A 130,645-nucleotide genomic window follows, 5' to 3' on the forward strand; every position below is an offset into this window, starting at 1 on the left:
CTAGTGAGATGAGCCTCTACATCCTTACATTTGTCCTCTGGCCATGCCTGCTTAACCATTTTGCACTTCCTGTCGACCTCATTTTTGAGACGTTTGTATTCCTTTTTACCTGCTTCATTTACTGCATTTTTATATTTTCTCCTTTCATCAATTAAATTCAATATTTCTTCTGTTACCCAAGGATTTCTACTAGCCCTCTTCTTTCTACCTACTTGATCCTCTGCTGCCTTCACTACTTCATCCCTCAAAGCTACCCATTCTTCTTATACTGTATTTCTTTCCCCCATTCCTATCAATTGTTCCCTTATGCTCTCCCTGAAACACTGTACAACCTCTGGTTTAGTCAGTTTATCCAGGTCCCATCTCCTTAAATTTCCACCTTTTTACAGTTTCTTCAGTTTTAATCTACAGTTCATAACCAACAGATTGTGGTCAGAGTCCACATCTGCCCCTGGAAATGCCTTACAATTTAAAACCTGGTTCATAAGTATCTGTCTTAATACAACCCATCTGATACCTTCTAGTATCTCCAGGAGTCTTCCATGTATACAACCTTCTTTTATGATTCTTGAACCAAGTGTTAGCTATGATTAAGTTGTGCTTTGTGCAAAATTCTACCAGGTGGCTTCCTCTTTCATTTCCTACCCCCAATCCATATTCACCTTAACAGCTTAACAAGCTGTAATGTAGATAGGGTACTATCTGGCATGACCTCAGGGCCGACCTGTTCCTGGAGGTGATGCCACAGCTGTGAGGCAGTCTGTCACTGAGTTGCTCATCATGGATGGAATGACATATTGCTTCTGTGGGAGGGGGTAGGGTGGATGAAATAGGTGTTTGGTGATAATTGACTTCACAGTAGCACATTAGGATTGTGCAGGAGGGCTCCAAATCAGGTTGTTAAAGAGGTTGGTATGGTCATGGAGGTGGCTGACCAAGCATGTGAATTGAGTGCCGTCATTTAGGATGCCCTGTATGTCAAGAATGTTATCCAGGAGGGTGAACAATATCTTTTCCTTTTGGAGGAATCTGTCCACTGGGGCATGCTGAATAGAAGTCGGTTGGCTCAGTGTACCATGGAAGAGGGGTGGTGATGTGGCTCATTGTGATGGTATGTCCAAAGCAGGGGCAATATATCTTGATTGAGAACACCCTCATGCATGGAAGGAGGTCAGTGCAGTGTGTCATCCAATATTCCCGGGGGTTGGGGGGTGCTAGTGAAGCATTGACCATATGTGCTACATGGTGCGCCAGGCACAGAAGGGAAATCAACCAGTGTGAATGGGATGACTGTGGTTGTCGGAAGGTGAGATGGAAAGTTTGTAATAAACTGATCAGTCAGATAAATGGAACACTGCGGCACTCTGGCATAATGAGTGTCCACTGCCTGTTAGGCATGCGCAAACCAACCAAGGTGGTGTCTGTATGGAAGTGAGAGGTTGCAAGGTGAATTCTTGCTTCAAATGATGTAGACCTTGATCAGAATTGGTAAACAGAGCTTGGCAGTCAGCATACGCTGCAGTGTACAATGGCACCATTGTATGGTGTTCCTGCCATGGCTGTACAGTCAGGATTAGGTTATGGACATATGGGCTGACACCTAAAGAATGTACACAAGCACATGAAACTGGTACTTGCACTACTGATTGTGTCTGTTTCACAAATGACTTCTGATGCTTAGGCAGGGAGTGTGCAGTCTGATGTGTTCCATGATAAGCAGCCCATTGTGTACATAGGCTGACACTGAATGCCTGTAGCACACAAAAATAATTAGTCATGAACGAAAGAGAATTCTGTGTTGTCAAAGTGGGTATTTATTCCTATGCTCATCAAAGATAAGATAAGAAACCCAACTACAGAAGACAATGTGTACTTCATTGTCCGAATAAACTGTATACACGAGAGCATAAGTTTACATCTCAATAACACAATACAGGCTGAAGCCCAAAGACGTTGGGATTCATCATTGTAGAGGCTTGGTGGACAATCGATAGTTGCCACAAACTAGTGCAGGCCCAGTCAGAAAAAGATCTACACAAGAAAACACTACTCCATCAATATATAATACACATCATAACAGAGTTCAAAGATAAAATTACACTATTGAAAGAAGCAGACATTATATATTCGTCATAGGTTATGTGACGCTTTTATTTAGGTCATGACGATAAAAGAGTCTACTTTTATGTATTCTCTTTTTTAAGCATTCACGTAAATGTATGCTAGTAAATTGCAGATTGTAGTACGTAATATTATACACAGTCAAGTGCTCCTATGATAGCTAACCTAGTGGGTACTTCTGTAAAATATGAAGCAGATAAAACACACACACACACACACACACACACACACACACACACACATATACACAAATGGCAACTCTCACATCCATGACCACTGTCTCTGGCTGCCAAAGCCAGACTGTGAGCAGCTGCGCTTGATGGGACAAGCAATTTCCATGGTGGGGGTAAGAGGAGGCTGGGGCAGGGAGGGGGGAAGGATAGCAGTGTAGGGGTGGGGGGTGGTTAATTGCTGCTTGTGGGAGCATATAGGGATGAGGTGGACAGAGGGAGGAGAGCTAGGTACAGTTGAGAGGTTAGACGGATGTCATAGGGGAGGGGGTGGGCAGAAAATGAGAGAAGTAAAAAGATGGTGTGTGGCATTGGTGGAACAGAGGACTGTGTAGTGCTGGAGTTGGAACTGGGAAGGGGATAGGTGGGTGAAAGACAATGACTAACAAAGTTTGAGTCCATGAGGTTTATACAACATAGGATATTTGCAGGGAGAGTTCCTACCTGCACAGTCCAGAAAAGCTGGTGTTGGTAGGAAGAATCCAAATAGTACAGGCTCTGAAGTAGCCATTAAAATGAACATTGTGTTGGGCAGCATGCTCAACAACTGGGAGGTCCAGCTGTTTCTTGGCCACTGTTTGTCAGTGGTCATTCATGTGGATAGACAGCTTGATGGTTGTCACGCCTACATGGGTAGCAGCATAGTAGGTGCAGCTTAGCTTGTAGATCACATGACTGGTCTCACAGGTTAACTCTGCCTTTGATGGAATATGTGATGCTTGTGACCAGATTTGAGTAGGTGGTGGGACAATGTATGGGACAGGTCTTGCACCTAGGTCTGTTACAGGGATATGAACCATGAGGCAAGGGGTTGGGAGCACGGTTGCTTAGGAATGGATGAGGATATTGTGTAGGTTTGATGGGTGGCAGAATACCACTGTGGGTAGGATATTCTTCATTTCAGGGCACGACGAGAGGTATTTGAAACCCTGGTGGAGAATGTGATTCAGTTGCTCCAGTCCCAGGTGGTACTGAGTCACAAGGGGACTGTTCCTCTGTGGCCAGATGGTGTGGCTTTGAGAGTTAGGGGGTGACAGAGATAAGGCACAGGATATCTGTTTCTGTACAAGGTTGGAAGGGTAATTACAGTCTCTGAAGGCCTCAGTAAAACCCTTGGTATATTTTGAGAGGGACTGCTTATCAACACAGATGCAACAGATATGGGTGGCTAGGCTGTATGAAAGTGACTTGTTGGTGTGGAATGTGTGGCTGCTGTCAAAGTGGAGGTATTGCTGCTGATTGGGAGGTTTGATATGGAGGTACTGATGTAGCAATCTTTGAGGTGGAGGGAAGATGACTTGTTTGGTTTAGTAGGACCAGTTGAAGCAAATGGGGGAGAAGTAGTTGAGATTCTGGAGAATGTCAATAGCGTGTCTTCACCTTCACCAAGATGTCATCAGCGAATCTGAACCAGGTGAGGGGTTTGGTGTTTTGGATTCGGGGTGGTTGGAAAGGATTCCTCGACATGGCTCATTAATAGGTTGGCATACGATGGTGCCATGGAAGTGCCCATTGCCAGCAATGGACAAACTGTGGCCAACAAACAGCTAGAACCTCCCAGTTGCTGAGCACACTATCCAATACAATATTCTTAATTTTAATGACTGCTTCAGAGCCTGAGCCATCTGGATCCTTCATAACACCACCAGATTTTTCGAACTGCACTGGTGGGAACTCTCCCGTAATTTGTTCTATGTTCTCGCAACCCTCCTGGCCTCATCCTTTATTAGTCATTGTCCTTCACCCACCTATCCCCTTCCCTCTTCCCACCCCAGCACTACAGAGCCATCTATTCCACCGTCATCACCCATGGTCTTTTTACTTCCCTCCTTCTCTGACCCCCCCCCCCCCTCTGCCCATCGTATAACCACCTGACTGTACCTAGCTGCCCTACTCTCTCTCTCTCTCTCTCTCTCTCTCTCTCTCTCTCTCTCTCTCCACCTCATGCCTGTATGCTCCCGCATGGTCAATCAATGGTATCTTAATGTGTGAACACATTTTTAAATGCAAAATGTATTTTCGTTTTACACATGCAGTCTCCATTTTCAATACTGCCCCATCCATGACAGATTTTATGAAAGATTTGAATTCATTTATTGATTTCACCCACTATCAGAATTTCAGTGTTTCTTTTTGATAGATATTTTGCCAGGATCTGCCTGATGAACTTATTGTAGGCTCCAAGCATACCCATTCTTACACATTCACAGATTGCCATTATGTGCTTTCTATCAACTGCCCTGCATTCTCTGTTGTAATGGACTGTCGTAGTCATTTGAGAACACTTTCATGTGTTACCATTAAACCAGTGTGTCACAGCAATTCTGTATGTTTCCATTAACACATTGGCTGCCATGAGGCCAGCAGTAGCCACAGCATAACCTGACTCACACCTGATGTCATGTGCTGCCCACCAACTTGGTGATGAAACTTGCATCAATAAGCTTGCAGCAGTCCATGTGTTACACCAAAGTGGATCATATTCAAGTCCAGTGACAGTAGAAACATTCAATTTCCAGCCTCAGTCCACCTATCCTAGTTACCTTTGTCCATATTAATTCACAGTCAGATTTGTTTTGGACTCAATACTGCCTTTTCCTGGGGAGTATCTTTCCAATATTCATTCCATGTGCTGTGGCGAAGTTTCCTACTTTCTGCCTTGGGTTTCAACAAAATCTCAGTTCCTTTCGTTTAAAAATGAGAATTCAGGGACTTTTGTGTTGCAGATGTTCCAGTATGTTAACAACAAATACTTGATCATTGCTCCCCAATTTGCTACATTAACTGCTTCACCTGATATTGCTTTTCCAACTGAAGGTATCAGTGTTACTTTTAATCTAAAGAAGGCGTATTTCTCACGTACTCTGCCACCTTTGTGGCTGTTTCTGGTGTATAGTGCACATTTGACCTAGCCATAATTTCCATTCACAACCCATTACAGAACCGATAAACTATAAAATTGTAGTGATCGTGTTTAGTCTTATTCCACATACAGATGAGATGATAAGCTTAAGAAGGCTATAATAATTTATTTTTCTAATCACAATTACAAGATAAAGGTAAAATGTCAAACTCAATAAACAAAAGGGTAATCCAACTCTCAAAGAATAATGGAACTGTCACTTCAAAGTAATAAACTGCGGACATGCACTATTTGCACTTCACTAACATGATGGCGACTCTCACACAGCTGCCTGCCCCCTCCTTTCAGCAAAGCGGAGTTCTGGGGATGTATGGGAATTTGTAGGTTATTTGTCAGCCCACTCCGGAATATCTCACTGGAATCAGTGCCTTCTCCCTCCGGCATGCCTCACGTGCAAGAGATGGTGGACTGTCATCTTGTGTCATCACCTCTTCTTGTCCTTGGGACTATATGGGTGCCATCTCTTTTTGTTTTTCCTTGCCCTGTTTGTGATCTGGCAACAGCATGTGTGCTGGTTTCACTCTATATAATGGGACAGTTTTCTGTTGCTTTCTATTTGTATTGTAGGTTTGCCTCTTCTTAATTATTTACTTACATTAGGATACAGTGGTTGCAATGGTGGTCATACAGAACCTTTCATATGTGATAGCAAGAACCTAGTTCTTTGTGTATGAATGGCTTGCCTATGCCATGCCAAGAACCCTGTGTCAGGAGGAGCTAGGCCACAAGTTCGCGCACCTGCTGCAGGATGTATGGCATGTTGCCCATTATTACTTCCAGTGGTGCAGCAAAAAAAACTCTGCCGGCAATTTTAGTGCTTCCCCATAAATTAACTACGCTGTGGAAGCTTCTAACTTTGTTTTACTCACAGTCCCAAGGCTCAAAAACACCAATGGCAATGCCAAAGTCCAGTTCTCCTTGTGGCACACCAAGGCAGCCTTTAAAGTCCTACACAACTGCTTGACAAAGCCATTACTTGCTGGATCATAGGCAGTCTTGCAGTGATGTCTGAATCTGCACGGTTTGTTTAGTTCCAAAAATAATGTCAGTTCAAACTGGTGGCCTTTGCCTGTGGTCACACAAAAAGGACACCTGAACCATGTGATCAATGGAGGTAAGAATGCTAGTGCCACTGTTTCTGCCAATATACCTGCAAGTATCAGCACTTCTGCTCATTACGAATAACTGTCAATAAATAATTGTACCCCTCTGAAGGAGTCAGTGGTCTACGATGCACAAATGGCTGCACACATTCATTTCATAGCCTGCGAGAACTCTCCTACTGGTTTGTGAATGTGTGGACCTATCTTACATCTTCCATGTTAAGCATACCTTTGCGCACATGCAGCAACACCTCTTAACATTTAGCCCCACACAGCAGTCTGTTATAAGATAAGGCTGGCTTTTGCACTTGGGAGGGCTAGTCTTCAGTAATTCCTCAAGAACAAAAGGTCTAGTTCTACCTTGTCATACATTGAAACAAATGCTGACCTTTGCCCCTGCCAGCTGTACTTGCCAAAGCTGCAGTACATTAGTGTCATCCAGCCACAACTGTCATTGCTGTTGGTCCGTGGCCTATGCTGGTGCCAATTCTTCATAATCAGTGATATGAGAACTCATTTCTACTCTGGGCCAAAAACCAGCAACAACATTTTTAGTTCCTTTTATATGACGCAAATCTGATGTGAACTGGCTAATAAATTCCAACAGGCAGAATTATCATGGGGAACAGTTGTCCTTCAATTTATTGAATGCAAATGCTATCGGTTTGTGGACAGGATAAACTGTGAAAGCCCTGGCAAAATATTTTGCGCTTCAGAAGTTGCCATGAACTCCCTCCCAAATGTGCTGCACTTCATCTGCAGTGCCCCGAGTTTGCATTGGGGGGCAGGGGGGGGGGGGGCAATGTTGCCAACACTTTTTATGTATTGATTGAGCACTGCCCCTACTGCTTGCTGGATAGTGCTGACCAGTATAGACAATGGTGCATGTGGTACTGTGTGTGCCAACAGAACTGCCTTTTGTAAATCTATCTTCACCTGGTCAAACACTTTCGGAATTTCTGTAGTCTACTGTAGGGGCCTTCAGCCACTTGCTTCTTTCCACTAGTGCTGCTGTCAACAGTGCCTGGACCTCAGCCAATTTTGTAGGAGTTGCTATTAGAAATATTCTGCCTCTAAAATTCTTCTAATTTGTCAATAATTAGTTGGTCACAGTATTTCTTCAATTAAAGATATCTTTCTCTAAATGGGGCATATTCTGTATGCCGACACTGTATGCCCTAGAAATGTTACTTTCTGTTATCAGAACATGCATTTTATTTCATTAATCACTATGTCAGATTTGTTAACACACTCAAAAATGGCCCTTAAGTGCTCTTCAGACAACTCCTTCAACTCTAAGAACACCAAGATGTCATCCAGGTAAGAAAAACAACACTGCAACTCTCTTAGTGCCTCATCTATAAACTGCTGCCATGTCTACATCACATTGGTGAGGCCAAGTGGCATCCGAATGTACTCATATAACACGAACGTTGCTATAATATCAGTCTTTGGCAAGTCTTCATCTGCTACTGGTATCCAGTGGTATGGCTTTTTGCACCTGATGACACTAAATACTATTGCTCCTGCCACCTCATTGTTGAAATACATGATGTTGAACACTTGGTAATGATCCGAGATGTATGGGCATTTAGTGTCTGGAAATCACCACAGGGCCTTCACATACTGTCTTTTCACTATGGGCAACAGCGATGCCCATTGGCTATCAGATCGCTGTAGCACACCTGCTTTAAGCAAACCCTCAAATTCAGTGTTGGTCATTACAAAATGACCCAGGGCTAATCTTTGCAGTTGTGATACCGCAAGACTGGGCGAGGTACAAATGTGGTGCAGGATGCTGTGCATTCAACACTGTGCTGTCTTTCTTGCCCTATGTGACCCCACTGTCCATGCAGCCAATGGTGAGGTGTGTGCCATCCAACCATAGCCATGATTACTTTTTTTTTTTTTTTTTAACCTATGTCTTGCTAATATTTATTTCAGACTTCGTGCGACACAAGAAATTTGCACCTGATATGGCCTCCAATAGGTCTGCCAGCATCGTATTCCACCTGCATCTATGTCAAAACCCCAAATTTACCTCTAAATTAAAAACTCCTTAAAAATTTACTGGTTACTTATTTACTGCCGATAGATGCATTCACTAAGATGCAGTACCAGTAGCAGTCTGTCCCTGAATGACAGTGAACTAACATCTGATCCTGAGTCAATTAAATAATAGTAAACCTGATCTCATCTCCTTAACATACAATCTCTGTGATGGAGTACGTAAGCTGATCAAATTACTCAACATACTTTGTCTCTCGGTGTACTCACCTCCTCCCTAAAGGCACTTGTGTCATACAGCGCAGCCTGCTGCACCTACTGCCGGCTACTACTGCCATTTGGGTATGCACATTTTGCTGAGCATTTTGTCACTATCACCAAACTGTTGGTGACACCAAAACATCCGCTCTTGTGGCTAACTTCGGTAATATTGTTGTTTGTTGCCTTTTGCCCAGATGAATTCCTCTTACTCTCTAGTAACTGCAACATTTGCCTTTGCAATGTAGTAAATTGCCCTGTTAGCTCTTGCAGTTATTTTGTCAGACCTTTCTGAACTGATGCTATCTTGTTGCACACAACTAGCTACATATGTTGCTCATGTATTGTCTAGCATTGTGTAAACTTTGTTGGCTCTGTTGGTAATGCTTGGATATCTTGTTATTGCAATTTGCAACTGCTACCTTGAGCATCTACACCAAACACATGTGCCTAGTGCCATATCTAGTAGATCTGTTTCACCAACAATACCCTGCAGATGTTGCCAATATTCAGAAAGCATCCTGTCTCCAATTTGTTCACTTTTCAGCAACTGCTGCATATGTTGATTTACTGGTTTACACATTCTGCTGATTAATACATTTTTGAATAAATATTTTGATGATCTGTTCAGGGACCCAAGTATGATATCCGTGCCAATTGCACCTGCTCTGCCACCTAACATGTTCACTGCCACAGAAAACTTTGTGCGTTCATCCACTACCTTATTTTGCTTGAGCGCTAACTTAAGCATCACATACCATAGCTCTGGTTTGTCTGGCAGGAACTGTGGTATGCACACTTTAATTTGTGGCTTGTCTGTTGTTCCACATATGCCACCAGCTGTGATATGTGTGCCCATCGCTAAAAGTATTTTTATTCTCCATTGTCCTTTATTTGTGGTGGTGGTGGTTAGTGTTTAACGTCCCGTCGACAATGAGGTCATTAGAGACGGAGCACAAGCTCGGGTTAGGGAAGGATTGGGAAGGAAATCGGCCATGCCCTTTCAAAGGAACCATCCTGGCATTTGCCTGAAACTATTTAGGGAAATCACGGAAAACCTAAATCAGGATGGCTGGAGACGGGATTGAACCGTCGTCCTCCTGAATGCGAGTCCAGTGTGCTAACCACTGCGCCACCTCGCTCGGTTCCTTTATTTGTCTCTGGATGTTATCATGAAGGTCTGTTAACTTTTTTTCCATGCACTGCCATATGGTCTCTTGCCCTGATGATATTGTTTGACTCTGCATATCTGTTTATATGTTCCCATCTGTTTGTGGGGTCACCAATTTACAGCAATTCTGCTTCATCTTAATGCACATACAGATGAAATAATAAGCTTCAGGAGGCTATAATTATTTACTTTTCTAATCACAATTACAAGATTCAAGGTAAAATGTCAAACATAATAAACAAAAGAATAATTCAATTCTCAAAGAATAATGGACTGTTACTTCAGGAATAAATTCTCAATGTGCAACACATGCACTCTACTCACAAGATGGTGACTCCCACAGTACCGATCCTCCATTCAGCTCCAGACAAAGACTCTTAGTCAGTCCTCAGAATGATGCTGCAAATTGTAAACATCTACATCTATATTATTACTCTGCAATTAAGTGCCTCGCACAGGGTTCATTGTACCTCCTTTAAGCTACTTCTCTACAGTTCCACTCTCAAAGAGCACACAGGGGATTTAAATCTTTTCGTGTGAGCTCTGATTTCTTTTATTTTATTATTACGATCATTCCTCCCTATGTGGGTGGGTTGCCAACAAAATATTTTCCCACTTTGAGGAGAAAGTTGGTGACTGACATTTCATGAGAAGAACCTGCTGCAGGGAAAAATCCATTTGTTTTAATGACTGCCACCCCAATTCATGTATCATATCTGTGCCACACTCTCCCCTACGTCATGATAATATAAAATGAGATGCAGTTCTTTGAACTTTTTTGATGTCCTCCGTCAATCCTATCTGATGCAGAACCCATACTGTACAGCAGCACTCCAGAAGCGGACAGATAAGCATAGCATAAGCTGTCTCTTTAGGAGACCTGCTACTTTTTCTAAGTGTTCTGCCAATAAACCACAGTCCTCTGTTTTCTGCAGAACATTATCTATGTGATCATTCCAATTTAAGTTATTCATAACTGTAATTGCTAAGCATTTAGTTGAGTTTAAAACCTTGAGATTTGTGTGTGATTTATCATGTAACTGAAACAAAAATATCACATGAGCAAAGATTCCAAATTAAAAAGAATGAAGGAAGTAAATGACAACTAAAAATTTAATACAATGATCAAAATGTGCCAAATGATTAGAAATAAAAAATAAATACATTTAAACCAATTAACTGAATAAAAAAATGAGCAAAGTATTTTGATAAATGCTTAACAATAAAAGTTTCAAAATACATTACGCAACTCAAACCCATAATGTTCAGCATATCAAGAACAAAACTTAACTGCTTTGCTACACAGCTGCTCCAAATAACAATTTTAAAACTGTAGAGATGCACTCAAAATTCTTTTTCCATCGACTACTTGCAAACAAGTGCCCACTTGGTGGCTGCAGGGTGTGATACCTCGCACCTTAATCTCCACCATCATATAGATATTTCAACAAGTCAGTCTCGCCCCCGGGGACCACCTCTTGTAAGATAGCTCTGAATCTGCTCACAACCCAACACCATCATTACGTAATTGCTTGGTGCAAGGTCAGGGTTCTCTGTGGCCCACATTAGCAACACAATTAATTGGCAAGCTCTGTGGTACATTTCCATTGGGAAACCACGCTGTCAGTTCACTTTCAGCAGCTGTAAGAAACATGTTAACAGCTCCCACCCAGCTTTCAGCTGTGGTATGCAGCCAATGCCTCCTCTATCACCATGTCACAAATGACACTCTTTTAGCCATACCTACTAGTGAATTTAGACAAAAATTAGTACAGGGATTAAGTAAAAACTATGATCAAACAAGCACATATGCCCAAAGTTCAATTTTTAAATTGTTGTTCCTGCAAGTGTTTCTGCTGGTAACTACTGAGCTGCCTCAGTGTATACAGCAACATTGAGCTTTGGCCAGTTTAGAGTTTGCTGGATTTGAATGAAATGTCCTCAGTACATCTATTAAATATTATGTTAGTGACTGGCTGTTCAACCTAACACAAAAACAGTTTTTTTAATGACTGATCTGGGAAACCAGTCTCTCTATAATAGCATTGGTAATCCTGTCCACTTCACTTCACTTCATGGCCCTCAAAAGATTTGGTGGCAAGGCAGTCAAAGCTTCTCTGTATATTCTTACAGCTGCTGCCACCAGTTATCAAGTCGTACATAGAATAGACAGAGCACTACCTTGCTTAATGCAAATTCATTTGTATATCAACACAATTCAGGAGGGCAGTAATCACCATCTTGGACAGTTTCCAGCCTCTGGCTGGGTATGTATGGAACATAGACCTCTCCATCGTCTTCTGTCTTGCCACCATCTCTCCGTCTTCATCTTGGTCCAGTCTTCTCCTTTCTTCTGGATGCATTCCTCTACTCCTTTCACCCATCTGTCTCTTGGTATTCCTTTTGGTCTCTTTCCTTCCAGTTTCATCTTGTGTATCCTCCTGTGTATCATCATCTCCTCCAGTATCTTAACATGTCCATACTATCTCAGCCTTGATTTCTCCATCTCCTCCTGTAATGGTTCCACTTTCATTAACTCGCTGATACTATCATTTCTTAACCTGTCCATCTTTGTCACTCCAATACTGTTTCAAGAATTTCATCTCACTAGCTTGTAGTTTGCTATTCTCTCTTCCTTTCATAACCCAGGTTTCTGATGCATATGTCAGGATTGGGACATAGTATGACCAGTATATAACCTTTTTACTGATTTGGGGTACATCCTTGCTCCATATCAGGCTTCTGACACTCTTGCAAAATGCTTCTGCTTTTCTGCCCCACTCATTTATTTCTCTGTTTTTTTTCCATCTTCCTGTATCAGGCTTCCTAGATACTTGAAACACACCACTCTCCTCAATCGTTCCCCAGTAATTGTTATTCCAGTTGTTCCTCTCTCCTTCTTTCTTGTTGTGATAATCATCTCACTCTCAGTTATACTAAATTTCATCCCATATTCTTGTACTGTTCATTCCCATACGTCCAACTGCTCTTGTACTTCCTCCTCCTTATTCCCCCAAATCATCAGATCATCTGCAAACAACATAGCTTTCATCTTCTTTTCACCAATAACTTGTGCTACTGTACTCATTATATCATCCATAACTACAATGAAGAGTAATGGTGAAAGTGCACTTCCCTGCCTCAAGCCCTTCTGTTCAATCCAAGCTGATCTCTCTCCTCCCACTTTCACACAGCTAACACTTCCATGGCACGTTTCCCTTATCCTCCAAATAATCTGTTTTGCTACTCCTCTGTTCTCCGGGGCTTTCCACACTTTGCTTCTACATACACTTTTTCAATGTCCAGGAAGGTCATTAGTAGATCTATTCCATATTCATAGTGCTGTTCCTGCAGCTGTCTTACAGCAAAAATTAGATCCACTGTGGACCTTCTTGTTCTAAAGTCATGTTGCTCTTTTCTCATTTTTTCCAGATTCATGTTTCAAAATTTTCTCAAAAATCTTTGCACAATGACTCATCAATGTTATCCCCCAATAGTTCTTGCACTCTTCTCTATTTCCCTTCTTAAGGATTGGAATAATTATTCCCTTCTTCCAGTCTTCTGGGATCACCTTCTGTCGCCACACAAATTTCATTCCTCAATATAACCATTGTATCCCCAACTCTCCTGCTGCTCTCACCATCTCTACACTTAGCTCATCCTGACCCGGTGACTTCCCTCCCTTCATCTTGCCCAATGCCTCTTCCAATTCTCCCATGTAAGGTCTTTTTCTATTTGCTGTTCCTCCTCAGTATTCCTCATCATCCAGGTCTCCATTCGGGTTCACGAGTACTTCAAAATACTCCTTCCACATATTCTTGAGTTCCTCCTCATTCTCTAAATCTTGTCCACTTTTGTTCACCATTTGAGCACAATCTGTTTTACCGTTCCTCCTCTTTCTTTTAGTCATCCCACATTTTTTGAACTTTCACTATTCTCCTCCATCATTCTGGTCCACTGTTCCATCTACTTTCTTCTTTCCTCAGACACCACTCTTTTTGCTTCTTTCTTTATTTCCTGATACTCTTTCTCTGATCTCTACTGTTCTCTTCTGAACAGGCAGTAAAACAAAACAAAATGACATCTCCATCCTGTGTCTGGTTTCTGAGAATGCATAATTACAGATATGTTTGGGATAAAAATACTACTAGAACTTGTTAATTGGTAGAAGGGATTTGCCTTGAGAATAGCTTGATAGTCTGGATTTAAAGCAATTGTGGTACTGACAGGGATAAGTGTACTTTTTGAAAACGATAATTAAAGTGCACAAATATATAGCTGAAGTAGATAAAAACGTTGTGGGCAAGGAATGTAAGTTGAATCTTGCAGGTGCTGTGGCGGTGCAGTTCTTTCTGTCTCTTTACGACAGACCTCCAACTACCTGTGAACATTGTCTCAGCAGAACATCAGTGAAACCTACTGTACTTCGACGTGAACCAGGCTGCGATTAAAGTCACTAATCTACATTTCAGGAGAAACACGAAATGAAAGGTTGGAAATTTTGTTCTCAATTAATATATTCTGAAACTTAGGTGAACAAGTATCACTGCCAAGCCCGTGCTAGTCTCAACACAGTCATTCATAATCCCTTTCACTCACGTTAGCAAGTTTATGGTGTCGCATTTCCCGAAAACGTAATAGCTACAAAAATACTGATTGTTTTTGATTGAGAATGCTCAGCAAATATTAAGTCTGTCGGTACCAAATGCAGTCACAGTTTTTAGCCACCGACATGCTCAATACGCCACGCGGAATTTATGTCTTTTCTCGTCACAAAATTCACTTACACACACACACACACACACACACACACACACACACACACACACCGGAATAATTATGCCGTCACTTTCCAACACTTTTCATGTACGAAACACTTCTAGATCCGGCACACACACATCGGAATAATTATGCCGTCACTTTCCAACACTTTTGATGTACGAAACACTTCTAGATCCGGCAACTTATCATTTCCATCGGAATTACTACTGCACACGTCCGATCTCTTTCATGGCTAGGCTTCGACTCTTCTAGAATACTCTTAAGTCTTCTTTTCCAGCGGAGAAAGGCGCGCTAAGAACATTGCTTTACCATTGGTCAGTTTACCCAACAGCCAATAGCAAAACAACACTTTCCCGCGTCAGTCCGCGCTTTTCATCAATAACCAATCGCAAAACAGTAAACCTTACGACTGCATTTTTTATCTACGTAATTATCTAATATGCTGAAGTTTTGTTTATGCATAAAATTATTTACTATTGTTATTTATACCTGACTTAACTTTCCTTTACCATAAACTTACTTTACAAATCTATTCTACAGAAATCCCCTTTGTTCATATCCATACTTCTTCGAAATGTTCCCACACCAACTCCCACTACATAACTCGTTAAACAATTATCTTCATATTAAAATTAATCCACTCACGCATCATTCATACTGCTAAAACACATTTATAACATTTTACATTCACAAAAAGATATAACACTTTATGAAAATACTAGAACAGTTTATGAAAAACATTCTATTACTTTAGTGCTCTCTACTGGTCACAATCGAAACTAAATCAGTCCCCTATCGAATACTGTCCTTTATCGGCTGATACATAAACTAAGTGCGCATCCAGTCTCGGGTCACCATCTGTCACTATCCAGCTCTGAGACACATCTCCCACTTAACCGCCTCCAAGGCAGGATCGCTATACGGCGCTACGCCTCAGTGCTGATATCTAGTAGGAAAAACTTATGATGACGATGTCCTTGGAAGCCAACAGGTGTAAAGCCTCATTTGCAATAATTTTCTAAGAAGTGTATGACTTAAACTGGCCAAAATTTCGTTTTGCACATTATGGGATGTTCATTTGTAAGTTTCGCGCTGTAGCCATATTAAAAGTAGCTGGTTATCTTCACACCAAAGGCGTAATAAATTGTCAAAGTTACTTGTTTCATCAGTATGCCCCCGTATTGCAAGCCCCTGCACTGCTAAATAACGGAGGGAAGATATGATTTTTAGTAAACAAGCTCTGTTTTCTTTCATTTGTCAGTTTTCCTTAGGAAATCTTGCTAAATACATTGACATTCGATTTAAAGGATTTGAATTTCAGTACAGCTTCTCTGTGGCAGCCTAATGCTTCATGTGCTTTCAACTTTTCTACGCCTTTCTTCCAGTTAGAGAAACCAGTTTCCATGAAAGTTTTTTCCATTTTGTGAGATAACTGAAAACGATTCTCTTCAAACATTTGTCTGCAAATTTTGCAAAAAATAACATCTTTTACCTTATTGTAATCGATCCATGAAAATTGCTGTTTCCAAGAAGGCTGATAACAGCGTTGTTTTTTTTTTTTTTCGGGAACAGTGTTTTTTGTCACCACCACAGTTCCGTCACTGTGTGTCTTTGTTGTCACACACAGCACCACTAACACTGGGTCTAGCTTCACCATCGCTAACACTTGCCACATTTCTTCCTAATTATAAACTTGTCCATTTTAAAGTGGACAGTAAGGGACGAAAGATTAACAACTGAACCGAGTCACAGTGAGACTAACTGACCACTGGCGATGCCCAGCTCCGGAATATTTACGTTCGCTGCCAACATTAGCTGCGGCCTGCGTAACAATACTGTGCACCTAACAAGAAGTAGCCATGTAACAATAGCTGATTATTGTCAGGGCCGGCTCTAGGGAGGGGCGAACCGTGCCATCGCCCAGGGCGGCAAATCCATCTTGCGTAAATGAAGGAATGTGAGAATAAATTGGAAATATAAATTATTCATAAAATCAAGGGTCTTACTGAAACTTATCTATGGTAAAGAAACAGTGTGCTCCGATTTACGAAAGATACGTTTCCTCCAACAAAGATGGCTTAAAATGTATTGCACTGTAAACGTATCACTGACTGCTGCTTTGATCTTAAAGACATATTCACAACAAAGAGACGAATGAGTGTGATATGTGAAAATAAGGCGTCATGTATGAAATACATTGAGGTAAAAGTTGACTATGTCGAAAAAGGAGTGGGGGTCCAAATGGCTCTGAGCACTATGGGACTTAACATCTTAGGTCATCAGTCCCCTAGAACTACTTAAACCTAACTAACCTAAGGACATCACACACATCCATGTCCGAGGCAGGATTCGAACCTGCGCCGTAGCAGTCCCGCGGTTCCGGACTGCAGCGCCTAGAAGAACCGCACGGCCACCGACGCCGGCAGGGGGGGAGGGGGCGCTTGACATGTTCGCCCTGGGCGGCAGGGGGGTGGGGGGGGGGCGCTTGACATGTTCGCGCTGGGCGGCAAAGTCCCAGGAGCCGTTGCTGATTTGTGTGGTGTTGTACCTAGTGATTGTCAATAGAATTTACAAAAATGAATGGAGAGTCTTTAACGTTACCTAGTCCTCCTAGCAATCGCCATCAAATTCGGTATACTATTGCTCGTTAGTTTCTTTAACAAGATGCCAGCAGGCTGCTGTGGGAGTAAGTGGAGCTCGTCCTAGCAGCCAAAGCACTGCGAGCTCATGGTGAGCTTCCGTTCCCCGCATATCTCCGTACAGTAAAAGTGTGCGAATAGTACAGATGCAGGGGACAAACCCTGTCAAGACTGTTCGTCGTATGCAGAGGTTGGAAGAGTAGCAGAAAGTAATATGCCATAGCTCGTAAAATCAGTATTTTTTCCTACATAATATTACGCAAAAATGTAAGCTTTAACAAATTTCCCAGTAAAGGATGTGGAAGGGGGGGAGAGAGCAGGGAGAAATGCATATTTGAATATTGGGGAGGCCCTTACTTTTAACTATTGGGGGGACACAAAGTACCTCCCCCCACCCCTTAAGACGGCGCCACTGCACAGGCTTATCCTGCCCCATCAGAGGCTGAGCCACCTGTAAAAGAAGCGTTATATTCCAGCTCTGGTGCAGTCATTGTAGTTTCTTATATTGGTATGGCCACCAACCAGCTGTCCACCAAGATGAATGGCCACCGCCAAGAGCAAAGTGGAACATCCTGCGGCAATTTCTGCAGGCGCCAAAATCATATTTTTGAAGGAAAAAACCACGTAGCATCATACGATTTTGAACATTTAACACATTCGAAGTCGATTCTGAACGGATCATAAGTTGATTTTCGAATGTGCGCATGCGTACATGATGTCTTTGTTAAGGGAATCCCCGTCGCATCTAGCAGTAAAAAGCTTTCCTGTACACAAAAGGGAATGGAGCTATAAGAACTGAGCCGAACAAACCCAATCTGGTGAATTCCAATCGCTGTTTGTGCTGGGTGTGCGAATGATAAGCGTCACTATAATTATCAATGAAATCCGTAGTTTCAGACTACCAAAGTGGAAATAAGAGACTATCAAGAATAACAGGTAAGAAAGATTACATATTATCGTTTCGGCATATCCAAGAAAATGAAATTGACAGATAATTTTTGCCAGATCGCTACACTACTGAGATGCAGTTTTACAGTCCCCAGTTAGCAGCCACCAAGTTCTATTGTGAGAAAGCGTTTTGCAAACACGTAATGACGCCTAACTGAAGAATAAACGCAGGGGTTAGTGAAGTCGATAGAAGAATAAGTTTTGACAATGGCAGGAACAGTTACAGAATTAATGATGACAAGATTGATTGTTAGAACGAAGGAGGAGAAGAAACGGGGACATCAGACAAACTATATGGAAGAATATGACGATTCCAAATTTATGTAAAAATTTCTTTACAACAACTATTACTTTTTGATGTCATGCGTGAGAAACTGAAGCTTATCAATGAAATGTGCAACTATTTCCTAACATAGAACTTTTTACTCGTAGTACGCCTAATAGGCATATTGGCACTTCATGAATCATATTCAAAGTAGTTTTTGGTAACTGTTTTGCAGTTAAGGGTAAAAAATGTGTATTAATAAATAATAAGACACCTATTTTAAGTGAAATGATATTTATTGGTTTAGGTAGTAAACTATTTGCCACTCTAATTCTTTTGTTAAAGTGTGTTTGGAATTCTTTACAACCTATATTGCTACATAATTATATAAAAAAAGACTGAATCTGTTGGAGTAATATATTCACTGATTTCTGAAGCCATTATATCCAGCCTAACGTAATACTCAAATTGGGGGGGGGGGGGAGGAGGCTATAGCCCCTCCCCCTTGCCACCACCCCTGACAGAGATGACAAACTGGCCGGCTGGGTGCAGGACAGGCACCACAGGACATTTTCATTTCCACTGTCCTGAATAAAGGTTTGATGGATTCTGTTACTAAATATACAGGTCTGAAATCCAGAGCGAAATACAGGGGTATGCAGTAGAAGAATGCTGTGTGAAGAGGCATGGCCTGCACTTGCCCATATTTAAGACCAAATAAAATGGGTTACTTTCTCTTGGACACATATGTCAAGTTATATGAAGGATTCTGGGAAGCAAAATAACTGACGATAGTCGAAATAGAGAGGATATGAAATGTAGACTGGCAATGGCAAGGAAAGTGTTTCTGAAGAAGAGAAATTTGTTAACATCGAATATAGATTTAAGTGTCAGGTAGTCGTTTCTGAAAGTATTTGTATGGAGTGTAGATAGTTTTTGGAGTTAAACGTGGACGATAAATAGTTTGGACAAGACGAGAATAGAAGCTTTCGAAATGTGATACTACAAAAGAATGCTGAAGATTAAATGGGTAGATCACATAACTAATGGGGTGGTATTGAATAGAATTGGAGAGAAGATAAATTTGTGGCACAACTTGACTAGAACAAGGGATCAGTTTGTAGGGCATATTCTGAGGCATCAAGGGAACACCAATTTAGTATTGGAGGGCAGTGTGGAGGGTAAAAATTGTTGAGGGAGACCAAAAGATGAATACACTAAACAGATTCAGAAGGATGTAGGTTGCAGTAGGCACTGGGAGATTAAGAAGCTTGCACAGGATAGAGCAGCATGGAGAGCTGCATCAAACCACAACAACAACATATCAAGCTCTTCAGGAAAAGGCGATAAAAACAAACATTTTTGAAAAACAGATTTTTGACATCCTGCCTCAAACACTTGAGTGGGTAGGCGAGTGGAGGGGGGCACTGTCACATTTTTGCCCCACTTCAGAATCATCATAGATCTGGGGCTACCTTGATATCAACAGCTGCTCCACAACCCAGATCATCTGGACCCCTCCCCTCTGCTTCAAATCCAGCTTCTCTAAACTGCACAAATGTGAGTTACCCTTACAACACGTTCTTTGCTCCCAAATCATCACAGACTCAACCCACTGTCCCCAAACTCTCCAGCCAACGGTCTAAGAGATGGCACTGAGCACTATGGGACTTAACATCTTAGGTCATCAGTCCCCTGGAACTTAGAACTACTTAAACCTAACTAACATAAGGACATCACACACATCCATGCCCGAGGCAGGATTCGAACCTGCGACCATAGCAGTCGCGCGGTTCCGGACTGAAGCGCCTAGAACCACTCGGCCACCGCTACCAGCAGTTTGTCTCTCCTATGTTCTATCTCATCCTCCCCGTTCTTGGCCCCTTGCCCTCTTAGTGTGCTGCCCTCTGCCAGTGTACCCACTTGTCTTTTCCCCTTCCCTGCTCCTCTCCTTTTCCACTCCCCCACCCATGCTGTGTCTCGTGGCAGTCTTGTCATGCGCCTCCTATTCCATCATTCCACTGGAAAACACTCCTCTCTTCCCGCACCTATATGCCACTATCCCACCCCTGTTCCCTCTATATTGCTGGTTGTATCCTACGCAAGTTTCATTCCGGTCCGTGTTGCTGGAGATGGCAGCCATGTGCATGTGAGCTGCCCTTGCTTGTGCGAGTGAATGTATGGATATATGTACATATGTTTCCTTTTCTGAAAGGTAAATGTGTAATTGGCTTTTTGTTGTGCTTGTCTCCAACTCAACCTCTGATCTTCATGGTGAGCAGCAATTTTTTTCCTTATATTGTTGATATTCCAACCTGAGTTTCCATTGTTTAATATTAAAAGAGTTATTTAAATGGGCATTATGTAGTTCGAAATGGAAGCCGTGAATGATTCCATCTGATGAACTGATCTTCTGTAAGTGGACATGCAAATTTAACTTTTTTAATAAATACGGTAATATGCAATCTAACTTAAACTTGTCAATTTCCAGACAGTGACAATGATAAAATATACATACCTGGTGACAAGGTAGTTAAAAAACCAAGAAGTACAGAAGACTGTTAGCTTTTAGCTTGGCTTCCCCAGTTTTGGATGACAGTAAGAACTAGGAGTCTTAAGTATCAAATTACTTAGGACATTACACAATAATGACAATGTAAGGAGAGTGAACTTAATGTACCTATTTTGTTTTATTGCAGTCTTTGACAACTGACAATGAATAGATCATCAATGACACTGCATCACATGACACACATATTCTTCCAAATCGAAAATAGATCACTGTTCCATGACAGAGATTAGGGAAAGTTCAAAAGAACACCTGAGGAAGCACACAAAAACACGTGTAATAGAAATAATATGAAAGAGTATACTGACAGGAAAGTTTCAAGCAGGTAATACAATGAAGAATTACCCCCGTGAATGTAGATTCAAGAGCACCATGAAAGTACATCAAATGAAGCTGCAAGAGATTTTTGATGATTACTGGAAATTGGGCAATCATTATTTACTAACTTTTTGTATATTCTTCAGTCACATTAACAGACCCAAAAAGAGTATTAAAACTAATACCAAGGTAAAAGAAAATTGCAGTAAGTTGACAGAAGTCACTGGATTACTCCTCATATCGTGTTGAACCTTGTTTCGCCCAACAACTCGACATGCAATGGACTCAACAATTCATAGGAAGTCCCCTGCAGAAATGTTGAGCCATGCTATCTCTACAGCCATTCATAATTGCATAAGTGTCGCCAGTGCAGGAATTTTGTGCATGAACTAATATCTCCGTTTGATGGCATTCATGTCATGTGATCAGAGTTGTCTCATCTGGTCAAATTGTCCAGAATGTTCTTCAAATCAATCGCAACCCAGTTACATGACTCACTCTCATGGGAACATGAATGTCTGCAAATGGTTTCCAAGTAGACAACATCACCATTTCTAGTCAATTATCAGTTATGTTGGACCAGAGAAATGAGTCCATTCCATGAACACACAGCCCACAGCACTGAAATCACCACCCAGATCCTTGTTGACAACTTGGGTCCACAGCTTGGTGGGGTCTGCACCACACCACCATCTACTCTAGTACATGGTTTCCCAGTCATCTAGGATCCAAGTGATATGGTCACGAGTCCAGGAGATGTGGTTAGCAAAGGCACTCCCATCAGTTGTCTGCTGCCATAGACCATTAATGCCAAATTTCACCACACTATCCTAACAAATACATTCGTTGTATGTCCCACATTGATTTCTGTGGTTGTTTCATGCAGTGTTGTCGGCCTTTTAGCACTGATACCTCTAAGCAAATGCCACATTTCTTGGTTGTTAAGTGGAGGCCATTGGTCAGTGTGTTGTTGCCATGATGAAAGGTAATGCCTGAAATTTGGTATTCTGGAAACTCTTGATGCTGTGGCTCTCAGAATATTGAATTCTGTGATTATTTCTGAAATGGAATGACCATTCCTCTAGCTACAACCACCATTCCGAGTTTAAAGTCCTATGAGCACATGTAAACCTTTTCAAGTGAATCATCTGAGTATAGATGACAGCCCACCAGTGCACTGACCTTTTATATCTTATATATGCAATACTATCATCACATTGTACATGCACATCACTATCTCTTGCCTTGCCACATCAGTGTTATGTGCAGAGTACAACGTATGTGGCAAAAAGAGATTACAAAGAATTTTTTCACTTAACATTTGATGAGTCTTACAATAAGATCAACAAGGCATCGAAAAAAGGGAAATATTAATACTGGTGTTTCACCTAAGGGTTGGAGGGAATAAAGATTCAAGTAACAAACTACCACAGAAAAGAATCAATTTAGTAAAATAACAGTTTTGTTATTACACAAGTCGCTGAACCAAGGTAAGGCATCCAACCATAAAATTTCTTTCTTCAAATCTAAATATTACGAAACTCATTGACGTGTATAAAGAACTTAGTACAACTACCAATGCTGAATCCGTAAGAGATTCCTTTTACATATGAAGTTCAAAAAACCTCTCACTGAAAATTGTCCAACTGGACAACCTGATAACGCATGGCAATGTAATGTTAACATTGTTGAAGTTCATAAGGGTGTTCAACTGAGGAAAGGAGCAGCTACTCATGATTTTCGCATCCATAATTTCAAAACTTCTATGGTCATCATGTTCATGTGGCACAAAGATCGAGCTGGTTGAGGTTGCCATAAAATCTGTTTACTAAAATATGCTGAGAACTTGCTAGCTATTGTCAAATGCAATTTCATATTTAGCAATAACTGAAGACAAAATAAGGGTGCTGTAATCATTAGGTTTTGGTATTATGTTGTAACCAGTACCCTACTCGAGTGGGTTGATCATTTCTTTGTACCAGGACATTCATTTATAGAGTTTGACAATGATTTTGTTATTGCAAGAGGAAAGAAAACTTGTCAAAGGAGGTTTTTGTCCCAGAACACTGGCAAAAAGAGTTGTAGCAAAGATGAGCCCGATTGCTTGTGTGTTGTGGAACACATTTGTAACATGCCATCATCAGGTTACTCCTATTTACACCCTAGATCTGTGACTGATACATATACACTGGTCATCTCCACCCTCCACTGACCTCATGTACGGACTGCACAATGCGCTGGCTGTGGTAGCTCAAGCTCAGAATTTGAGTGATGGGTCTGCCTGCACTCCACCTTTGCTGTGCTGTGTGTTTCGTTTCTGCTGTGCGTAGAGAATTTTCAGTGCCAGACCCTACATTTGACCAAGTTTAAATCCAATGTCCCTTATCTCATGCAGCTGGATTTCGATATACTCCTTGTAGACATGGTCCTAATAGTGGGACGTGTTTTGCAAAAGTTGTGTCTTTCAGTATTTCATTTTGTGGTTGGTTTCACGACAATGTTGCTGATTTTGTGGTCTGCTGGAGGTTGGTGTGCCATTTGTGTTCCATGCACTGTTCTCCAATTGTGTGAATTGCTTGTCCAACATATGCTTTCCCACAATCACATAGTTTGTAACACACTTCAGATCACTACAGCCACAGATCATCTCTTATTGTCCCTGAAAGTATTTCATCTTTGCTAGTAGGCAGTATACACATTAGATATTCTGTCTTGCAATCCTACTGATTTTTTCCAGTTATGTTCTCCACATATGGAATGTAGGCTCTTTTTTTGGTTGGTCTTCATTAGGTGTTGGCTGTGATATGCTTGAAGGCATGTCAAATTTGGCGGTCGCTATAGCCGTTTTTGTGGAACATGTCCCTGAGGTAGTACAGTTCAAGTTTAGGCTTGCTTTGTTGTTGATCACACGAGCTCTGTGGACCAGTGTGTTTAGCACTCTTTCCCCTGGTGACAGGTGATGACACCTGGCAGCGTGAAGGTAGTGGTACTGGTACACATGGATTTCCTTTTGATAGATACTGTGTTGCAGTGTTCCACAAGATTCCTCTGTACCTGAACATCAAAGAATAGCAGCTCACCATTTTGTTCCTCCTCCATGATTAAATTAATTTAGTTATGGATAGAGTTCATGTGTTGCAATAAAACTTTATAATCTTTCCTGTAAGGCCAACGTTCACAATAATGTCCGTCAAGTTGAAAATATGTGGACGTGAGCACAAACTGGAAAGTTTGGTGAACAAGAGCACAAATTTCTTTTTAATGTGTTCTGCACAATTCCATAAGTGGAACCCTGATGAATAATGACAATGCTGAAACTGACCTAGAGGGATCTGAGCACACCAATCCCTGTTCCTGTAGACATTACACAAACTGAGCTGAGTTCTTGATGTGGTGCTCACATTTACCAACCAATGGACTCTAAAGCAATGTCAAGTCGTTCGCAAGCTGGTACACTAGTGCTTCTATTGTACAAATTATTGATTGCAGTGGTGTACCCTCTGCCTTTGGAAGCCTGTAGAGCCTATGTCGTGCAGCAGCACAAGGCCATAGTTTCTTCACTGTCTCTTCTGTAAGAGTACTTAAGAGAATTTCAATCATCTTGCTCTGCATTTCATTTGTTGGATCCATCATCATCTCAGTTGCATCCTCTGGTAGATTGCACATTCTTTTTCTGCATTCTGTGATTGTTAGTAGGACTTATGTCCCCCTTATCCATTGGGAGGATGAAAATGTCTGAATTGTCATGCAGAGCATTTCTTCTCCATATGGAGATTTTGCACCTCAGTGGTGCGGACCTGGCGTGAGTACAGCATATATCGCACGATATTGGGTGATTTCTGCCACAGGTAGTGCTACTGGTTTTGGGGCAATTTCCAAGGACAGGCAATGCAGCGTCACATAGTTTTTCTTGTAAGATTCAAGAGTTCATTTTGTCTCTTGTTTTGATGCTAGTCGGTTGAATTTTGAATACCGTTTCTGAGATGGATTTTGGTGTGCACACAATGGACATTCAACCCATTCCCAAGTAATGAGAGCAAGTGAGGACACCAGTTCTAGATCTATGGCAAAGAGTTTGTGTCCTATAGAATCAAGTTAGTATTTGATAGCAGGGTTCCTTCAACTTTGAAGGCTCTTAAGACAAGTACCTAGTATCAAAGATACGAGAAATACAAAATTAACATGGTTTCAACTGGATGAGAAAGATCCTGTTAGTTTAGTTTTTAAATACTTTTTCAGTGCACCCATTGGGCAGATGTCTTCAAATATTTCTGAAAAACCATATCAAATCCTATAAAAGTAGCAAAATGCAATTATCTTCAAAAGCTTCTATCCATTCACCACAAAATCTACAAGTTGTGAAATATGTTGCAACGACAGAACAGGAACAGGAGAGAAAGAAAACCATGTCAAAGGGAAGGGCAATGAAGAAGAGCTAGACAGACATTTGCCCAGAATTAATTATAACGTGTAAACTTTGATATTAGTTTTCTCAGAATTATTGAAGTGTCACCTTGCTTGGCCTTAATTTATGCAGCTCCATCAGGATAAATTATCAATAGGCATGAGCTGCTACGCACCACACAAAAATTGATATAGCAGTTATGCCATTTAAATATTTAAATACTCACTACCACTGATGTCTTTGTAAGAGCATAAGCTCTGACACCAGTATTTCACCACATGGAAGGAGAGAATAGGATTGAAATACTTGGCATACTCACTTTATTGTAATCACACACAAAACGTTTTACAAAGCTGGAACGAATTAACCATTATTATTGTAGGCCAAGTTTTCTGGTCTGTGTGAAAACAAAATGTAGGTAAATTGAGCATTTACTGTACAAAGCTTCATCAGATGAACTGGACGCAGAAAAACTTTTTTGTAAAAATATGATCAACAGTAAAAAAGACATTCATACTGAAGTACCACATAATAACATACGCATCACAAATGTTAGAATTTGAAGGCTTTGTATTTCTCACACATTCCAAATTAAAAATGCTGTGTCAACAGAAACACTGTTTCCCTTTCTTAAAAGTGAGGTATACACAGGTTTTTTTAAAAACAGTGAGTTCAAGGCTTCAAGACTGGTATCAGAATAAAAAATTAAAAACTTTTTCACAGTGAACTAGAAGTCTTCGAATATGACCCTCCCGCATCATCACATCGCCGCCAGTATTTTTTTACACTTCATAGGCTCCCCGGAATTTCCGTGTAAGGCTGTCAAAAGACATCGAAGTTGCCCTAACTGCTGGAATCTTGTCTAACATTTTCCCTTTGAGGTCTCTCTTGATTCAGGAAACAAAAAAGATGCTGATATCTACATCAGAGCTGTTGTAGTAGTTTTGCCAGATTGAACTTTGCCAATGGTGAGCAATGTGTTAGAGCAAGCATTGGCGAACGCAATTTATCTCCGGGCAGATGTAATGTACTATCCGTCATACGGCAGAACATCCCTGCATAAAACAGTGTCCCTCAGCATCAGAAGCACTTTCACCAAATTTTCCATCAGTTCAGCTCAGTCTCCCAGCATAACAATCATATTAGTGTCCTTGTGACCATCTTAGACTTTTGGTATAACTCAAGGGCTGCAAAGAAGCCACTGCCTTGCTGCACACAATGATTCTCATATGGCACTAAAGATTCAATGTAGTAGTTTTGTTCAGTTTCCCACAGAATTTTAGCAAATAAAGCTGCTCCAAATGACACCTGCATTTTCAACTCAGAGTTTTTGATGGGAGTCACTGACACATGCTCATACCTCTAGTGATCTTCTCACTCTAGCCTCTCTGAGGTAATTGTCATGTGTGGTCAGTTAGCTGACCTGACCCCCCCCCCCATACTCAACCTACTCAGAAAAAATCTCAGATTTAAACTTTGTAAAGGCACTCTGTATGCAAGGGAGGTTACATCCAATCAGGAATGGAAATTTTTAGCAATAAGCAAATCAAGTACTCATTTTTTACAGTTACATACACATTTCCCCCTCAAGAGACCAGGAAAAGAACCTACAGTAACACACATTAAAATCTATGTTTGTATAAAGAAACGTCATTCACATGACACCTAAATACTTCCCTTAAAGTAAGATTAAGTCTATGTTTAGAGGGGGGAAAAAATTGGACAAACAACAAAACTAATTTTATGGTAGTCGTATTTGAGTGTTACCTTTCACATAGGAAGATTATAAGACCAAATCGATTAAAATGCTGTTAGTTCACAAATGTTGAAGACAATTTGGCTGGGTCCATCTGAATGGATATTAAGGAAAAAAGCACAATACAAAATTATTAAAACAGACAAAAAATGTGTCATATGCTTTTTAGTTGGTTCTGAATTTTAACACCATGCAGATGGTCACCATCACATTCTATGCATTCCTCCAAGCAGTGAACTAAACCTTCCAATTACAATCAGCATGTTCAATGGGATCTCCTCCGCAGCCGTATACATCCATGATTTGAGTTCAGCCCACAGTATAAGGACACGTAGTGTATACTTACTTGATTTTTCTGTATCCTGTAAGAATTCACGGACACTCATATGTCCGTGCTGGCCAATGCATGAACGTTGGGACTCAGGTTAGCTATCGATCTTGCAAGGAGGAAGGCAGTGAACAGTCACTAGTAACCAATTACTGCATGGCAATGAAGATCCTCCAAAACATGTGGACCGATGATGGCAAACGAAGCCCCAGCACACTAATCACAGCGTAAAATTTTATCATGCAGCCAACAAGGATTACCTTTGGTATGATGTGTCCAGTACACGTATATTTACGTGATCTACATGAAAATGGGCCTCATACAACACCAGAATGTTTTAAACCTGCGGCTCAGCAGCTGAAAGTTCCAGGCAGTGCAAGGCGAATGTTTGCCTGGCAACTATCTTTTTCATTCAGTATCTGTATAACCCGTAATTTGTATGTGTGGCACTGCCTGTTACCATAGATATCATATTGCAGGGAATGATCTGACATTTTTAGTGACGAGGCGTGCATGGCAGCAGAACAGCGACTACTTTTGATAAATATGACATGCCTACTCCACTCACTCAGCTGTCGATTCTCTGAAACTTTCTTTTCACAAGATGTATTAGTCCTGAATTTTTATATCCACCACACAATCACGTGACAATCCAGAATTTTATCATGTTTTTTCAACACTAAATGATAAAAGGGACCCGAGATTCATTTTTGAAATCTGTCTCGACAGCAAATGCTTGATGCTTTGAACTCCACAAGGCCATTATTACAATTGCTTCCTTCCTCCAAGCAGCACGAGCTTATTTTGTGCAGGTTCAATAGTGACTCAGTAGTACGCAACAGAAAACCTAACTTTCATTCTACCAGACCCTATACATCACAGGAGTGCCAGTCTAGTTTTTGTTACTCACGGCAACTGGCTGGCAAGTGACACTTCCAACTACGATATCAGATGTATGTGAATACAAACATTTATTTTCATTTGTAACAGCTTTTACAATTGGGAGTGTATGTAGTGCTGTAAAAACTACAACAAAAGTGACACCACGTTTGTCATTCTTTGGTTTCCTAAGAAACAAGTTACAGGACAGTTTATTTAGCACTCTTGTAACAGAGATATTTACTGAATGTCATTTTCCGTTAAAAAATCCAGTAAACAGAAAATCTAATCTTTTGCAGAAAGACTTCTTTGTTGTTGTTGTCTTCTGTCCAAAGACTGGTTTGATGCAGCTCTCCATCTCCGATTAACTACTGCAACCTACATCCTTATGAATCTGCTTCGTGTATTCATCTCTTAGTCTCCTATCCACCATTTTTACCCTCCATTACTAAATTTGTTATCTCTTGATGCCTCAGAATGTGTCCTCATTTCGAAAAGAAAGCTTCTATTCTGTTCTTGTCTAAATTATTCACTTCCATACATGGTTACACTCCATACAAATACTTTCAGAAAGTATTTCCTGACATTTAAACGTTAAAAAATTTCTCTTTTTCAGGAACACTTTCCTAGCCATAGCCAGTCTACATTTTATATCCTCTGTACTTCGGCCATCAGTTTTTTGCTCCCCAGAGAGCAAAATTTATCTACTACTTTGAGTGTCTCATTTCCTAATCTAATACCTCAGCATCACCTGACAATTTGACTGCATTCCATTAGCCTCATTTTGCTTTTGTTTATGTTCATCTTAAATCCTCCTTCCAAAACTGTCCATTCCGTTTAACTGCTCTTCCAGGTCCTTTTCTGTATCCCATGCCCTTTCCTGTCTCCGACAGAATTACGATTGTCATCAGCAAACCTCAAAGTTTTCATTTTTTCTCCAAAGATTTTAATTCCTACTTCGTATGGTGATCCAACAAAGCAAAGTTTTGTTCGCTACACTTTCAGCCAAATCAGTGAATGTGGAACAGAGGAAACTTATAGGAATATAATACCTACACGATTTAATGTATCAAATGAGCAACCACACCTGTAGCTTAAGGGGAAAACAACCCACACAGTTCCACAATCATTGCTAAATCTGAGCCACAAACAGCAAGAATCTTCAATACATTTGCTTTTGAAGCAAAAGTAATTACATTTACAAAAATATTCATATATTAGGTCTAGTGAAGTTTAAGAATCGGCAAATCTTAAGACTCGATGAAATTTTTCGATAAGTGTCAAGGAAGCAGGCAACAGAAATGTATGCTTCTGATGCAAGAAAGACATTTTTATATTCACTTGTTTTCAGCAGAGTAAGCTGCTGATATAAACATATTCAAAAGTATTTCTTCATTAATAATTTGTAGCTTATGTACTCTAATAACTGTGATTCAGCCATTTTTAAATATATTTCATGATAATTCATGTCTCTTGGTAATTTACTAATGTGTGGAATGCAAAAATATAACATATTTTGTTAATTAAGTGCAAAACAATGAAAAACCAACTATCTTCGCAACACATGTGACTGCTTTCTCACTGCTTCAACTGCTGATGTTGCTCTAGCTCTCAAACGGTAACAACTTTTGCACAACAGTGTGTTGAGATTGTATTTATTACACTGAGCTACACATTTTCAAATCGGAAATGTATTAAAATTCAAGACAGTTTAGCATTTAAAAGACAGGTACCGCAAATATTTTAACAACATATAGTTACATTTCAAAATTTGACTTCTTACAAGATCCTTTTACTGAAGTTGCTTGCCCTGTCTATGTAAACAACATGTTGTTGTTGTGGTCTTCAGTCCTGAGACTGGTTTCATGCTGCTCTCCATGCTACTCTATCCTGTACAAGCTCCTTCATCTCCCAGTACCTACCGCAACCTACATCCTTCTGGATCTGCTTTGTGTATTCATCTCATGATCTCCCTCTATGATTTTTACCCTCCACGCTGCCCTCCAATACTAAATTGGTGATCCCTTGATGCCTCAGTACATGTCCTACCAACCGATCCCTTCTTCTAGTCAAGTTGTGCCACAAATTTCACTTCTCCCCAATCCTATTCAATACCTCCTCATTAGTTATGTGATGTACCCATCTAATCTTCAGCATTCTTCTGTAGCACCACATTTCGAAAGCTTCTATTCTCTTCTTGTCCAAACTATTTATCGTCCATGTTTCACTTCCATACATGGCTACACTCCACACAAATACTTTCAGAAATGACTTCCTGACACTTAAATCTATACTTAATGTTAACAAATTTCTCTTCTTCAGAAACGCTTTCCTTGCCATTGCAAGTCTACATTTTATATCCTCTCTACTTCGACCATCATCAGTTATTTTGCTCCCCAAGCAGCAAAACTCCTTTACTACTTTAAGTGTCTCATTTCCTAATCTAATTCCTCAGCATCACCCAATTTAATTCGACTACATTCCAATATCCTCGTTTTGCTTTTGTTGATGTGGTTCTTATATCCTCCTTTCAAGACACTATCCATTCCGTTCAACTGCTCTTCCAAGTCCTTAGCTGTCTCTGATACAATTACAAGTCATCGGCGAACCTCGAAGTTTTTATTTCTTCTCCATGGATTTTAATACCTACTCCAAATTTTTCTTTTGTTTCCTTCACTGCTTGCTCAATATACAGATTGAATAACATCGGGGAGAGGCTACAACCCTGCCTCACTCCCTTCCCAACCACTGCTTCCCTTTCGTGCCCCTCGACTCTCATAACTGCCATCTGGTTTCTGTACAAATTGTAAATAGCCTTTCGCTCCCTGTATTTTACCCCTGCCACCTTCAGAATTTGAAAGAGAGTATTCCAGTCAACATTGTCAAAAGCTTTCTCTAAGTCTACAAATGCTATAAACATAGGTTTGCCCTTCCTTAATCTAGCTTCTAAGATGAGTCGTAGGGTCAGTATTGCCTCACGTGTTCCAACATTTCTACGGAATCCAAACTGATCTTCCGCGAGGTCGGCTTCTACTAGTTTTTCCATTTATCTGTAAAGAATTCGTGTTAGTATTTTGCAGCTGTGACTTATTAAACTGATAGTTTCGTAATTTTCACATCTGTCAACACCTGCTTTCTTTGGGATTGGAATTATTATATTCTTCTTGAAGTCTGAGGGTATTTCGCCTGTCTCGTACATCTTGCTCACCAGATGGTAGAGTTTTGTCAGGACTGGCTCTCCCAAGGCAGTCAGTAGTTCCAATGGAATGTTCTCTACTCCAGGGGGCTTGTTTCGACTCAGGTCTTTCAGTGCTCTGTCAAACTCTTCACGCAGTATCGTAACTCCCATTTCATTTTCATCTACATCCTCTTCCATTTCCATAATATTGTCCTCAAGTACATCGCCCTTGTATAGACCCTCTATATACTCCTTCCACCTTTCTGCTTTCCCTTCTTTGCTTAGAACTGGGTTTCCATCTGAGCTCTTGATATTCATACAAGTGGTTCTCTTCTCTCCAAAGGTCTCTCTAATTTTCCTGTAGGCAGTACCTATCTTACACCTAGTGAGATAAGCCTCTAGATCCTTACATTTGTCCTCTAGCCATCCCTGCTTAGCCATTTTGCACTTCCTGTCGATTTCATTTTTGAGACGTTTGTATTCCTGTTTCCCTACTTCATTTTTGAATTTTCTCCTTTCATCAATTAAATTCAATATTTGTTCTGTTACCCAAGGATTTCTACTAGCTCTCGTCTTTTTACCTACTTGATCCTCTGCTGCCTTCACTACTTCATTCCTCAGAGCTACCCATTCTTTTTCTACTGTATCTCTTTCCCACATTCCTGTCAATTGTTCCCTTATGCTCTCCCTGAAACTCTGTACAATCTCTGGTTTAGTCAGTGTATCCAGGTACCATCTCCTTAAATTCCCATCTTTTTGCAGTTTCTTCAGTTTTAATCTACAGTTCATAACCAACAGATTGTGGTCAGAGTCCACATCTGCCCCTGGAAATGTCTTACAATTTAAAACCTAGTTCCTAAATCTCTGTCTCACCATTATATAATCTATCTGAAAACTGTCAGTATCTCCAGGGTTCTTCCATGTATACAACCTTCTTTTATCATTCTTGAACCAAGTGTTAGCTATGATTAAGCTATGCTCTGTGCAAAATTCTACCAGACGGCTTCCTCTCTCATTTCTCTCCCCCAATCCATATTCACCCAGGATGTTCCCTTCTCTCCCTTTTCCTACTCTCGAATTCCAGTCACCCATGACTATTAAATTTTCATCTCCCTTCACTACCTGAATAATTTCTTTTATCTCATCATACATTTCATCAATTTCTTCATCATCTGCAGAGCTAGTTGGCATATAAACTTGTACTACTGTAGTGGGCATGGGGTTCATGTATCTTGGCCACAATAATGCGTTCACTATGCTGTTTGTAGTAGATTACCCACATTCCTATTTTCCTATTCATTATTAAACCTACTCCTGCATTACCCCTATTTGATTTTGTGTTTATAACCCTGTAGTCACCTGACCAGAAGTCTTGTTCCTCCTGCAACCGAACTTCACTAATTCCCACTATAACTTTAACCTATCCATTTCCCTTTTTAAATTTTCTAACCTACCTGCTCGATTAAGGTATCTGACATTCCACGCTCCCATCCGTAGAACGCCAGTTTTCTTTCTGATAATGACATTCTCGTGAGTAGTCCCCGCCCGGAGATCCGAATGGGGGACTATTTTACCTCCGGAACATTTTACCCGAGAGGACGCCATCATCATTTAACCATACAGTAAAGCTGCATGCCCTCAGGAAAAATTACGGCCGTAGTTTCCCCTTGCTTTCAGCCGTTCGCAGTACCAGCACAGCAAGGCCGTTTTGGTTAGTGTTACAAGGCCAGATTAGTCAATCATCCAGACTGTTGCCCCTGCAACTACTGAAAACGCTGCTGCCCCTCTTCAGAAACCACACGTTTGTCTGGCCTCTCAACAGATACCCCTCCGTTGTGGTTTTCCGCTCCCGGGATTGGAATGACTCCTTACCCTCTCCCTTAAAACCCACATCCTTTCGTCTTTCCGTCTCCTTCCTCTTTCCTGATGAGGCAACAGTTTGTTGCGAAAGCTTGAATTTTGTGTGTATGTTTGTGTGTCTGTCGACCTGCCAGCACTTTCATTTGGTAAGTCACATCATCTTTGTTTTTGGAGATATATTATTGCTCCTTTATACGAAAGGTGTGTATTTGACAATTGAGAATTAATGATATTCATCAATATATTGCGTAGTTGTTAATCAGAAGGGAACTTCCGAAAGACTGGATACGAACCTGCATTTAATAATCCAAGAGCTACAGTACTTCTTCGGAAGATTAAACTTCTTCAAAGCCAAATATCCACTTTATCTGAGGTTTCCCGACTGATTATACAACGCTCCCAAAATTACGAGGCATTTTATTTGTACAGATTAGCAGACTGCCGCAAAGCACGAGCCTGCAGAGAAGAAGAATCATCGCCTGATTTCATTCTAACAAGTAAAATTTCTGAATCTTTTTAGTGACTGAGCTATGACTGTGTTTCCTATCATGAATGATTGATTGCTCGAATGAATTGAGAGCTACAGAATTACGTAGATAGGAGGAAAAACAAACTAGATGCCAAATCCCCAATGGCAAACTGAAGCTCTGTTGGCACAAAATTCCTTCCCACTGCAAGACAATCTTAAAATCACACAAAATTTTGCAGGCACAATGACTACCATCACTGTAGGACCAGTGTTACAATACTAACCCAAAATGTCCACTGTCTTGTCTTTCACCCCCCTCCCCCCCACTCCTTAGCTATAAGTAACATTTCATCAGTGGAAGTTACAGCAATTCCCAGTCAAACCACATCCTTATTAGCTTCATAGAGAATACGAGGAAAAAACATTTTCTATTGCAGTAAAAAAAGTTATGGGTCATTGAAAAAGCACAGAAGCCAAATTTTGTTTCTCCCTGTGTACCATTCAATATAACAACAATAAATGTTTCTACATACTACTCCAGAAGTGTACTGTATCCCAAAACACTACAGAAATACAAGAATGTGCTTTTGGCACTGCCTGTATACACTTTACGTAACTACTGAAAATGTATACAGCACACACACTTTCATACGTATTGTGCTTTAAAATAAGAGGTTACTGATCAGCACCAAATAATCAGTTCTCTTTTCTCTTACTGTGCCTTATAAATGATCACAACTTCCAAAATCAAAACTTTTCAGTACAGAATATCAATGTACAAAAAAATGAATGACTTCACATTTAGGGAGGATAATGTACTACAGAAAGAAAAGTGAGGTGACAAGCACAGTTCACAAAATATCTGCATCCAATTACCAATGCAATTTGCGCAGACAAGAATAAGACCAATTCATATACGTGGGGCACGACAAAAAACTACTTCACTACAAAAGAACATTAAACTGTGTCAAATTTGGAGACTTAGCTCCTCATGAGACCTTGTTTCAAAATTTAATCTTACCTTCCATTTCAGCCACTGACTGTCTTGCCACCACTATTCACTATCACAGCACAGGGGAAAAAACAATGAAGTAACATGGCAATTTAGCATGTTAAGCATAAATAAATGCATGACAAATATACTGAATATGCAGGAGTGTGCACAAGGAACCTCATGTCTGTATGAGCCTGCAAATTTAGTAAGGAACTGTTTCCTCTCTGGCATTTTTTTAAACACGAAAGTGCATATTTAAATATATTCATGCAAGTCACAACACCAAGCCTGTCAATCATAAATATTATGGAACTTCCAAACAATTCAATTTTAATTGGAAATTTTGAACACAACAGCCTATCTTATCAATTGCCATTGCCATTAATAAACCATAGGTATTCCTCAATTTATAATTACTAAGCAAATGGGTTTTCGTTACATTCTGAACTCATTGCAGCATCATTCACAATAGCGGCCACACAAAAATTTCTTGTGTGTGTGTTACTGTTTCCAGCAACCAGCTTTTGTTACATAAAAAGTTCTCTGAGCAATACAGAATCTTTTAATACATTTTATGAATACATGACTATATTCCTGAATTGACATGGATACCTCATGCAAACACCTATCCATGACAACATACTGATACATATGCATGCACCTTCCACAGTTTGAGATCTTCTGAATTTATTATTATGGCACATGCAACAAGTTTTTCCAAGTAACTTAAAATTTTATTCAGTTTCCACCACTTTGCTCCAGAAATAAATGCTTCACCTACATGGAATTTTACTAGCAAAATCACCAGCTAGGCTTTGGCCACGTGGTTTTTCCAGTGAAATTCAAGCGTGAAACTACATTGCAAGAGTTAGCAAGCCTGCTGGCCCCACACAGCAGCAAAAAATGGCAGACATTTGCAATCAGATGACCTGTGTACACAGTGTGAAAAGAACTTTCCAAGAACAATAACAGACTTTTGTTGGATAGCAATTCAATTTTCACCCTGTGTATATTACTAGCTTGACTGTATCAAAGACAGCAGAGGAAACTGGTGTCCAACCTACACTATGTGACAAGTCAACATGTGTTTTAAAGTTCATGAAAACCAGAGAAAACTACCATATAAAAATTTTAACTACAGATGAACTAGATTATTACAAGCATTTTGTTCAATTCATATCTGGCATTTTAGGAAGTAAATGGCTGATTTTGATGTAAGTAAATAATGTAAGCTGAATTTGTTGATATAGTTGGAAATGTAAGCAACACAAATAAAAAAATTCGTCAGAACATTGGACAGACCTTTTCTGTTCATCTCATGGATCACTTGTCTTCACAAGCAGGTTTTAAAGATCAAATCTTTAAGTGCTTGTCCTAATTGGAATATGAACAACTTGGTTTTAAATATATAAGTAAGAAATAATACTCCATATTCTTCATACTTTGTCTTTCTTCCTATTTAATTTTTTCCCCCACTACACGCAGTAAGTGCTATGCCAATTGCTAGACATGACTGTCTTTACACTCACAAGAAGGGGGTTCCCAGCAGTGGGATGGACTTTTTGAAACAATCTATACAGTTACACAGATTAACATCTCGTGTATTGCACACTGCAGCCATTCATTCACCCTCTTGGGCAGTTATTTGCAAGTAATTGACAGAAAAATTTTGGAATTTTGTGTGACAATAGCATTAAAGTTGCTTCAAATAGTTTGGTTGTGTGCTGAAATGGATAGGATAATAGCTTCACATGCAGGAGGCTGTGGGTTCAAACTCATCAGGAGCAATATTTTTTTTTAATTACTAATTCCTTATCGAAATGACTCATTATTCTTACTCAATTAATGGACTTAAATTTAGTTTTATTTCGATTGGTTTGTCAAATCATTTTATCATATCAACTTCTTCATTTGCTCTCATTTTCCTGCCTATCATTCTTTTTCCACTTAAATTTTGTTAATGTATTTCTCATTAATTTTGTGTATTAACTTCATTTTAATTTATCACCCTGTTTTTTCATCCACAATCATTATATCTATTTATCATTTGTTTGAATTTCATTAACTTAAAACCATTTTTTCATTTATCTTCCTCTGCGTTTTGTCCACAATGAAATTAGTATTTAGGTTATGTTTTACACGTTTGACAACTACCATGCAAAAAAATTGCACATCTGGTAAAGAGAAACATTTTTCTCACTTTAACTGACATATCGGAATTTTGAAGTAACTGAATATTATAATAGAAATACAATTAAATTCATATTAACAAAAATTTAAATTTGTAGAAGAATGACATCAAGAAAAAATGAAGTGACACATAAAAAAAGAAAAAAACACATTTAAATCAATTAACTGAAAAAATAATGGCTGACATTTTTGATAAGGTTTAAGATCAAACTAATTTACTGCACCTGACAACATTTGAACCCACAAGCTCTTTTAATGTGAAGTATTATCCTATCCATTACACCATGCAACCAGACCATGTAATTTGACAAAGTTATTGAGCATCAATCAAAATTTTCTTTGCCAATTACTTGCAAATGAGAGCCCACTAGGTGAATAGCTGCAGGGTGCAATACCTGCAGTCTTAAACTATTATCACCACTCATTCGGTTTCAAAAAGACCATCCCACAGCTGGGGACCTCTCCTTTTCAGTTTTTATGGTGAGAGCACCTTATAAATATCTGGTATATTTTTGTGCACTTCCAAAATTAACAGCTCACTGTCCACATAATACACACTGTGTTGACAAACATTCGACTGAAATAACAATCACATATAATGTAATCATGTGACCACTCTTGACAGCTGGAATGCATGAAGACCAATACATCAGACTCCATTCTGTTGCTTGTGACCTTGCAGAAATACGCACACATGTCCAACAGATGCAGGAATTCCAGCACTATGTAACCATCCTCACTTCAATGATGTAGTTCTGTTTTTTCCACTTTTTTCCAGTTATAATTCTGCTGGAAAATCACGTTCTTAACTATAGCTTTACTCGGCAATCAACTACAGAAAAATGGAAGTTAATTTGGTATATACATGGTGAACTAGAACTTTCAGAGACAGTATGGAGCAAAACAAAAAATACCCAGTAGATATGGTATCTAAAATGCATATCTTAAGAACTATGAGCTCGTTCAGTAGAAGAGATGTTTCCCAGTAGCAAAGAGTAACTGGTGCTAATAGCTCGTAAGGTCACATTTTAGTGTCCAAGTTTACCATACTTTTTTGTTTTGCCCATTCTACCACCTCAAGTTTGTCAGCAGGATTCTTGTTCACCCTGTGGGCTTAACCCCCCCCCCCCCCACACACACACACACACGCGCAGACACAGAGAGAGAGAGAGAGAGAGAGAGAGCACAGCTATTGTTAACAGTCAGCGTTAAAACTTTTTGGCTGCCATCCAACAGTAATTAATGCCTCCTCTGCAACAGAAGTACTGACAGTTGCATGATCAAACTATCTTAAAAACTGACTTGCGCCTTTAAAAATGATAGCAAGTGATTTTCATTGGAGAAGCAAACATCCCATATAAAACTTTTATTTTTCTAATTTTTAACATACTAGAAAGCAAAGCCCATAATGCAACTAAATGGAATTAATTTTATTCATTAAATAAGTTCTCATTTATCAGAGAGAGAGGGGGGGGGGGGGGGGGAGAGTTACAAAAATAATGATGCAATCATGTTACCATCTGGTCCATTTGGACCAGCAACTAAGAAAAATAAAGGAATGATATAAACAGTAAACAGTAAATAGTAGAGTAATTCACACTAGTACTCAACTCACCTATTCCAAGGAGCTGCTTTCTGATTTTGTGGAATCTAAAGAAAATGAAATGTGCAGTCATATCTGTTGCGAAATTTCAATTAATTATGTCGAATAAGTTTCCCGGAGTAGTAATACCAGTGAATGCAGTACTCATATAATTGTTTTAATTTATAATTAGTTAACAATATCCACTATGCTGATTAGATGTTAAACTACTTACACATGCGAGATGTGGTCAATACCACAAAAGAACTTGTGTAACAAAGGAGCTATTATTACACACTGAGAAGATACTATTAAAAGCATGCATCAACAACATTATTTCACAATTTTCTGTGTTCTTATTTTAGTAATGATGCATCTTTTCAAGCAAGCGTTTTAGGTTGATTATATAAGCAGAGTGTGTACTACATCATTATACTGAATACAAAATGTAGCAATCATGTAATCCAATATTTAAGTACATTGCAGGATAATCATCAGTCTTTAACTTCCAATTCACAAACACTCATCTTTCAGATTTTTTTTTTTTTTTTTTTTTGTAATACTGAGGAACATCCAATATTCTTAATTGCATACAAAATAATGAAGAAATAAATACATGGGATCCACAAATACTTCTGAAAGCAACAATTAGCACTTGGTTAGAAAGTATAGATAATTTTAAACACACGTGCAAACCAGTTTCATTATAACTAGAATAAACATTATTACAGCCGGGCATTCGGATTCAATAAAGAAATTCCTAGGATGAAAATCATTCTGATATAAATGGCAATTTCAGCTGTAACATTCATGAAAATATTGTTTTCATTTCTTGGGCCTGAAGATAAATATCTTGGTGAACTATGCCTCTTTCATATGGGGAAATGGATGACGATGTAAAATACTCTCTCTTAAACACTGGTAATTTTCTAGCGAACTGTATGTTTGTTTTTGTAAGTTCAAACATTATTTTCAAATACTAAACACACAGAAAATGTCCCTTTCTTTGCTAAATCCATCACATCCTGTAACTGGTATGACTGTGTATTTGACCTAGCCTCTGTAAATTCCATCACTGATAGCCAGTATGACGTTACTGTTTTTGTATTTTTCTTCCTTGCAATGGCTTAAGTTCCTCAGAGACAGAATTGCCAATGTTATCCTGGTTATAAGGTACATTACACGTTGATGTAAACACTAAAACTGGATTTTCATTTTGTGTGATTTTATATCATACCCCAGTTCTTTAGGTAGTGACAATGAAAGATCAGCATACTCTAAATGAAAATTTCAGACGACACAAACTGAAAGCCGTATTATGCAGCAACTGTTGGCAATTAGTGTCATTCAGGAACTATAAACTTGCCACTGTAATATGAGAAGATCCACACGCTTGATAACACGGCACCAGTAAGTTTGAGAATGAAAAGGATTAGACTGATTTGCATCCAAATAACCACAAAACCCAGACTTCATGTACCTCAAAAGAGGCAAAATTTAACTTTAGGTAGAAGTAAAAGTGTTGATTTTACCACTTCAGCAAGTTTTCTTCCTAAAAATTAATTGGTTTTTCACAACAGATTGCTGGGATGAGCATTTAAATACTTAATGGTCAATTTACTAGGTGAAATCAGTGTCCTCCAAGAAAAAGTGCATAAACTGTCAAATTAACTTTATTTGAGCTATTTTAACAATATTATGGCCTACCCATAACTTAGTAGTTTGCTAATGTATCAAAACAAGGAAGGAATTGCAGCACATCTGTCCAAGAATTTATTGCTGTGAATTAAAGCTGAAGAAAAGTTGCAGGTACAATAAAGCTAATGGAACATGAATTCTGGGTTTTAATGTCAGTATGTACACACTTTACAACTAACATCTTGCACCAAAACATTTAAATATTTTAAATTTATGACCTAAACTTACATCCACTGATTAATTTTGATGTGACCAGTATAAAAATTTTCGGATACAATATGGTCCAAACTAGCCTGAAAAACTGGACTCCAATTGTAATAACAATTCTATTGTCAAGTGACAGTGAGAAATCCAATTCCACCTGCTTACAAGTCACCTGAATTTCACAGCTGTTAAACCTTCTCAAAAAATGGAGGGAATTTTCAGAGGCTTGCAAATACCCCACCCCATCAATATATTCAGTGACGTACGTATCAAAATAATTTGCACTTTCATGCATCAGTTCACAAAGGAATAACGTGGAAGTTAGTGTGGTTTCAGTGTCTTTGTACTGTAAGGAAATGTAGGCTATCTCAACTCTAAGTATAATGGTTTATTGCAGACCAACACCTGGTGCTGTGTATTGTGCCTATGACATTTAACATCTCAATTCACATTCATTTATTATAGGGTTACACATATTGAATTATTGTCAACCACCTAACCATTTGTTTGATGTGTATGTTACAAGTCCACAGTGTAAAGTCACTGACAACTTTATGTACAATTATAGTAGATTTTGGAGCATTTCAGTTTTCAAAATGCTGTCCCACAGTATTGTGTGTCACATCCTACTAATATGCCCTTCAACCACCCCAGAACTTACAGTCTTTTCTTGTCTTCGGGTTCATGTTTTCCATTTTCGCAACCTGTCACTCCCTTCACGCTTCATGCTTCAGTTTTTCTTTTTCTTCGAACAACTAACTTGAAAATTCAATGACTCTTGCGATTCTAAAAGAAAAGCTGGAAATTTCTTGCAACTGAAGTTGCTTGAAACACTTCGGACTCTCTATGATATTTCTGACATTCTTTTCATTCTTCAATATTCAAACTTGGTTTTTCATTTCAGTATTCTTCCCCAGAAGATACTTCAAACCCAATTTTCAGCCTACACCTCTTGCTTCACAACCTTACAAAAAATAAAAACAAACATGTTAGAATGTAATACAAATTCAAACTGATATTTATTCTATTGATACAGGCATGGTAAAAGGGAAACTGATTTTACATTCAAAGATCAACACAACAAAAACATTGATTCTGTGCCAAAAAGTTTAATGAAAAAAGGTATTTTCTTGAGAATGAATCCAATGGAAGTCTTTTGAAGTGATAATTACATAAATTAGTGCTGACTTTATTAGCTATTTAAAACTTATATGCAGCAACAAAAAAAAAAAAAAAACGGATGAAAAAACTAAGATTAAAATACAACATATCTATTATGAGAATGTCATAAAAATGAACTTGTCAATTACATCAAGGCACATAAACTGAACACAAAACTTCTGTTGCCAATGAATTGTAATACGCTTCTCAAACTATGGCAACAAATGTTACTGAAAACTTAAAAACAGTGTTCCCGTCTAAAAACTTTAAACGGTGAAATTTAAATCGTCCTACAGCACTTAACAGAAGCTGACACAAGTGGCTGGCTACTAAATAACTACATCAGAAATGAAACTCTCCCTCAAAGGAGACTAACATATTATTGCCAGCCGATATATGGGAACAATGTTATGAATAGCAGATTATCCACGAGTAGCCCCAATCTCCTTCTTAGGCGCTTAATATCGACCTGTAATAACCGTACAAAATGTTATGTCAATAAACACACGGAAAGAAATGATAAAATCTTCACAATTCAACAACTACTTTATTGATACGGATGAATTTTAAATCTTTATTACTCATATATTGACTTTCAGTACTTACGTGGAGAATATGAACGGGAACGAGAGCGTTCGTATCGACGTCTGCGATAATACGGGGATGGTGATCTACCTCTGTAGCCTCCACCACCTCGGTAACCACCATAATAATCACTGTAAATATAACATTACTGATTAGCACATTAAAAAGATTGATGCTTAAATAAGGCAGGCAACATAACATAGCTACATTTGATGGATACCTCATTCTTTACCTTCATGAAAGGACAAAAATTTTAAAGCCCATTTAATGAAAGCCCAAACAAGCAGCTCAATAAAGCACTACCAGAAACAATATAGGTGCCAAGATAAAAATATAATAACAGCTGGTGGAACAATCAACTGGGGAATTGATTATTTTGATACAGAGTCAGCCAACTCTGTTTCCCTAGATTAATTTTTTTTAAAGAGGTAAGAACAGCTTCTGGTATGTAACAATAAATACCATCACACTGAAATAAATACCAGTTTCTAAGACTGGTCATTGCTAAACCACGTAACACAGGAACAAGTAAATATAGACAATGGAGATAGTGCTTATCTACTTTTAAGACCGATTTCGCTGTAATTATATGGCTGCAAAAGGGCACTCAATTTGACTTCATTACTCCCAAACCAACAAGGCAAAGCATAACAGCTTTGTCAAGCAATGTGGATGTCTTCTAAATCATCAGCTTCCTTAATAATGATGATGATAATTTTTACTTACTAATTTACTAATCACAAGAGGGGGGATACCAACACTGGCTAAAATTTCCTCCCACAAAAATGGTACAACAGATACAGTGTTCATTGAAGCATAAGGAAAAGGCAGAATGCTACAGCTGTCATATTCAGGAATATATGCCAACACAACAGTGACAGTTTCAAAGAAAGAGCCTTTTTGACTAGTATCTTCCAAATAAAAGTCACTTGCTTTAAATTACTGTGAGCTGCTGTATTTTGTAACTAACACATATTTTAATATTACCACAAAATATGAATATGTATGAAATCTATATTCAGCAGTCCCATTATACTTACAAGCACTAAATAAATTTTGTGTGTGTGTGTGTGTGTGTGTGTGTGTGTGTGTGTGTGTGTGTGTAAGGGGGGGGGGGGGGGGTGTTTTTAATATGCTGAGCAACGGACTTAACACTGAGTGGAGTGATACACAGAAATGAGACAGTTTCTTTAAAACACAACTACTTCTGGTATAGTGGTTCATTTCACCACACGTCAAACAGACAAGTATATTAAGACACAAAATAAAAAAAAGACACTCACTTGTCGCCTTTCTGTCTACCACCCCACTGGCCCCTGCCATCAGTCAAACTGAAACAAACATTAAACTGATGGAATAGTGCAATATTGGAGTTTAATTAAATATAAGTTTAATTCAAACTAAAATTAATATCTATTGCAGTAAAATATTTTATTGACTAATATGTAGTAGCAAATTTTTACATTTCCAAATCCCTTTAGTTCTTAAGTAGTCCTAATCTTAAGTTGTGTAGCACAAAATTTAATTGTCATACACATATTATAGTTCAGTCAAGACACAAATGACAATTTAGCATTATCTACTGAAGTAAAAATATTTACTCACTATGTAGGTTTGCCCATGTAAATCCCTGGCGTAGGTGTATGGGCTCTCTGTGTGATTGAAAAGTCTACTCTAATTCGTCTTCCATCAATTTCCATTCCTGTACATTGTTCTTTAGCCACCTTTGCATCCTCAGCACTTTCAAAGTACACAAATGAGAACCCACGGGACCTACCAGTCTAAAACGAAAATAATAAATCGTTAAATTGAAATTTTCACAACACCAATAGTAAAAGAACATGGTTGATGTCTCAAACAATGACTGCCAGTAGTTATTGTCAATGTATCACATCCCAAATCTTAACATTATACAGACTTTCAAAGTTGCACACAAAAATGCTTGAGTTAATTCATACAGCAGTATTATATTAGAAAACTTCTATGTTAAAATTATGAATGTGATCCTTACCATAAAAAGTTCAGGTTGTAATAACAATATTATGAAGTGGATAGATTGCTATGTTAAAGTGAGACAGGCACAATGAAGAGACTGTTCCACAACGAGTTTCCAGCAAAAGCCTTCTTCAGAAAGCGCACACACACATTCACATAAGCAAACCAGATTGCAAATGTGACCATCAAGTGGAAACAACAGTCCAGATTTGGCCAGTGACATGGTAGGGATAGTGGCATTGAGGGGGGGGGGACGTCAGCACTGCCTGCAGGAGTGTGAAGGGACTAGGTGGCAGGATAAGACTGTCCGGTGCAGCACTGGTGGGCTGTAGGAGAGGAAGGGGGGGGGAGCATAAATCGAGAGAAGTCGAGAAGGGTAAAAGACCAGTAGGTGCACTGGTAGACAGCAGTGCACAATCAGTGAGGGGATGTGAATTGGAAGGTGATAGGATAGGAGCAGTAACTGTTCTGTGGAGGGTGTGAGGACAATTGGTTACAGCCAGAATGATTTTGGTACCAGAGAATGGGTTATTCAGTCCGGAATGATTTTGGAAGTGGAGAATTGTTGCCATCTTCAACAAAGGCAATAAAAGAGTTTGTAAAAACTACAGAGGAATAACCTTTATGAGTCATACGTCAAGATTTTTGAAAGAATTTTAGTAAATCGAATAAGTGAAAAGATAGAAAAGGAGCTGAGTGAAGAATAGCATGGGTTTAGGAAAAGAAGAAGCACGATCGACCTGATATTTTCTACCCGTCAACTGATGGAAAAAAGTTGGGAGTATAACAAAAGAGTGATAATGGTTTTGATAGACATAGAAAAGGCATATGACTCAGTTAACAGGGAAAGACTCTGGGAAGAAAAGAAGATAGATATAGAAGATGGATACATTAATGTAATAAAGACAATGTACAGAGGACACAATTGTACAATTAGAACACCATTGGGGAACTCTGAATATTTCGAAACAAGACAAGGACTTAAGGAAGTATTCAATCTCCTGCACTTTTTAATGTTGTGATGGAGGGAATGAAAAGGGCAGTTAAAGATATAGTAAAAGAAAAAGACAAAAACATGATTTTTGCAGATGATATGGTAACATGGGGTGATAAAGAGGTAGATGTACAGTTACAACTTGATGCGTGGAAGGAAATAATGAAAAGGTTTGGATTAAAAATAAAGATAAGAGTGAAGTAATGGTATTTGAAAGAGAGAAAGGGATAAACAGAAATATTATGGAGAACCTCTCAAAGTGGTAAGTTTCACTTATTTAGGGAGTGAAATATGTAGGGATGGAAGAATAAACAACGAAATTAATAGGAAGTTACAGAAGGGGGGCAATTTCTACCAAACAATAAAACACCTGATTTGGAATAAGGAAGTTTCAGAAAAAGCAAAACTCCTTATGTATAAGAATTATTACTTCCCTATTGTCACCTATGTTGGAGGAACATGGACAATGACAGAAAGGGACTATAGCACACTGCAAGCAAGGGAAATGAAATTTCTCAGAGCAGTTAGGACAAAAACAAGAATGGACATAGTAAGGAATGTAGAGGTTAGAAAGTATGAGAGAAGAAATTGAAAAAGAGATTAAGATGATATGGGCATGTTAAGAGGATGCATGGGCACAGACTTCCCAAAATTATGGAAGAACTAAAGATGGATGGAAAGAGACCTAGAGAGCACCCAAGAACATGATGGGAAAAGGGAGTGAGAATATCTGTGGAAAGGAGAAGTGTGACCTGGCAGCAAGTGGAAGAAGAAAAGTGGAGGGAGGACCGAGCCAAATGGAGAGGACTTGTCAGCACCCAGACCCGGCAGTAGCTGGAGCAGGATCTGGATATAGATAGATAGAATGTATTCCAAGGATAACTCCCATATGAGCATTTCTGAAAAGCTGGTCGTGGAGGTGAGGATCCAGATGGCATGGATTCTGAAGCAGCATATTATGTTCACCTGCATTTGTCTACTTTGCTCTTGACCACAGTTTGGCAGTAGCCATTCCTTGGTGGACAGCTGGTTGGCATTCACACCAACGTAAAAACCTGTGCAAATGATTGCAGCAGAGCTGGTATACGACATGGCTGCTTTCACGGGTGGCCCAGCCTCTTGACGGGGAAAGATAAGCCTGCAACAGGACTGGAATACATAGTATCGATCGGTTGGACCAAGTAGGATGTCCTACATTTCATGGCACAATAACGCATTCAAAACCCTGACTAAGAAACACGTGGTTTAACTTTACCAGTCTGCAATGATATCGGGTGATGAAAGGTGAACTCCTCAACAGCTGGCTCTTGAAGGTGGTGGGAAGACAGGAATGTGTAGGAATAAAGTACATGTAATCTGTCTGTGGACTAAGCCTAGAGGGATGGCACCAGTCTTCGGAGGCCTTTGTGAAACCTCCAACACAATGGGCAAGGGAGTCATTGTCACTGAGTACACCATCCTGTGGGGTGGGGGAGGCTGTGTGGAGAGATTTTTTTGGCAGGGAAGCGATGGTAGCTGTCTAAATGCTATTTCCGGTAGATTTAATGTGGACAGAAATTAGGATGGTGCTATCAGACAGGAGTTGGTCAATGTGCAAGAAGGTGAAACACTGGGTTCAAGACGACCAGATGAAGTGGATGGGAGACAAGGTGATCAGCTTGTGATGAATGAGGATAAGGTATCTTGGCCATGACTCCATATCACAGAGGTATCAACAATTAACATGAGCCAGACCAGGGATTTGGGTTTTTCGGAGGCTAGGAAGGTGTTCTCTACACTGCTCATAAACAGGTTGGCATAGCAGGGTGCCAGGTGGGTGCTCAGGGCTGTACTGCAGATTTGTTTATGTATCTTCCCTTCAAAGGAGAAGTAGTAGTGTGTGAGGATAAAGTCAGTAAGGTGTATGTCAAATGATGTGGTGGGTATGCACTCGGGAGGACATGTTCAATAGCAACAAGACTATGGAAATGAGGGATGTTTGTGTTAAGGAAAGTGGCATCAACAATGCAATCTGGGATACAGGAGGTAAAGAAGTAGGGATTGTGGGGAGTCTGAAGGGAGTGACTGGTCTCAGATGTGGGAGGTTGGGTTTCACACAACTGGCTACAGGTGTTTGTCAGTTCTTTCAGTGGGAGTACAATAACCAGCTACAATGGGGCATCCAGTATTGTTAGTGTTGCAGATTTTGGGGAGTACATAGGAGATGGGTGTGCTGGTCTCATAGGGACAAGGAGGAAACTGGATTCGTGGGAGACTTTCTGAAAAAGATTTAAGGCTTTAAGCGTGGATTGGTGGTCATGTTGGACTACTGGGATGGGACCACTGTGGCACAGTTTATTGGTAGAGGAGTCAGACAACTGGCAGAGGCTTCCACCAGGTAGCAACTGTGATTCGTAACAACAGTGGTGGAACCTTTGTGCACACGGAGGATGATCGGGTAGGTCATGATCTATGTATGGCTGACTCTACTGTAAAGTTGGTGTTCTTAGGATGGGACCCTGGGAACGTTGGTGAGGCCAAGTTGGTGATAAGGAATTCCTGAAAGGTGACCAGGGGTTGGTAGGTGGGAGAGGCGGGGTGAGGGGGAAAGCAGGAGGATCACAATTGGATGGTTCTATGGATTGGGTGAGGCAAGGTATGTCGTATCCCCACACCCTCAATCCTTTGACAACCCCAAGAACTAACTACAATGGAGTGCCACATTTTTCACCAAATACCAATTTAACTACATGCTTCATCAGGGCTTTGAATAGCACTCATTATCCCCTGAAACGAGGAATATCCTACCTAAGATCCTGCCAATCCCTCCTAAAGTGGTCTTCTGCCACCCAACAAACTTCCACAACATCTTTGTCCATCCCTATGCCTCCCCTAACCAGAACCACTTGCCACAGTTATGTCCCTATGGAAGACTCAGGTGCAAGACTTGCACAATCCACCCACCCACTACTCTCTACTCCAGTCCTGTCATGGGCTTACCCTACCCCTTCAGAGACTGGGCCATTTGTGAAAGCAGCCATGTCATATACCAGCTCCGCTGCAATCTTTGAACAGTTTTTATGCTGGGCTGACTACCAAACAACTGTCCACCAGAATGGCTGGACACTGCCAAACTGTCACCAAGAATGACATGGACCACTCAGTAGCACAACACGCAGCCGAACTAACACGATTTTAATGGCTGCTTCAGAACCCAGGCCTTCTGGATCCTCCCCTCCACCACCAGTTTTCTGATCTGTGCTGATGGGAGTTAGCCTGACAATACATTCTCCACTGTCAAAAACATCCTGGCCTCAACCTACATTAACCTACTGCCTCCACAACCTCCACCCAACGGTTTCTGTCCCCGTCTTACGCCTCCTCCCAATTCACATCCCCCCTAACCCCTGTTGTGCACTATTCTCTGCCAACATACCCTCCAGTATTTTCACATTCTCTGTTCCTCTCTTTTTGCACTCCCCCATTAATCCCTTCCTCACAGCCACCTAACACTGCACTTGGCAGCCTCATCCCGTCACCTACACCCCCCCCCCCTCGTACCCTGCTATCCCTCCCCCTTCCTGTCCCGATTGGACTGCTGCTTCCACTCAATGAGCAACAACTGCGTTTTGAGTGGAGAGAGCAGTCTAGAGCGTGATGTGTGCTTGCTTGTATGTGTGTTTTCCTTTCTGGTCATGGTTTTGGGAGAGTGTTCAATGTTTAGGTGAGAACTTAATGTCTAAGTGTCTTTGTTGTGCCTGTCTGCAATTCAATTTGTCAACTTTAAGGTGAGAAACAATCTATCCTTTTCATAATATTGTTGAAAATGAATCTTGAGATTCTAATTTGAAATAATTAAACCAAATAAAAGTAACTTTCTAAGTTTAATATGAAATCCAACTTGCGCCCACAAAAGTGCACGCGCACAAGCACACACCTTTGCATCAATAACAACCTGAACCCTTTCCACAGGCCCATACTTTGACATGATGTGATGCAGCTGCTGCTCTGTGGTGTAGATGCTCAAGCCAAATATTCCCAGGCACCGGCTAGGTTGCGGGTTTTCCTGTGTCAAAGAAAATACAAATAATGTAATTCTTATACCAGTGATTCCAGGTACCTGATGAAGAATTTCTATAGAAATAAATCTTAATTACTAGTAGAGTAAACAAACTTGAATCCCAAAGTATTTGACACTACAAAGAAAAGAATCACATTGGCTTACTATAACATTATTGAATATTTATTTTTCTCATTTAAAATTAATTAAAATGAAAGAACAATTGAAAAATTAACATTAAGCAGCAATTTTCACTTGAAGTCAACAAAAGCACTTTGAAGAAGAGCAACAGTATTGTGCACACTGACATGAAATCTCTGGAGTCAAACATTCTCTTAATATTGTTATGGTGATTTGTAGTAAGCCCTTTTCGAAACACACCCTTTTAATCTAATCTATATTCACTCAACTCAAAGAGTGCCACCACACTGGAGATGAAAATGTAACATGCTACTTTTCTGAGGAGGTTCTTGAAAATCTAAGGCAAAACTTAATAGTTATTTACAAAAACCTTTGGTAAAAAGTGGATGTGGTATTGCAAACCTCTTAAACAAGTACTTCATTTCTGTTACTGACAGCTTAGGGTTATTAAGTTCGGTGAACAGTGCAATGGAGTATCTGAGACCAGTCTTTAAATGTAATTTCAGTAAAATGGAAACTGACCCATCTCCCAAAGTGGTAGCATCCATCATAAAATCCTTTACAAGACAGGGGATAAAGAGATACTAAAAGGTTGTGTTCAAGTGTCTCCTTAAGCATCTGACTGCAAGTAATATATTTAGCAACTCACAGCTTGGAATTTAAGGGTTCTGATATAGAGAAAGCTATTTACACTTATGGTGAGAATGCATTTAATTAATTGGATAATAAATTACAGGGTACTGGCATTTTCTGTGAACTGTAAAAAATCACTGACAGCATTCTCTTAAGTAGATTAGAATATTATGGTGTCACTGGCAATGTTGCAAAATGGTTTGAGCCTTATCTAACAGGAAATAAAGGGTGCCACTGCAAAATACCTGTGCAGTAGGCAGTCAGTCTTAATATGATTGAGAATTATTTAAATGTGTTGTTCCTCAAGGTTCCATCTTGGGTCGACTGCTTTTTCTTGTGTACATTAATGACCTCTCGTCTGTTACACTGCCAGATGATACAAACATTGCAATAAGTAGAAAGCTAAGTACAGATTTAGTAATAGCTGCTAATCAAATTTTCACTCACAATAAATGGTTGAAAGCTAATTCACTGTCATTAAACTGAGAAGACACACTGTATGCAGTGCAGAACCTGTGAGAGATTTCCTTCCAGAATGTGTGTAACATATGAAAGCATGTCTATCGAAGAGGTTGACAGTGTTGAATTTCTGGGATTACAAACGCAGGGTGTATACACAGAAGAGGGAAAAAATTCCTGGATTTTTCGTGGATTTCCCAGACAAAAATAAACTTTCTCCCGGGTGAAAATACACTTTTCCCGTTGCAAGTGACGGTATACTCTTCCTCGGAACTGAAACTTATCAAGCCATCAAATTGTTATAGTCTTATAAACAGGTGAAAAGTTTTGGAAAGATCTGTGATGTACGGCAATATGTACGCTGCATATTTTCGTATTACGAAAGTATAATTCGAATTCCACCAAACAATGCATGTTACTTTCCGAAGCACTGAAATCTAGATTGCCGTGTGCTTTCCTAACCCGGTCATAGCTCATGTCACGTGATATTTCCAGAGCATAGGAAACGTGATGTAGTCAGCCAATAGTTTAAAGTACGTAGTGTTGCTACAAGAAAAGCAAAGCTTTCACATGTGATATTGGTCTCCAAGATTAATCGGCTGCAAGAGAATTTAAGCTTTCATATATAATGCTGATCTTTTTGCGCATGTTACACTTTAAGACACGTCACAAATGTGCCACTAAAATTTTTACTAACGACATAAATGTCTGATCACCTGGGATAGAAATTCTTCAAATGATCATCCCTCACAGAGTTTATTTTTAAATGAGAGTCAAACACTGTGATTTAAGAAATTCATTGTACATTCTCGCACATAGTTCATCTTGTGTATAACGAAATTTACTTTCAAAGTAACGCTTTTCGAACCACCACTCTCAATATTTCCCAGCGACCTGTTAAAAATAACTCCGTTTCATCAGTTGCCCAAGAGTGCCAGATAAAAGGCCCACTGCACTTGCACAGTTACGATGACACAGGTAGCATGTATGATTGTACGTGTAAAACATAGAAGGATCTTGCATTACATCATAAAAGAAACGATACATCAGAGGATACTTCAAGAGCATTGAAATTTCATGAACCATACTAAAATGCATAATTGGGCTTAAAGTGCACATTCGGATGTAAATTTTCTTGGAGTACCAGTACTATATTATCTCGTGTTTGGTTCTTTATTATGGCATTATGCCATACGTGCTAGAAGATGAAAACATGCACTTGAAATGCAGCGAACAGTTAGAAGCACCCAGTAGTGTGGAATTAAACACTTCGTTTCAAATAAATGGATTGCCTCAGCTGGAAAGAGTAATACAAACCAAATTTCTTTAGCAAACCGGCAAAAATAACTTCATTGTTCTGCGAGGCAACTAATACTTGACTGTTATAAAGATGGAAATAAAAGAAAATCTGAAACTAATAACTTATTTTAGCCTTCCATAATTATGTGAATATTTTAATTCACTGATAGCTCCCGGCCACAGAAATTAATTTTGTTTTCATTTGACGTGAGAGCAATGAACGAAAAGGAAACTGCAAAAATCACTAAACGTAAACACGGGTCACATGGAGACTACCCTCCTCCCCACTACAACTGAAGAGTCTGTAACGGATCTATGATATTTCCAAACCGGAGCAATACTGGATAGTGGTGCCCCTCCTCCCCCCTTCCTCCAATGTTTGAGTAGGACTCAAAAAATTAAATCGACTTTTCACAAAATGTTCATTTTGTAGCGCATATCTTTCTGCAGAGTCTGATAGATAAAACGTATGTCCCTGAGTAAATGTAAGACATGTTATTGGGCTTTAGTGTGCCAAAGTGCAATGTCACGCCGCTTCACACAGCATTCTTCTATCACAATTCACTGTATTTCGTTCTGTTGATTTCAAAAGTGTATATTTTGTAATGGATGCCATCAAACTATATTCAAGATAATGGAAATTAAAATGTGCTGTGGTGCCTAACCAGCTCCCAGTCTGCTGGTTTAACAGCCTGCCTCCTCCCAATTAATACTGGATGGGATTATCTGTAACCTGGACAACAAGAACTCTTCAGAAAATTTGCACTCTTTATTGCCTATTAGCTAATAACTTGCTGTTTTGTGTGACAAAATTAAATATAGGATACATAAAACCAGTAAAGATAAGAAACAAGTAAGACACAGTTCACATTTCTATAGTCCTTAAGTCCTAGCGTTCTTTCTTTTCTGCGAAAGTATCTATTACCTCATCGAAGTTCGTCAAAACTTTTGCTGCATGAAAAAACGAAATGTCGTCGTCTAATATGGAAAAGCTGTTAATACAAATAGTACCCGAGACGGGTGGTGTTTCTGGAGCTGATTACGTGTATTTTGTCACTGTCTGCTTGATAAAATGAAATAGGCCTGTCTAATATTGCAGCAATTGTAATATCCCCCCTCCCTCCCTATAAACGAATAAACGAGACTGTTTTGGAGCAAATGGTCATTTTTACGACTGGACACAATACAATTCACGAAGAACCACTATCAAATGCCTATTAGGCCTACTACAAGCAAAAAGCTTTATGTTAGGTAATAGTTTCATATTTCATTCATACGCTCCAGCTGCTCACCTTCTCCTTCCTCGTTCTAAGAAACAATCTTGTCATCAGTAATTCTGTAACTATTCATGCCCGTATCAAAACTTATTCTCCGGTTAACTTCACTAACCCTGCTACAATCACCAGTTTAGTTATCCCGCGTTTATTCTCTGGTTGGGCGTTATTAGGTACTCGCACAACGTGTTTTCCGCACTAATCCCAGAATAAAACTTGAGGCCAGCTGGTCGGGTACTGTACAACTGGCCCTTACTAGTGTAGCGGTCTGGCCAAAAACTTTATATCAAAATTTCATTTTCTTGGGTACACCGAGAATCTTTCTAGCCTGTTATTCCTGTTAGTCGTTATATCCACTCTGGTAGTCTGAATCTATGGCTTTCACTAGTAACTATAACAACGCTGATCATTTGCAAACCCAGTCAACCACACAAACAAAAATTTGCATTCACCCGTTTGGCTTTATTCTGCTCAGTTCGTATGGCCTCGTCCCCTTTTGTCTTCAGGGAAGTTTACTTCTAGATGCGACGGGGATTCCCCTGGCAGACATATCACGTACACTATGCACGCATTCAAAAATCAGCTTCTGATTCATTCAGAAATAAACTCAGGATGTGTTCAAAAACCAACAGGGATGTGTTTCAAAATCATATGAATAATCGATATACCAAAGTACGCTGGATGCTAGTCACTTCGTGAAACAAGGTTTTTTTTCCTCAAGCATATGAATTTGTACCCCCCCCCCCCCCCAAAATTGCCCCCTCCCCTCTTCCACCCCCTAGATCTGGCCTGTTGCGCATAAGTGAATCTGGCAGCTTGGGCATGCCAGTAAAATTTTTCCGTGTAGCATCTGGCTGCTTGATGCTACTGCTTATACAGCTAACAACTACACTTCCATAACCAGAAGCAGGAGAAGGTACTACTCATACGCAACTCAACTGCGCATGCGCGTGAGCCCACTCGCCACTGCTCAAAGAATCTAATGTAAACCGTCCTGACATCACGCTCATCTGAGGCACTTTGTTGTTCTGAAGCATTGCATAGTCTTCCTAAAGCCTTTGACACATTTTGCTGTTGGCAGACGCTTGTATGAGCATTGTGTTTTGTTGTTCTATATGGAGCATTTCCTTTGTAACTTAAGTATTATTTTCCTTTTTTTCTCTCGTTCATGTCTTATTGCTGCAGTATTATTCTGCAGTACCGGCATACAGTAATATCCTTTGTTAGAATATTGGTTCTCACTAGCCAAAACTACGAAAATCAAACTGAAAACCAAAACAATGAAAAATTCCCAGGTTTTTCCCGGGTCTGCTGGTTCGTATACATCATGAAACGCAATAATAAATGAAGTTGGGAAGGGGATACCACAGAATTGCTTAAGCGCCCAAACAAATCTGTATTTGCAGTGACAATGAAGTCAGATGTAGGAGATATAAATATAAAAAAATTGCATACTTTGCTCACTTTCATTCTATTATGTCATACAGCATCATATTCTGGGGTAACTCGTCAAACCGAGCAAAAGTTTTTAGGGTGCAAAAGCGTGTGATAAGAATCATTTGTGGTGAAAACTTGAGAACATCACATAGAATCATGTTAAAGGAACTTTGTATTCTAAAAACTGCTTCTCATTACATTATTCCTTAATCAAATTTGTTGCAAGTAATATATCTCTATTTCCGACCAATAGCTCAATACATAGTAGCAATACTAGGAACAAGAACAATCTATATAAAGACCTAAAATCACTTACCTTGGTCCAAAAAGCAGTCCAATATTCAGGAACACATATTTTCAATGAATTGCCAGCAGCCATTAAAAACTGTTTCAGATAAAGCATGGTTTGAACAGAGTTTGAAAGACTGATAGGCAACTCCTACTTTATAGATGAGTATCTTAACAGAGACTGTTATGCCAGCTTAACTAAAAATGTCTTAAGATTTCAATTTTGACAGCACTTTTGTCAAAACAGTCGCAATTAGGTATTTTGTGTATGATAAATTTATTAATAGTGCATAACGCTGTTTTGTTCTGACTGTGTTAATTCTGTAAATATTAGCTGTTCTAGTTTACCACAATGTGTTCACCCATTTTGACAATCTCCTGACAAATGACCATAGTAAGAATTATATTCAAATGTTTTATGTTATACTTTCTGCCAAGTTCCACACCCACAAGAATCATCTTATTTTTGGGTCTATGGAACGAAAACTGAATCTAATCTAATCTGTGTTTCCTACCATTTAACTGAACATCAGACAGCCCAACATTATTTTTAAGTCACAATGCAATAGCACTGAGTAAAAATACAGAAGGCAACGTACTGTAGGCATCTCAACAGCACACAGTCCTTTACAAAACATTGCACACAATGAAGTTGTGGAGTTGATAAAATTAATCTGCAAAAATATAGTGATCACTGACCATAAATTATTTTTGACCAATGTAGCCTGGAACAGTCACAACAAACAATAGTTTGTACTGTCACAATGTGGACTACAGCACTCATTCCTCCCCTTCAGCAACACAGTGTAATGATCACAAAGAACCTGAAATTTGTATATTTATTGAGCTTTGTACAGCTCAAACTTATTTCTGATTTTGTGTTTATAGATCATGTCCAGCGAGCGAGCTTGAGCAAGGCTAAAAGACAATGACTCCAAGCACTATGAAGCCATGGTGAGACGAATACTTCCAAGGGTTTGCTGAAATTAATATATCATGCAAAAACAGTTTCCCAAGAGAACACACAACATCCGAAGTTTCAACAACAATAAAATACATGGGAAACGGCCAGTATGTTTCACATTCCTAGAGCACAATTATCAGAATACTTGCAAACGAGCAAAACAATTTATGGGACTTAATCTGCTCATTCTCATGTGTTATGAAAGATAAGTTGAATGCATTAATGTTCTCTTTACCAGAATTACACACTGTCCTACACTTATTAATCACGTCAAAATTGTTACATCAATTTATGAAACTACACATTGCAGGTGTGAAAGCCAAAATTAAATACACAATACAAATCAACTGAAACTTAAATAGCTATAATTTAAATTGTAACAATATTAGAGAAGGTAAGTTGCTACTCACCATATAGCGGAGATGCTGAACCGTGGTAGGCACAACAAAATGATTTACACAATTATAGCTTTCGGCCATTAAGGCCATTGTCAGCAAAAAAACACACACACACACACACACACACACACACACACACACACACACACACACACAACTTGCACTCACGTCTACAGTCTCAGACAAATGAAACCACATTCAGATTGCAGACGCGCGCGCGGTGTGTGTGTGTGTGTGTGTGTGTGTGTGTGTGTGTGTGTGTGTGTGTGTGTTTTGCTGACAAAGGCCTTAATGGCCAAAAGCTATAATTGTGTGAATCTTTTTGTTATGCCTATCGCGACTCAGCATCTAGACTTCTCAAATATTGTTACATTCCATCCTGGACTTTCCATTATAATTTAAATTGGTAAGAACATATGATCCAGATATGAGGTTTAACCGGAAATCTGCATAGGATACCAATATTGGAACATATGATGCAATTACTACCTTAATGTTACACAAAAAATTAGTCACTAACTTTACTGACTCCCAAATCTACTTGCAACGGGAAGTTTCACTAAATTTCATACTGACCGCACCATGACAGGGAGTTGTCATATTATATATATATATATATGTACTATAAAATTGAAGGAATTATTCTGAAACCATGTATATGATACATTGGAAGTATTACACAGTGCTTGCTGGTTAACAAACTCATGAACTCTCAGTGTCGTGTCATAGAATCTGTTAATAGATTTAATTACAAATAAAAGATATAAGCATCACATTTACTCAAATCTTTGAAGTCACACCTAGTTTTACCTAATGCCTTGGACTGCTTGTACTTCACTATATTCTAAATATCAGCATCGAACTCAAGTGAGAAGCATCCACTTACCACCTGTTGAAACAAACCACTGGAACAGAACAGGTGGTAATCCAACAGGTCATTGCTCATCACACTACCATTTAAATTCTCTCACTGAGTAGAGGATGAAATATTTGTTTTTGCGAAGACTCAAACATTGCTTACTAAGATATTTACTATAAAAAATTTTCTTGCTTTCTACCGACTTTTCAGTACTAAACAACAAAAGATGAGACTTTTTTCACTAATAAGTGTAATGCCAAACTCCAAGTCAATATGCATCCCCGAAGCTTAGTTGCATTTCTTTGTCATGTTATGTTGTCTTCATCTCCACCATGATTTTAAAAATACATCTTCAGAATTCAGGAAAGCAAGTACCCAGCCAGAGGTTCCAAATGGCCCACATGATGTGGCGAACACTCGGGTTTGTTGAGTCATTCTGTGGAAAATGTTCATCGACAGTACTGGGTGTCAAGCAACAATTCAGTGGTAGTCATTCCTAAAGAAAACTTACTGGATCTACACTTTCAAAGTTGATACATAGCACTTAAATAGGCAAATAACTGTTTGACACTTCCCTTTTATCTCTTGCTTCCCGAACAGGTTGGTCCCTTTTAACAAGTGACATTTTCTTCGTTTTCTACATTCTCCAAACCATCCTCCCCAATACCAAAGAAGGGACTAGTAATTCCAAAAGCTAACATACTTTTATATGTCTCTCATAATTATACCAATTTTTAAATAAATAAGTGTGTGTGTGTGTGTGTGTGTGTGTGTGTGTGTGTGTGTGTGTGTCTCATGCCACAACCTGTGGTACATTAAGGAATTAAATTTTCATTCTACAGCAGAATATGCCATTGTGCCATATGAAACTTCCTCACAGATTAAAACTCAGGACCTTGCCTTTCACAAACTAGTGGTGTACCTATTGAGCTATCCAACCACAACTCATGACCTGTCCTCACAGCCCTACTTCATATCGGTGCACTTTCTGCTGCAGAGCGAAAATTTCATTCTGGGCACATCCCCCAGGCTGTGGCTAAGCCATGTCTCGGCAGTGTCTTTTTCCCAGGAGTGCTAGTCCTCAAGTTCCACAGGAGAGCTTCTGCAAAGTTTGGGATATAGGAGATGAGGCACAGACAGGATGGGTTGAGAGTCATGTTTGGTTGCTCAGGTGTCAGAATACTTGCTCGCAAAAGGCAAAATGTCTTAAGTTCGAGTCTCACCCCAGCATGTAGTTTTAATCTGTCACAAATTGAAATCAAGCACAGCATGATCCACAACATATCAGTGTCTCTTAGGGGTCACTTCAGAATATGTTGCTCAAAGCTACTTTCATAACTGCAGCCCTGAACAGAATATCTTTCCAATCCCACAGCAAGTCACATGGGTGAAGATCATGTGATCTCGATGACAAGGCTATTGGGAAATGACAGCTAATAATCCCAGCATTTTCAAAATACTTCTGCAGCAGCTGTTTCACTGGCTATGCCACACGCATAGGAGTGTCATCTCGCATAAAAATGATCCTACCCACACATTCACACTGCTGAATGGTTGGAACGACAATGTACAAGACTCTCACGGCATTTACCAGCGACTGTATAGGTACAGTACTGCAGGACTCAAAGTCTAGAAAAAAATGCAGCCCTACAATGAACAATTCTGTCAACCCAGGTCACACAATTATCTTTGCAGAACGAAATTTTATCAACTGATGTGTGCGTGGACTTTCTAGTGTCCACATTCATCAAATTGTATACGAACATGGCCCCTGAAGATGAAAATGGGATTTATCTGTCCATGGGATGTTCCATGGACACTCGTTATCCACTTCTATGCAAGCAAGAAATTCGAGTGAACATCTGTCTTGCGGGCTTGTCAGCAAGAAGCAATTCCTGAACATGGGCGATTTTGTATGAACTGCAATGCAGAAAAGGATTTTATGCACTGTGCTCCCAGGTACATTCCATGTTTGGATAATTCCCCACGTAGATAATTCCCCACGTACTGCATATCTGCACAATACCACTCGACCTCTCCTGGAATGCTGTGGCCACACCAACAGACGTCTGAGCGATCGTTTTCCTCCCACTGCCACATTGCACTTATAAAGGACTTGTCTCTTCAAATTTTATAATCATTTTCTCCAGACCCTTAGATATCGGACTATTACCTTTTGTCCTGAGCTTCCACAGGGCTGCTGGCACACAGTCACCCTTCTTTTAAAAAAGGGCTGTATCAGCAGCATGTGATCCTTCATGGAGACAGTGATGTTTGGTGTCTCCCATGCAAATTGCATGTCTATTGGTGTGTATATTCTGACAGTGCCATCTACTGGTCAACTTGTCATTACCTTTTTCATAAAGCTTACCTTTGTGTCAATTTGCTGTCTTTCTGAGCAGTGATTCTCTTTCTACGTCATTTTGAAACTGGAACTCCAATTATGGATGCCCCATACATTGTTAAACATGGTGATATGTTATGGGCAATCTCCAGATGTTTGGATCCTGCACCAGCAAAATTGTCAATTATAATTGAAGTGGACAGGAAAGGATCTAGATTAGACTGTGAATCAATAGAAACTTGTTGACTTGTTGGATGAAACATTGTTACACCAGGTGTATGGTCGTGTCCAGATACACCATCATCCAGGTGAACAGCTGCTTGAAACATGCTTCAAGCAACAGATGCAGTATGGTGTGGCAGTCTTATTATTGTGAACATTCACCTAGGATCTGTGGCGGTATTATAAGGCAAGCCTCCATGATAGCAGTGGACTAGATGAACATATTTGCATACCACCTGCTAAACAGTTGCTGATATCGTCCCCAAAAGTGATTTCACCATCCGGCACAACATTGTCACAAAGCCAAACTAGTGCTAACGTGGATTGAGTTGCACGATGGTGAATTAACAATCTCTGTTACCAAATTCACCCAATCTGAACCCAATGCAGCTTTCTGGGACACTAAGTGCCAATTTTGCAGCCAGTAACTATGTGTAATTTATTGTCCTGCCAATGAAGCAAAATTAGGAGAAAAAAAATCATGTAGTCGCAAATGTTTGCATGGTCCTAGGGGCGAGTATCACAAACACATACTAAACATCCTGACTAGTGGGTTGTAAGAACTGGGGTGGTGGCAACGTTTAAAGGTCACAATGCTTTTCCTCGAATATCTATATCCCAGCGTCTAAAAAAAAATGTTTCCCAGTACAAAATTAAATTGCATTAAAAAATGTCCTATTCATTTTTTCTCCATGACTAACAGTCTCTACATGGCAGGCAACTGACGTTTATATTTAAATGAAGTCAGTCAGAAAAATATTAAATGTGTGTACCACATCTAAGCACAGTAGTCATTAAGAGAAAAATCGCGTTCTGGGGGCGTAACAAGGCTGCGGGGAGGGGACAGGGATGTGTGGGGTACAACTGCGAGGGAAGGTAGGTTGTCATGTTGTGTTCTCACAGTTCCCTCCCTCATTAGTCCGCAAACTGATAATTGAGCAGGTGATATGCCCTCTCCATCTATTCCACTGTCTCAACAAGAAGCACCTGCAGGGTGTTTCATGAAGTTACACTCACCCTCTACAGCACATATTGTGAATCACTGGTGATACAGTATGTAGAGATGCCTGAGGGATGTTTATTTTCCACAAGCAAAGTGACCTTCAACCTATTCCCCCCCCCCCCCCAGTCAGAATATTTAGTACATTGTTCAGGACACTACATCCTAGCAACATGCAAAAATTTGCGACTATGCGACTACATGGTTTTTGCCCCCTAATACTTTTTTTGTCTTTGCTGACTGGGCTATTAAAGGAAGTGCATGACCTGTGCGCATCTGGTGGAAGCGGTATACCTCTGGAAACCTACTAAGGGCATATCTTATATGTGGCACAGAAATGTTGTTACACTTTGGAACAAAGATGGACCAAGATACTATTACGCACGTGGTCATAATGTTATGGGTAAAGTATGTCACTTTTTGAGCCAGACAAGGGAAGGAGCATATAAAAGCACACTGTTTAAATTCAAATTTGTGTTTCCCATGCTTTATGTCTCAAGACTAAGAACGCAATCTTAATTATGCAAGGGAGGCTGTAGAGTTAAGCTTTCAACTGGCTTCCAAATTAATAAAAGTATTTCTTGAGTTTCTAGTCAGGTGAATCTGTTGAAATAGCATGATGTTTCACTGAGTCACCTCCATGAACTTCTGGTTGAGACAAAAATGGAGTGAAATATTTTATGTCTTTACATTCATTACTTTGTTTCCTCCTTTCCCTTGAAACGGTTTGGTGCTTTTTAATCTGCTCCCATCCAAAACCTATTCCTATTTCCATTGCGAGGAATGGACTAAGAGTTCAAAAATGTGGGAATAGTTCTCTACATTTAAATGAGTTTACCGACAGTACTTTAATTTCCATTTGTAAATTATTACCTTAAGGCTTAAAATTTTACATTGACAGTCACGGATAAAGTATTACATTTCTAGCACCCTGCTTGAGCTATTCTGGATTAAATACACTTTAATATGTCAAGTGTTGCAAGTAGAGCATGGAATGCAGGAGTTAGACATTATGTATTCTTCCATCTGAAATCCGCAGACCAATTGAAAGCAAATACAGCAAATTAAAAATTGTTTGTACTTACCCTGCTGCCAATATGTCTTCTCCTAGATGACATAGGACTGCGAGAATGGCTGCGATAGAATTCTTTCCGCCTATCACTGTAACCATAGTATTTCCCCCGTGGACTGTATGAACGTGATCTCGAATGCGAGTACCGAGACCTGTACCGTCTTGGGGAACGTGATCTGCTTCTTGACCTGTACCGACCACGATATGACATTTTTCGGGGACGTGAGTGACTCCTGAAACAAGTTTATCGGTAAGTTAATTTTCTTCAAAATTGAAAACTTCAGCTGTCATAAAATACAGAAGGTGAGGCACATGCATATTAAGAACTTTTGCAATTTCCCCAACAAAATTAACAAATATTTTCCACATCTTCTGCCAACAAATAATGTGAAGCAACGACACTGAATTCAGGGTATATAAAATACTGCTTTTGATTGTGTTCCTGCTTGTCTGCAGGGTTGCAACATTCAACATACAGCAGGCCATTGTTTCAAGAGAGCCTCTAATTAAACTACTGCACAACCCCATTAACAAACTAAGGAAGGAGGGAAGCCTTTTCAGAGAATTTTTTCAGTGAAATTATGAAATCTAATACTTACTACAATATTCTGAATGTTAGGTATTTTTGAAAGTTTTGTAGATCAAACAAATTCAAAAGTCTCTTTGTAGGCTACACTTATGTTCTCAATAAAAGTTAAAATTACTGTTTCAGGATTACAGCACACTAATATATAGTACAGTGTACTTCATAATCTGTAGCACAACACGTAAACACACATGAAATGGACAGAAAAAAAAAAACTTTAATGCACTACTGGTGGCTGTGTAGCTTTGTACAGACCAGTGTGTTGGTGAGTGGGAAACAACTCAACAGCAGGCATTGACACCTCTCCGGTCCCCACAGCCCTGCACAAACTCGCTTTCAATGCCGTTTCCACAAATAAAGGCTTTTTATTTGTGGTTTTCAGTCACTTTGGATAAATCGTGTTTTGGCTGACCCGATCAGTTAAGCTGGGTCTTCTGTATATTTAATTATTTATTCAATTTGGAGATACTGTTTTTCTGGCTGCATGTATACGCATGGCCACCAGAATGATGAGGGTGGATGGCATGTATGATGACTATGACATCGTATCATAACATGTTCGCTCAAATTGCAAACTCATTTTCCTCAACAAAGATTAAGCAATTATTTGATTGGGGGCAGGTCACTGACATTAATCCAATCAAATTTGGCACTAAAATTGTCACATTAACTATTTCTGGACTATTATGACCAACAGTAAGCTTGTCTACTGCACATTGTATCTTTTGCTAAAACAATAATCAACTTAATAATCATAAATATATTCACTTCATTACCTTTTTATGTTCTAACAAAATCGTCGTGATTTTTGTTCTACATATTGCAAGCAATCTGTACAGGATACCAACAGGTTTAGGCAAATACATGCGACTACTTTAAACATTCTATCAGCCTTGTTCTATCTGGGAAAAAATGTTTTATTGGCACCATCTCTTTTTCCTTTGACAATTACCCACCCCTGCTCCTGTTTCCTAGTTTTAGTTACTTCTGCTGGTTTCAGTTTTGGTTTTGTTTTGCTTTAGGACACAAAATACAAATGGGGTCATACGCACCCAAGTCAAATCTATAGAACATGAAGACAGACCCAACTGACATAACAGAAGACAGCTAGAAACAGGCACGTGAAAAAACAGCTAAGATAGACACCATACAGAAATGGAGGTCAAAAACTGAAAATTAAATGGCCTTCGCCATATTGCTTTGGCAGATAAAAAGTAAAGAGCAGTCTACAGCTCACGTGTCATTTGCTAAAACGGCTGATAAATCAGACAGCAAACACAAGCAGGAACATAAATGGTTAAAAAATGGGCATTCCATTAGGAAATGGCGGATAGTTAAAACTTGGGCGCAATGTGCACAAAGAGGCGGGGTAGCGCACTTAGCAAATGACGATGGCTGAAAAGGCAGTGCCCAATACACAGCCTACTTAATATGACCACCTTCTGGCAGGAGTAGCTAGGAGATGCTTAATAACCTGGAGCTTATTCCTGTGAAGGGAGGACCATTGGCGATGCCAACGGGACACCACCTCCCGGCAGACCGCAACACAGAGATCAAAGGGAATACAGGTACTCATGGGCTGAGGTAAGATGACTGCAGCCTTGGCACCAGCGTCAGCAGCCTCATATCCTGGCAGACCAACATGACCAGGAACCCACAGAAACATGACACAGGCTCCACCAAGAGTGAGAAAGTGACAGTTTTCCTGGACCTGCTGCACTAAGGGATGGGTGGTGTACAGCTCACAGACTTTGAAAGGCACTGAGGGGGTATGAACAGAGACCAATTGAAAAGGCTGTGTCGCCAGATGTACTTCGCGGGCTCAGCAGTAAATACTAAGCAGTGTGCCCGAAGCCGTTATCGAAAGACATGGGTGTGAATGACGAATGCACACCTGACCCCACAATCAGTCAGAGAGCAATCAGTGTATACAAAGGTACTACCACAAAGTTCCACGTGAAGGTCGTGAAACTGAAGGCAACAGAACAGAGCAAGGCTGGAGTAGTTTCCTTAGAAAGCAAATGAAGACTTAAGTTAACATGGGCCATTTCACGAAGCCAAGGTGGCGAAGGGTTCACACCCACCAGGAAAGTTGTAGGTAGTGTGAAGTTAAGCCGCTACAGCAAGTGCTGAAAGCGGACTCCAAGAGGTAACAGAGAAGAGGGACACAACCCATACTGAGGATCAAAGAAAGCACAGGAAGGCTGACCCCCCCCCCCCCCCCACACACACACACACACACACACACACACACACACACACACACACACACACACGCCAAGCACACACGGCAGAAAAACAGCATGCATATCTGCCGAGGAGAAAATCATGACAGTAGGACAGTGGTAGTCCAGCAGTGTCAGCAGACACTCAACCGGGCCAGTGTAAAAGGCACCTGTGGCCAAATGGATGCCATGATGGTGGATAGTGTTGGAGATGGGTGTGCAGACGTGTAAAAAAAAGCACCCATAGTCTAGTTTCGAACAGACATGGGACCGGTACAAACTGAGGAGGGTGGTTCGAGTGGCATCCCAGGAAGTACCACTGAAGGCACGTAAGACATTTAGGAACTGCGTACAGCAGGCTGCCACATAAGACACCTGGGAGGACCAAGAGTGTCTCCTATTGAGCATGAGCCACAGGAATTTCGTAGTTTCAATGAACAGAAGGGCAACAAGCCCAAGATGTAAAGATGAAGGGAGAGACCACCTGATTCGGCAGAAATTCATACAGACAGTTTTGCCAGTGAAAAGCGAAAGCCACTGTCGATACTCCAGGAGTAAAGACAATCAAGACATCGCTGAAGACATCGCTCAGTGAGACAGGTGTGTGGAGAACTGCAACAGATGGCGAAATCGCCAACAAAAAGGGAGCCAGAGGTGCCCGGTGGGAGATAGGCCATTATAGGGTTAATGGCGATAGCAAAGAGGATGGCACTGAGGACGGAATCCTGAGGCACAGCGTTTTCCTGGATAAAGGTGTTCCGACAAGGGGAAACCCACACACACCTTGAAAACTCTGTCTTTTAAAAATTCCTTAAGGAAACAGGGCAGGCGGCCATGGAAGCCCCATGTGTAAAGAGTACGGAGGATACCAGTTCTCCAGCAGGTGTTGTAGGCCTTCTCCAAATTTAAAAACAAGGCCACAGTCTGGGATTTCCACAGAAAACCATTCATTCCATGGGAGGACAAAGTAATAAGATGGTCAACTGCGAACACCGCGCTCTAAATCCACACATCGCATTCGTTAGTAAATGGCAAGACACAAGCCACTGTACCAACCGGACATGAATCATGTTACATCACCTTGCAAATGCAGCTGGTAAGAGAGATGGGGCGGTAGCTAGAAGGAAGGTTTTTGTCCTTACCGGGCTTAGGTATGGGTATGACAGTGGCTTCACACCAGCATCCGGGAAATGTGCCCTCTGTCCAGATGTGGTTGTACGTGTTAAAAAGAAAGGGCTTGCCCACAAGACAGAGGTGCTGCAACATCTTGATCTTGAATGTGAATGGCGTCTGACTCTGGGGTGGAGGATCCGGATGAACAGAGAATGATTCAGCACCCTCATAGTAAAGGCAGCATTGTAGCACTCACGATTCAGAGAAGAGAAGGGTATTGCCAAACCTCTGCTCGTTTCCAATGAAGGAAGACAGGTTGATGGTGGGAAGAGATCAAAATGTCCACAAAAAGGTGGCCCAAGGTGTTGGAGATAGTAATAGTGTTCACGATAACATCGTCTGCTACTGTCAGGCCGGAAATTGGGGAATGGATCTTGGTCCCAGAGAGCCAACTCGCTGTTTTGCTATACCAAAGAATGCAACGACACTTTGCAAGCATCCGTTCACAATGAATGCAGTTTGCCAACTTAGGGTGACTGTTAAAAATGCAGAGAGCATGTCTACATGTGAGAATTGCATCACAGCATGCCTCGGTCCACCAAGACACTGGGACACAATGTGGTAAATAGGAAGTGTGAGGAATGGTACATTTGTGAGATATTCCATCTGGTCATCACAACTGGGGAAATCTTGTTTTTCGAAGGTTGCCAGGGAGGAGTAACGCTGACAGTCAGCCTTAGTAATCTGCCATTTGGAGGTGTACATGGATGGGGTAGGAGTCAGTAAACAGATAGCACACGAGAAATGGTTGCTTGAGTAGGTGTCAGAAAGAACAGACCACTCAAGATGATGGGCAAGCGGGGCAGTGCAAAAGGATAGGTCCAAATGAGAATAGGTGTGCGAGGAGTCTGAAAGGAAAGTCTGTGTACTAAGGAGGAATCTACCTTTTTCATTACATGGTGGACGGCACCAACACCCTGATGAGACACATAAGATTGGATTTCAGCCTCTGTTAGACTGTCGAGCAGCCTGGTGTAAATTACACCACGGGAAGAATTCAAAAGTCTATGGGCCTCGACATGAGCAGGGTAGCTGTGAAGAAGCAAAACAGAAAGCAGTTGTGCTTGGGAATCAGAAGTAGTCTCCAAACGCAAAGTGCCATTCCGTAAATGAGAGCACAATTTTACAGGGCCAGCAATTGCATCTCCATCTTTCTGAATAATAAACAGATTTACCGTGGCAAGGACTAACCGTCTCCAGTACATGAGACCACAAGGAACCGTTGTGCAGCGGGAAGGGTCTCTGAATCATTAACCTCATTAGGTTTACATTTTGTAGATGTTGAGTGGGAAGATGACTGAATCAGTGCGAGAAAATCCCCGTGATTGTCAGTGTCTCCAATGGCACGCTCCTTCCAACTGGGTGCTCCCTTCACAAGGTGGTGCACCCGCCTTAGGTGACTGTTCACACCTCCCTAACACCTGACAGAGGGACCAATCAGCAAATTGGGAAGGTTGCAGCTCAGGCGATCACCCTTCCCTGCACCAGGGGGTATGTGCGAACCCTACCTGTCGACCCAGAGCTGGGGAATTACGTATTACACAGTCACCTGTTACGCGTCAGACACGTAGGCTGGCCTTCAGGAGCATAGGGGAGGAAGAAGAAAAAGACGAACCTCAAACTCTGAAGCAGAGGAATGAGAGGAGAAAGGAAACAAAGGAAAAGGGAGTGAAAAACAAAGGTGATACTGTTCTTCGACAGTGCAGAACATTCCAAGTAACACTCCAGACATGTTCCCCAAGGGAGGGGAAAAATAATATCAATAGGATACTTGCAGCACGGACAAGTAAAGATGCTGCAAAGGCTGGGGCCCCGTGGTAGCCAAGCATGAACCCGCTACAGAGTGGCGGGCCCCTGGAGTGACACCAATAATCAGCATCCTGTATCCAGCAGGCATCTCCTGTTTTCTTCTTTGAACAAATGAGGGTCATCTTTCAGTAAAATTTTATTATGCTTTCATCTTTCACGACACCACTATATTAATTACTTTTTGTATTCAGTTCCACTTCCAGCAAGTGTTTCCAAACACAAAAAAATGTCAAATAGCAGAGAGGTGCAGATTTCAGCCTAGTTGCCATTATTTTCAACTTTCTTGAAGTTCAGCCCTAACCCCCTTATCTTGTTCCAATCAACAAAAGAACAATATGTGCAGAATTTCAGCTCAAAGAACTGCACAGCACCCACCAAAGACCATAAAGTTCTGCAATTTTCAAATCCAACATTTTTAAATTATTTCATTTGCGTTCACTTTTAAAAAACAATATCAATCAAAATTTTGGTTTTTATTAATTTATTTAACATATTTTTATTTCCAGTAACATATGATTTGGTATTCCAAGTAAAGATGTAAGTTTGAGTAGTCCTGAAATGCAATCAATTTTGAAAGAAAAAGAATTAAATGAAATAACAACTGATTGATGCTATTATTTCTGAAGGCAGTAATTATATGACTTATTATTACTATTAATTTGAAGCCTCTGTTATGGGCTTCATTTGCAGATACAAACAATTTTTCAATTGTTTTTGTGCTGCTTGTGACTGCTGCAAATTTCTTCTTGAACTTATGACATTGCATCAGCTTCTGGAACTTAATCATACAAAGAAAATGTTTTATTTTTCTTGTTTGCTGCATTTTCAGACACATGACTGGAACCTAACTGCACTCAAACTGGCACATTTTAAAAATTTTCTTCAGCAATCTTATGAGTTGTAAAGCCTGCAAGGGAAAATGCATAAACGGTCATTCAAAAGCTTTTCAATCTTTTGGTAAAAAAACAAATTCCTACTACATGAACTGACCATGGTAGTGACACACTATTCAAACATTATGATAACTGCTTAAATTATTTGACTAGAACTGCAAATGACGAAAAAGCAATATTTTTTGTGGGAGTATTGATCTCCGACGTCATTCAGATGCTTTGGAACAAAATTAAAATTAATCTTCCTAGCACCACAGGGGTCCAATTAACCTGTAAGCTCATTTGAAATCTTATCTACCTTGTTTATATTCTCTCAAAATGACTTTCCCTCTGAACCAAATGCATCCAATGATGTTCTTTTCAGACTTATATTAACAACACATGAAAATTTATTCACTTTTTTTTGCACAGAGTACTACTGGCGTCAATTTTACCCCAATCCAACTTTTTCCCTAGAATGTACTATTACGAAGACTGAATGACGGCTGTTGTGTTGCAACAAATGTTATAGGAAACACCTGCAACAATGAAAATAACGTTTTCCACTTATTTTATATGCATTTTTGAGGGTCTTGCCTCAGATGTGTTTTGCATCACATCAGTTGTTCATGTTTTTGCAACAGTGTGTTGCAGAATTACGAGTATATGTAAGTTTGAGTAGTCCTGAAATGCAATCAATTTTGAAAGAAAAAGAATTAAATGAAATACCAACTGATTGATGCTATTATTTCTGAAGGCAGTAAATCAGTTGAACATTCTGATTATTAAGTTGGGAATTTGAAACCTACTGCTCCTGAAGTTAGTGACATCAAGTCAAAATTTTGAAGTATACTTCATCCACCATTTGTTTACACCACCACCACCAAAGTAAATATCTAAAGCAGCAGTCCCACTGTTTTCAAACCCAGAAATGGAAGAGAAACAGGGGGGAAAAAATCTGGTTAGATTACATGGGAGGAAGCCACTGTAAAACGTACTCAAAGACAGTTCCTGGTCCAATACAGTCTAGCGTAAGCAATGCAAATACCTTGCAGTCAGTATCTGAATTATATATGAAGCTCAACTTTTTCCAGAATATTTTGATGTGGACCAACAAAGGAACTAACATTACTTTCGAGAACCAATTGATAGGTCTTGACAGCGATGAATTTGCACACTTTCTTGGTCAACTTATACTTGCATGAGTGTATGAAGGTCACAATGAATTTATGAAAGAGAGACTGGTGAACTATTGTAAATAGTTCCACAGTTAGGAACTGCTTTACAGAAATGTCATACCGTGTTTGGTTCAATGATGAACAGCAGCAGAGACAGAACTGTAACCCTGATAAATTGGCTTCTAAAACAGATCTATCTGAACAATGGATAAGTGCATTACATGATACATATCGAACACATGAAAATATTAGGTGATTAGCACCTGGTAACTTTCAGGGGCAGTCTTGGACTTGTCAAAGTAATTAGAACAGAAACAGACGACTGCTTGAACTGTTAAGATTGGTTGGATTAAAAGAGGGACCTAACTACGAGGTCATCAGTCCCTTGTTCCAAATAAAACAATGCCACAAGTGCGAGAATAAAACAAACTAGACTGACTGACAACTCACAATGGCATAAAAGGAAAAAATCACAAGAACAATGAAGGGCAACGAACATGTAAATGGACAAAAGGGGACCAGAAAACCAGAGAAACAAAAGAAACGGGATGAAGAGATTAAAACAACAAAACATATTACCAAGGCTGGCTGACCATGAGAATAAAAAAAGAGAAGCCAGCCACCCTGTAGCACATTAAAACCTCCACCCTAGAAGCACTGGGGTGGAGGAAACAAGAGGGACAAAGTTCATGCACTAAAACTTAGATCAAATGATAACACACACCTTCATGAAGAAAACTTAAAACTAATCAGCCGATGAAGCATTGTAGGATAAAATTAGCGACAACGAGCCTGGTAACAAAGATTTCCTCGCAGGGCAGTCAAAGTGGGGCAGTGCACCAGAATATAGGTCACTGTCAACCTGCCGCCACATCGACACTGAAGTGGGTCATCACAGCACAGGAGGTAGCTGTGGGTTGCTCAAGTGTGGCCAATGCAAAGCCAGCGGAGAACCACAGAGTCCATGCGAGAGGTACACATGGAGGACTGCCCCATGTTCACAGTCACCTTAATGGCACGCAATTTGTTGTTATTATTGAGACTGCCATTCCGTCTCCCGAGGCAAAAAAACCCCACGGCGTAAGTCAGAATGCAGGTCAGGTTCAGAGAAGCCCATCTCCAGAAGTGGTTTCTGTGTAGCCTGTTTGGCCAGCCTGTTGGCAAGTTTGTTGCCTGGGATGCCGACGTGTCCTGGGATCCACACAAACACCACCAATCCAGGGCCTAGATTGACTCCTGGATGGACACTACCGAAAGGATGGCAAGGGTAGCACTGGTCGATAGCTTTCAGGCTGCTTAAGGAGTCAGTACACAGAAGAAAGGTCAATGTAAACCACTTCAGAGCCCCGGAACACGTCATAAATAAAGAGGAAGTGACAGTGGAGAACGCCAACACACCATATGTTCCAGCAGCTTACAAAGAACGTTCGTGAGGCTGGTGGGTCGATAGCTATCCACATCAAGTGGGTTTTTGCCAGGTTTGAGCACTGGTATGATGGTGCTCTCCCACCAGTGCAATAGAAAGAGCCATCACACCACATGCACTTGAAGACGACGAGGAGATGTCACTTGTAGTCAGGCTAGAGATGTTTAATCACCTGACTGTGGATCCAATCTGGCCCAGGAGCTGTGTCGAGGCAATGTGCAAGGGCACTGAGGAGCTCCCACTTTGTGAATGGGGTGTTATAGGGTTCACTGTGACACAGTGAACAAGAGGACTTTCCCTTCCATCAATCATTTGAGAGTGCAAAAGGCTGGGGGGTGATTCTCTGACACAGAGGCGCGAGCATAGTGCTGAGCAAAGTGCTCGGCAATCATGTTTGCGTCTGTAGATAACACGCCATTTGTGTTGACATCGGGAACACCTGTTGGGGGTCTGATACCCAAAAACTCATTTGATCTTTGCCCAGACCTGGAAAATGGAGGTACGGCACCCAATGGCCGAGACTTCTCTCTCCCAACACTCCTGTTTCCGTCTTGATAAGCTGGCGAATGTGGGCATGGAGCCGTTTAAAGGCTATGAGGTGGTCCAGGGAAAGGTGCCGCTTATGCCACTGTAGAGCTCGCTGACACTCCTTAATTGCCCCAGTGACTTGCAGGGACCACGAAGAGACTGTCTTTCGCCGGGGGCACCATAAAGAATGAGGGATCGGGTTTTCCCGCGGCAAAAACGATCGTTGTAATTACCTGCTCAACCACCACATCGATTTTACTATGTGGGGGAGATTCAACAGTGACAGCAGAGGTGAAAGTTTCCCCGCCTGCCTTGTTTGAAGCCCATCCAGGCAGGCGTCTCTCGGCCTGATGCCGGGGCAGTGACAGGAAGATGGGGAAGTGGTCACTACCAGATATCATTTACTCACCAGTGGATAGATGGGAGAAGGCCAGGACTGCAAAACAGAGGGACAAGCACAGCTTCAAGAGGGGTTTGAAGAGGCACAGGATGACTGTGTGGTATCGATAGCTACGCTGCCATGGTGTAGGTGCAAGTTCTTAGGTTGGCACTACAACACCGACGACAGAACCCTCTAGCCGGCGCTGTGCAGCTCCACGAGCTTCGCTCCAGATTCAGTGCATTTGATTCCAAGTAGACGGCCTAGCATCATTGTTTCTATTTCTTAGTGTGTGAGCCACTACAGATTTTGCCTTTGTACCTTCTAGCTGATGTTGGATTTATGTACAGCTCTACACCTACGTGCTCATCTTCAGTACAAAGTTACGTATGTCACTGACTAATATTCTCTATTAAATGTTCTGTAAAGTTAAAGGCAGTACCGAAGCATTTCACCTTTTCCTGCTCCTACTCACTTCCTACATTTGGCCTACCCTTCAGTTTACAGCAGCATACCAGGCGGGATACAGAAGACTGCATACTGAGTTCAGGACATAGACACAAACTCCACTCGACATACTATTATAGTATGGTTCTTGTAATATCCCCTATAGCCGCGGAGGGCAGGGGTCTGCATTTCCAGGAACCAGGTTTCCTGAAGGGCAGTGCAGAGCAGGTCTAAAGCTTAAGGGGACCACACCATGGTTCAGGTTGAAAAATCTATTTTCGGTTTTCATCATATTTTGATAATTTAAGTACTCTGAAAAGGATTTTGCTGGGAAAATTTTTTTTTGAGCATTTAAAGAGCATTTTCCTACCACATGTGTTTACGTGCCACACCCACTTTCCTGCATATATTTGAGATCTTTATATCCCCTACACCGCATGTTAGGGATTTTTTTTACCCCCAAGTGTGTTGGCTATCCTTGGAATGCAATGGTCGGTATTCTTTTGCTTCTGATGTTTGTGAACAACACGCTTTCAAACACGCGGTTAGTTTTGTTCACGTATGATTGCGAGTAGTTGCTACACACTTACGTTTGGAGTGCTTGTTTACATGTGTTTTGCTGTGTTTATTGAAGATGACAAAACGTAAAGGCATTTTCAAGAAACGACAATTTAGAGGAAACAAGTTTAAAAGCTTTCTGTACAAGAGGTTATGTCGCCTGGCAGTGATGTTTTTAATTGTAATTCTTCAACAAGTGCATCATCAAAAAAGCTTTCACTATTTCAGGAGAGTTAAAACGAATTTACTGTATGTGACAAGGTGTGCAGTAACATTATTATAAATTTGAGAATATTATCAGACGTAATTCCTAAATTTGTGCAATGTAGACAGTGTGGTGAGTCACAGAGTGTGAAAATTTGTGAATGCCAGTGGGAGAAAAGGCCTAGCAAGTGTTTTGGATTTAATCTGCACTAAATGCTCAGCTGTGATTTCGTTTATGAGTTCTTCAAAACCAGATGCAAGTGGCCCTTGAGAAATCAATACTAGATTAGTTTATGTCTTACAATTCATTGGCAAGGGCATGGCTGCAAGGAGAACATTTCGTTCAGTGATGAACTTACATCAACTACCAAATAAATTTGAAAAACTGATTGCAATATTAGAGAAAGCTTTATGTGAGGTCAGTGGAGAAAGCATGAAACTGGCTGCTAGGGAAGCAGTGGAAGAAAATGATGGATGTTCGGATATTGCAGTTGCACTTCATGGAAGTTGGCAGAAAAGAGGACATACTTCTCTGAATGGAGTAGTGACTGCCACGAGTGTAGACACCAGTAAAGTGTGAGATGTGAGATAATGTCTAATATTGCAAATAATGTAAAGTCAATTAACATAAACACAACTGTGTGTCTAATTTTAGGGGAACAATTGGTGGTTTGGAAGTTCATGGAGTACAACAAATATCTCATCACTCCATAGAAACAAGAGGTGTACGATACACCAAATATTTGGGCGATGGTGACAGTAAGGCATACAACAATGTGGTGAACTTTCAGCCATATGGAGATGCCATTACTAGCAAAATAGAATGTGTAGGCCATGTTCAAAAACGTTTGGGAACAAGGCTGAGAACACTGTTGATAGAAGACGAAAAAAATTAGAAGATGGAAAATTGTTGACCAGACAGGGTTGGTTAACTAAAACTGAAATAGAACACTTGCAGGTATACTATGGCAGGCAATTAGGAGAAATAAAGAAAATCTGTAGGCAATGAAGAGAGATGTCTGTAGAACGAGATTTTCACTCTGCAACGGAGTGTGTGCTCACTCGGCTGCAGAGTGAAAATCTCATTCTGGAAACATCCCCCAGGCTGTGGCTAAGCCATGTCTCCGCAGTACCCTTTCTTTCAGGATTGCTAGTTCTGCAAGGTTCACAGAAGAGCTTCTATAAAGTTTGGAAGGTAGGAGACGAGATACTGGCAGAAGTAAAGCTGTGAGTACCGGGCGTGAGTCTTGCTTCGGTATCTCAGATGGTAGAGCACTTGCCCGCGAAAGGCAAAGGTCCCGAGATTAAGTCTTGGTCGGGCACACAGTTTTAATCTGCCAGGGAGTTTCAGAGATGTTTGTGTTTGGGCCATATTCTTCCATAAGTCCTCTACTGATGATAAGCCATGTCATGGATTGTGTCTATCAGGAGAAAATTCGTGGTGCAAATACAATATGGCTCAGCCAACTGGAGAATCTTATTCTCACCAGCATTCTCTTCCTGCTGCTGTTATTACAGCAATTAAACCTATTTTCAGAGACTTGGCTCATCCTGACCTAAGGAAATGTCTGCATGGGCAGACACAGAACCCAAATGAACATTTCACAGCATAATTCGGAACTGCCTTCCTAAAACAGTATTTGTCGGCATGCATAAAGTGAAACTAGGAGTTCATGATGCTGTTATTACATTCAGTTGTGGTAATATTGTGAAGTGTTCGGTACTGAAAAAGCTGGGAATTAATCCTGTTGAAAATATGATCACTGGGTCGCAACATTGCGATAAAATGAGGATAGCTGATGCAGACAGGTCTGCATCTAATATGGCCAAGAAAGCAAGACAAACATCCAAGTAGGTGAAAAAAAGCTGGAAGACCTGCTAGAGGCCAAAGAAGGGCCATCATATGCAGCAGGACAGTTTTAATTAACTGTAAGTAACAAATTTCAATACTTTTTCTTTAAAGTCAATTTCCCACAAACTAAAATGCCCATTATATCAGAAACTACGATAGATAAATGAAATTTTCAGAGACTCTGCATAACAAAAAGTCACCTCTGGTACTACATTCATTAATATTCCCCCCCCCCCCCCCCCCCAATTAGGAAGTTCACAAAACATATTTTCTGTGGAAAAAACTTAGTTAATAAATTTAAAAAAGTATTTCTTAAAAACTATAAAATAGATAAAGTAGATTTTAGTAAGTTGACTAGTAGTATCATGTAACATACAGTAAAAATATTACGGTCCTGCATCAAATAGTTTTTTTTCAGAAATGGGTCAAATATTTGCCTAAATTAACATGGGTTAGATAGGCAGGGTGTGGTCCCCTTAAGAGTTGCCATAGCTCAGCCAGGTGGTGGAAAAAAACGCTGCAATTCCACTCTGGATATCGTGAGGCTGGGAAGGCATGAAGTGCATAAGGAGGCAGGTTATGCCTCAGGATCACCTGCTGCCACTAAGTATTTGCAGCCATTTATATGATGGATGAGACTTCAGTGAGATCCATGTCCACAGGGGACACTAAGATCTCCACCACATTTTCAGGTGCAGAATTGATAGGGAGTGGTGTTGGGGCCACCAGAGGGTCCTGTTCCTTAGCAGACTATTTCTTAAGTTTGCTCGCTCTCTCGCTTCTCTTTAAGGGCTTGCTGGGAAGATTTCTCCGAAGCAGCTTCAGGAACGGAAGAAGACCATGAAGCTCTTCGTCCAGCAGCTTTTCTCCCCTTTAGCCACTGGCGAGTGTCCACCATAGCACTAGTGGACACCTTGGGAGAGAGGGTCCCAAGGGACCCCTTCCGCAGAAGAGGAATCCAGAGGAGGTTGTTGCTTCCACAGTAGGGGGCAGGGGACCCATGTCCCCTATGTTTGGGGGGCCTTGCTTCCAAAGTAGATGCTTTGGTACAGAGTGAGGAACCACTGGCACTTAGGACAGCAATGGAGACATAGCTGCAGCATATGTCGATGTCAACCGAATGGGGTGTAATCTTTCGAATTTACATTTAGCCTCTGTGAAATGTCAACCGGTCCAGGGTCTTGTACTCGATTTTCCACTCCTTTTGGAGTACTGGGCAGTATGGTGAATAAGGGGAGTTGTGCTCCCCACAGTTTGTGCAAGTGGGAGGAGGCACACAGAATATCTGGGTGTAGTAGACGTCCGCAGTCTCAACATGTGGCGCTGGAAGTGGGAAGATATGTGCCCAAACTTCCAACACTTAAAGCACCACATGGGGGAGGGACGTATGGTTCAACATCACAGCAGTAAACCATCATCTTGACCTTTCCAGAGAATGAATCACCCTTAAAGGCCACGATGAAGGCACCGGTAGCAACCCTGTTGTCTTCGGGTCCCCTGCAAAAGTGCCAGATGAAATGAACACCCCATCATTCTAAATTGGCACAGAGCTTGTCAGAATGTAAGAGGAGATCACGATGGTATATGAACTGATGGACCATGTTGAGGCTTTTATGACGAGTGACGGAAACAGGAATATCACCCAGCTTCTCACAAGCGAGTAACACTCGGGATTGGGCTTGGGATGCTGTCTGAATCAAGACTGCGCCATTTAGCATCTTAGACAGCACTTTCACTTCTCCAAACTCATCATCAAGGTGTTCAACAAAAAACTGAGGCTTTGTAGGTAGAAAGGAGTCCCCATCTGTTCTGCTACAGACTAAAAACCCGAAGCGAATATGGCTCTCTCCATTCTGTAGCCCTACATTCCTCCTATGGTGTAGCGAGGGAAGGAAACAATTTAAGGTCATACCTGTTGGCATTGTATTTGACCTTGCCCTCCTTAGAGACTGCTGGTGCCATATGGTCACCAGCAAGAGATGACAGTCTGCTTCATTGCGGGTCATCTGCCCTGATGTCACCCACTCCAATCAGGGGCACCAATCCAAAAGTGCCACCCAGCCACAACAAAGGCCAACTGGCATGATGGCCATTGCTGGGAGTCCCCATGCCCCAGGAAGACCAGCATCTACTCTTTGCTTTGGCATATGTGGGGAGCTTTTAGCTCAGGCATCAGCAGTGCGACCCCCATATTATCAGGGAGCTACCAGCAAATGGGTAAATGACAGCCCCACAACGGACTGGCTACCGTGCTGAATATTGGGCACATTGTCGTGGGGGCAAAAGAGAACAGAAGATAATGTCATACCCTGGAAAGTGTCCTCAACAAAATAGTTTAATCGCAAGTGGAGATGCAAAGCCATGACAAAAGATTCAGGAGATCGAATCTAAGGGCATTATGGATAACTCGTGCAGCACGTAAGGCATCCTTCCCCATTTGGCCCGCACTTCTGTAGAATTTTGTAAGTGACAAGTCAAACCATAGAATGGGACCTGAACTCTTAGGGCCGAAAAGTGAGAGACTCCTTTTAGTCACCTCTTACGACAGGCAGGAATACCTCCGAGCTATTCTAACCCCCAGATCCAAGGGGGGGAGGGGGGGGGGGTTACTCTGCTTTCTTCTAGGTTCTTGTGCTAGTTTGAATGTTGTAATTGAGCCCCTCTCTCATATTTCGGAAATAGACAATGTAATGTGATGACTTATGAAGAACTTATGACCCTAGAATGTCCCTGGGATTAGGAAGATGGGCTCAATTTTGATGATTTGAATGAAGTTTCTACCACAACTGTAGACGATTAGGAATATGCAAATGGTGACAGTGAACCTCGAGACTACTACAGGGACCACACACAATTCACATAACTTTTGGGAGAGATGTGTAAATAACAATGGAGATTATTTTGAATAAAATATTGTCTATCACTTTCAAACAAATGTGTAATTATTGCAACCGAATTCCAGTTTCGTACTACTACACCTAGTACAAAACAGAACTGTGTTCAGAACACAAATCTGGAAATTAAGTTAAAGCTGTATGAAGAATGTCATACCCTGATGCATGTGCAGTCCATTTACTTGATAAACTCCATGGAAGTGGGCCTGCCAGCCAGACGAAAGGAAGGTAAGACAGACAATACTTCTTCACAGAAATATGCTACTTTCAAAAACGTGAAGTCCAATCAAAAGAAGGGTGTCAAAAAACATTGCTTGACATATTCTGCATCAGCTAATAATGAATACACACTCTTCAACGTAAACTGAAAGGTGGAATGACAACTCAAAGACTGTGCAGAAAAGCATTTCAATGGGCCACATGCTGTATCAAATGACAAGTTTCCCATAGCAGATGAACCATTACAGCAGGAATAAATCGTTAAAAGCTCAAAAGAACGTCTGTACCCTGATCTCAACCTCTACAGAATGTATCAATTGTTTACAAATGCACAATATCGAACTTTTGAGTCAGTTGCGTCTTGCAAAAGCAGACAAAGCATATGAAAAGGATACGAAAATGGCTAAAAAGAACAACAATATACATGTTGTATGTGTTTACCTACAAAAGGTTTTACTTTGTCCTACATTGGCGCATTCCATAGTATTCTGCCAGAGACACTGTTGTCATACTTTCACAGTTCATGACGTTGATACTGGAAAAACAGTAAATTTGTGGGATGAATTCCCCAGAGCCAAAACAGTTTCCTGTCCGATTAAATTTGTGAAGCTTGAACGTATGGAACGCAAACTATTTTTATGGTCTGACCACTACGTCAGGCAGAACAATAGCCGAGGAGTTTTAGACCTTATTTCTATCTGATCATCTGCGAGTTGTTGTTGTTGTTGTTATCGTCGTCTTCAGTCCTGAGACTGGTTTGATGCAGTTCTCCATGCTACTCTATCCTGTGCAATCTTCGTCTCCCAGTAACTACTGCAACCTACATCCTTCTGAATCTGCTTAGTGTATTCATCTCGGTCTCCCTCTACAATTTTTACCCTCCACGCTGCCCTCCAATACTAAATTGGTGATCCCTTGATGCCTCAGAACATGTGCTACCAACCGATCCCTTCTTCTAGTCAAGTTGTGCCACAAATTTCTCTTCTCCCCAATCCTATTCAATACCTCCTCATTAGTTATGTGATGTACCCATCTAATCTTCAGCATTCTTCTGTAGCACCACATTTCGAAAGCTTCTATTCTCTTCTTGTCCAAACTATTTATCGTCCATGTTTCACTTCCATCTGTGAGTATGTTACAGAAATTCTTTTATGTTCGAGTCAGTTTCCTACTTAGTGACAAGAACTTCGCAAAGATCGAGAAAAGAAAGAAGTTTCTAAAGTTGTTTTCCTTTAGAATGGAAGCATGTCACTGCTTAGACCTTCGCCTTCAAAACTGACCATGATGGAAGACTTCAAGGACACAAGATCCACTGAGTTAGTTTTCAACGTGCCATCTGCTTAATATAAGGAGTCAAAATACAGCCATTTTTACAAAAACCTGCAGTGTGACAACAGAGTTTAATGTACCACATCTGTGTCTAAGCTTTATAGAAAACTCATGTTCTATTACCGTTTTAAGGCCGAAGTAATCTGATAACAACGAATATTAATTTGTTTCTCATTAGAATTTCCTTTCTTACAAGTTATGGATTCTCGGCAACCTTATTACAGCAGGGTACAGAGCAATGTGGAATAATGCTGTATATCCCCTGCAGTACACCGTTTTTCGATTTTAATACTTACTTATTTTCAAAAAAACTATGCTCATAACAGTTTTAGACAACACAACCAAGTTTTTTCAACAGTCTGCATGCATGAGCAGTATGTATCTGCTATTACATTATTATTTCTCAATAATTCTCTGGAATTAACAGTTTTTTGTTGATTTCTTAAAAATTGCAAAATGTGCCATAATCGTGCACACACTGTTTATGTACTCGGCAAATTCTAACCTGTAGCAGATTTTGCTGATTGCGAGTATTCTTTCTAGATTTATTCCCTCTGCCTACAATGCTTGTACTTTATGTTTTGAACTTTCTGCAAAGGTATTTGGCCGAGAAAAAAATGTCACATGTAGTATTTCTTCCTGCGGAAACAGATATATATGATGCATTACAACTTGCTCTGCAAGAAGAGCACCTAAGGGCACTGCTCATCTGTGCCTATGCAAGGAAACCCATTCATCAAATAAAAGAATTTGAATCAACTGCAAGCTAAACCTTTATTCTTAGTTTGTTTGGTTTAGTGCTCATATTAAATAAGAGCATGTAGCCTCGCACTGAAACATTTGCTCACACACAGTGATATTTTCACTTTGAATGTAACACAGCAAGGAATTTGTGATGAAAGGATCACACAGGAGTAGGAGGTGCAAAGCGATTTGTCCTTGTTCTTCAGGACCATGAGTTATTACATTTCACCAACTGCATAATTTCAGTTCATACATACATATCGAAGTGACAGATGGCTTCTAGGCACTTTTAAGAAGGGTCCTAAACAGGGTCCTACATGCCTGATTCTTTGAAGACATTAACCTCACAAACATATATTAAAACTCATAAAATAAGAAGTTAGAAGAAACAGTTCATAAGAAGGAAGTATGCTAAAGCAGAGCACCCGTCAAAATAATTGGTGCAGTTCTTCTAGGGTTAAAAAATTATGAGGAAAGGGAACATTAAGAGGAGACTGCCAGGAATGATGATAAATGACAAAAATCAAACAATGAAAAATCCAGGATGGAATGTAACAATATTATGAAAAGGAAAATTGCTACTCACCACATAGGGGAGATGCTGAGTTGCAGGTAGGCAGAACAATCTTTATTATGCCTATCTGCGACTCAGCATCTCCACTATGTGGCGAGGAACAACTTTCCTTTTCATAATATTGGTCAATCACAAAATATTTTATTTGCTTATCTGAAAGTACATATAACCAGGATCATCATCCCATACTTTTGATTTGAAATTAAACTACAAATGGTACAAAAACCATTAAATGTAATGCACAATACCCACTTTTAGCTTTTCCAGTAGAGAAACATTTTTTTTGCTCAATTTTGCCAGTGAACCTTAAAACAATAGTTTTAGAAGCCAGCTTTTTTTTTTTTTTTTTTTTTGTAGCTTTACATACTATTTTGTGATCAGAGCAGGATTTATAAAAGGCTGTGGCACTTCTTAAACAAGTTTTGTACCATTTTGTGAAATTTGAGTTAGTGGCATTCTTTGTGCAATATAGATCCCTTCTTACAACGTTAAGGCCTGGTAAAGTATTTAGAAAATATAGTAAGTCCCATACCGCCAACATAAGGAGAGAAAATGGTGTTGGGATTAGAGTTAGGCCTTCAGATCCAAACATTAGCTCATCTCCAAGTGCATCTAAAGTAGAACTCTAGACTGATATTGTGCCAGGAGAAGCAAATCCTGAAGGAAATACAGATTTCCGAATTTAAGATCTGGAGTTCGTAGCAGATGTACTTAGAAAAGCCTGCAAACACACTGTCAATGGAGGAAATGTGAATTTTGGGATTATGAAAAGAGTGAAAGTTTGGTTTGTAGATAATTCACTTTGTACGAAAACTTTGATGCTGACACCACTGAAGACATCCACACCTAACAGAATGCAATAGGCCGTATGAGTTTTGCACATGAATTAAGGTGTATACAACTTGGAAGAAAAGGTGGAAACTTATGTGGTATGATGAAAATGCCTGGCCCTCCACTAAAATTTACTGCAATGAGCACTGCTCTCCTCAAAGCAGATATAAGTAAAGAGCACGAAAATAGTAGTTCACAGGGCTATTCAAGAAAATTGTATTGGGTATCAACAGTCAGTGTCAACACTGGAAAAGTATTAGACTGCAGGTAATGTCTGCATATTATTCTGCACGTTCCTTGCACAAGAAATATAATGATTTAAACGAAGAAACGGAACGGCCAGAAGCACACAAAGCAGGAATTAAATAGGCTCCAAAGGTGGGATGAAAGCTGCTGGTACAAGACTTTTTCTATAGGTCTTTGCAAAAATATGGAGAAAGATACATAAAATATTTAGGAGATGGAAACTAGAACTTTCAAGATTGTAGCTGAAAGTCTGGTCTATGGAAAAGACTGCAATACTAAAAAATTTGAGTGATTAGGCCATATTCAGAAGAGGATGAGTGGACAACAGCTGTCACAGGTGATACTGGGATGGAAAAAAACAAAAACAAAAAAACACACAAACTAAGAAAAAATAGAATTTACAGCCTACAAGTATATTATGGTGGTACAGTTAAAAAACCTCTGACTTGGATAATATGAGGAAAGCAGCATGGGTAATTTGGTTTCATTACCTGGTAGGCAACTCACCTCAATGTGATTTATGATCTAACCAATGGTGCAGATCCTTGAAAAGCAAGGAAAGTGGGGACACTTCTAGCCATAAAATGAATTTTCATTGAGGTAATGAAGGCAATTACACCAACTTTTTTACCACTTGCCTAACCAGAATTGCTAGAAAAACATGTGTGCATGGCAAAATGCAGAACACAAACGAATGCTTCAATGCTCTTATTTGGAAGAAATATCCAATGACTGTTTCCAATTTGATAGTGAAGATTTTTGTTTAGGAAGCCGCAGCAGTGTTTAAAGATGGGAAGGTAGCACAACTACAAATCCTCAGGTAATTGGGCTTTTTAGTCTACACAGTATAAACAGTTTCATGGTTGAAAATATATGGAAAGTTTGTCTTTAGAAAATATTCAAATCCATAAAATCGAGGAAGATCAATAATTTAGCAAAAAGTTACTGCACTTACATGTACATAGCATCAATAAATTATTAAAAATTCTTAAAGCATGTTGGATCCCTCTAAATACAGTGGAATTTAAATTTTACTTTGCCGTGATTCTTACGCCATACATTCATAACCTCTGTTAAAAACTCTTAAGATCAATGCTCAAAATTCCCAGATTTTACATTTCTTCCTAGTAAGGTTTACCTTGATTCTACATTCTTACTCTATATCTCATTTGACTTTTCCCTTTTCTTCCTATTGGCATTTGATTTGACTGAAGGAGTTATAAGTGCTACAAAACACACATGGTTCGCATGGTGGGTGGTGGTGGTGGAGTTAAGGTTGGTTGTTTGTGTGGGGAAGGAGGCCAGACAGCGTGGTCATCGGTCTCATCGGATTAGGGAAGGATGGGGAAGGAAGTCGGCCGTGCCCTTTCAGAGGAACCATCCCGGCATTTGCCTGGATTGATTTAGGGAAATCACGGAAAACCTAAATCAGGATGACCGGACGCCGGATTGAACCGTCATCCTCCCGAATGAGAGTCCAGTCTCTAACCACTGCACCACCTCACTCTGTGGTGGAGTTAAGGCCATTGCTGTGAGCGAAGACACGAGAGAGGAAAAGCTGACGTAATCCACAATTGACATTGCTGACCACATGCAACATTTAGCTTCACCACTCAATTACGAAGTCTCAGTGCTGACTTTAGCGTAATTTATAGTCTTTGGTAGACAGTGTACATTAGCTGTTCTGCATGAGAAATATGATTTTAGCCCTGCATGAGATACTTTTCCCCTCCCGTCAGTGCTGACCCCTACTTCCACTCTGTACCAGCCAAACTCACCTTGTTTAGCTCATTACGCAGTAAATTTACACAGCCTTAACCTACAAAACATTCGAAATGCTGAAAGTAGTGGCTTACAAAGTAAGAGCGAGAATTTTCTCCTCCTAGGCAGCAATTCATAACGTCACCTGACAACCAAATCACACATTCACACACAAAAAAAATTCAAAATTTTACATCATAATCAGAATGCATATGTAAACAAGGAAAAAAGTTCACAAAATTTAACCTAATTTCCAGGTTAAAAACTGACTTTCTCGCATGAAACTACACTAAACACTTGACAAAAGTACATTTGTGTTAAAGTAACAATTCACTTTCTCTCAGACCTGTCAATTTTTGAATTGTGAAGGTTTTATACCGCAGATAAGAACTTCCCAGCACTTTGTGGTAAGCTTAATGTGGCCTAAACACACACAGAACTCATCTTGTCCATATCAGTCACACAACAAGAGTTACATGCACACGAAAATACAAAAATTTGAAAAATTACTTGAAAAACATGGATTTTCGAAGTGTGGTAGTACAAAAAGGACAAGTGATATCCAAGCCAAATTTCAAACACTGCATGAGTAGACCATAATATGTGGCAAAATCTCAACTTGTTATTGCAAGGCATTTGTGTACAATAAAAGTTGGAGATGTATTTTGTTACGTTTCTTTTAACACGATTTTGCAAGTAATAGTGTTGATGCAGACAGATTGTTTCAGATCAAGCTGCAGCAATTGTTGGGAACCATTAGGCAACAGAAAGCTAAACAATGGTAGGTTTCAGGGACAGAGTGAGTCATTGTTAGGCAGGAACAACAAAGGAAACAAGCAACAATTACAGGTTACTCATGTTTTTAAAATTCTAGTTCAGACCGTTCAGTACTGTTGTGGATGAATCAGACCAAGATTTGTTGGTATAGAGATACGGGATACACCCTATGGGCACAAGAAGTACAGTTCCAGGAAACTTTAGTGTTTGTTATCATCACATGAAAGTGTTTCTGAATAAGTATTCTTTCCTACAAAGAAGTTGTTTCGATCCATTTTGGATTCATAAGAAGACAGTGAAGTGTAGCCTCAGAGAAACTGATTTAAAATCAGTACTGAAAGTGAATCAATGCATGGGACTTAACATGAAACCAGGGCAAAAGTTACGTTCCAGGTGAGTTACACTTCTAAAAAAGGAAGAATATTCTGATAATTTACATGACAGTGACGAAGAGTATCAGCCACCTACAACCAATGTGGATGAGCAATTTAATACTTCAGTGACTGCTCTTGGTTTGTCTCCCACGAAGACACACAAAGGTTGGGAAAAGAGACAGGCCTAGCTATGGTAGATGAAAACTACAAGAAGCTCAAATGGAATCAAAATAGCTGACACACTAATGGTGTGAGAGGAAGAACAGGAACAGAAATCATGCCAGAAATGCTCTGATTTGGACAAAATTGTGCATGATTTGAAAGAAAAATGTGCCATGTCCACATGAAGGAAAAAAAAAAGAAAAAAAAAGGCTATTCTTACCCTTGCACCTTCCAGCTGGTCGATTGACTACACTGCAAAGGAATTCAATGTTTCTACATATATAGTAAGGCAAGCTAGGAAAATAAAAGCAACCCAAGAAGTGCTTCCACGACTTCAGCAGGCTCAGGGTGAGCAATTGAGTTCAGAAATAAAGGTGCTAGTGTCAGAGTTTTATGAAAATAATGACTACAGCCGATTAATGCCTGGAAAAAAAAGGACTATGTAACGGTGAAAATGGGAAATGTACATGTACAGATGCTAAAACGACTGTTGCAGGCAAGATATCAGAACTATATGTAGAATTCCAGGAAAAGTATACCACTACCAAAGTAAGTTTATCATCTTTTTTCAATCTTTGGCCAAAGTGGGTTGTGCCTGTAACTGCAAGGGGCACACACAATGTGTGTGTATGTGTGAGACCCATCAAAATGCTAAACTGATGTTTGCTGCTATAAAATATTCTGGTCTGGATTACAAAGGTGCAATGAAGCTGCTAGGGTGTGACATCAGTTCCTGCCAGTGCATGATACACAGGTGTGTGAAGTGTCCTGGTAAGGCCAATCTTGCAGAGCACATGAATAACAAACTGTATGGTGAACTCCTTATGGATGACAATGAACTTGTTTCTTATAAACAATGGGCAAACATGGATTGCACAAGTCTTGAAACAGTGGAAGATTTTGTTGAAATGTGTTGTCAAAAAACAAACAGACCACACACAGCTTCACAGTAACAGCACAATCGGCTTATCTCCAGTTTTGTAATGATAACTTGAAACAAGATGAAATTATAGTAATACTAGACTTCCTAAAACTTATGCATTTATGGTTCAAGATGTCGTCCAAGGACATCATTGGGGCAACAGTCAAGCAACTCTCCAGCCATTTGCAAGTTACTATAGAAGTGAATCAGGTGATGTGTCTGTCATGAACCTGTGCGAATTTAATGACTATTTAATTCATGATGCCATTGCAGTTCATGCCCACATTCGCACTGTCATCGCATGTGTGGAAAACAAGCTGCCTTACATACATTTCGTGAAGTACTTCAGTGATGGGGCAGCTACTCAGTACAGAAACTGTAAAAATCTCAAAAATATATGCATGCATAACCATGATTTTCAGATTCACACAAAATGGAATTTTTTCGCAACAAGTCAAGGTAAAAATGTATGTGATGGTATTGGTGCTACTATTAAGTACCCTACAGCACCCTACAGAAGGTCACATTCTAACACCTCTTCAATTACTTACCTCGGTACAGACAAGTATCTCTGGCATACAATCATTCTAAGTTTCGAAAGATGAGGCGAAGTCGGTCAAAGAGTTGCTAAAAAGCAGATTAGAACACATTAAAACTGTTGCAGGCACAAGGAGCCATCATCACTTCTCTCCAGCGGACTCTGACAATGTGCAGATGAGCAGACTGTCCAGTTATGACTATAGGTTCATGCACAACATGTGTCTTCACAATGTGTGTCTCAGGATTCAGAAGCAAAAGCAGCAACATACAACCAGGTTGCTATGTTATTGCTGTTTATAATGACAAATGGTACTTAGGATGTGTTGCAAAGTGCTGTGAAGCAGAAGGTGATGTATTTTTGAACTTCACGGCACCAGCAGGACCAGCAAGATCGTTTCATTGGCCACGTTTGGCAGACAGGTGCTGGATTCCTTTTGAACATACGAGGGTTGTTTTTTAAGTAAGGGCCGTTTTTATTTTTTAAAAAAGATACAAATACTTTAGTAAAAAAACTTTTATTTTCTGATTCTACACACTTTTACCTATTTTTCTACATAGTTGCCTTGTTTATTTAAGCACTTGTCATACCGTACAACTAAGTTTTTCATTCCCTCTTCAAAGAATTTGGACGCCTGCTCCGACAGCCTAGAGTTCACGGCCACTTTCACTTCATCTTCGTCATTGAAGCGCTGCCTGCCAAGATGATGTTTCAGGTACCGGAAAAGGTGAAAATCGCTAGGAGCAAGCTCGGGGCTGTATGGTGCATGGTCCAAAACTTCCCAGCCAAAAGAATCAATCAAATCCCGAGTCTTGAGAGGTGTCAGGCCTAGTGTTATCGTGCAGGAGCAAAACTCCTTTTGTCAGCATGCCGCGCCTTTTGTTTTGAATTGCTCTGCGGAGCTTCTTTAGAGTTGCACAGTAGGCATCTGAGTTGATTGTCGTTCCTCGTGGCATAAAGTCCACTAGCGAAACACCGCGCCGGTCCCAGAACACAGTTGCCATAATCTTGCACTTTGACAGCACCTGTTTGGCTTTGACCTTGACGGGTGAGGTTGTGTGTCGCCATTCCATTGACTGTCGCTTGCTTTCAGGAGTGATCTCCAGTGACAATTTGACTCAACATGTCATCCCCTTCTTCCTCGTAACGAATCAAGAAGTCCAATGAAGTGGCAAATCTCTTCCCTTTGTGGTCCTCTGTGAGGAGTCTGGGTACCCACCAAGAACACCGTTTCTTAAAGTTTAGGTTTTCAGACAATTTTGTACAAAACCGATCTTGAAACTTGCGGAAATTCGAAAGAAAGAGTGGAAATTGTGAATCTCCTGTCCTCACAAATCTGTTTCGACTGCAGCCACCAAATCATCAGTGATCACAGAGGGCCGGCCTGAGCGTTCTTCGTCATGGACGTTTTGACGGTCATTTTTAAACTCTCTAACCCATTGACGCACTTTACCTTCACTCCTTGCATTCAAGCCATAAACTTCTGTTAACTGACGATGAATTTCTGCAGTTGATGGGCTTCTCGCGGTCATAAAACGTATCACTGACCGTATCTCACACGCGGCGGGCGATTCAATAATCGTAAACATTATAAAGTAGCACAGCGATGCGTACACGTCAGCTACAGAGCTGCAACTTGCATCAGTGTGAACGGGAAGGATGCCAGCAAGTGGCGCGGTGGCTTGTTGCGCCTTCCGTGCGAACTACGGGACTATACGTGCGAACGGCCCTTACTTAAAAAACAACACTCGTATTCTTATGACACTTCCAGTTCCTACACAGTGTCAGAAGACAGTACAATTTGCCACTCAATGTATAGAGTACAGTAGTGTGGGAGAACTTCTGTTCAAAGCACAATCGACTGGTTTTTAGCAGCTACGGTGCAGTAAACATTAATGATAGGTTGTGTAAATCTGTCTATATGTTGTTGCTTAGTGATTAAACAGTTGTGGGAGAGGATAAGAAGAGGCAGAACAGTTTACGATATGTTTTTACAAAATTTTGTTGTGGAACAATGGCCACGTCACCAAATAAATCTATCAATTTCCATTGTACACAAATGTCTTGCAATAACCTGCTGAAAATTGAGATATGTATCATTATGGTGTACTTACGCAGTGTGTGAAATTTGGTTTGGATACCACTTGTTCCTTTTGTGCTACTACACTTCGAAAATCCATGTTTTTCAGGTAATATTTCAAATTTTTGTATTTTCGTGTGCACGTAACTCAAGATTTTGACTAATACAGGCATGTTCAGTTCTGTGTTGAGTTCAATGTCATACCATCCGTGATGAGCAACTCTGTGACAGACTGCCTCCACAGTTGTGGCAACACCTCCAGGAACAGATATAAAAATGCAGTAAATGAAGCAGGCAAAAAGGAATACAAATGTCTCAAAAATGAGTGACAGGAAATGCAAAATGGCTAAGCAGAGATGGCTAGAGGACAAATGTAAGGATGTAGAGGCTTATCTCACAAGGGGTCAGATAGATACTGCCTACAGGAAAATTAGAGAGACCTTTGGAGAAAAGAGAGCCACTTGTATGAATATCAAGAGCTCAGATGGAAACCCAGTCCTAAGCAAAGGAGGGAAAACAGAAAGGTGGATGGAGTATATAGAGGGTCTATACAAGGGCGATGTACTTGAGGACAATATTATGGAAATGGAAGAGGATGTAGATGAAGATGAAATGGGAGATATGATACTGCGTGAGGAGTTTGACAGAGCACTGAAAGACCTGAGTCCAAACAAGGCCCCTGGAGTAGAGAACATTCCATTGGAACTACTGACTGCCTTGGGAGAGCCAGTCCTGACAAAACTCTACCATCTGGTGAGCAAGATGTACGAGACAGGCGAAATACCCTCAGACTTCAAGAAGAATATAATAATTCCAAACCCAAAGAAAGCAGGCGTTGACAGATGTGAAAGTTACCAAACTATCAGTTTAATAAGCCATGGCTGCAAAATACTAACACGAATTCCTTACAGACAAATGGAAAACTGGTAGAAGCGGACCTCGGGGAAGATCAATTCAGATTCCGTAGGAATGTTGGAATACGTGAGGCAATACTGACCTTATGACTTACCTTAGAAAATAGATTATGGAAACGCAAACCTACGTTTCTAGCATTTGTAGACTTAGAGAAAGCTTTTGACAATGTTGACTGGAATACTCTCTTTCAAATTCTGAACATGGCAGTGGTCAAATACAGGGAGCAAAAGGCTATTTACAATTTGTACAGGAAGCAGATGGCAGTTATAAGAGTCGAGCGGTATGAAAGGGAAGCAGTGGTTGGAAAGGGAGTGAGACTGGGTTGTAGCCCCTCTCCGATGTTATTCAATCTGTATATTGAGCAAGCAAAAAAACGAAGTAGGTATTAAAATCCATGGAGACGAAATAAAAACTTTAAGGTTTGCCGATGACACTGTAATTCTGTCAGAGACAGCCAAGGACTTGGAAGAGCAGTTGAAAGGAATGGACAGTGTCGTGAAGGGAGGATATGAGATGAACATCAACAAAAGCAAAACGAGGATAATGGAAGGTAGTTGAATTAAATCAGGTGATGCCGAGGGAATTAGATTAGGAAATGAGGCACTTAAAATAGTAAAGGAGTTTTGCTATTTGGGGAGCAAAGTAACTAATGATGGTCAAAGTAGAGACGAAACAAAATGTAGACTGGCAATAGCAAGGAAAGTGTTTCTGAAGAGAAATTTGTTAACATCGAGTATTGATTTAAGTGTCAGGAAGGCGTTTCTGAAAGTATTTGTATGGAGTGTAGCCATGTATGGAAGTGAAACATGGACGATAAATAGTTTGGACAAGAGGAGATTAGAAGCTTTCGAAATGTGGGGTTACAGAAGAATGCTGAAGATCACATAACTAATGAGGAGGTATTGAATAGGATTGGGGAGGAGTTTGTGGCACAACTTTACAAGAAGAAGGGACCAGTTGGCAGGACGCATTCTGAGGGATCAAGGGATCACAAATTTAGCATTGGAGGGGAGCGTGGCGGGTAAAACCAGAGGGAGACCAAGAGGTGAATACACTAAGCAGATTCAGAAGGATGTAGGTTGCTGTAAGTACGGGGAGTTGAAGAAGCCTGCACAGGATAGAGTAGCATGGAGAGCTGCATCAAACCAGTCTCAGGACAGAAGACAAAAACAACAACATTTCAATACGCAAATTTACTTTGAGTACCCGTACTGTAGCATCTCATGTTTGGTTATTACAGCATAATGTTGTATGTGCTGGAAGATGAAAACATGCATTTGAAATTCAACTAACAGTTTAAACTAGCCAATGGCATGGAAAATGGAACACTAGGTTTCAAATAAATTAACTGTCTCTGCAGAAAAGAATAGTAAGAGGCAAATTGCTTTGGTAAATTGACAAAAATAACTTCATTGTTCTGCAAGGTGATTAATGCTTGACTGCCAAAAACACAGAAATAAAATCAAATCAGAAAACTTAACGAACAACATATTTGAGGCTTCCATAATTAGTTGTATTTATTTTAATTCACTTGATAGCTCCAAGCCACAGACTTCTATTTTGTTTTCATTTGACCTGAGAGCTGTGAATGAAGAGGAAACAGCAAAATCACTAAAAGTAAAAAAAAAAACTGATCACATGGGAACTAATCCCCTCCCCACTACAACTCCGACTTTGCTCATGTGTGAATCTGTTGTGTTTGGCGTGCCGGAAAAATTGTTCCGGGTAGCATCTGGCTGCTTGTTGCTACTGCTGTTCTGCTGATAACAGCTAACAGCAACACTTCAAGTAGCCCAAATTGGGACCAGGTACTGCTCACAAGCGACCGAAATGTGCATGCGTATGAGTATGAGCCTGCAGGCAACTGTTCAAACAAACCTACTGTGTACAGTTGTGACATCACACTCACCATAAGCAATTTATTGTTATTGAAGAATTTCACAGTCTTCGTCCTAAAGCCTTTGAAATGATTTGCTGTTGGCAGATACTTGTGCATGCACTGTGCTTCACTGTAAATGGCCCTTTTTTTGCAATTTAATTTTTATTTTGTTTCTTTTGTATTGTTTATGTTTTATGGCCACAGTATTATTCTGCAGTGGCAGGCTACAGTAAAATCCTTTGTCAGAGTATCAGGTCTTACCAGTCAAAACACCCCCAAATGCGTATGACTCATTTTAGGTGCACTGTGCTGCCACCTACAGCCAGGTACTCCATATCAGCAATCTCAGTAGTCAAGACATCATGAGAGAGCAGAATGGGGCTCTCCGCGGAACCCACGGACTTGAAATGTGGTTACGTGATTGGGTGTCACTTGTGTCGTATGTCTGTACGCGAGATTTCTACACTCCTGAACATCCCTAGGTCCACTGTTTTTGATGTGTTAGTGACGTGGAAATTTAAAGCGACAGATACAGCGCAAAAGCGTACAGACCGACCTCATCTGTTGACCGACAGAACACCAACAGCTGAAGTGGGCCTTATCGTGTAATAGGCAGACTTCTATCCAGACCATCACACAGGAATTCCAAACTGCATCAGGGTCCACTGCAAGTACTACGACAGCTAAGCGGGAGGTAAGAAAGCTTGTATTTCATGGTTGAGCAGCTGCTCATAAGCCATACATCACATGCCGGTAAATGCCAGACGACAACTCCCTTGGTGTAAGGAGCATAAACATTGCACAACTGAAAAGTGGAAATAATGTTGTGTGGAGTGATAAATTACAGAACACAATGTGGCGATCCGATGGCAAGGTGTAGGTCTGACGACTGCCCTGTGAACGTCATCTGCCAGTGTGTGTAGTGCCACAGTAAAATTCATAGGCGGAGGTGTTATGGTGTGTTTTTCCTGGAAGGGGCATCCACCCCTTGTTTTGCATGGCACTACCACAGCACAGGTCTACACTGATGTTTTAAGCACCTTCCTGCTTCCCACTGTTGAAGAGCAATTCAGGGGTGGCGATTGCATCTTTCAACACGATCGAGAACCTATTCATAATGCACGGCCTGTGGCGGAGTGGTTGCACGACAATAACATCCCTGTAATGGACTGGCCTGCACAGAGTCCTAACCTGAACCCTAAAGAACACCTCTGGACTGTATTGAAACGCCTACTTCCTACCATGCCTCACTGACCGACACCAATACCTCTCCTCAGTGCAGCACTCCATGAAGAATGGAGTGCCATTCATCAAGAACCCTTCCAAGCACCTGATTGTATGCCTGCGAGAGTGGACGCTGTCATCAAGGCTAAGGGTGGGCAAACACCACACTGAATTCCAGGGTTCCCAATAGAGGGCGCCACAAACTAAGTCATTTTCAGCCAGATATCTGGATACCTTTGATCACATTGTGTATCACAACCACTTCATTATGGATACACTAGGTGTAAATCTTTGGAAACTAGTTCCTCTGTTTCACGCGATTTATTATGTTCCTTTTTTTGTTAAAATATCAGCATACAAATCCAGAAAAGGTGAGATAATATACAAAGTAATTGTGCATAAAAACTGATTAAATACTACCTCAGAGTGAGGTAAGCCTACAAATTTCTCTTCAACAGAAATTAGATTAACTATTACAGGGGTAAATGGAAAAACTGGTAATCCACAAGAGTATTTTTGTGTTTCTCTGTGTATGTTTGGCTCACACAAGAGAAAAATACTAATACAATAATGCTGATTACATGCAGCAAACAGTATGTTTAAATGATAAAACATGGAGCTTCTTGTTACGAGCATGTGGTGCATTCAAACACACAGACAATGTAAGCATAGGCTTCCATGGCACTTATGGCCACTACAGCAAAGGGCATTTTTGCTACCTCCTGAATAGGGGGAGAAAAAAAAAAAAAGTTTTGAAGAGACAATTATCCTCATCTGAAATTGTTTGCCACTGGCAGAAGTAGGCAAGTGAGAAATGGACAGCAGTTATGACACAGCCTGTTTACTTGCTGCCAAGTGCCATCTGAAGCATGTCAGTACTCTGTACCTTTGGCTGTTGTGGCCTCTTGCATGCCAGAAGACTTTTTTTTCTTCAATCAACATTAAGAATTCATTGCTGCTAGTTTCACAGCAATTTAAACTGCTATTACTTTCTCAAATAACTGCAAGATCAGAAATGGTTACAGACATTATCATCCAGTTGATTGTGGCCAAAATAAAATTTATAGTAGAGGCTTTTGACAGGAATCACACTTTAAATCCTTCCCACCACTGTATACTAAATATGGCATGTGGTGTCACACAAACATTTCAAGACATCACTTCTCTACTACACACAAAGTGCAAAGAACATTCTCCAATTTCATATGAATGAAACTGTAGTTTTTCTCACAAGAGAACTTTTTTAAATGAGCTCTATAGCATACACCAAGCTGTGTTAATTCTGCTGACGAAGTTTTACCAAGATTTTTAATATAAATGGCGCAATTTGTGTTGCCCACATAAGAGAGATGTAGCCTGAAGAAATACGGAAGAGAGAAACTGCAGAGCTTTATACAGGTTTAACAATAAAAACAATTTAGATGGTGCACTTCCTGAAAGAGTCATGACAAAGGAGAATGACCTTTCAAACAAAATGGAAACATTTTTATGCCATTTATCAGACCCAGGTTCTCAAGACTGGAGTACAAAGATTTAGCTATGCACACTAGAGAATTGTGTCATTGACATTCTCATATGTTCATTTTATTTTCTCACAGCATTAATCTCATTTTGTTATGTCTGAAATAAATAAGTAGATAAGAAAAACTAATAACCGGTTTATCTATAAGCCCGGAAAATCCGTTTCCTGTAGTGAAACCACATGGGCAACTGCTTACGTACTTGATGCACCAATGGACCATCATGGACAAAATGATCTTGTATTAGAAAACTTACAACATTCCAGTTTGGAGTAGACGGTAGTGTGATATACTCAGAAGATTTCCTTCACATAATGTGTTCATCTACCTTCAATAAAAAAGTTTCCTTCATGTTGAAAATTCTGTAATATTGCCAGAAAATGCATTTTTCCCATACATCTTAATTTGTTGCTGTATGTGAAATTAAAATTTAAACATAGTGCAACTCTTCCAGAACTCAATGATGCCAGTTCCTTATTTGTACACTGAATAATGTATCTGTTCGAGTGAGCTGAATAAAGGAAGACTACATATGTTCTATGCAGTACGTAGTAGACATGCCAGGAATCTTTCAAGGAGAGGTGGTGGTGTGACAATCCCAGAGAAATTACAGTGGCAGGTTGGGAGTTCAGCATTCCGAAGTAACAACTCTCTTCTCAGCTACCGTTTAATCACAGTTTTTCGTCACTGAATATATTAGAATTAATATTTAAATACTTGCAAGTTTTGAAGTATGAACTATTTTAAACTGATTTATAAAACCCAATAAAATTAAATTCCCATGCTCAGTTTAAAACAATTCCCTATGATTTCATAAAACTCTTTAAATTCCACAGGACTGTCACTCTATATACTTAGCACCTGTTCTTTGTAACTGTAAAAGGCTCTGCTACCAATTCAAAAATCACATGAAATTAAAAGCATTTTTTTTTTTTTGCAACGTGAAATACTTTTGAAATTATTTATTTATTGTTAATTAAATATTTAACGTACATTGCAGGGAGCATGCACAACACTGTCCACATGGTGAAAAGTTCATTACAAATTAAATAACCAAGGCACCATATTTAATTTTCCTATGTGTATTTTGTCTAATAGTTTCTTTCATGAAACAAGATTGAAGCTATACAATACGCCAACATACCTTGAGCGAGAATAAGATTTTCCTTTATGATGTGATCTGTGTTGGCTGTATGAGCGAGAACGGCTCCTTGATTGTTCTCTAGAATTAGGTGGTGTGGGGGTCTTATCATTAGCCGGAGGGCTGTGATTAGATCCGCTATGACTTGGGCTATGCTGCACACAAAATTGCGAAAATATGAAAATGTTGTAAATGTTTCACGCTTAAGAAGTATTCTTACATTAACATACAATATTGGACCCATCAACATTAGAACAATGCCACAAAATAAATCACTTCACTTACACAAAACAAAATACAAACACACATACAAACTGAAAAATTCTTGGGCAACTTTCAAAAAAATTATATACAATTCAGATTATTAATTCATCACTAAGAGAACAAATTTTGGCAAGACATACTTGAACTCACATAAACATTTCATTTTGTGTACTTGTTATATGGTGCCACTCAAGAATAAATTAAAAGAGCCATAACGTACATAGTTCTTTCACCGTCACGTTGACGCTTTAGATGAACAAAACTATAACAACAAACCAGTAAACTGTGATATTTAAAAAGTAATCACTAAGTTTGTAGAAGTTGAACGAGTGAAAATGCAATAAATAATCAGATTTATATTTCTCAATTTTGTAAACAGTTTTATCAGCGGAGCAGTTTATAGTTACTCAATGCCGAGAAGCTATCACGAAAATGGCGCGTTCTGCACATTGGCGTCCTCAACAAAAAAACTATTTGTATTCATTACGACGGTGTTAAATTTCAAATTGTACTGCGACATCCAACAACAAGATTACTATCAGCTCTGATTTTCTTGCAAATATAAGTACTCAATGAATCTGCCGATTCAATGAAAAGTTTACAATGCATTTAAATAAAAGACTTCCAACGTAACTGCAAATACCGAAATATTACTTCTAAAGCATTGTTCTACCTACGTAAATAGCACCAGCCAAAAACAAAATTCAGAACTATCTTACAAATATGTATATTGATCGCATGCTACTCACGATTTACCTTAACGCCGGGCAACGCTGAAATGTATGCAACCAAAAATAGATATCTCGCAAAATGAGTACATGAGCCAGCTAACTCACCTCCCTGTCACTCATGCCTTGGAAGATTTAACTCGTACCAAAAAATTCTTGCTTCGTACATATAACACAATTTACTAAAATGGCGTCCTTTCAATGCCTAGCGCGCAATCCCAAAAAGTTGCACCTTCCGTTGACTAGCAACGGCAGTATTCACCAAAGACAATCGCCACCGGATGTAACCAGTGTTGTACCTATAGAAAAAACGATTTCATACTTAATTCAAAAATTAAATTATATTTATTTGATAAATTTTAAGGCACACATAGGTCTCTGTAATATTATAAATATTATAAAAAAATAAAATTTTTCAATAAAGAATCAGTTTTGCTTTAACAAAAATAATGCTAAGATTAAGAAACGTACTGGTTCCATAACGTTTAGTGATAATAGTACTCTCTAGTGAAGCTATCATCGAGGAACAATGCAATCTTTACGAAAATTGTACTGGCATTATCCATGATGTACACAACCTTGCCAAAGATTTTCATGCGATTTACTCTCTGATGACAGAGCGGTTCTAGCCAAAATGGCTGGTGCAATGTTATTCGAGAGGGCTCGTGCTGTTTCCAGCACAAATAGAGAAGAAGGTATTGATTTGCTGAATAAAATTGTGCGGGATCAAGAAATTGCCGAGAATGACGAAGATACCATCCGAGTTAAGGAGCAAGGCATCTTGCAACTTGGTGAGCTGTACAAGAAGGAAGGTAAAGCTAAGGAGCTTGCTGACCTAATCAAAGCAACTAGGCCTTTTTTAAGCCATATAAGCAAAGCCAAGGCAGCAAAATTGGTGAGATCACTTGTTGACTTTTTCTTAGATTTAGAAGCTGGCATAGGAATAGAAGTGCAGTTGTGTAAAGAGTGTATAGAATGGGCAAAAGAAGAAAGAAGAACGTTCTTGAGGCAATCGCTGGAAGCTCGGCTCATAGCCCTGTACTTCGACACTGGCATGTTTTCAGAAGCTTTATCTCTTGGATCTACTCTGCTAAAGGAGTTGAAGAAACTGGATGATAAAAATTTGCTTGTGGAAGTCCAGCTTCTGGAAAGTAAAACATACCACGCTCTAAGTAATCTTCCCAAAGCACGAGCAGCACTTACATCAGCAAGAACAACGGCAAATGCTATTTACTGCCCCCCAAAGTTGCAAGCATCATTGGATTTGCAGTCTGGGATTCTTCATGCTGCTGATGAAAAGGACTTCAAGACAGCATATTCTTACTTCTATGAAGCATTTGAAGGTTACGACAGTGTGGAATGCCCAAAAGCGTTGACAGCTCTCAAGTATATGTTACTTTCGAAAATAATGCTGAACAATCCTGAAGACGTACATCAAATTATAAGTGGTAAATTGGCGTTGAAGTATGCAGGCAAGGATATAGAGGCAATGAAGTCTGTGGCCCAAGCAAGTCACAAGAGGTCACTTGCTGATTTTCAACATGCTCTTAAAACCTATAAGAAAGAGTTAGAAGATGATGTGATTGTGCGTGCACATTTAGGAACATTGTATGACAATATGTTAGAACAAAATCTTTGCCGTATTATTGAACCATATTCCAGAGTTCAAGTGGAATACATATCTCAGTCTATTAAACTCCCAATGCAACAAGTGGAGAAGAAATTGTCGCAGATGATCCTTGACAAAAAGTTTCATGGTATATTGGACCAAGGTGAAGGTGTTCTTATTGTGTTTGAAGACACTCCAGTGGATAAGACATATGAAACAGCTCTAGAAACAATACATAGCATGGGAAAGGTGGTGGACACTTTGTACCAGAAAGCAAAGAAACTGTCTTAATTTCCATGTGCTATAGATGTAAATTAAGTTCTTCAGATGTAAATAAAAATCAGTTTTTGTGAACGCAGTTATGTTAATTTAATTCTTGGTTAAGCATGTTACATTTACATTTTTTATTGTACCCCATCATTCATTGTCTTGTTCATTCTTTGTTTGCTACAGTGTAACAAATTAACTGTTCTAAGATCACATGAATTCAGTTGCCTATGGGAATTTTCCAATAAATAACTTTTGTATCTCTTCATATTTGTGCTTATTTTCTTCGACTAATAATGTGAAAAATACAGACAGGGGTATATGGTACTGTGCGACATATTTCCTACAGTAGCCAGGCATTTTGATTGTAATATAGATAATTCCAGCTTTTTTTTCCACCAAGTTATCAAATTAAAATGCAAATTGACATAATTGCCGCTCATCATAAATTAATTACACTTTATACCAGTAATTCTGTTGTGCTTCTGTCCTGTGTTATGGTTACAGGTAGAATAATTTTTTGATAGGTAGAATTTGTGATTGTGACTCCATGAGAAGTATAGTAAAATCATTAGTGTTATGTTTTTAAAATGCTTTTCATACATTCACCTCAAGGCATTCTTTTAGAGTATTTGTGAATATAGCATGCTGCAGGAACAAAGCCTGCTGGTGTTTCTAAATACATTTTCCATGCTAGATTTTCCATATTCAGGATGCCTCAGGATGGTATTGTTGAAGTGTCAAGTCTTTATTAGCGCCTTGTGCTTGTATTGTGGTTTGTCAGTCTTGGACCAAGTTTTTAAATTGACACTTTGTAGGGATGAACTGAGGATCTCTCGCAGAAGAATATTTAGCTCCATTGTTGGTTCATGATTTTACACTTATTTTGTGTTAATGATATTTTCTTATTGTATTTAGCAATAAATATCCCAAGATATTCCCTGAGGGGTTATAGAGTGATGATGATCTAGATACTCCTGAGCTGTAGTTTGTATATTGACAGTTTTTTGTAGTATGGTATGTTTCCTTAGACTATTGTTTCTTAAATGCAGTTGAGGGTGGAGTTTATAATCATATATTATGTTCTCTGTTGGAAAAAAAATGTGCTAAGAATTAAATGCCTATGAATTAGTGTTGGCACTTTGTCATAGTTTCATAAATATATTTCCTCGGTGTTGTTTGTTATAATTAATACATCCTCTTTCCATTTGATGTTTTCACTATTTCGTACATACAACTTTTTGTGATTTAGAGCCACATCCAGAATCTGAATACAATCTTAACTACTAGTCAACATTATACACGACTCGTAGAAAGTATAAATTCAAAACATCAGAGAGATGAAACGCACACACTGTGTACATTCATTCCATATTCACTAAAAATAGCTTTATCATCTCATAAGCATGTAAATACAGAGTGATAGAATTTGATAAATGTAAAGATAAGAAAAACATGCATTTACTTGTCTGCTTGGTGATGGTGTGTGTGTTTGATAATTATTTTTTGTAGAACTGTTCTGCTAATGCTATTTGCCTACCCCCAAAATATGATGCCCTACATTACAATTGGCTATAAAGGAGCTATGGTAGATTGTCTTTCTTGCGTCCTTAGAAGTAGCACAGAACAATATTTTCATTGTGAATTTTTTATCATGTTACTGTGATAGCTGATGATAGTCCCTCCACCCCCACTTCCCAAAGCATCTGTCATACTGGGACAAATTCTGAACCTAGTGTTCATTATGCCCAAGTTTATTCAATAACAAGCATTCTAATTTATGTAAGGTACCAACACTCAGGATAATTTGTTCATTTGTTGCAAACTCAATGAGTACGGGTGTATCACTTGAATATTCTTGATATTTAGGGATAAATTACTATATGAAACGAGGATTGGGCCTAGAATGATACTTCACAAAAGGGTCATTCCATGTCAAGTCACCCAGGCCTTGACACCAACCATGTCAGATTTTGATGAAACTTGGTACAGTTACTTCTTTTATCATCCTGAAAGCACTTGTAAAATTTTTTTGCTCTATCTCTTATAGTTTTTTATATAAATTTTTAAAGTTTTTAGATTTGGCGTTGTTTCAGCAGTCGGAAATCGTAACTTAAACGTGTCCTCACAACTAAAAAAAATTGTATATTAAAGAATACTCAAGATATCAGTATGAAATTTTGGAATAAGTTTGTGTATTTTATCTAAATGTTAAAAAAATTACCATAAAGATATATGAAAACCTTCCAAATGAATAAAAATTTACAAGTTTTTTTTTTAGCTAATGGATGTTTAGTTTTACAAAAACTGCAATATCTTGAGTCTCAGACCTGATAGAAAGCTCAAATTTGTTTTAAAATACTCTTAATTGTATAGGCTATTAGATAAAAGAAAAATTATGTTGGCTTTTTAACCTGTTTAATAGTTATCTAATTTTTAAAATAATATTAATTATATTTTAAAAATAAAAAGTACCAAGTGACTTAGACACCGAAAATAAGTTTTTGTCTTCTTCGAGTAACAATGTACGCTTGGATTTTGTTTTGTTACTCCTGTGTTTTGAAGTAAAAAATTATTACAGTGTTAAATAGTGCTTGGATAGTATTTTATTAAGTTTATTCAAACTTTCAGTAAGTACTGTTACTTAGTTTACAGAGATTCTTTTCCAATATCCTATAAAAGTAACCAGAACAGTAATCAGACCAAATGTGAAATCAGTATGTCAGATATTCAAACCTGTAGCGTAGGGTTATTTAAAAAATCTGACTGTTTTTGAACAACCTACACACCTTCAAAACAGTTACAGCTGGTATCTGAATTGAGCGAGGAAGAAAAAGATTTGATCCACTTACGATCTGGAATTAATATGTGTGAATTTAAGAATATATATTCATACCACAGCTACTACTTTTTAAATGTTTTTGAAAAGTATCAAACAACATGTGTAGACCCACTAAAAAAACGCAAAAAGCCCATCAAAAAATCGTTGAGAAGTGTAGGCTTGGATCTTTCTAAACAATTACCGACAAAAAATATTAGCATAAAACCTGGACAAAAGTTTTGCTCAACATGCCGTAACTTTTGTGAGGAAAAATAAAGAGTTGAAGTCAATGAAAGTGAAACAGATGATGAAGTCATGGTTGAATTAAAGGATTTTGATGTAATGATTTCTCTTATGAAAGAGAAGATTTCATCTGTTAGGAGGTCTAGAAAAATCCAGATTCTGACCTTGGCTCCAGATTCTTGGAGTCAAAATAAAGTGATGAAAGAATTTAATGTGAGTACATGGTGCGACAAGCTAGAAAGCTAAAATCTGAAAAGGGTATTTTGGAAACTCCTGGTCCAAAAAAAGGTAAAACTCTTTCTGAAAATACAGTAAGACTTGTAACAGATTTTTATGAAAAGGATGAAAGTTCCAGATTGCTACCTGGAACAAAAGACAAAGTAAGTGTTCAAAAAAATGTGTACATGCAAAAAAGACTCATTTTGTGTAACTTGAGAGAACTCTATTATTCTTTCTAATGGGAGAATCCCGAGGTAGAAGTAGGATTTTCAAAATTTTGTTTCTTCAGACCTAAATGGTGTATCCTTGCTGGTGCTGCAGGCACACATACTGTATGTGAATGCAGTATCCACCAGAATGTTAAACTATTACTGGATGCTGTGAAAATTGAAGAATCTTATAAAGACCTAATTAAGATGCTTGTGTGCAACACGGAAAACCAAAACTGCATGCTACGTCATTGTGACAGCTGTACTGCAAATACTGCACTAACTGAGTACTTACCTGAAAAATTAAGTGAAGATTATGATTTAGAAGAAGAAATTGTAATCAGTCAGTGGGTTAACACAGACAGGGCAGAAATGATCAAACGGTTTATCAGTGTTGAAGACTACATTTCTTTATTGGTTAGGTCATTGGAAAAGCTCATCCAGCATTCGTTTATAGTAAAATCCCAATCAGCAGCCTTTAAAAGATTGAAAGAAGACCCACCACCCAAAACAGCAATTATTGTGATGGGTTTCAGTGAAAATTATTCCTTCGTTATACAAAATGAGATCCAAAGTTACCACTGGAATAGAGGTGGTTGTACTCTACACCCAGTTGGAGTTTTTCTAAGAAATGAGGAAAACAATGTTTTTGTTTCCAACCAATGTTTTATTAGTGATGACCAAGAACGTGATACTGGTTTTGTTAACTTTGTACAAAAAGAAATTACAAAGTGTCTGTCAACACATCATACTGACATTGACTCAGTTCACTACTTTACAGATGGTTGTGCTGGGCAGTACAAAAATAGAAACAGTTTTAAAAATTTGACTGAACACTTGAGAGACTTTAATTTGAAGGCCCAACACTCTTTTTTTTGCAACAAGTCATGGGAAGTCAATTTGTGATGGCCTAGGAGGAACTATTAAAAGAATTTTAAGGAAAGCTAGTCTACAGCTTTCAGGCAAAGAACAAATAATGACAGTAATCGATGTGTGTTCGTTTTCGCTTTATGGACAAAAAAGAAACTGATTTGCTATGGTTAAAACTAGAAAACCGTTTTTCAGCAACCCGAACCATTCCTGGAACAACAAGTTTTCATAACTTCAAACCACTTCCAACAAACAACCTTGAAATTAGAAGGACTACAGATAGTGTAAAACCCTCCTTACTCTTTTCTTTCCATTCATCTTCTGATTGGTTTCGTGTTGAACCATCCATAAATAGCTACGTGGCTGTAAATTATGATGGTAACTGGTACTTTGGACTGGTAAAAACAATATTCAATGATGAAGAAGATGCAGAAATTCTATTTCTACATACTTCAGGACCAGCTGCATCATTTTATTGGCCTGAAAGAGAAGATTCTTGCATAGTGCCTTTGGAGCACATAGTCTGTGTAGTAGATGCACCTCAATCAAGCGGAACTGGAAGAATGTATTACTTCAATAAAGACTGTATCAAAAGAACTGAAAGCTCTTGGATGAAGTGGAAAAATAAGTTGAATCAGCATTAATGTTTATTAAAAAGACAAAATTACTCAAAAAATTCAATGTTTCAAGCAATCAGTTGGTTTATACATAAGTGTCGTAAGTACAATATCTTTGTACATAATTCTAATGTAATCTACTATAATTAATAAACATGTTAAAAAGCCATCATTATTTTTGTTTTATCAAGTAGCCTATATGTTGAAGAGTAAATTAAAACAAATTTGAGCATTCTATCAGGTCTGAGACTCTAGATATTGTAATTCTTATAAAACAAAATATCCGTTAAAAAAAAGAAAAGAAAAAAATACATATATACATTTTTTTCACAGAAAATATTAATATATTTTAATAGTATCATTTTTATCTTCAAATATGTATAATAAATAAACTTGCTGCAAAAATTCATGATGTTATCTAGAAGAGTTTTTAAGATAAGCAATTTTAAAGTTTTGAATACAAATTAAATTTACCATTTCGGAAGGTTCGGAAAACGCAAAACATAAAAACAAAAAATTTATTTAAAAAAAACTATAAGAGATACAGCAAAAAAATTTTGCAGGTGTTGTCAGGATGGTATTAGAACCATTTCAGCCAAATTTCATGAAAATCTAAGGAGGTGGGTGTAAAATTTATTTTTTATTGGGTGATTTGATGTGGAATGACCCAAAATTGTCCTCCATTCTCTGAAATACTTTGCTGTATTGGATGTAACAACCACCCCCATTTTCTCTGTGTAATACCTGGAGGACGTCAAAACAGTCTTGGTAACTCCACCTCATTCTAACTTAAGAGTATTAAGAGTGGTTCATGGAAACAATGGCTTTCGTAAGGTCAGTGAAGGATTGTAAGATGTATCAGACTTCTCAAAAATTAAATTTGTTCTACGTTTCCTATACTGAATGATGTGCACCTTAAATGAGATGCTCAATATTGTATGTAGTAATTGTTTGAGATACTTAACAAGAGAAATGTAGAAGGTAGTTTCCTAGAACTTAATTTGAGATCCCTCCTTTTACCTCTCTCTTCCCTCACCTGCACCAGGCTTGTCTGCACCTTCCTTAATAGGTGCACTACAACAATTATCAGAAATCTCTTGACAAATTTGTCTTTCATTCCCATTCCCTGTTGCTGAGTGCACATGCAGCACTGTTATGCCTGTGTGTTGAATTACATAGTAAGCTCTTTAACTGTACTCCTAATGATATATTTGAATACTACTGGGTTATTTCCCCTGTGTTTGGTGGCAGCTGTCATTAGTGGAAGTATTAAGTCATTCTGTATTCATTGCCATTAAGAGTTACAGAATTAACTGTTCCAGTTTGCAGTAGTAATGTCAAGGCCAAGACAGAAGCCTGCATCACAGTCAAACCTTCCAAATCGGTGAAAAGACCCAAGAGCTGCAACAAATGTGAAAACCACAGTTTTGACATGTGCACTAGGTGCATTGCTTTTGAAACTTGATGACAAAGTGGTATACTCAACTCAAAAACTTCAGAAGTAGCCTGACACTACAGGATGTAAGCTGCATGTTTAGAAAGTGAAGTGTTAAGAAGAATTTATTGCTAGGTAATAGATATGCTAAGTGAATGTCAGAATGGGTACAGAACTCTTTAGGAGATGATTACCAGGAAACTAGTAGTTTAAGGCAAGTGCAGGGCTCAGTGATGTTAAATGTGGTTTAGTTTCTTTGGAAGAGGATCTAGGAAAGGCAACAGAGTGAGTGTAACCATAATTTATACATTGAAGAGTAACATTGGACACACTGTTGAGAATGTTTCTCATTCTAATGTGAATATGTGTAACTGTATGAGCAGCATAATAAGCTGTGGATGCCAAAAATGGAAAAGGAGGCATGTCATTCTCCCCCTAGATGCGAAGGACCTACCTACTGTGACTACATTCACGAAATGGAAAGTGTTACACCATGGACATGCTGACTGAATGCCACCAAACTGCTACTCTAGTTATTTCCATTTCTCTGGGATACAGTGATTAAATTTTCATCCTGGTGTGATCTTATTTTCAGTACAGAAAAAAAGCCATTCCTAATGATGAATGGCATGACCATTCCTAATGAGAATGGCATGAGAACATGTGGATGTTAGGAGCATCTAATATTACTGGAATTTTTCAAGTGTATATCACAACATTGTTCGCTCAAAGGTGGAAACATCGGTATGCAGACATGGGAATAAATTACCAACAGGTCACACTGATGATTGTAGAATGGGTGGTGAGGAGATGGACTCAGAACAACACTATGACAAGAAGAGTAGGCACAGATCCCTCCAGGACTATACCATGAGAAAATTGTAGGATTGTTCTGTTGGCTCTGATGATTAGGCATATGACAGTAGCTGAAATGTGGGTAGAGACTAAGGCAGATTGTTATCATGAACTACTGGAAACAGTATAATGAATGCTGGGTTGAGATGTCGAATTGCCACCCATTGCTTACCACTGACACCATAGCACATTCAACAAGGCCTTGTTTACTGTAGAGCCAGAATCAGCTGGGACATTTAAGTGGCATTCTTTTATGTTCAGTGCAGAGTCTCAATTATGTATGTAGCAGCCAGATCAATGCCAATGTGTCCATAAACACTCTTTTGAAAGAACACAGGAAACGTCTGAATCTTGATACCTACCTACCTAACTAACTAACTCACTCACTCCTGAAACAATGGTAGGTATTGGGTAATAAAACAGAACTGGTTTGGTAAGCATTGCTGGGAAACTGGGTGCTTGCCAGTATGTGGCAAGAATACTATGCCCTGTTATCCTCTTTATGACCAGGGTACCAAATGGTGCACTCCAGTAGAATAATGCAAGACCTCACAATGTAGCTCACGCCACAAACACGTGGAAGAATGTATGGGTCCTTGACTATTTTGCCAGGGCCTCTGGTTTGTAACCCATGGAACATGTCTAGGATGTGGTGTAAGTACACATACTAGCAGGTGTTCGGGCCTGACAAGAAATTCCTGACGATGATGATTTGAAGCTGTTTGCTTCCATGCTAAAATGATTACAAGAGTGTATTCCTGCCTGTGGGGTCACCCATCATATGGGTGTTGATAATATACTTCAGTTCCAAATGAAATGAAAGATAAATTATTTGATACTCAATATGTGATGAACATCTCAAATTTAATGGAACACTTTACATTTCTAGCAATGTATATGTGTTATATAGGCCTGTGTTTCAGCTGAATTTAACCCGAGAAGGTTCCAGGGAACACACTGAACATCTCTGTGATGGGATAATATGTTTTTGATCTGTTTCGATGCTTTGGGTAATTAACTAAGCAAGTAGCCTACATTTTTTTTCTTTTCCAGAGAACAGCAAACAATATGAGTGTACTGGTGACTATATCTGAAAAATTGTTTGTATATTCTGAGAACATTAAATACCTTTTTACACTTTTTTGAGGTACACCAGGTGGTGCATCTGTTTCTGGTGAACATTTGCTGTCCTCTATACTGCAATGTGTTGTATTAGCCACAAATTCTACAGCTAATCACATATTTGAGAGGAAAGTTCATATATTTCAGTTAGCTGATGGCATGCTACTGTAAGGACATCCTTCAGGCATCTAGGAAGGGGAGTCTACCTATTCACCAGACTGTGCTACTTGCAAGATACCGTACATGAAAAAAACCAAACTGTGCTTCGTAGGAATTGTTTTCTTAACCTGTGTTGATCCTTCAGAGGAGATGTGTTTATATTGAGGAATGTCAGTGTTAAAGTAAGAAACAAATGTTGAAGATATTTGTTTGTTAATATGTGCAGCCATTATTTTACCATTTTTGTAGACAGATGTCACCTGCACTTTTTCCATCCTGCATGACAGTTTCCATTTGCTAATAAATATGAGATGGTAAAATGGGTAATTCTGCAGCATACCCATTTAAAAATCTAATAGGAAACTTTTTTTGTCCCTGTTTCCCTCTGCACTCATAGTAGTTTAAATTGCTTTCCATTATCAAAAGCATTGATATCAGTACTCACCATTCATGAGTTTGTTTGTATCTGTTACTGAATTCTTCCACTGATGCACTTTTGAATGCAGAATTTATTACTTCTGTTTTCAGCTTTTCTTATTTTGACTCAAGGAAGATCCATGAGGCTATTAAAAGTTTCATTCTGTTCAGTGGGTTTACATAGTGCAGTTTTTGTGCCTTCTATTTCCATTACCTCACATTTTTCTGTAATGGTTTTTATATTTCTTGCCACAATTGCAGTATCATAACCATAGGCACATACGTTTAAAATCAACAAACAGAAAGTGTAGATTTGTCATATTCATAAAATTATTTCATTATTTGCCCAATGACAAGCATCTGGTCCGAAATGGTACTATTTTGTTAAAAACCATATTAATATTCTCAAAAACATTTGCTTTTTTATTTTTAATCTTTGTAAACATCTTTCAGGCGGTACTCAATAATGAGATGTCTATATAGTTTCTACAGTTTGAATTATGTGAATCTGTCTTTTGAACTGAATTATAGGCAGTCCATCTTGTAAATAATTTAGAAGTAAAAGAGAATGCTCACTGCACAGCAGAAGCAATGAGTGGTCAACAGGCATGCACACATGTGCCTGACGATGACTCAGCACTTCTACTACTCGATGAGTGGTTTCCTTTACTCCTAAATTATTTACATTCTTATAGAAACTTACAGGCAATCAAACTTATCAGTTCCAGTAATCACTTTAGTTCTGCCCTGACTGATAATATTCTATGAAAAACAAAATCTTTAAAATTGCATCGCTTGTGTATGTCAGTAGTTACAAAAATGGTGCACCATTTAATATGTTGACAAAGCTTCAGATAAATTTGCCAAAAAGTTAAAAATCTTGCAGCAACAGACCAGTGTCTTACAACAATAACAGATATCTAATTTATTGTTCAGTGGTATAATATTGGTCAGTCAGACAAACCTGTGGTAGCTAAATTATCAGGACATGAGAGAATTTGGAGACTAAGAAAGACAGATTCAACCTTCGTGGAACATCTTTTAACAAAAAATGAACCAAACGATGGAGATTATGGGGGGGAGAAAGATGATCCCAATGGGAAATACTTCATGTCTATAAATCAGAATTTTTTGTCTTATTAAGTACATACATAAATCATTGATTTGAAATTCAGGACATGTCAGTATAAATAATGTAACTAAGACATATAAAATGTATTTAAAAAATCTTAATTTACAAAAGTCGTTACAAATTTATTTCATTACTCTACAAAGAAAAATTAATCATTATTTACAAATTCTGTGTCTGAATAATATTTTTGTCCTAGGACAGCATGTAATTTTATCTTCAGTGAAGCTAATTCCTCAATGTGACAGCTTTTCACTTTTAATTTATTATAAATTTTCGTAGCTATGAGTTGAGGAGTTTGTGAGTAGTTTTAGCCTATGAGATGGTAACATGAAATTATCTTTGTTTCTTGTGTCATACAAGTTTTGAAACTGCTTTTTCTATGAATAATTCTGGATTGTTACATGTGAAGATAAACAGTTCATAAATGTAAAGACATGGAGTAGTTGAAATTTTCAGATCCTTGAATAAAGGTTGGCATGAATCTCTTAAGCTTAATATGACACGTATTTCTAATAATAGTTTTTTAAGCAATGTTATTCTATTTTCACTACTTGCATTGCCTCAAAAGATTATTCCATATCTTACAATAGATTCAAAATTGCTGTGGTAAACAACTTTCTTAGTGTACATGTCACTTGCATAAGACCATATTGTGATTGCGAATGCAAGACTGTTTGGATTATATGAGAGATAAATTTTTATCTAGAAATATCCCCAGGAATTCTGCAGAATCTGCTTATCTAAGTTTATGATTTTGTGTGTTATTTGAAAGTTATCTGATTTTGATTGTTTAGAAGAATGCCAAAGATTAGGTGGGTAGATTACGTAACTAATGAGGAGGCACAGCATAGAATTAGGGAGAAAAGGAGCTTGGGCACAACCAGACTAGAAGAAGGAATTGGTTGATAGACAGCATTCTGAGTCATTAATGGATAAGCAATTTAGTATTGGAAGTAAGTGTGTGAGTATGGCAGGGAGAAAAATATCATAGACGGAGACCAAGAGATGAATACAGTGAGCAGATTTATAAATATGTAAGTTGCAACAGTTATCTGGAGATTATGAGGCTTGCACATGATAAGAGTGTCATGGAGAGCTATGTTTAACCAGTGTTCGGACCGAAGACTACAACAACAACAGTTTTAAACTACGTTAGCTGGTTTTTTTCATGTTTAATTTTAATTTATTTACATCAAACAAGTGGCACAGAATCCCAGCTTAGTTTTAATGACCAATCACAATTTTCTTTATCTCCCTCTGTTAAATTAAATTTTAGTTATAAAATAATATATTACAATTGTAAATTAAATTTTATTTTTCATCTATTAAAAGAGTATCTTTATGTTTCATTTTTAGTTAAGTATAACTGTTTCTGCACAAAATATAAATGTAATATTTTTCTTTGTAACCACCATATAATCATTCTTTGTACCTTCTGTACCAGTATGAGTAATATCTATACAACTCCCTCTCATAGGGATTATGAGGATAAGATTAGAATAAGCACTAAACAGAGGCATTCAATCAATCATTTTTCCCACTCTCCATGTGTGAATGGAACAGGAAGAAACCCTATTAACTGGAACAATGGGACGAACCCTGCGGGTCTGGGGGTTAGAGTAGGCTCGAGGTATTCCTGCCTGTTGTTAGAGGCGAGTAAAAGGAGTCTCACGCGTTTTGGCCTATATGTGATGGTCCCCTGTTGGGTTTGACCTCCATCTTTCTAAATTTTCCTGAAGAGTGAGCCAATTGGGGAAGAGCACCTTACATGGTGCATCATGCTGCTCAGTCTCCATCTTTTGGGTGAGGACACCTTCCTGGGTGCGTTTTCCACCATGCACTATGCAGTGTCACTTTCTGCACTGGTGATGATCATGGACTTCTTTGCACCTCATATCCAGCACAGTAGCCAGTCCGTTGTGATGGAGCGCCGCCATGTACCCTGTTGGTTGTAGTTCCCTGTCAACACAGGGATCACTCCGCTGATCCATATGCCATTAACTCCCCACTTCTGCCATGGAGTAGGTGCCCATCTCCCTGGGGCGTTGGGACTTTTGGCAATGGCCATCCTGCCAGGTGGCCCTTGCTGAAGCTGAGTGGCGCCTGTGGGGAGAGCTCGTGGTTGGAGTGGGTGGCATCAGGGCGGATGACACGCCATGAAGCGTAGTACATCATTTCTTGCTAGTGGTCCACCACCAGCAGTATCTAAGCGGGCAAAGTCTAACTTCAATGCTAAGAAATACAACCCCAAATCGTTTACCTCCCTGGCCACACCATGGGCGGAATGCCAGGCTAAGGATGGCAGCGAAGCTTATTCTTCGCCCCAGTACCTTGTATGTATGAGAGTTCATGGAGCATTTGGGGGACAAGTTTGGGGGGGGGGGGGGGGGGGGCCTTGTCCAAAATGCGCTCTGGATCAGTCTTGATGAAAACAGCATCCTCTGCCCGGTCATGGGCATTACTCACTTGTGACAAGTGGGGAGGGGAGGGGGGTGTTCCTGTTACCATCACGCCCCATAAGAGCTGAAATATGGTCCAGGGTATTATATTCCACAGGGACTTTCTTTTGCAGTCTGACGATGAACTGCATGCCAATTTAGAGTGGTGAGGTGTTCATTTCATCCAGCGTGTCCGTAGGGGTCCGAGGGCTAATCAGATTGCCAACGGTGCCTTCATCTTGGCCTTCGAGGGTGACACATTGCCTGAGAAGGTCAAAGTGATGGTCTACCACTGTGACGTCAAGCCATATATCCCTCCCCCAATGCGGTGCTTTAAGTGCTGGAAGTTTGGCCATGTGTCTTCCCCGTGTACTTCCAGCATCACATCTCAAGATCGTGAACATCCATCACATCCCAATACTCCATGTGCCCTGCCTCCCATGTGTGACGACTGTGGAGAGCATCATTCACCTTGCTTGCCAGACTGCAGGATCTTACAGAAAGAGAGAAAAATCGTGGAATATAAGATCCTGGACTAATTGACCTACACTGAGGCTAAGAGGAAATTTGAACACCTACATACTGTGGCTATGACCCTCTTACACTGCCACTACAAGAACAGTTGTCGCCCCATCAGTTCCTTGAATACCTGTCGCCTCTCAGAATCGAAAGACTACACCTGCCCCCTTGATGGTGGGGAGCACTTCCCTCCCTGTTGCTCCTGCACCACCTATTTTCCGGGGGAGCCCCCAACCATCAGGGATGTCAGTCCCCACTTCTGAGCTGGAGAAGCATAAGTCTTCTTCAGCTCCTCTTGCTAGGAATGGGTCCCTTGGTCATTCCCTTCCCAGATTTCTGCTAGTGGGAAAGATGACATGCTTGGGTGGCTGAAGAGCCCAAAAGTGCTCATCGTCAGCCCCGGGGAATGAATCGGTAAGGTGCTCCCAGCCAGGGAAACCCAAGGAGCACTGAGAGAAATCCAAAAAGAAGGTCCCCAAGACCAAGGGAATTGTGGTGGCACCCACACCACCGCTACCTACAAGCTCTGCATCTGAGGATGAGGTGGAGATTCTGGCATCCTCTGCGGAACTAGCTCTCACCAGATCCTCAGACACAATGGATATGGACTGCTCAGGCTATAAGTTGGTGGCAGCAGGTGACCCTGAGGCATAAACTGCCTCACTGATTGTTCCATGCCTTCCCAATCTCACGATGATGTCATCCTCCAATGGAATTGTGCCAGTTTTTTCCACTGCCGGGCTAAGCTATGGCATCTGTTAAGCTTTACATCTGCTTTCTGCATTGCCCTCCAGGAAATCTGGCTCCCGGCAATGCGGACCCCTGCCCTCCATGGCTATAAGGGATATTACAGGAACCGTAGTGACTATAATCAAGCATCAGGTGGAGTTTGCATTTACATCCTAAACTCAGTCTGTAATGAAACTGTGGCTATCAGAATAAGGACGGCGCAGGAAATAACTGTCTGCAATGTATATCTTCCTCCAGATGGTGCAGTACCCCTGAATGTTTTAGCTGCACTGAGTGATCAACTCCCTAAACCTTTCCTACTTTTGGGAGATTTTAACACCCATAACCCATTGTGGGTTGGCACCATGGTGACTGGCCGAGGCAGAGATGTCAAAACTGTACTCTCTCAGTTCGACCTCTGCCTCTTATATACTGGGGCTGCCACACATTTCAGTGTGGCTCATGGTAGTTACTTGGCCATTGATTTATCAATGTGCAGCCAAGGACTTCTCCCATCTATCCACTGGAGAGAGCACATAACGACCTGTGTGGTAGTGACCACTTCCCCATCTTCCTCTTGCTGCCCCAGCATCAGGCCCACAGACACCTGCCCAGATAGGCTTTAAACAAGGCGGACTGGGAAACTTTCACCTCTGCTGTCACCGTTGAATCTCCCCCACACGGTAACATCGATGTGGTGCTTGAGAAAGTAACAACAACAATTGTTTCTGTGGAAGAAAACTTGATCCCTCGCTCTTTATCATGCTCCCAGTGAAAGGCAGTCCCTTGGTGGTCACCGGAAGTCGCTGAAGCAATTAAGGAGTGTCGGCGAGCTCTACAGCGGCATTAGCAGCACTCTTCCCTGGAGCACCACGTAGCCTTTAAATGGCTCCGTGCCCGTGTTTGCCAACTTGTCAAATGACAGAAGCAGGAGTGTTGGGAGAGATGCGTCTCGACCATTGCATGCCATACTTCATCTTCCCTAGTCTGTGCAAAGATCAAACATGTTTTCGGGTACTAGACCCCAATAGGTGTTCCCGGTGTTAACATAAATGGCGTGTTGTCTACCAATGCAAATGCGATTGCCGAGCACTTTGCTGATCACTATGCTCGAGCCTCTGCATTGGAGAATTCCCCCCCCCCCCCCCCCCCAGCCTTTCGCATTCTCAAACAGCGGCTGGAAGGGAAAGTCCTCTTGTTCACTACATGCTACAGTGAGTCCTATAACGCCCCATTTACAGAGTGGGAGCTCCTCAGTGCCCTTGCATATTGCCCTGACACATCTCCTGGGCCAGATTGGATCCACAGTCAGATCTCTCATCTGACTACAAGCGACATCTCCTTCATCTTGAACTGAATTTGGTGCAATGGTGTCTTTCCATCGCAATGGCGGGAGAGCACCATCATTCCGGTGCTCAAACCCGGTAAAATCCCACTTCATGTGTATAGTTATTGGTCCATCAGCCTCACTAATGTACTTTGTAAGCTGCTGGAGCATATGATGTGTTGGCAGTTGGGTTGGGTCCTGTAGTCACGTGGCCTACTGGCTCCACCTCAGGGCGCCTTCTGCCAGGGTCACTCTACCACTCCCTCGAGTCTGCCATCCAAACAGCCTTTTCCAGATGCCAGCACCTGGTTGCCGTCTTTTTTGATTTACGAAAAGTGTATGACACGACCTGGCAACATCGTATCCTTGCCACATTATTTGAGTGGAGTCTCCGAGGCTCGCTCCTGAATTTTACCCAAAATTTCCCGTTGCTTCGTACTTTCTGTGTCCAAGTTGGTGCCTCCCATAGTTACCCCCATATCCAGAAGAATGCAGTGCCGCAGGGCTCTGTATTGAGTGTATCTCTATTTTTAATGGTCTAGCAGCAGCTGTAGGGCCACCCATCTCACCTTCTCTTATGCAGACGACTGCTACATTTCTACTGCTCCACCAGTACTGGTGTTGCTGAGCGATACCACAAGGCGCAGTCATGGGCTCAAGTCCATGGTTTCCAGTTTTTGGTGCAAAGTTGTGTGTTATACATTTGGCGTCTTACCACTCATCCGGAACCAGAACTTAACATTAATGACAATCCACTCACTGTAGTGGAGACATATCGATTCTTAGGACTGGTTTTCAACACCTGATTGACTTGGCTTCCTCACCTTCGTCAGCTTAAGCGGAAGTGCTGACAGCACCTCAATATCCTCCGCTGCCTGAGCAACACCAACTGGGGTGCATATCGCTCTACGCTGCTGCAGATCTACTGAGCCCTTGTTCTATCTTGCCTTGACTATGGGAGTCTCATTTATGGTTCGGTGGCACACTCACCATTGCATTTACTTGACCCAGTGCACCACTGTGGCATTCGCCTAGTGACGGGAGCTTTTAGGACAAGTCTGGTGACCAGTGTCCTTGTGGAGACCGGAATCCCTCCATTGCAGGTTAGCCGTGCACAACTACTGGCCAGTTACATTGCACGCATAAGTAGTTCCCCTGTGTATCTGAATTATTGGCTCCTTTTCCCACCCACAGCAGTTCATCTCCTGCATTGGCGGCCCAGGTCAGGGCTTCCAATTGCAATTCGTGACCAATCCCTTCTTTCTGAAGTGGAGTCCTTGCCTTTAACACCTATACTTGAGGTCCATTCACATACACCTCCACGGTGTACACCTAGGCTGTGGCTTCGCCTGGACCATTCACATGGCCCTAAGGACTCAGTTAACCCTGCGGCTCTCCGCTGCCACTTCCTCTTGATTCTTGACATGTGCTGAGGCCATGAAGTGATTTACACCGATGGCTTGATGGCTAATGATCATATCGGCTTCGCATATGTCCATGGAGGACATACTGAACAGCAGTTGCTGCCCGATGGCTGCAGTATTTTCACTGCGAGCTGGTGGCCATGTCTCGTGCTCTTGAGCACATCCATTCATGCCCTGGGGAGTCGTTTCTTCTGTGTACTGACTCCTTGAAAGCCTACAAGCTATCAACCAGTTCTACCCTTGTCATCCTTTGATAACAACTATCCAGGAGTCCATCTATGCCCTGGAATGGTCCAGTCGTTCAGTGGTGTTTGTCTGGACCCCAGGTCACTTCAGAATCCCAGGCAACGAACTTGCCGACAGGCTACACGGAAACCGCTTATGGAGATTGGCTTCTCTGCAACTGACCTGCATTCAGTACTACGTCCCAATGTTTTGCGGCTTTGAGAGATGGAATGGCATAACTTCAGTACGCACAACAAACTGTGTGCCATTAAGGAGACTATAAATGTGTGGAAGACCTCCATGTGGGCCTCTCGCAGGGACTCTGTGGTTCTTTGTCGGCTCCACATTGGCCATGCTTGGGTGACACACGGCTACCTCCTGGGCCGTGATGACCCACCTCAGTGACCTTGCGGTGCCCGGCTGATGGTGGCCCGTATCTTGGCGAGCTGTCCTCCTTTGACTGCCCTGCGATGGACTCTTCAGTTACCATACTTCTTGCCATTAATTTTAGCTGACGGCTCATCAGCAAATTTAGTTTTACGTTTTATACGTGATGGTGGGTTTTATCATTCTATATAAGTTTTAGCGCATGTCCTTTGTCACTTTGTGTTCTCCACTCTAATGTTTTTAGGCTGGATGTTTTAATATGTCACAGAGTGGCTGGCCTTTCCTTTTTATTCTCATGGTCGGCCAGCCATGGTCATCTGCTCTCCTCTTTTTATCCCTTCTACTGCTTCTTGCTTCTCTCTGTGGTTTTCTTTTCCTGTTTTGCCAATAGTGGTGTTAGTTGTTCTTCTTCCTTTCTCCTGTTATTGTGCTGTATGTCTCCTTTCTTTTCTTCTTTCCCTTGTGTAATTATTTTACTGGGAACATGGGACCGATGGACCATGCAGTTTGGCCCCTCCCCCCCAATCAACCAACCAACCAACCAAACCCCCTGCCGTGCATCTGACAGTGGTTTTCAGAGCACAGATGCAGATGTCATTTCAGGTGGATTTGCAATAGTCAGTTGCCACATGATGATTTCCAAAGAATCTGAAAGACAGTTCACGAGCAAATAAATAATATTTACCAGTATACTAGGAAAGAGTTTTCTCTTCAGTATTGTTGTCGTGCACCGTCAAGCACTGACAGAAATTCTGTTAATGTTCCAATATATTATTTATTAGTGCATGGGTTTCATGTGTTAGGGGTTGACCACCACAATTTATAAGTTCTGACATGCCATCTCCACCAAATGCAATACTATTTTTCAATCAGTATATCACCAGCTTCATTTCTTGTATTGCTGATCTTTTTCCTTTTCCCTTACCTCTTCTCTTGCCGTTATATTTTCCTCTTATTTCTGTGTATCTAAATACATATCTGAGTTGATATTCAGTATAACTTAAAGATATTGTGCCCATCTTTGACAGTTTTTGTTTGTGCCTAATTATCACATCATCTCTATTTTTCCTCTCATTTAGTGTTTGTTTGGATTTTTTTCTCATTTATTCTCATGCATGACAGAAATTTTGTGTTTCATATTGGTGTGACTTTTCAGTTAGGAAACCATTGCTCTTAGATATAATGAGTATCTTTCCATTGCTCTTTAATTCACTGTAATGCATTATTATTTCACAGATTTCAAACAGCTCATAGTTCTTGTTGAATCCAGAAATCTTTATACAAACAACAACCACCAAACCACTCTAATGACCTAGACTATAACAACTAACTAAATGTTGGTCATAAAGCATTACATTACCACTGTGCCACACTCAAATAACTGACAAATCTATCTCTGGATATTGTGGCTGGACTGAGTCACAACTGCTCCTGATGGGACCAACAATTCGGTGTGGGTGGTGGGACTAATGAGAAGGCGTGGAGCAGGGAAGAAGGCAATAGTGGGGTGGTGTGGGGAAAGGTGTAGTGCTGCTTGTGGAAATGTACAGGGACATGGTGGGGAGAGGGTAGGGCTGTTAGGTGCAGTCGGAAGGTTTGGGGGGAGGGTGAAGGTGACAAGTAGAGAAGGGGAAAAGGATTAGTGGATGTGCTGGTGGAATAAAAGGCTGTGTTGTGCTGTAGTGGAAGCAGGGAAATGGATAGGGAAGTACTGGACAGAGACTAGTGAAGGTTGAGACCAGGGGTTTACAGTAAATTGGGATATATTGCAGGGAAAGTTCTCGCCTGTGCAATTTATAAAAGCTGGTGTTGGTAGGAAGGATCCAGATTGGCACATGCTGTTAAGTAGTCATGGAAGAGAAACACATTACATTTGGCAGTGTGTTCAGCAACTGGTTGGTCCAGTAGTCTCTTGGCCACAGTTTCTCATAGATATTTTGCGCAGACAGACAGCTTGTTAGTTGTCATGCCAATATATATAGCAGCACTATGGTTGAAACGTAGTTTGTAGGTCACATGAATGCTTTTGCATGAAGCTCTGCCTTTGATGGGGTAGGAGATGCCTGTGACTGAAATGCAGTAGTCGGTGGTGGGAGGATGCTTGGGATAGGTCTTGCAGCTAGGTATGTTGCAGGGATATCAGCCATGAGGCAAGGGGTTGGGAGCAGGGCTGGAATAGGGCACTGTTGAACTTCAACTACTCAAATCAAATTCAGAAAATGAGTACAGGGTGACATTTATTAAAACATTAATATTACATTTACCTAATATGTTACTGAAACCCTCATAACAAAGCCTTCATAGAAAATATAATACAATTAGGTTCTGCAGCAGGAACATTTTATGGGCAAAAAGCCATTACAGAAACATTAAAGTCAATGATGCTTCAACTCCACTTAAATTCAGGAGCAACACCACACGGATTCTCTAACATTTATTTCCAAACACATAAGTTACCCCACATTTCATTGCAGTAATAACAGCCCCCTAATACTTACAGGACATATACGGCTCCAAAATAAGCCCAGCCCAGAATTCTCCAAACACAGATTTTAGTGTGAACTTTTCATGTACTCCCAGTCATTCTACGTCCATGCATGTCTATATTATAATTTTCTACAGAGGGACCCCATGCACTCTTATTTGAAAATTTTCAATTAATACCGGTAACAGCATTACTAAAATCTGAATCCAACAATAGCATTCCTAAAATCCAGACTACTATTGTGACGAAGCAAGCTGGGATCTCTTTACTTCATGTCTTGTTTTGCCATCTGCCTCCTTAAATTCATTTTATTTTCATTTTTGCCTAATTACCATTAACATGCATGAGTATAATCTGCATTTCCATAGAAGAGAAAGGTTGACACTCAGTCTTAAGGAATATAGTACCAGAACTAATTTTGTACTTAGTTTTGTGTCTGTAATTAATTTCCAAATTCATTTTGACCATTTCTAGTTAATGTCTTTTACTACATGTCATTATATGGCGAAATCAGTAATTGTTTTGTGACTTAGATTCTATTGTTGGCTTATAGACAAATATAAATTCTTTACTTATTATAAACATTTGGAAGAAGAACTACTAGGATTCGTAAAGTATTTATCGTGCTTTATTCAAAATCATATTAGCAAAGCCAGTCCTTAATTAATTCCAAAATAATTACCAGGTTTGTCAAAAGTAGTATTTGTATAACTATATCTGTTAATTTCATTATTTACACAAGTAATTCGGCCTAAGCTTTGAGGTAGAAGAAAATATTAAAAAGAAGGAATTTTTCGATGTATTCAGTTAATTGAACAAGTTATGTTTTAATTGCAATTTCTGTAACTTAAACATAAACAATGTATTGGTTCAGTGCCTATTATTTTGAGGATATATAAAGGATCGATTTTTTGTCCATGGCCAATTTTAAGACAGGAATTATGTATTGGTTAGATTGACAACAATGCATCAACTTAACAGTGGAATAAGTGTAACACAAATAGGCCATGTGTTAGAACAATTAACGACAATGTTGTTCAATTTATTTGAGAAATATTTTCACATGTACTGCATTGTACTGCAAGAACTGTGAACTGTACGGTTAGGTTTCTACTGCTCATAGATGTTCAACAGCAAACCATTGTAGTAGTATGCTGATGATGCCTACAACATATTAATGAGGCTTATCAACATTTACCAATAGTGAACTGGCCATATAATTGTGTAATATTGGGAGATTGTGAACAGTGAAATTAAAGAACTGTGAAAAGCTATTGTGCAACTGTGGACTGCATCATTTACAGTATCAGTGTTGAACTTCCACCACCATTTTTCAGCCAGTATAACAATGCAGTACATTGACACCGAGGACTATCAACGAAGAAATAAAGCAGGTGAACGTCACACTATCTAATTCACTTATTAATAAATATAAAAGCACTTTAACTCAGGACATAAAGATACAAAACATACATTGACATAACTTACAAACATGGCCAAAGTGGCCCATGGAGTTGCATCTTTTGTCACCAGTATGCTACATTTCCACTCATCTAACCACCATTAGTTGTTTAGGCCTTTCTGTTTACTATCCAGATAGATAACTGGTAGTTACCATACCCAAGGTTAATCTGAAACAGAGATATTGTACAACACATCTCCTGCTGCCCAGCAAGGTAGTGAAAAATCCATGGGAGTTCCGATAACACACTTAGCACTTCACAGTTAGATGAAAAATATTTGATGCTAAAAATGCACTTTAATCCAACCACCACATCACCATACTGCAGACTTTATACTCACATCACAGTATACACACTAATCTGATAGGCACGCAATCACCAATAACTTTTGTTCCATTATGTGAGTTCTATATTGCTTAGGGGACCCCAAGGCAAAGGCCAACTATACTGCCCATGAGTTTGTGGCAAAACCAAATTGTACAAGCAATGAATTATGTCAGTTTAAAGAAGCTAATTCCCTTCAGTATGGAAGTACTCAGAAAGCCTACCACATAACAGCCCCTTGACTCGGCCTATCAGTACTACAGAACAGGAAACTGCTCCCATCTACCACATTCTATCAAAAGCAATACACTGTCCTGTCTGTGCTTGATGGAGTTTGTTCCTCTCTGAAGGCAGTAACTTAAAATCTCCACAGTCTTAACCACAGCAATCACCGCAAACTTCCATTTCATTTACAGAACACCAACTGCCATTGCCCCACTTGTTACACACATTTTCTTTTATGTCCTGCCTCACATACAGCCCACACTTGCTTGTTATTGCTCCTTGGTCCACCATGTAACAACCTTCCTGGTTGCCGCCGCTGTCCTCCCAGTGATGCATGACATACAGCCCATTCATTGCCACAAACCTATCTATATGCAAAGATATGCCAACTGACACATACACCTCCCTTCTGCTCCCCCACACTCTCTCCTCCATGGCCGATCCCTCTCATCGCTTGGGAAAGATGAGCACACATGTTCCTTCCCTCACAGGCATCAAATAACAAATTGATAGAACCTAACTGATCGATGACCTGAAATGGTTCCTTGAAACAGGGCAAGACTCTTTCTTTGATATCTTATCACCAACTTTACTTGCTCCAGTGTGGTGTTTTTTTTTTCTGATGACCCAAGCCCCCACCTTGTATGGCTTTGCTTGCTGCCCTGATTATATCTTTTAGTTTCAATTGCATGCACTAGCTGAATGTTTTTCCATTGTGAAACCAATTGCATACCCAATATTTTCTCCAGCAACAGATCATCTAATTACTACAGGTTGCACAATGGAATCACCACATTGAATCTGAAAATTAATTCCGCAGGAGTATACCCAGGCATCTCGTGCTTAGTGGTATTAAATGTTGGCATCAGTCAAGACAACAAGCAGTCTCACTTGTCCTGATCTTTCCTGTGGTATGCAATTTGCACAGCTCTAAGGTTTTGATTTATGAATTCCATATATGAAGGATTCGTCTTCTTCAGAAACAGAATCCTTCATATATGGAATGCAAAAATCAAAACATTGGAGCTGTGCAGATTGCACAGGAAGAAGAGTAATTTGTTAACATCGAGAATAGATTTGTCAGGAAGTCGTTTCTGAAAGTATTTGTATGGAGTGTAGCCATGTATGGAAGTGAAATGTGGATGATAAATAGTTTGGACAAGAAGAGAATAGAAGCTTTCGAAATGTGGTGCTACAGAAGAATGCTGAAGATTAGATGGGTAGATCACATAACTAATGAGGAGATAGTGAATAGGATTGGGGAGAAGAGGAGTTTGTGGCACAACTTGACTAGAAGAAGGGATCGGTTGGTAGGACATGTTCTGAGGCATCAAGGGATCACCAATTTAGTATTGGAGGGCAGTGTGGAGGGTAAGAATCGTAGAGGGAGACCAAGAGATGAGTACACTAAGCAGGTTCAGAAGGATGTAGGTTGCAGTAGGTACTGGGAGATGAAGAAGCTTGCACAGGATAGAGTAGCATGGAGAGCTGCATCAAACCAGTCTCAGGACTGAAGATCATAACAACAACAATATTAAGGATTAATATAATAAGGTGTAGTGGTAATATGCTTAATCTCCAATCCATACAAAAATTTTTAAAAGCATGTGACATAATGACGAAGCATTATCAGTCAATCAGCACTGTAGTGAACAGACCAAACACTGCAAAAATGTCCTGCAATCCATGGATAACTGTGCATGAGTTCGCTCCTTTGTTCAGGATAAAATAGGTAACTCTTGAATATGCCTCAATACAAACTAAGATATATTTATTCCCTTCCTTTGTTCTCCAGAGAAGTCTGACAAAGTCGACAAAAATCTTTTGTAATATCCTGTCCACTAGCCTGTATGTAAGATGACCCCATTTTGTATTCTTCAAGCAAATCCAGTGGGCTGCAATATGGTTTCTTAATTCGGTATCCATATTTTTTCAGATGAATTTTTCCTAGATTTTACTATGAGTTTTGTGTACTCCCATTGATTCCCCCCTCCCCCACTGGTGGCTCATGGTATGGCTTCTTAGTTTCTCCCCTCTTAACCTAATTTACAATTTCCAGCAATTCCTGATCCTGTGTCCAATATTTTTCAATATCCAAATGAATTATCTGCAGCTTCTCTTAGGTGTTCTGGGAATCAAACACTATTTAAAGTATCCACAATCATGTTGTTACTTCCTCTCATATTTACTACATCAAAGGAAAATTCAGGTATTGTTACTGCCCAATTTGCTTTATACCTTCTTTTACGGGGTTTGGCCAGCACCCAACTAAGCACCTGGTTGTCTGTCTCCAGGTAAAAATGTGTGTGTTCTAGATGTATTTGAAGTAATCCATACAGTACCGCCAGCACTACAATTTCATAAATGGATTTTTTTTCATTCAGTGCCCTTGATGCATAATCTATGGGTTGCCTCCTTTCAGCACTTTCCTTGAGCAAAACTACTCCCACTCCCTGCATGGATGCATCAATGACGCATTACCTGAAGAATAAATTGGCTATCAAAATCTTGTATTGTCAAAACTGGAGCTGTATTCCACGCTTGTTCAAATGATATTTTCAAAAACCTGATGATGTGGTTCCTCCCACTTAAATTTGCAAGCCTCGTAGCTTATATTATTTAGCGGAGCAACCTTTTGGTTGAAGTTCTTAATAATACCCAAGCTCAAACCCTCTGTAGCTATAAAGTCTGAGCTAATAATATGTGGCATGGCCAAACAGGCTGTTATCTCGACCTTCGTCTTCTAGGTATATGGTCCAGTTTTAAATTTGACCCACAAATAGCCTTTATTATCCAAGTACTGTTGGCTGCTCTGCTTACTTGTCCTTCCTGAATTAACAGTGGCTATGTACAATGGTCACTAATGCTTCAAGCCCACTGTTCACTAACTATTGTTATTGGACTACCTGAATCTAACAAGGCACATACCAGTTCTTCATTGACACTACAACATATAAATGGTAATTTCATCTCATCAGTCTGCATAATGTATACCTCTAAATAAGGGACCACAATTTAGATTTGTTAATGCAGCCACCTTCTCCTGGCATCATTTCTCCTTTCCCCCTTATATCTGTAGTTGACATTCTCGTTTCATATGACCTTGTCCCCCACATCCCCAATATTGGATTTCCCTGCTTCCCCCTTCCTCTGTTGGTGTTCTTGCCTGCCTCCATAAATTATGATCTTGCGATATGTTTCCCGTTATGTTGCATCTACAGCAATTCAAATTTCTTATTGTATTACAATATTGTGAGCCGTGGTGATTAATGTCTCTTGTTTTATGTCCCTCCATGTTAAATAATAAACCAATACTCACACCACAGCTGCTTCTTCCCTCTTTGGCATCACATTGAGCATCTACATGTGTCATTCCTTGCACATAGCAAACTATTTTATTTAAATCACTAAAATTACTGTGGACATATAAAATACTGCCATCTGCTGATCTTCAGGTCTTAAACTCTGCTTTATCCTACCTACATAATCAGAGCTCTTTCCTGTTTCTTCCTTTTGCAACCATATGTAGAATAGGTTAATTCCTGTAAAACTCTTGGAGGCAATTCCTTGCACTAGGTTATGCTTAGCTCCCCAACACACGTTGCGGCGATACTCCAATTCGCTCAATTTGATCCTCAATCTTTACTAACAAATGCAGCACTGCTACTGTGTCACATAATATTACCTGATAACCTATTAAGGGCTGCACTAAAGGATTGGGTAATTTAGTGTACATACTTACATGGGGTTCCAATGCGTATTATAATTTTTTACTTGTTTCCTTAGTGGCACTCACGCCTTCTTCCAATACTGACATATTACTCCATTCCCACAATTCAGCAATTTGCTTTTGAAATGCCTCTCTCTGTTCAGCAGGTAAGTCTACCAAATCATCCACTCTGTGTGAATAACACACTACTTTAGCTTATAATTTACGAACTGTTGGTATCAACTCAGTAAATAACTCCCTTGCCTGATTAACTTCTGCAAGCACAATATTAACAGCAGCGACAGCAAAACTCACCTGTTCTACACCCTCTAGGATCACAGTCATTGGTAATTCCATTTTTGGTGCAATCTTTGCTGTAATTCACTGACATTTTCTTGCATTTGGACACCTCATTTCTGCAATTTGTACATTAGCTCCGCTTTCCCTAGATAAGTGAGGTCCCTTATAGTTGTTGATTTCATTCTGTAACATCACAAAATTAAAATAATAAGTGAATAGTGAAGCTACAATTAATCATTAAACTAAGAATTCTGTCATTGTGTGCTGATTTGCTGGATGTTATGGCCTACTACCATTTGTGCCTTGGAACTTCAACTACTCGAATCAAACTCAGAAAATGAGTACAAAGTTTCATTTATCAAAACATTATTATTACATTTATCTGATATATTACCAAATCCCTCATAACAAAGCCTTCATAGAAAACGTGATATGATCAGGTTACAGAGGAGGAACAGTTTATAGGCAACAAGCCATTACAGAAACATTAAAGTTCATGATGCTTCACTTCCACATAAATTTGAAGGCAACACCATGTGTGTTCTCTAGCACTTATTTCCAAACTTGTAATTATCCCACATTTCATAGCAATAATAACAACCCCCTAATACTAACAGGACATATATAGCTCCAAGATGAGCCCAGTTCAGAATTCTTCCAACACAGACTTTGGTGGGAACCTTTGGTATACTCCCAACGATTCCATGCCTACTCATCTTTATTTATAATTTTCTACAGAGGGACCCCCTGCACTCTTATTTGAAGATTTTCGCGTAATACCAGTAACAGCATTACCAAAATCTGAAATCAACAATGGCATCACTAAAATTGAAATTACCACCAAATTCACTAATTAATAAATTTAAAAGCACTTTAATTTAGGACATAAAGATACGAAACAAACATTTACATAACATACAAACATCAGTGAAATGGCTCATGGGGTTCCATCTTTTGTCGCCAGTGTGGTATACTTCCACTCATCTAACCACCATTAGTTGTTTGGGCTTTCTACACTTCTGGAAATGGAAAAAAGAACATATTGACACCGGTGTGTCAGACCCACCATACTTGCTCCGGACACTGCGAGAGGGCTGTACAAGCAATGATCACACGCACGGCACAGCGGACACACCAGGAACCGCGGTGTTGGCCGTCGAATGGCGCTAGCTGCGCAGCATTTGTGCACCGCCGCCGTCAGTGTCAGCCAGTTTGCCGTGGCATACGGAGCTCCATCGCAGTCTTTAACACTGGTAGCATGCCGCGACAGCGTGGACGTGAACCGTATGTGCAATTGACGGACTTTGAGCGAGGGCGTATAGTGGGCATGCGGGAGGCCGGGTGGACGTACCGCCGAATTGCTCAACACGTGGGGCGTGAGGTCTCCACAGTACATCGATGTTGTCGCCAGTGGTCGGCGGAAGGTGCACGTGCCCGTCGACCTGGGACCGGACCGCAGCGACGCACGGATGCACGCCAAGACCGTAGGATCCTACGCAGTGCCGTAGGGGACCGCACCGCCACGTCCCAGCAAATTAGGGACACTGTTGCTCCTGGGGTATCGGCGAGGACCATTCGCAACCGTCTCCATGAAGCTGGGCTACGGTCCCGCACACCGTTAGGCCGTCTTCCGCTCACGCCCCAACATCGTGCAGTCCGCCTCCAGTGGTGTCGCGACAGGCGTGAATGGAGGGACGAATGGAGACGTGTCGTCTTCAGCGATGAGAGTCGCTTCTGCATTGGTGCCAATGATGGTCGTATGCGTGTTTGGCGCCATGCAGGTGAGCGCCACAATCAGGACTGCATACGACCGAGGCACACAGGGCCAACACCCGGCATCATGGTGTGGGGAGCGATCTCCTACACTGGCCGTACACCACTGGTGATCGTCGAGGGGACACTGAATAGTGCACGGTACATCCAAACCGTCATCGAACCCATCGTTCTACCATTCCTAGACCGGCAAGGGAACTTGCTGTTCCAACAGGACAATGCACGTCCGCATGTATCCCGTGCCACCCAACGTGCTCTAGAAGGTGTAAGTCAACTACCCTGGCCAGCAAGATCTCCGGATCTGTCCCCCATTGAGCATGTTTGGGACTGGATGAAGCGTCGTCTCGGCCGGTCTGCACGTCCCGCACGAACGCTGGTCCAACTGAGGCGCCAGGTGGAAATGGCATGGCAAGCCGTTCCACAGGACTACATCCAGCATCTCTACGATCGTCTCCATGGGAGAATAGCAGCCTGCATTGCTGCGAAAGGTGGATATACACTGTACTAGTGCCGACATTGTGTATGCTCTGTTGCCTGTGTCTATGTGCCTGTGGTTCTGTCAGTGTGATCATGTGATGTATCTGACCCCAGGAATGTGTCAATAAAGTTTCCCCTTCCTGGGACAATGAGTTCACGGTGTTCTTATTTCAATTTCCAGGAGTGTATTTACTATCCATGTAGACAACTGGTAGTTACCATATCTAAGTTTAATCTGAGACAGAGATACCATACAATACAGCTCCTGCTACCCAGTGAGATACAGAAGAATCCATGTGAGGTCCAATAACACTCTTAGCACTGGACAGTCAGGTGAAAATTATTTGATACTATAATCCAGTTCCCACATCACCATAACTGTGGACTTTATACTCACATCACAGTACACACACTAATCTGATAGACAACGAATCACCAATAACTTCTGAGTTCTGCAATGCTTAGGGTGCCCCAAGGCAAAGACCAACTACACTGCCCATGAGTTTGCAGCAAAACCCAGTTTAACAAGCAATGAATAATGTCATTTCAGAGCAGCAAATTCCCTTCAGTATGGAATTACCCAGAAAGCCTACCACATAACAGTCCCTTGACTTGGCCTATAAGTACTACAGAGCCGGAAGCTGCTCCCATCTATCACATTCCGTCAAAAGCAACATACCTTCATGTCTGTGCTTTGGAGAGCTTGTTCCTCTCTGAAGGCAGTGACTTAAAACCTCCACAGTCTTAACCACAGTAATCACTGCCACGTCATTTATAGAACACCGACTACTGTTGCCCCACTTGTTACGCAAATATTCTGTTATGTTCTGCCTCACACACAGCCTGCACTTGGTTGTTATCACTCTGTGGCCTTCCACATAAGAACCACCATAGGCTGCTCTAACTGCCCTCCCAGTGACGCATGACACTCAGCCCAACAACTACTAAATGCCCAATGATAGGCAAGGATGCGCCAACCAGTACAGTAGGAATGGACAAGGATACGGCATGGATTTGGGAGTGGCTGAATACCACTGTAGGAGGGGTGGGCAGGATAGTGGTTAGGGTATTCCTTATTCCAGGGCATGACAAGATGTACCCAAAACCCTGACAGAAAATGTGATTTAGTTGCTCCAGTCTTGGATGATACTGAGTAATGATGGGAGTGCTCCTTTGTGACTGGATGGTGGATATGTGGAGGTGACTGAAAAGGCAAGGCATGGGAGATCTGTTTCTGTACAAAGTTGGGAGGGTAATTTTGGTCTGTGAATACCTCAGTGATGCACTTGGAATATGTGGGTGGAGGGAGCATAGTTGGATAGAGGAGAGAACTGAGTCAGGCAGTGTACAGTATTGGTTTTGAGTTCAGTCTGATTGGTAGGGTTGGTGAAGAAAAATGTTTCCACTGTAGGGACCAGAAGAATGAGAGAAGGTCTTTAAAAATTGTAGCATGATTGAATTTGGGAGAGGAGCAAAAGGTAATGCCTGTGGAAAGGATTTATACTACTAAGGGACTAAGGCTATTGGAGTAAGGGTTCATGACTATGTTTTGGATCTGTTTAGGTTCTCGGTTCTTTATGGTGGTGGGAGGTATTGTTGGATGTGAAGAGTTATGAGGGAGGTTTGGAGGCTCTGGTACTAGATCATGGTAGTCCTACATGGGAGAAGGAGATGAACAGGTTGAAGAGTTTTTTGAGTTGGAATTGTGCATGATGCTCTAGTTCCTGGATGGCAAGAGTTCCAGTATGAGGTATGGGATGCAGGAATTTGGGATTGACAACCAGGAGAATTTTACGGATTTAGAGGAGGTACTGCAAGGAGGTTTGAGACTGGTTTACGTATTTTTTCTGGACTAGATTGGTGAGGACTATGGACTGACAGAGTTTGAAGAGATAGAGGTCATTGTGGATGGACAGGTTGCACCTGGAGATGAGTAATTTGATGGTCAGGCCATTTGAGAGAATTCTGTGAGCTACACAATACCAAGGGGCATTACGTGGGACTGGGTTCGGCCTAAGGATAGGGAAACTTTCCTGTATTGGTGCAGATGGAAAGAGCAAGGATCCACAGTGGAGGATAAAAACACACAAAAAGTACATAAATACATGTAAAAATGTTCATTGATGCATCTTTGTGATCTGGACCAAGGCTGAGGACACACTATCCACATTCCTCCAGCACCTCAATATCCTCATTCCCATTTGCTTCATCTGGCCCTTTCTTACCAAATAAGCCAATGGTCTCACTGGAGCCTTCACAGACTTAAATTATACTCTCAATCTTGTACAGAAACAGAGCTTCCATGCCTTTTCTCCCACATTCCCACCTTCCAGCCACAAAGAAGTGCTCCCCTCGTGATTCAGTACCACCATGGACTGAAGCAACTGAATCACATTTAGTACAGTCAATAAAGGACAATATGGGGAAAAATTCATGTAGTCACAAATTTATGAGTGTCATGAATTATATACTGAAATCAAGTTGTGAGTGTTGGGGTGGGGTGAGGTGGGAGGAGAGTGCATTTAAAGATCACTTTTTTATGTTTCTCTTGGATATCTTTAAAATCAAAGCTTGTAGCAAAAATATTTCCCAGTACTAAATTAAATTACATTTCCTACAAAAAAGGTCCTATTCATTTTTTCTCTAGGACTAAGAATTTCTGCATTTCAGAGGATGTATAAGCTGCATATTTTTTAAAAATAGTAGTTTAATTGTATAAGATTAATATTTAATGTTAAATGAAATGGATTAACAACAAATATTAAATGTGTGTACCACATTTAAGTGTAGTAGAGCCATCTTCACTGATGAATTGTGTTCTGGGAGTGTAACAGGATGGAGGGGGAGGAGTGGAATGTAGAAGGTGGGAGAAAATAACTCCTTGGATTGTTGTCATGCATTTCCCTCTGTCCTGAGTCTGCAAAGTAAAGAGGGAACAAATTATTCCCCATTCTATCTATCCCACAATGTCGCAAGAATCAACTACTGATCCTCCGCAGTGTGCCTTACGAGTCACTGGAAATGCAGTGCTTAGACATGCCCGGGGATGTTTATTTTCCACAAATTGCTTTAATACTGCATGGAAAACAGATATGAGAAACTAATAATACTAATTCATATGGGCAGAATATGTGTAAATCTTTGTAGGCTGTTGATTCTTAGTCATCCTCTATGGCAGCTCATTTTGCAGGTAGACTCTATCTCCTCAATATTTCCTGTCCAGTTCTCTTCTGTGAGTTGACAAAATATCTTCACTGAGCTCATGTTTATATGAGCTCAGTTTATTACATAACTACTTATTTACATCTGTTAACTGAGCTTTTACGTTAAATGCATTCCTATAAACAGAGGCTGAGAAATGTGTAATTTGTAAGTGTCATATTGTCGGTGACCTTTGCAGTGTTGGTAGGAAAGGTAATGGATTGGTAAATGTGACATCATGTTACTGTTTATCATTGACAGCGTCTTGTCATGGCACATAATTGTGTCATAGTCTCTTGGTAGTGAATTAATGATTGACAAGAAAGACACTGCACTTCTCTCACTGTTAATTCTGTTACTGATAGACTGCATAAATCTCTTACATTCAGAAATTACTGGCACTTGTTGAGTGGGCTGCACTGATTGGAGCCACTTACCACACATTCACAGTATATCTTCCTAGGTGTTTGAGAATGTGTTTGATGGGATGGGACTGATTGTGTTCAAGTCTAGAACAGTAATCTACTTTAATGCATCGATTGACTTAGGTTGAGATATCTTAAGTTCAGTAACCACTTGGTGACCTACTTGTGTTGTGGAGGGGCAATCAGATGCTGGGAGAGCTAAGGGTGGGGCAATGCATTTGATACCACTCAACCTGTGAAAACTGTTCCAGCTACTGATATGGAGATGATGAAATTAACATTGTAGAATACTTATTGACAGCATGTTACACTCATGACTGGCTCTTCATTGTGGTAGATAGTTGACAGCCACATCTGTTCAACATTTTTACATAACAGAACAGCACTCATTTAATAAACTGAAAATAATTCTACTATATAAACATGAGCTCAGAGAAGTTATTTGTGTCAGTTCACATAAAAGAACTGCACAGGAAATGTTGGGGAGATATAGTGTATCTGTAAAATGAAATGCAAGCAGCACTCAAGGTAGGGAAAGTTATCTTCCCTGGAAGAATGCTACAGCCGCCATACCAAATGACTAAGAATCAGTCTGCCCTTTAGCAGTGTAGAATAGTCCACAGAGATTTAGGTAGATTCTGTCCACATGTGTTTCTTGTGTTAGTAACTCATATCTGTACTCCATGTAATGTTAATGCTCTTTGTGAAAAACAGACAACCCTAGGCATGTCTGCACTCTGTGTCACCAGTTATTGATAATCTGTGCTGCAGAGGATCAGTATAACTTTATGAAGCACCCTATAGTTGCTTCTTCTGACACAGTGGAGTAGATAGAGTGG

At 40.1% G+C, this 130,645-nt stretch overlaps 2 protein-coding genes across 5 annotated transcripts; one reads left to right on the forward strand and one right to left on the reverse strand.

The window, feature by feature from the left end:
- Positions 1-41,245: 41,245 nt before the first annotated feature.
- On the reverse strand, positions 41,246-96,666 carry LOC124787633 (transformer-2 protein homolog alpha). 4 transcript variants are annotated; one of them, XM_047254396.1, is made up of 8 exons: positions 96,509-96,666; positions 95,412-95,563; positions 62,055-62,274; positions 49,529-49,657; positions 44,229-44,404; positions 43,907-43,954; positions 42,645-42,754; positions 41,246-41,841 (listed from the first exon to the last, which is right to left on the reverse strand). In XM_047254396.1, the coding sequence occupies exons 1-8, from the start codon at positions 96,521-96,523 to the stop codon at positions 41,816-41,818; spliced, it is 876 nt and encodes a 291-aa protein (XP_047110352.1). In that variant the 5' UTR covers positions 96,524-96,666; the 3' UTR covers positions 41,246-41,815. The 4 variants fall into 4 exon arrangements, with proteins under 4 accessions (XP_047110352.1, XP_047110354.1, XP_047110355.1 ...); XM_047254397.1 differs by lacking the exon at positions 41,246-41,841 and adding an exon at positions 42,119-42,507; XM_047254398.1 differs by lacking the exon at positions 43,907-43,954.
- A 329-nt stretch (positions 96,667-96,995) lies between these two features.
- Positions 96,996-98,544, forward strand: LOC124787632 (26S proteasome non-ATPase regulatory subunit 11). Its single transcript, XM_047254395.1, has one exon. The coding sequence runs from the start codon at positions 97,035-97,037 to the stop codon at positions 98,298-98,300; it is 1,266 nt and encodes a 421-aa protein (XP_047110351.1). The 5' UTR covers positions 96,996-97,034; the 3' UTR covers positions 98,301-98,544.
- Positions 98,545-130,645: the final 32,101 nt, after the last annotated feature.

This window comes from Schistocerca piceifrons, chromosome 3 (genome assembly GCF_021461385.2).
Source record: "Schistocerca piceifrons isolate TAMUIC-IGC-003096 chromosome 3, iqSchPice1.1, whole genome shotgun sequence".
Lineage (NCBI taxonomy): Eukaryota > Metazoa > Arthropoda > Insecta > Orthoptera > Acrididae > Schistocerca > Schistocerca piceifrons.

Bases quoted from the DNA above. Each gene is read 5' to 3' on its own strand.
- LOC124787633 (XM_047254396.1), bottom strand. The intron at 49,658-62,054 runs GTAAGTACAAAC...TCTTTGACACAG, and splicing joins GAAGACATATTGGCAGCAGG to GAAAACCCGCAACCTAGCCG. The intron at 41,842-42,644 runs GTAAGTACTGAA...ATTTTTTGTAAG, and splicing joins TTCCCGTTCATATTCTCCAC to GTTGTGAAGCAAGAGGTGTA.
- LOC124787632 (XM_047254395.1), top strand. From the start codon at position 97,035: ATGGCTGGTGCAATGTTATTCGAGAGGGCTCGTGCTGTTTCCAGCACA.